The sequence below is a fragment of the Rana temporaria genome, chromosome 1, assembly GCF_905171775.1.
Source record: "Rana temporaria chromosome 1, aRanTem1.1, whole genome shotgun sequence".
Classification (NCBI taxonomy): domain Eukaryota; kingdom Metazoa; phylum Chordata; class Amphibia; order Anura; family Ranidae; genus Rana; species Rana temporaria.
The window spans coordinates 556,326,033-556,470,211 of NC_053489.1; positions in this window are offsets into that span (position 1 = coordinate 556,326,033).

The window sequence follows — 144,179 nt, forward strand, 5'->3', positions numbered from 1 at the left end:
CCGATGGTGTATAGGCGCGACGGACCATCAGTCAGATTCATCGGTTAACCGATGAAAACAGTCCATCGGTCCATTCTCATCGGATGGACCGATCGTGTGTACGCGGCATAATTCTTTGCAGCTCGAACAGTTCCAGAAAATATTCAGGAAAATTTAAAACTGATGATACAGCAACTGCCCATCTTTAATCATCCCTATTGGTAAATTTGTTAAATGTTACTGGCAGCATAATCTGTCATTAAGTCACTATCTGTCATTAACCACTTACCCCCCGGATCATATTGCTGGTCAAAGACCAAAGCACTTTTTGCGATTCGGGACTGCGTCGCTTTAACTGACAATTGCGCGGTCGTGCGACGTGGCTCCCAAACAAAATTGGCGTCCTTTTTTTCCCACAAATAGAGCTTTCTTTTGGTGGTATTTGATTACCTCTGCGGTTTTTATTTTTTGCGCTATAAACAAAAATAGAGCGACAATTTTGAAAAAAAAATTATATTTTTTACTTTTTGCTGTAATAAATATCCCCCAAAAATATATAAAAAAAACATTTTTTTTCCTCAGTTTAGGCCGAGACGTATTCTTCTACGTATTTTTCATAAAAAAAATCGCAATAAGCGTTTATTGATTGGTTTGCGCAAAAGTTATAGCGTTTCCAAAATAGGGGGTATTTGTATGTCATTTTTATTAATATATTTTTTTTACTAGTAATGGCGGCGATCAGCGATTTTTTTTTGGTACTGCGACATTATGGCGGACACTTCGGACACTTTTGACACATTTTTGGGACCAGTGGCATTTTTATAGCGATCAGTGCTATAAAAATGCATTGGATTACTATAAAAATGCCACTGGCAGTGAAGGGGTTAACACTAGGGGGCGGGGAAGGGGTTAAGTATGTTCCCTGGGTGTGTTCTTACTGTGGGGGGGGGTGGCCTCACTAGGGGAAACACTGATCCTCTGTTCATACATTGTATGAACAGAAGATCAGCATTTCCCCCGCTGACAGGACCGAGAGCTGTGTGTTTACACACACAGCTCCTGGTCCCCGCTCTTTAACGAGCGATCGCGTGTGCCCGGTGGTGATCGCGCCCGCCGGGCACACGCACGGGAGTCGGGGGCGAGCGGGGGGCGCGCGCGCGCCTCCGGCGGCGCGCACGCGCCCCTAGTGGCCGCTCTAAAGGGTGACGTTATACTACGTGCTCTCGCCCAGGAGAGCCGACCTGCCGCCGTAGAATGACGGCGGCTGGTCGGCAAGTGGTTAAACAGATTGGCAAATAATGTAGATGCAAATAACAAATCCACTATGCACCAATTTATTAGTACATGTTTTGTTAGGGTTATCTAAATTCAGGGCTTAGTGACTTTTTTTAAAGTGTTCTTTTTTATTTTATAACTTTTCCTTTAATTAAAATATTAATGGTTTTTCAATGGTCTGAAAAAACAAATTTCTAGTAATCTGTAGCATTTTCATGATGCTTGGATTCTGCTGAATATTTAGAAAAATACTCTATTTTAGCTTCCTAAAGCTATTTTGACATGTTCTATACATTTAAATTGTACAGCATACTACTTGGTAACCTTAGTGTGTGCATTGGGTCAGAATGAATACATTTTCATTAACTATCCAGGCTATATAACTGAGCGCAGACGATGGGTAGTTTTGATGACATTTGTTGAGAGTTAGATAATTTGTGCGTGAATTACAAAGATGAAGGAGAGGGATAAATTAATAAAGTCAGCAAGGCAAACATGTAATTTTCCTGTTGGTGTTCTCTGACCCAAATGTTACTTGTACAAATCAATATGTACTGTGAGACAAATAAAATCTCCAGGGGTCAATGTATCAACTGACAGTAAATGCCACATGCCCTATACAATTTCCTGTCTGGGAATATATAAAGATTATATAAAGGCAATGTGTGAGAGGAATGCTAAATATTCTCTTTCCCTGTATTTTTTCCCAATTCACTTTTGCTAAGGACATGTATTTGGTCTTAATTGCAAATGCATAACATATCCAAAACTTCTCCAGTCTTTTTCCCTTTCCATGAAACTCTGCTTTTTCTTTGATCAGATCATGATCATGAAGGCACCTTCAACATACTTATTTTCAGAAAAGCATACATCTTTGATTAATTTCATCTTTCTTCATCATTTGCTTTTTCTTTACTATTTCTTTCAATTCATATTTATATTCTTCCACTTCAGATTTTAGGGTAAGCTCCCATTACTTTTGTTTTCTCAGTCTTCAGTATTTCCATATGTTAAAATGTTGTCATTATTATAAACATCACATACCCATTTTGATCTCATTTTAAAATAGCAACAGGGCAAACTAGCAAAACACAGTTGTTATGTCAGTTGTTGGGTATTAAACAGTACAGCACATAATATGTTACCCACTACTTATGTTGTATTGCTGTTATTGCAGAAAGTTGCTAAAAAGTTCATAAAGTGGGAGGTGTTTCAGAAAAAAGTTTGGTGGATCATAGCAGTTGCCTTTTTAATGTACTTTTCCATGTGTACATACTTAAAAAAGAAGTTGTGGAGATTTTTATTTTTATTAGCTCTTTCCATGAGCTGAGCCCAATAATTTTCAGTTATTAATCAGCCAATGTAGGCTTTATATCTGCACAGTTTTTCGATCAGCCAAAATATTTTCTTTGTATTTTGTTTTCTAATTGTATTTCAGAAAACAAGTGCAAGAGAAAAAACAAAAAAAACACTGCTACCGTTTACTATAACAGGCTGTCATAATTTTGTCTGCACATTATAAATAATAATAAAGTATAAAATTAAAATACTTATCACAAAAGGGTACATCAGATATTACTAAGTGGCATGGGGGAGAGTTGAGGACCATATGTGGAGAGTATATCTACCTGCACCATATTTTAGTTTGGTTTGTTTTGGATGTCCCCTAAAGTCATGTCATGAAAGGCTAGTGCTGCTTTCTCCATTGTCAACTGTAGTGCTCAAATAGAATTATGTGAATTGTCTTGATTCAAAGGGAAGAAGGCACATAATTAATTTATGTGAGCAATGGTGGCAAGAGAGATCTGAATATGGGAATAATTAAAAAACGTAAAGTAACTCAGGCAAAAAAAAAAGCATCTTGATAAAATTAGCTCTACCTATTAGACCTATTGACAGAGTCCTTCTGATCTTGATATTATCATGTAAAGTGTGAATGGTGAATATACTGATTAAACTATTTTCCAATTAATTTCAATTACAATTCCCAAATGTTTGGATTTAGTGACTGCTTGCAGTTGTGAAGTATAATGTATATGGTTAAAGTGTCTAGGTCTAGTATAAAAAATCCAATCCAATTTGTAATTTTTCTTTGTAAATTTTACTTTTGGTTTGGTACATTGTACAGGTGTGAAATTTCACAGTATAGTTTAGGGCATCCCCAAGCATGTCATTTAAAGAAATGTGATATAATCTTTACTTTAGGCATTATTAAATATGAGAGAAGAAAGAGGAACAAGTAAGAATGATCATAGCGGTGGTTCCGCCGCTTGATCATTCTTATAGGCGGCGGGAGGGGACATCCCCCCTCCCGCAGCCACTCGGTGCTTCTCCAGGCTCTCCCTTCCCATCAGGGGCCCGGAGAGATGATCGCCATCTGCCGGATGTGCAGCATAGAGATGATCACCAGTCATCTCTATGACTGTCGGAGGCCCGGGCGCGATGTGATGAGGATTACAATTGCCGTCTATTGAAAAAATAATCCATAAATATGGAGACAAGGTGCTTTGGGGGGGCAGAGCCCCCCCCAAAGCACCCACCCACTATGTTGCATGTTGAGATCATGTGGCCTGTGTGGTTCAAAATGGGGGGTTCTCACTTGTCCCCCCTTTCCTAAACTGCCTAAACTTCCTTAACAGGCAGCTTACACTGTGCCTTTATTGAGCAAAGCTTTGCCCAATCAGGGCGCAGAATGCACTGTGCAGCACTCAGTATATTGCTAATTCAGGTGTTTGGCTAATGGCTGAACAGGAAAATGTTCGGCCTAAAATCATGCTCAGGCCGAACCATTCGTCCATCCCTATTTTGCGCCTCTGTGGAAAAATCCCGTAATTTTGCCACTCATGCGCCATAAAAAAAGTAGGTTGCCAACCTCAAATGCAGCCTGCAATATAGTGACTTTAGCACAATAGTTTTGGTTACTAGTGGCCTGGGAATACCTATGGAATCAGGATGCTTATGAGGCATGCAGTGTGCTCTCTCATTGATAAAGTGATGCCACCAAGTCCTTTAAGGTATCTTTAAGCCATGTTTGTAGGAAAAGTTCTGGGTTTTGACCTTTTACACATTCAGGGAAACTCACAGGCCTCAAATTATTCTGATGTGACCAGTTTCTAGATTACCTAGTTTTCCTAGATGTAATTTTAATCGAAGTGTAGGATATACTGTGTGGTTGAGTTAATTGACTTGTCTTCTGCATCTATTGACCTGTCCCACAGCTTTTACATGTCATGTTTGGGAAACAAACATTTCATATGAATGTTTTTAACCTTAGTGGTAAGGGATGCCTTAAAGTCCTGATTGGCATTCATCATTTGTAAGAGTAGATTCCACACACATAACTGAATCCTCAGAGGACTGTTTGGAATCATGTTGTGCTGTTCCAAGAATATTTGCAGCACAAAGGAGCACATTTGTAGTAGAACTAGATTGCTCACCTGATTGATTCAGTCCAGCATTGTTACCATGTGGAGGAGTTTCTATGTTGTAGCCTAGTGCTGGGGCATCAGCACCATCTTGGAGGTGGTTGGAATTAGAGAACTTCTCTGCCATTAGTTACGACTTGCCTTGTTCAAAATTCCCCAGGTCAGGTCTTTTTGGTTACTCAATGCTTGCAAAGCATTACAGACAAGTATGAGGTAAATTAAGAGACAGGATAACTGTCAGGATAAGAAGTAAATGCTAGAGCTATTCTATTTAGCATCTCACCACCTTCCCAGCCAGGTCACAGCCTTGGTTGTTGTCTTTAAAATACAATCCAGATTGATCTATTGTACATCAAGCATTCCTACAGTTAAGAAATCATCACACATTTAAGCCTCGTACACATGACCGAGGAACTCGACGGGCGAAAAACATTGTTTTCCTTGTCAAGTTCCTTGTTAGGCTGTCGAGGAATTCGACAAGGCAAGTTTCTCCATTCCCGTCGAGGAAATAGAGAACTTGCTCTCTTTTTGGCTCGTTGAGTTTCTCGACAGTTTCCTCGACGAAAATGTACACACGACTGGTTTCCTCTGCAAAAAGATATCTCCCAGCAAGTTTCTTGCTGGTTTTTGCCGAGAAACTCGGTTGTGTGTACGAGGCCTGACACTTTTACACATGTTTTTTTATTAAAAAATTAAAAATGAACATATTTCTATTATTTATATGTACGGTTTTAGGTCCCAAAGATATCAACTGCTTTGTGCTTACATTTTCTGAAATACATATCAATATATAAGATAGAGAAAGCCCAGTAGAATATCAAGAAAGTTTTTAAACTAACAATTTGCTGTAATTTGTTGAACACAGACTGAATTTTAACTTTTTTCTTCAAAAACTCAGGTTCTAAGATCGTTGGAGTTGTATTATAAAGTATGTATCATGAACAGCTGTTTCATATAGATTCTTGAAAAAATTGAATAATTTGAATGGTTTGAAAAGTATGCACGATTTCCTATTTTACCCTGTTGTGACTGCTGTTTTTCTACAAAGAAAATCCCAGCTGTGTCTGTAACTGTTTGTTTGGCGAGCTATGCTCTATGTTGTTGATTAAACTGTCATTTTGAATCCTCTGTCCTTGTGTAAAGTGCCTGCTTTCATATGCGTTAAAGAGACCCTGTTGCCAAACTATTCATTTCAAAAACAATGGGCCAGATTCACGTAGCCCGGGCGCAGCGCAACGTAACCGATTTAGGTTACACCGCCGCAAATTTTCTGGCTAAGTGCCCGATCCACAAAGCACTTACCTGGAAATTTGCGGCGTTGTATCCTAAATCCGTCCGGCGCAAGGTGGGCCAATTCAAATGGGGCGGGTACCATTTAAATTAGGCGCGCTCCCGCGCCGGGTGTACTGCGCATGCTCCCGACGCAAATTTCCCGACGTGCTTTGCGCGAAATTACGACGCGCCGACGTTTTGTGAATCGCGACGTGAAAAAAAGACTTGTGCCGGGAAAAAAAATAAATAAAAAAAAAATTCAAAAGCGACGCGGGAAAGACATGTATACTTTTACATGGTGTACTAATTTTACACTTTGTAAAAGGTGCCCTATCTTTGCGACGGCAAACTAACACTTGCGGCAACGTAACGACGGGAAAAAGTTTCGTGGATCGCCGTAAGTGCTAATTTGCATACCCGACGCTGGTTTACGACGCAAACTCCCCCCAGCGGCGGCCGCGGTACTGCATCCTAAGATCCGACAGTGTAAAACTATTACACCTGTCGGATATTAGGGATATCTATGCGTAACTGATTCTATGAATCAGTCGCATAGATAGAAACAGGGATACGACGGCTTATCAGCAGATACGCCGTCGTATCCCTTTTGTGAATCTGGCCCAATATTCCTAAACGATAACATGTGAATTTAACTTATTTTAGGCATATTATTTAACTGTAAAAGCTCCCCTTGTGTAGAAATCCAAAAGCCCAAAGTCTGCTGCTGGTTGCTGCCATCTTGGTTGTGATGTCAGCAGCCCCAGCAGACTCAGTGCTGTCACCCAAGTTGCACTCTGTTTATTCCCCTGCTCTCCTCTTCTAGCTGCTACATAAAAGGATAATAAGGGTGTTATAGGGTGTTATAGAAGGAATGATGTTTCAGAGTAATCAAACAGTCACAGAAGGGGAGAGGGCTATGAAATGCAAGTGGAAGGAGAAGCTAGGGAACTGACTAGTCAAATTTTATAGAAAATTCAGATATACAATGCAAGGTAATAAAAATAATTTAGGGGAAGGAAAAACACTGAAAGATAGTTTTCACAATACTTGATTATTCTTTGCATTAACCTGCTATTTTTAAAATGGCAAGATGGTCTCTTTAAAGCTAGTGTTTCTTTGTTTTGGCTAAACTTTGTGTACCTAGTTCCAAATGTTAACTAAGGAAGTTTGAGCAAGAAACCAGGGGTTTCATTGTTAGTACTAATGTTACATGCCAAAGGAATCCTTCTTGATTGGTGACATATACTGTAGAGCTGGAAACATGGTGCAGGTAGTTTTTGACATAGAGCTTTCACTTCTAACAGTAATGACTTACCCTAAACCTCCTTCAGGCTAACCCCCTCCTTTAACCCCAACACTAACTCTCCATCATTTTTCTCCTGTCACCTCTCTGAGACTGGATCTTCTGTACCAAAGACCAGCCTACTGTTTCCCTGATTGGTGGCCTTTACGTAAAAGATAAAATATAGGCACTAAGCCAGTCAGTCAACAATGTGAATGTTCCCAAAGTTGATGCCCGCATGTCGTGCTGCTTACCTGGGCTAAGGCTAATGTCACACCTGTCTCATGTAACGTTGCTTACCTTAGCCTAAGGCCACTGTCACTGGCCTAATGGTGATAAAAAACTTGCCAGCAACAAAATTGCTAAATTGTGCAGGTAAAACATTCACATGCTTGATTGTGTCAATCCGTAATCAGATGGATAAGTGAAGCATTGAATTGCTTCTTTGCTGCCAAAAAAGTTGCAAAATGTAAGTCACAAGAAAGTAACATGGCACTTATTCAACCAGTGGGGGATCAACATGGGCAAGCAGGTCAATGTTTCACCTGCTGTGTTCTCCATATCACTCCAGGATCTCAAGAGAGACATTGGTCTAAGGCCTATTATATTCAGGGTGTCTAAAGTGTCTCAGGATTTTACTCCTAACAAGGCTTTTTATCACAGAAAATTTGGAATAACAAATATGGTGATGGTTTAGGTACTCTAATTTCCTAATACGCGCTCTCTTAGTAACTGTAGCTCAAATGCATTATAAAACAAGTACAAAATATAGGCTGGAGTATTCATACAGTTCTGGGCAGAATATCAGGCTTTACCACAGTTCGACAATGCTATTTGTTATGTAATTCCTTGGGGGCTAGAAAAGGAAGGTCACAACAGTGAAGTTATTAAAGCTATAAGGTTGAGTAATAGGTCTTGTACAATCAGACAAGTATTTATGGAGAGTTTAAAGCTTGGAGACTCTGTGACTGAAGCTGAAGGAAAGGGGTTGCAGAAAATATGTGCAGTAAAGGAAGACATCCAGTTTTCATGGCTGGAAAAAATGTTAAGAAAATATTTCACATGCTATGTGCAAGTTTTGTCCAGAGCAACTATGTGACGTGAAGGAGAAAAAATGCAAATAAGTAATTTTGTTTGAGGCTTTGTAGGTTAAGCTAAAATATTAAATTATGTTTAGCAAACACAAGCAAAAAGACTACAAGAAAGAATGTGAACTATGTAAAATGGTGAAGCATAATCAATTTATCGAGATATATAGATAGATGAGATATAAATGATTTTATATTAAACAATAATTTTAATTTGCAAATGCAAACATCTAATTTTATACGTTATTTCATTTGTTATGTATGTTAACCAAACTGTAGATCTCCCCAATTCCAGTGTTTTTGATTTAGAATATTGCATTATAAATCATCGGAATGCTTACATTTTTAAGCCACCAGCATCTGCCTTTATTAACTGAAAACAAACAAAACTCAAACAATTTATTTTATTTATTTTTTATAAAAGGCACAATTTGCTCTTTCTGTAATGCTTTCTGTACAACCAAGAGAGATTAAGGGTCTATTCACACTTGTATGTTGTGGAAATGCATGCTAAAACACTTGCAGTAATGCATATTGCCCTAACACATGACAATGTATTGTGATATTAGTACAGTAGAGCCCAAAACACAACACACTGCAGCTCACAGCAACATACAGTATATACTGTGCATTCTGGTGCATTGTGTTTTGGTATATTGGCAGCCAATTTATAATTAATGGGCTGCCTAATCAACACATGTTAATGTGTACAATTCCACTGTTGATATCTATATGTATGATCATTTGTAATTATCTTTATTAATACCTTTTTTTGTGATCTTTTATTGATATCTAAAGGAGAAATATGATCCCTTCAGTGCATTTGTGCAGACTAATTTTACTGTTGAATTAAACCAGGTCAAAGGGAGTTCACCCTAATATTATTTGTTTTTTACACTTTGATGTGTACCCATTAACACGCTGCAATAGAATGTTTAAGTGTGAATGGACCCTGACAATTTGAAGAATAATCTCTACAAACACTTCTTACTTGTCTTCTAACACTTCTTTACAAATCACATTTGAAACTGGAGATGAAAGCTGCTGATACAGATGAAAGAGTTAATATTTATAGCTGTATAAACTCTCGGAGTTCTGACAAGCTACCCTGAATGCCCAAAATGCCACAGAGCCTATTCTCGTGTAGCCTTTGTTGTAAAGTACTTTCTAATGCAATCAATCTGACACCACTTTTGTAAGTCAAAGGTATTATTTAATAAATCCACAAAATTATTCTAAAAATGTCAGTGCCTCTATTGCTTAATACATTATTGCAGGTTCTATTTTTATCAGCAGTGCCTGGAACATGTAATTGTGATCTAAAGCGGAAGCGTTTTTGATATATGGTTATTACATCCAACCTTCCAACCTATTTTGTTTTATTGCTTAATTAAAACATGCCTGAAATAGAATGAATTTTGGTGCTGATGTGTCAGGACAATGTAAATATTGTAATAACCTTGTATGCTCATTTGACACTTAGGTGGTATGAGCGGATAACATGTAAATTAGTTACTCCATATAACTATTCATATGATATGAAACAAACCTCCTATATATATTTTTCAGTTGCAATAAGCTTTTTTAGTTTGATGAAATTAACATGACATATAAAGTGTGTGTGTGTGTATCTATATATATATATATATATATATATATATATATATATATATATATATATATAACCTCAAAGAATAGCGCACACATACAAAAATACAAGAGGAGTAACTTTTAAATCTTACGAGGCTGCTTAAAAGCACTTAATCTTAATGAGTATAAAGAGTATCAGGACTATTTGTTGCATGTTGAGTCCTGTCCGGCTCTCCCACACCAGTATTTCAGTGTTAGTGTTCACTAGTTGGTTGCTCCAAGAAGAGTCCCTTCCTAGTGCAGTTTAAGCAGTGTAGCCTGCAGCTAGCACACATCTCTCATGGTTAAGAGAAGTGTGATTTATCTTTCTTTTTTTTATGAATAGTGTAGGACCCACTGATAATGGGGTACTTTGGCTCAGTGGTGGGCTTAAGCATGGTATTGCCATATGATGTGACTAAATCCCCATATTTACTCATTATGGTTAGGTGCTTTTAAGCAGCCTTGTTGTGCCGTGTACACACAATCATTTTTCAGCATGAAAAAAAAAGTAGTTTTTCAGCATGTCGAAAAAACAACGTTTTCCCAACTTCATCATTAAAACATTGTTGCCTACACACCATAGTTTTTAAAAACTGATCGAGCAAAGCGCAGTGACGTACAACACGTGCGACGGCACTATAAAGGGGAAGTTCTATTCGCCTTTGGGCTGCTTTAGCTGATTCCGTGTTAGTAAAAGACGATTTGCGCTTTTTTGTCTGTTACAGCGTGATGAATGTGCTTACTCCATTATGAACGGTAGTTTTACCAGAATGAACGCTCCCGTCTCATAACTTGCTTCTGAGCATGCGCTGGTTTTTTACGTCGTTTTAGGTAAGATAGGTGTACAGGGTGGTGGCGCTGCTTAGGTATGGTATTAATGTGTCCTTATGTTTAATCCAACCGAACTGGTGATAAATTAGTGATAAAGTGTCGGCACCTTTGTGGGGTAGGCTCATAAAAGCCTCCTTTATGAGCCTACCACACAAAGGTTCCCGACACTTTATCACTAATTTATCACCAGTTCGGTTGGATTAAACATAAGGACACATTAATACCATACCTAAGCAGCGCCACCACCCTGTACACCTATCTTACCTCAACCTTACTCGGCCTCTCTTTGGGAGACCACACAGGGGCAGCAGCTCATCTACCCAGTCCTAGCGCGGAAGTTCTACACCCCTTCTTTTTACATCGTTTTAGCCCACACACGATAATTTTTTACAACCCGAAAAACGACATTAAAAAATGCAGCATGTTTGAATTTTTTTTTTGTCGTATTTCAGAACCTGAAAAATGATGTGAAGCCCACACACAATCATTTTAAATTACGTTTTTGAAAAACAACGTTTTTTCATGCCGAAAAATGATCGTGTGTACGCGGCAATAAGATTTAAAAGTTACTCTTCTTGTATTTTTCTGTGTGTGCACAATTCTTTGTGGTTCTATTTACATATAGGTCTTTACATCAGCACCAACTTTAGATATTTAGGTTTAGGGTGTGCCACCCCAACCCTTTGTTTGTTTGTGTATATATATATATATATATATATATATATATATATACACAGGGGCGGACTGACAACTCATGGGGCCCCCGGGCAATAGAAGACTATGGGGCCCCTGGGCTTACAGATGGCCACCACGCCAGGAGGCAGTGCAGAGGCGGGGCAGCTAAAATCTCTGGATTTTCACATCAGAAGCATGTTGGTTTCAGAAATATCAGGGACAGATGTAAAAAAAACATAGATTTTTACATACTGTCCCTGTTTTTTTTTAAGGGACCAAAAGTAATGGGACAATTGGCTGCTCAGCTGTTCCATGGCCAGGTGTGTGTTATTCCCTTTATTATCTCATTTACAAGGAGCAGATAAAAGGTCCAGAGTTAAAGTTTTTCAAGTGTGCTATATGCATTTGGAATCTGTTGCTGACAACTCAAAATGAGATCCAAAGAGCTGTCACTATCACTGAAGCAAGCCACCATTAGGCTGAAAAAAACAAAACAAACCCATCAGAGAGATAGCAAAAACATTAGGTGTGGCCAAATCAACAGTTTGGAACATCCTTAAAAAGAAAGAACACACCGGTGAGCTCAGCAACACCAAAAGACCCGGAGGACCACGAAAAACAACTGTGGTGGATGACCAAAGAATTATTTCCCTGGTGAAGAAAACACCCTTCACAACAGTTGGCCAGATCAAGAACACTCTCCAGGAGGTAGGTGTATGTGTGTCAAAGTCAACAATCAAGAGAAGACTTCACCAGAGTGAATACAGAGGGTTCACCACAAGATGTAAACCATTGGTGAGCCTCAAAAACAGGAAGGCCAGATTAGAGTTTGCAAACAACATCTAAAAAAGCCTTCACAGTTCTGGAACAACATCCTATGGACAGATGAGACGAAGATAAACTTGTACCAGAGTGATGGGAAGAGAAGAATATGGAGAAAGAAAGGAACTGCTCATGATCCAAAGCATACCACCTCATCAGTGAAACATGGTGGTGGTAGTGTCATGATGTGGGCATGTATGGCTGCCAATGGAACTGGTTCTCTTGTATTTATTGATGATGTGACTGCTGACAAAAGCAGCAGGATGAATTCTGAAGTTTCGGGCAATATTATCTGCTCATATTCAGCCAAATGCTTCGGAACTCATTGGATGGAGCTTCACAGTGCAGATGGACAATGACCCGAAGCATACTGTGAAAACAACCAAAGAGTCTTTAAGGGAAAGAAGTGGAATGTTATGCAATGGCCAAGTCAATTACATGACCTGAATCCGATTGAGCATGCATTTCACTTGCTGAAGACAAAACTGGAGGGAAAATGCCCCAAGAACAAGCAGGAACTGAAGACAGTTGCAGTAGAGGCCTGGCAGAGCATCACCAGGAATGAAAACCAGCGTCTGGTGATGTCTATGCGTTCCAGACTTCAGGCTGTAAATTGACTGCAAAGGATTTACAACCAAGTATTAAAAAGTGAAAGTTTGATTTATGATTGTTAATCTGACCCATTACTTTTGGTCCCTTAAAAAGTGGGAGGCACAAAAACAAACTGTTGTAATTCCTACACTGTTCACCTGATTTGAATGTAAATACCCTCAATAACCTCAAATTAAAGCTGAAAGTCTGCAGTTAAATCACATCTTGTTTGTTTCCTTTCAAATCCATTGTGGTGGTGTATAGAGCCAAAAAGATAAGAATTGTGTACATTTCCTAATATTTATGGACCTGACTTAGATAGATAGATATGCATATATATGTGTGTGTGTGTTTTAACCACTTAAGGACTGCCTCCTGCACATTTCCGTCGGCAGAATGGCACGGCTGGGCACAGGCACGTACCTGTACGTCCTCTTTAAGTGCCCAGCCGTAGGTTGCGCGCGCGCCATGGGACCCGCGGACCTGATCTCTGCCGGTGATCCGCGATCAGTCACAGGAGCTGAAAAATGGGGAGAGGTGTGTGTAAACACACCTTCCCCGTTCTTCACAGTGGCAATGTCACTGATCATCTGTTCCCTGATATAGGGAAAGGCGATCAGTGACGTCACACGTCCAGCCCCATCCCCTACAGTTAGAAACACATATGAGGTCACACATAACACCTACAGCTCCCCCTAGTGGTTAACTCCTAAACTGCAACTCATTTTCACAGTAAACAATGCATTTTTATAGCATTTGTTGCTGTGAAAATGACAATGGTCCCAAAAATTTGTAAAAATTGTCAGATGTGTCCGCCATAATGTCGCAGTCATGAAAAAAATCGCTGATCGCCGCCATTAGTAGTAAAAAAAAATATTAATAAAAATGCCATAATACTATCCTCTATTTTCTAAACGCTATAAATTTTGTGCAAACCAATTGTTAAACGCTTATTGCGATTTTTTTTTTACCAAAGCAAAAAGTAAAAAATATAAATTTCTTTTCAAAATTGTCGCTCTATTTTTGTTTATTGCGCAAAAAATAAAAACTCTCTATTTGTAGGAAAAAAAGGATGCCAATTTTGTTTGGGAGCCACATCGCACGACCGTGCAATTGTCAGTTAAAGCGACGCAGTGCCGAATCACAAAAACTGGCCAGGTCCTTTACCAGCGTAATGGTCCAGGGCTTAAGTGGTTAATAGTCAGTAATTTGTAAATACAAAATATATATATTTAAACATTTTTATTAGAATTTACATAGTTTTTTTGTTGTATTGCTTTTTAATAAAATGTATCTAAAACATTAGACTTCTGATATTGTATATCCTTGAAGTCCTTCATATGTTTATAATTTTATTGCTTGAGCTACCACTAAACATTAAAAAAAATGGCGGTTCTATCCCATTCTCTATGTTCTGTGGTTTTGAGTGATTTTCTGTGATATACATGCATTTTGCATGCACTTTTACTACATTTCGATTTGAGTCCATGGAGCACAATATCATACTGCATCGCAAGAAAGTAGCACATGTACCTTTGTCGAAGTAGCATTGCAGTTGGGATGTATTGATGTGAAGGGGCACCATTAAATTCATTGTGATTTTTATTGTCATGTGATTCTGTGAAACCCTAGTTATATCTGAAAATGCACCAGTGTGAACCAGGCTTTAGGGAAGCGGGAATAAAACGAAGTATGCATATGAAACAAACAAAAAACTAAGTATGCGTAAGTAAAGTTTATTAATACAAACAGCAGACATTCAACACCAACATAGTCTAAACAAAGCAAAAGTGAAAAATTAAAGTGACAGCGAAGCTAGTGACCAAACAAATATTCTAACTATGGTACACTAACTATGTTCAAAGGTGGAAAGCTAATATAAACAGGGTACGACCAGGATTGAGACCAGGAATAAGGGGGAAAGAGAAAGGGTAACAGAATGCAGGATTCAGGATACTGGGTTCAAGATGTAGGACAAAGGATCAAGTAGAAAAGTGGATCACAGGCAGAACACTAAGGCACTAATGAAAGTCAAGGGAGGGCTTATATACCTTCCCAGCAGCTAGTATCAGGTCAAGTCTAATTTCTGGGATCTGCTGGCTGCTGGAAGACATCCATTGTTGGCCACTAGGAAGTTTGCCATTCAGCTTTGAGAACCACAGTGCCACCAGCAGGTGATCCAGGTCCTTACAGTTTCCCCTTTTATGTAACAACTTCTGGAAATTCCACTTGGCCATGAACATAAACGTCAGTGTCAGTGACAGTTGTGATAGATAAGTCAATCAGTGTCTGAAAACTTTTCTGATTTACCTAGATCACATTCCATCAACCCACAGGACAACCCACTGACAGACACTGCTGAGGTCTGGAAACTGTTTGGGTGAGCAGACACCGGGTTTGGAAACTGGCTGGGTACCCCACTGCCAGAGTTTGTAATCTGGCTAGGTGTCCCACAGATCAGATCTTTTATGAGGTGCAACATTTTGAACTTGCAGTTCCACAAGGAAGCAGATATCTCAATGCTGGAATCTCATGGGCCATCTGAAAACTTAGCCTTGGAGTCCTTAACCCATATAAGTAGTCAGTATTCTGTTGTTATAAACTGCTTTGCATTTTGACAGCCACACAGGTTTTTCCAAGGCAATGGTTACCCAACTCACACCTGGAGTTTCAGAGATTACGTCTGGGTCAGGGAAAAGTTCAAATTGAACAATGTCATTCCCCAGAATATCTCTAATACTGGATCTGTTATAGTGAGTACAGTTATTGAATTCAGAGTGGGTGGACCTATAACTGAAAAATAAACACAGGCAAAGTGGCTGTAGGAATCTAAAACCACAGAGCTAAACCCATGCCAGTCATACAACAGACATGGAAACTCAGAGGTATCAGGCTCAATAGCTGGTGAGAGCTAAGCCTTAGTACCAGACTAGCGAGGCAGAGGGCCGTGGCTTAGCAGGGTCAGAGTTCATATTTGGCTGTGAAGTTATATATTTTTTAACATTTAGGATGGCTTATATACAGCATCACCCCAATGTAATTCAGCACAGCTTAATTGTATTTAAAAAAAGAAGGTTCAGGGTTTAGACTTTAGACAGCAGGATTACATTTTTTAATGAGAGAGATTTGAATTAAATGTGCTAGAAACAAAGAGTACTGGCAGGTGTTTTACAAAAAGAATTACGAGACCTCAGATGGCATAGCAGTGTAAAATTGGCATGCATCAGTACAATTTTAAATAGTAATTTTAGGCCCTAATTCTCTGGCGACAAAAAGCATAGGTAGAGGTTTTATAATAGTTGTGCTCAAAAGTTTAAAATACCCTGTCAGAAATCATGAAATGTTGGCATTGATATTAAAAATATGACTGATCATGCCAAAAAAACTGTCTTTTATTTAAGGATGTGATCACATTTATCACATAGTTGTTTGGCTCCTTTTTAAATCATTATGATAACAGAAATCGCACAGATGGCCCTGATCAAAATTTTGCATACCCTGGAATGTTTGGCCTTGGTACAGACACACAAGGTGACATAAACAGATTAAAATAGCAATTAAAGGTTAACCCTTGTTTTTTTTTTTTATATACAAATAACAAACATGCTATACTTACCTGCTCAGTGCAATCGTTTTGCACAGAGCAGCCCCGATCCTCTTCTTTTGGGATGCCCGCCGGCACTCCAGGCTGCTCCCCTTCATTGGGTGCCCCCATAGAATGCCGTTTTCCACAGAGGCACCCATGTGGGGTTCGCTCCTGAGTCCTGCTGCTGAGTCCATTATAACAGACAGTGGAACTCGGCCCCACCCCCTGCTCATGGGTCACTAAATTTGATTGACAGCAGCGGGAACCAATGGCTCCCACTGCTATCAATCTGTCCAATGAGGAGAGAAACAGAGGTTGGAGCCATGGACATCGCTGGATTGGATCGTGCTCAAGTAAGAAAAAGGGGGGATCTGGGGGAGCTGCAGCACAGAAGGTTTTTCCCATTAATGGATGGAATGCATTAAGGTGAAAAACCCTAAAGGAGTTGTAAAGGAACACTATTTTTTGCCTAAAATTAATGTCTGCAAGGTAGACAGACAGAATAGTGTAATGATTCTGTTACAAAACGAGTAAATACCTATTAAATTCCTTCATCTATATCACCTCCGGCATTCTAGTTTCTGTTCTCTCATTCACTTCCTGGTTTGCATCGCTCGTTCATGTAAGAACTACATTTCCCAGTATGCATTGCGGCACGCCCAGTAATTCACACCTCCTTGAAGTCTCTAACACGTAGAGAGCATCCTGCCACACAGATGTAGTTCCCAGGAGGGGGTGAGCACGTTACTGACTACCGCAGTAAAGTCTCCCATCACGGTGGTCAGTAAAATCAGACAAGCAGGAAGTGAACAGAACAGAGAAGAAATAAAGCAACTTCTGAGCAAAAAACAAACAATGAGGAAGTGAAAAGAGGAATGTCTGCAGGTAAAGGATGCTTATTATGAAAAAAAAAATCCTTTACAACCCCTTTAAGGCTTTACATCCACTTAAATGTCTGTGTTTTTTAACTGCAATTAGTGTCTGTTTATAATACAGTAAATGTATTTATTTATTTATTAAAATGCTTATAAAACACAGCGCAGTCTTACACACGTGCCTCGATGCGCTGGAGGGATAAAAACAGAACAGAAAAGGGGCAAAAACTACATCGACCAAACAAGTGACAATAAAACAATAACAATCAGCGAATAAAAAATATAAAACATACAAAGCTAAATATATAAATTTTTTGAGCTATCCGAATACTTAATATTTAAGTCAACCCGAAAGCCTGGATATATAGCCATGTTTTTAACAATCTCCTAAACTTTAGGAGACCATTTTCCAGTCTTGTATGAAGGGGCAAGGAGTTCCAGAACTGAGCTCCTTGAACTTCCAGGGTCCTCCCACCACATTTGTTTTTAGCAAATTTGGGGATGTTCAACAAAGCCAAATTCTCAGACCGCAGCGATCTAGTAGGCACATGAGTTTGTTAGCTCTCATGTGGATGCACTGAGCAGGTTAGATGCTGAGCCATGGAGGAGCAGAAAATAACTGTCAAAAGACCTGCGTAACAAGGTATTGGAACCAAGGACAAAGACGTAAAAAGATATCCAAAAACTTGAAAATGGCAGTCAGTACTGCTGAATGACTTAACCATTTCAGCCCCAGAAGGATTTACCATCTTCCTGACCAGAGCATTTTTTGCGATTATGTACTGCAGTGCTTTAGCTGACAATTGCGCGGTTGTGCGACATTATACCCCCAAAAAAATCTACGTTGTTTTTTTCCCATAAATAGAGATTTCTTTTGGTGGTATTTGATCACCTCTGCGGTTTTTATTTTTTGCGCTGTAAAAATAGCTACAATTTTGAAAAAAATATATATTTTTAATTTCTTGCTATAATAAATATCCCCCAAAAATATATAAAAAACAAATTTCTTCCACAGTTTAGATTGATATGTACTACATATTTTTGGCAATAAAAATAGTAAAATAAGTGTGTAATGATTGGTTTGCGCAAAAGTTATAGCTTTCAAAAAATATCGGATAAATTTATGGCCTTTTTATTAATATTAGTTATTTTTACTAGTAATGGTAGCGATCTGCGATTTTTATTGGGACTGTGACATTATGGTGGACACATCGGACACTTTTGACACTAATTTGGGACCATTATCATTTATACAGTGATCAGAGCTTCAAATAGCCACTGATTACTGTATAAATGACACGGGCAGGGAAGGGGTTAAACATTAGGGTGGCGATCAATGGGTTAAGTGTGTTCTAGGGAGGTGTTCTAACTGTAGGGGGTATGGGCTCTCTACAACATGACAGAGATCACTGCTCCCGATGACATTAGATCCCTGTCATGTTGCTAGGAAGAGCAGGGAAATGCCTTGTTCACATAGGCATCTCACCGGTCTACCTCTTCGTGTCACGATCGTGGGCTGCTGGTGAACATTGAGTTTGCGGGCACGCTCCCACGGCGAGCGCGCGCACGCTAGGTGGAAAATTCAAAGGGACATACAGGTACGCCCATTTGCCTGCCCCTGCCATTCCTCCAATGTAAATCGGCGTGTGATAGTCAGTAAGTGGTTAAGAAGTGGAACTCTTGATACCAAGCCAAGGTCAGGTAAACCAAGAAAGATTGTAGCCACAAATGCCAGCGTAATATAATACATATTCAGATATATAGGGCCAGATCCACATACATTTAGATCGGTGCAGCGTATCAGAGATACACTGCGCCGCCGTACCTTACCTGGCGTATATTCGAATCCTCAGCGAGTTCGCGCCATAAGTTACGGTGGCATAGTGTATTTCTGGCGGCGGATTTGAAATTGGGCAGGTTGGGGGCGGGTTTCATTTAAATGAAGCGCGTCCCCGCGCCGAATGAACTGTGCATGCATCGTCCCGAAATTTCCCGGCATGCATTGCGCTAAATGACGTTGCTAGGACGTTATTTTTTTTAACTTAGACGTGAGTTCTGTCCATCCCTATTCACGGACGACTTACGCAAAAAAAAAAAAATAATTTCGACGCGGGAACAACGGCAATACTTAACATGGCAAGTCTATCTATACGCCGCAAAATACCAGCTTTAACTATACGCCGGAAAAAGCCGACTACAGACGACGTTAGAAAATGCGACGGCCGCGCGTACGTTCGTGGATCGTCGTAAATCGCTAATTTGCATACCCGATGCGGAAAACAACGCAAACTCCACCCAAAGTATTGCATCTAAGATCCAAAAGCGTACAAAGCCATACACCTGTCGGATCTTACCCAGATGCCGTCGTATCTTGGTTTGAGGATTCAAACTAAAGATACGACGCGGGAAATTTTAAAGTACTTCATCTATGGATCTGGCCCATAATCTATATATTAAGAAAGGCATTATCAATATAAAATAAAGTTGTGTTTTATAATGTAGATGCAGGCATATAGCAAAGCTCCATTATTGGCGTTTCTAAGTTCAAAGCAGTGCATTATGGTTATAAAGCAATAGGCATGGAGAAAACCTACATTTACTTGTTGGAACCGCACACTGGCAGACCCAAACCCAAATCTAAAACCTATTACAGACCAGATGGCAACCTACTAGTCTTATCAACAGTAATCAAATAAGCAGTTGCTTGGAAGTCAGGCTGCCTAAAAAAATCATCATACTAGGAACAAATTACAGATGGAAAGAGATCAGGTTGGATATCTTTTTCTTCTAGACCTCTCTGCATCATCTGACGCTGTGGAACAAAAATACTAAAATAAACACTGTGGGACAGATTCTCAGAGACTCAGTAGATACGCCGTCGTAAGTCCGAATCTGCACCGTCATAAATTTAAGCGTATTCTGGAAACCAGATACGCTTAAATTAGGCTAAGATACGAGCGGCGTAAGTCTCCTACGCCATCGTATCTTAGGGTGCATATTTACGCTGGCCGCTAGGTGGCGCTTCTGTTACATTCGGCGTAGAATATGCAAATGACTAGATACGCCGATTCACGAACGTACGTGCGCCCGTTGCAATTAGTTACGCCGTTTATGTTAGAGATACGCCGGCGTAAAGATAAAGCTGGTCTCTAGGTTGCGGTTCCCATGCAAAGTATGGACGTCAGAACAGGCCTATCTTTTTACATCGTTTGCGTAAGTCGTACGCGAATACGGCTGTGCGTAAATTACGTTCACGTCACAGGCATTGAGCCGAGGTATTTTTGGGCATAAATATGACGTGATACTGAGCATGCGCGCGCATGTGCCGTTCGTTCGGCTATGCATCTACATGGGGTCAAGCCTAATTTAAATACAATACGCCCCCTACAGTCTACTTTGAATTACGCGTGCTTACGCCGGCCCATTTACGCTACGCCGCCGTAACTTAGGAGGCAAGTGCTTTGTGAATACAGCACTTGCCTCTCTAAGTTGCGGCGGCGTAGCGTAAATACGGTACGATACGCCCGCGCAACGTAGATCGACCGTACCTGAATCTAGGCCTGTGTTCACATTGTGGTTCATTGGATCCAATCCTTTTTGACTGGCAGTCCACAATGGCTTCATTTTTTAAACCGTTGTTTTAGCCTAGAACCCCTTTTATGGTGTATTACATGGGCCAGTAATGTCATTTCTGTAATTTTACTTTGTGCAATCTAAACAGTATACTACAAAGTGGCAAAATAGTCCACTGCCATAAACTCAGCTACCACTATTCTGCAGGCAAAACATACATAGCTAGATTCAGGTAGGTTGTCCTAACTTTGCGGCGGTGTAGCTTAGCGTGTTTAGGCTACGCCGCCGTAAGTTAACGAGGCAAGTACTTGAGTCTCAAAATACTTGCCTGCTAAGTTACGACGGCGTAGCCTAAAGCGGGCGGGCGTAAGGGCGGCTAATTCAAATTTGTCTGAGGGGGCGTGTTTTATGATAATGAGGCTTGACCCGAAGTGATTGACTTTTTTTTTAACTGCGCATGCGCCGGGCACCTACATTTCCCAGTGTGCATTGCGGCTTAGTCCGCCGCACGGGCCTATTGATTTTGACGTGGACGTAAACAACGTAAATCCCTATTCACGGACGACTTACGCAAACGACGTAACATTTTCGAATTTCGAAGCGGGAACGGCGGCCATACTTTAACATTACTATTCCATCTATAAGATGGAATAACTTTAGGCCTGATAAAGCGTTACGTAAACGGCGTATCTGTACTGCGTCGGCCGGGCGTACGTTCGTGAATAGGCGTATCTAGTGATTTACATATTCTACGCCGACCGCAATGGAAGCGCCACCTAGCGGCCAGCCTAAATATTGCACCCTAAGATAGGACGGCACAAGCCGTCCTATCTTAAATAGGTTTAAGTGTATCTCTGTTTGAGAATACACTTAAACTTAGGTCGGCGCAGATTCAGAGTTAGGTCGGCGCATCTACTGATACGCCAACCTAACTCTACCTGAATCTAGCTAACAGTATCTGTATTTATCTGATATTTTTTGCCTACATGACATCATTGTTCTAAGCACTTCAGTGCTCACTAAGCCTCGTATACTGGAAATTTTGATTTCAGCTTTGAAATAGCAATGTGTTACTCATCATAGGCAGGAAAATATAAAGAATAATATTATAAAGACTGAAGCATCTCTTACTGCAACCTCTGAGTGCATGTATAATTGATTATTGCAAATGAAAATTTCGGAACAACAAAAACATTGTTGAAAAAAATAGTGCTGGAAAGATTTGATTGTTCAAATGCTAGAGACCAGTGCAATATTGCATCTAAAGAGCAATTAACCAAATTGCTAAAAGGGTCATTTTCTTTTGCAGACATTTAACAATCTTATAAAAAATAAAAGCCTAAAAGTCCAGTAGAGAAAAATAAATGTAGAGATAGTCAGATACTTTAAAAGGGTTGTAAAGGTTTGTTTTTTATTTTCTAAATAGGTTCCTTTAAGCTAGTGCATTGTTGGCTCACTTACCTTTCTATTTCGATTTCCCTTCTAAAGCCCTGTACACACGAACGGTCCATCTGATGAGAACGGTCTGATGGACCGTTTTCATCGGTTAACCGATGAAGCTGACTGATGGTCAGTCGTGCCTACACACCATCGGTTAAAAAAACGATTGTGTCAGAACGCGGTGACGTAAAACAAAACGATGTGCTGAAAAAAACGAAGTTCAATGCTTCCAAGCATGCATCGACTTGATTCTGAGCATGCATGGATTTTTAACCGATGGACTTGCCTACAAACGATCAGTTTTTTTCTATCGGTTAGGTATCCATTGGTTAAATTTAAAACAAGATTGCTTTTTTTTAACCTATAGATAAATAACTGATGGGGCCCACACACGATCGGTTTGGTCCGATGAAAACGGTCCATCAGACCGTTCTCATCGAATTGACCGATCGTGTGTACGCGGCATAAATGTTTTTTTTCCTTTGTCTGAAGTTCTCACTTCCTGTTCCTCCTCAGTAAGCTGTTCAGTAAGCTGTTCTGGCTGACTAAACAACGCTCGGATGATGGTGTCAAGTTTACTGAGGAGAAACAGGAAGTGAGAAATTCAGACAAAGAAAAAAAAACATTTAGAAGGGAAAGTGAAGAAAAAGGTAAGTGAACCAAAAATGCACTAGCTTAAACAAAGCCTATTTAGAAAAAAAAAAAATAACCTTTACAACACCTTTAAAATTTCTTTAGGTATTTAGTAAATAATCAATGCAAAATAGTAAAAGTGTTTAAAAGTCTAAAGAAGAACTTTCATGGGTATTGCTGAACATTACTTTGTTTAAGTGGTTAACCCACTAGCTTTGCTGTTCAGGGTTTAGTTTTGATCAAAACTATACCCTCCATGGAGTTTGTATACCTGTGTTACTATGTGTTTTGAGATCTTTTCATCAGTTACTGGATTTTCCGACAAAACAGCAACAGTAGACTCAATTAGGTAGATTCAGGTAGATTGGAATATCTTTAGGGCGGCGTAGCCTAGCCTGTTTAGGCTACACCGCCGTAAATTAACTAGGCTAGTAGTGATTTTCAATCTACTTACCTGCTAATCTACGGCGGCGTAGCCTCAAACGAGCAGGCGTAAGGAAGCCTAATTCAAATGACTTGGAGGGGGGGCGTGTATCATGGTAATGAGGCTTGACCTCACGTTTTTGACGTTTTTTTACACTGCGCATGCGGCGGCCGACTACATTTCCCAGTGCGCATTGCGGCTAAGTACTCCGTACGGGCCTATTGATTTTGACGTGGACGTAAATGACGTAAATCCCGATTCGCGGACGACTTACGCAAACGACGTAAGAATTTCGAATTTCGCAACGGGAACGGCGGCCATACTTAACATTACTATTCCACTAGAGCATAGCTCTAACTTTAGGCGGCCTATCTCTTACGAAAACAACGTAATTCGACTGCGTCGGCCTGGTGTTCGTTCGTGAATCAGCATATTCCCTCATTTACATAATCTATGCCGGCCGCAATGGAAGCGCCATCTAGCGGCCATCAAAAACATTGCAATCTAAGATAGGACGGCGCAAGCCGTCGAATCTTAGATATGTTTATGTGTATCTCTGTTAGAGAATACACTTAAACATAGGTCGGTGCAGATTCAGAGTTAGGTCGGCTTATCTGTAGATAAGCCGGCCTAACTCTTTCTGAATCTACCTAAATCCTCCTACCTCAAAAAAAAAAGAAATAGAAAATACACAAAACAATGGTTCTAAAAGTGTAAAATTCTCAGTCCACAACATTGGTGGGTGAATGAATCTTAACCTTTCAAGATACACATTCAATTATGTTAATAAAACACTTCTTTTGGTCATGGAAGCAGTTATAAAATTGCATCAATAATGCACATAATTAGGTATAACAGACTTAATTTTTGCCAGTAGGGTATGCTTTGTATCTGCATGTTAACAATGGGTGTTTCAAAGTAAATGAAAACATTGTATGTGATAGTCATCTGTTTTCACATAAACACAAATCTACTAAACCAGGTCAGAAGCAATAATTACTGCTGCTAAAAGATGCTAAAAATAAATAGCTACTTCAGCAGTTGTGCTTCTGGCATAAAGATTTAACATATAAAATAGCTAGATCATTTTCATTCTTTTCAACCTCCCTAAGTCATCATTAGTATTGAAAGCAATAGCTTGGGAAAGCTTCATAGTCACCTCTATAGCATAGCAATACTAACCTGAAAACATATTAGTAGATTAAGCTGTGCTGCTGTTTTCATATACATACTGTAAGTTATACTGCTTCTTTAACTGTTATTATTTTTTATATCCCTTTCAACATTTTATTCTTATGTTTATTTTGCAACCTAAAAGGGTTTGCTGAGAAGGGATATAATAGACTTGCACTGAGATGTCAAATGCCTACTTTATTATGGCCAGAGACCGACAGTCAATTTAAATTAAAATTTATTGAGAACATTAAGAGCTGGAAGGACTTCGGCTAATCACTGTAATGTCCCCAACAAATGGTAAATGAAAGCATAAGGAAATTGAGTTAACACGAGCTAAAAGTTCACATACTCACCAAATTATATTATAAGACCTACAAATTAATTAAATTACCTAAATCTACTCATTTCAGAGATGTTACATCATATCAAAAAGTATTCTTTGCACTCTTAAAGTAGAACTGTTATTTAACTCTGTTATATTACTAGAGTGGTGCCTGTTTATCTAGTCACCCAGTACTAGGATGTGAGCTTGTTGTGACTCCAAGAAAACATAATGCACTCTAATGTATTTAAAAAAAAAAAAAAAGGATAATTATTGTTTCTAGTTTTGCCAGTGAAATTTCCTGAAACCCTTTTTATATGTAACGGTAATTGCAATTTGCCAACTGAAAGTTAAAATCAGGCTTGCAGTATAAATACCTAACGTGTGAACTAATTGTGCTATTTTACCGTTGGATGTGCATTTTGGCAGCTAGCGGGCACTTTTAGCCCCCTCTAGCGGCCGCGAAATGGTTAATACCGCCCGCAATGCGCTGCAACATCGGCGTATTGCCAACGGTACGGCGGCGCTGCCCATTGATTTCAATGGGGAGGAGAGCATTAGGAACGTGAGTTCACCGCTCCTAATGCGCTCCAAAGAAGCTGCTGGCAGGACTTTTCCTGACACCCTGCCAGCGCACCGCTCCAGTGTGAGGGGATTTCACACTAGAGTGAATAGAGCAGCTGTTTAAGGGCAGATTGCAGGCGCTATTTTTAATGCTATAGCACCTGCAAAACGTTCTCAGTGGGAAAGGGGCCTAAGTGTTCAGCAGCTGTGTAGACACTCAGAGGGGTATATTTGATTTTTTTTCACGTCATTATAGGAGTAATTTATTAGCATTGTGGCGCTGATTGTTTTTCTCCTGATTTCACTATTTCGTCAGTCAAAAGCTGGATGTGCAGGCTATAAAATTTTTGTCGGATGTGAACTTAACGGCTGATTCTTGGATGGTCAGTACAGAAATCATCACACAAAAGTCAAAAGTACAAACACGCATGATAGGAATTAAGGAATGACCGGGAAGAGTTTGGTCTTGTAAACTACAGTTCATAAACTAGAATTAACATTCGTGATGAGCCAATTGATGAAATGTCAAAATTCAGCACACATTCTCATCTTCTTTAAGGGGATAATAATGAGGCTGCTTTGCTGGTGATACTGATGTCATTATGCCAATTTTTTTTTTTTAAAAGGCGTTTGTTTTGTAGTGATATAAATAATATTAACCACTTAGGGACCGCCACACGACTATATACGTCCTTACTTTGAAGAAGGATATCTTGGTAATGGCAGCAGCTGCTGCCACAATCGAGTTCAGGCGGCGGTCCTGTAAACGATAATGGCGGATTCGCTGCAAGATCACCGTTAGCCACGGAGCCATCGATAGTGGCAGAGGCGATCGGGGCCTTTTCCTTCCACCTGTCTTCATACCATACTTCATACTTAAAGGCTGAAATATTTTTTATTGCATCTTAGGCCCCGTACACATGATAGAATCCATCCGCTGAAAAATCCCAGCAAATGGGTTTCAGCGGAAAGATCCTATGGTGTGTACACTCCAGCGGATCTGTTTCCGCGGATATTTCTCCCCTGGGATGGATTCCAGCAGATCGAATATTTGCTGACATGCCAAACAAATCCATCTGCTGGAATCCATCCCAACGGATGGATCCGCTGGTCTGTATAGACTCACCGTGTCCATCCGTCCGGGATCCCCGCATGCGTCGTAATGATTCGACGCATGCGTGGAATTCCTTATATGACAGCGTCGCGCACGTCGCCGCGTCATAATCGCGGCGACGGCGCGACACGTCATCGCCAGAGGATTTCGGCGCGGATTTCAATGCGATGGTGAGTACACTCCATCGCATTAAAATCTGCTGAAATCCTCGAGAGGATTTATCCGCGGAAACGGTCCGCTGGACCGTATCCGCGGATAAATCCTCCCGTGTGTATGGGGCCTTAGTCTAAATATGAGATCTGAGGTCTTTATGACCTCATATCTCATATTTAAGAGGACCTGTCGTGTTTTTTTCTTTTAGAAGGGATATTTACATTCCTTGTAATAGGAATAAAAGTGACCCATTTTTTTTTAAAACAGTGTAAAATAAATAAAATCAAGTAAAATAAATAAGATTTTTTACAGTGCCCCGTCCTGATGAGCTTGCACGCAGAATCAAACGCATACGCGCCCGCATATGAAAACTGTTTTTAAACCACACAAGTGATCGTTAGAGCGAGAGCAATGGAGATTTTTAAGGGTAAAAGTTTGACGCCATTCCACGAGCGGCGCAATTTTTAAGCGTGACATGTTGGGTATCAATTTACTTGGCGTAACATTATCTTTCACAATCTAAAAAAAAATGGACTAACTTTACTGTTGTCTTATTTTTTAATTAAAAAAAGTGAATTTTTTCCAAAAAAGTGCGCTTGTAAGACCGCTGCGCAAATACGGTGTGACAAAAAGTATTGCAATGACCCCCATTTTATTCTCTAGGGTGTTAGAATTTTTTTTATAATGTTTGGGGGTTCTAAGTAATTTTCTAGAAAAAAAATAGTATTTAACTGTTTGCTGCCCGCCGCACGAAGATATACGCCTGCAGCATGGCACGGACAGGCAAAAGGACGTATATATATGTCCTCTTTAAGAAGCGGCATTGTGTATGTGCGGGGATACCCGCAATCATCTCACGGTGAGGAAGAAGGGGGAAATGCTGATGAAACAAGCATTTCCCCAGTCTTCCTAGTGACAGGACAGTGATCACAGCTTCCTGTAATTGGAAGCGGTGATCACTGTCGTGTCACACATAGCCCATCCCTCCTACAGTTAGAAGCACTCACTAGGGCACACTTAACCCCTTCAGCGCCACCTAGTGGTTAACCCTTCACTGCCAGTGTCATTTTCACAGTAATAAGTGCATTTTTATAGCACTGATCGCTGTAAAAATTACAATGGTCCCAAAAATGTGTCAAAAGTGTCCGATGTGTCCGCCATAATGTCACAGTCACGATAAAAATCACAGATCGCCGCCATTACTAGTAAAATAATAATAATAAAAATTCCATATCCTATCCCCTATTTTGTAGACGCTATAACTTTTGCGCAAACCAATCAGAATACGCTTATTGCGATTTTTTTTACCAAAAATATGTAGAAGAATAGGTATTGGCCTAAACTGAGGAAAAAAATATTTTATATATAATTTTTGGGGATATTTATTATAGCAAAAAGTAAAAAATATTGTCATTTGTAGAAAAACACATAACCAAGTATTAGTCCACACAATTTTTTTATTGTGCAGAAGAAAACAGCATAAATTGAATTAGAGATGCTAACTGCCATCCAAATAAAAATAACTTTAAAAAAAGGGGAGAATCAATGCTCACCAAACTTCTACTAACATGAAATTAGAAGAAGGGGCCCAAAGGGTGGCGTTTGAGAAATGAAATTCCTTTTTATACTCTCATAGTATGTCACTATGTTTGTGTTTGTCGAATGACAATTTGGGGAGAGTTAGTATGCTAGACAAAATCCTGCACATGCGCTTTTGACAAAAATCAGTTGCTCATCATACAATAATCGAACTGCGTGTACAAGGCTTAAGAGTGGACAAGGAAGCCCTAACGTGCACAATTTGAAATCTGCAATGCATTTAGAAAATTAATTGTAAGTTAATGTTTTTAACCACTTCCAGACCTTAGGTGTTTTTCAGATTCGGTGTTTGCAAGACTAAAACATTTTTTTCTGCTAGAAAATTACTTAAAACCCCCAAACATTATATATTTTTTTTTCTAACACCCTAGAGAATAAAATAGTGGTCATTCCAATACTTTTTGTCACACCGTATTTGCGCAGCGGTCTTACAAGCGCACTTTTTTTGGAAAAAATTCACTTTTTTGAATTAAAAAATAAGACAACAATAAATTTGGCCCAATTGTTTTATATATTTTGAAAGATAATGTTACGCCGAGTAAAATGATGCCCAACATGTCACGCTTAAAAATTGCGCCCGCTCGTGGCATGGCGTCAAACTTTTACCCTTAAAAATCTTGATAGGCGACGTTTAAAAAATTCTACAGGTTGCATTTTTTGAGTTACAGAGTAGGCCTAAGGCTAAAATTATTGCTCTCGCTCTAACGATCGTGGCGATACCTCACTTGTGTGGTTTGAATACCGTTTTCATATGTCGGCGCTACTCGCGTATGCGTTCGCTTCTACGCGCGAGCTCGTCGGGACGGGGAGCTTTAAAAATTTTTTTTTTTGCTTTTCGCATTTATTTTTATTTATTTTAGAATTTTTAACACTGAAAAAAAAAAAAAAAAAAATTATCACTTTTATTCCTATTACAAGGAATGTAAACATCCCTTGTAATAGAAAAAAGCATGACAGGTCCTCTTAAATATGAGATCTGGGGTCAAAAAGACCTCAGATCTCATATTTGGGCTTAAATGCAAAAAATAGAAAAAAAATAAAAAATGTCATTTTTTCAAATGACCAAAAAAAAAATTTGTCTCTTTAAGAGGCTGGGCGGGACTGACGTTTTGACGTCACTTCCGCCCAGCCGAGCTATGGGGACGGGCGAAGGAGATTTTTCCTTCAGTCCCGTCCCCGCTCACCAGCCGACAGCATCCGATCGCCTCCGCCGCTACCGACGGCTCCGGTAAGCGGCGGAGGGCACGGGAGAGCGGCGGAAGGGGGGGGGGCCCTCTCCCGCCACCGATAACGGCGATCTCGCGGTGAATCCGCCGCGGAGACCGCCATTATCGGATTCCAGACCGCGCACACTAAAGATGGATACCTCGGTTGTGACAGCAGCTGCTGCCGTTACCGAGATATCCGTCTTTAAAAATAGGACGTACATCGTCGTGCGCAGGTCTGGAAGTGGTTAAGGGTAAAATTATAGAAAAAAATGGAAATCTAGAAAGGTGTGCCAATGAAAATATTATAATGGAAAGCATGTTTTGGTAAGGAAACCTGTGTAAACTTTCTTAAAGGAATTGTAAAATTCTTACCTGCAAGTGTTTTCACTTTCATAAGCTGTGGATTAATTATGTAGCTTCTTGGTGTTATGTGTTTCCCTGCATGCACAGTCTATAGCAGTGTTTCCCAACTCCAGTCCTCAAGGCACACCAACAGGTCATGTTTTCAGGCTTTCCATTATTTTGCACAGGTGATTTGATCAGTTTCACTGCCTAAGGAAATCCTGAAAACATGACCTGTTGGGGTGCCCCGAGGACTGGAGTTGAAAAACACTGGTCTATAGCAAGGTACAGCTACAATCGCACAGGCGACTGTTGCCAATGCTAATGACATTGGCAGAAATCTGCCACCTGTGAGAAGTTAGCTGAGGCCGCTGAGCCCTGTACACATTTTGTGTTGATAACAGAATGATAATAGAGCGGAAATTTTGACCCAACTGACACCCTGGTATTCTCTCACTTTGGAGGGATTTTCTCTCACTTCCTGTTTTAGCTTTGGGACAGGAAGTGAGAATAAATCTCCCCAATGGGACACAGGTGGCAAACAAATAAAATGACAGGGGTTATAACTATCTCTAACTATATCCAAAATGAAAAAAATAAAGTTTTGCCTTTAGTTTTACTTTAACCACTTGTCCACCGGGTCTATTCTGGCACTTCTCTCCTTCATGTAAAAATCAACATTTTTTTGCTAGAAAATTAATCAGAACCCCCAAACATTATATTTTTTTAGCAGACACCCTAGGGAATAAAATGGGGGTCATTGCAACTTTTTTTCTCGCACGGTATTTGCGCAATCATTTTTCAAACGCCTTTTTTTGGGAAAAAAAATAATTTCATGAATTAAAAAATAACAAAACAGTAAAGTTAGCCCAATTTTTTTGTATAATGTGAAATATGATGTTACGCCGAGTAAATAGATACCTAACATGTCACGCTTTAATTTGCGCACACTCATGGAATGAGCGCCAAACTTCAGTACTTAAAAATCTCCATAGGCGACACTTTAATTTTTTTTACAGGTTACTATTTTCGCATTACAGAGGAGGTCTAGTGCGAGAATTGTTGCTCACGCTCTAACGCATGTGGCGATACCTCACATGTGGGGTTTGAATGGCGTTTACATATGTGGGTGGGACTTGCGTGTACGCTTCTGAGCACGAGCTACCAGGGACAGGGGTTTAATTTTTTGTTTTATTATTATTTATTTTTTTACTTTTTTTACATTTTTTTTATCACTTTTATTCCTATTACAAGGAATGCAAACATCCCTTGTTATAGGAATCACTGTGACAGGTCCTCTTTATGGAGAGATGTGGGGTTAATAAGACCCCACATCTCTCCTCCAGGCTTGAAAGCATGAGATCGTGAAATCATGCCGACAGCCGCCATTGCGGCTTTGTTTACTTCCGGGCCTCCGACGTTCATAGAGATGACTGGTGACCATCTGCTTCCCAGCCAGCGCAGGCCGATTCGTTCTCCGGGCCACCGATGGCACGGTAGAGCCCGGAGAAGCACCGGATGGCGGCAGGAGGGGGGACGTCCCCTCCCGCTGCCTATTAGAACGATCAAGCGGTGGAACTGCAACTATGATCATTCTTATCATGAAGAAGACATGATATCTGAATGATGCCTGTAGCTGCAGGCATCATTCAGATATCACCGCACAAAGTCGAGGACGTCATATGACGTCCTTGGTAGGCAAGTGGTTAAAACGATGAAAATATTTGAAAATGCACAACACCTTTAGTAAACATCATCAGTATACGACCATGTCAGAACAGGCAAAGGGAAAAAATCTACTTGATTTAGTGGGTGTACAACAATAAAAAATAGATTTGAACTTTTATACCAGGAGGGTGGTTGTAAAGTAAAAAAATGTTTTTTGTTTTTTTTTAACCTTAGCAAAACTCCAAAGCACCACAGTCTTTGAACTGTGTAGGACTGCCAATTGTGTAAGGAGCAGAGAGGACAATACGGCTATATGTAACAACAGGCATTCAAGATTATGCAACTGCTATCACACACAACATTGATGACAATAAAAACAAATATATTTTTCTTCTTCAAAGCATTATCAAAGCAATATTAACTATTAGTTGTCTGCCTGTCAAAGGAGACTTCTCAAATCTTTTCTAACAGGAGAAGTTCCCCATGACTGGCAGGCAGCTAATATTGTGATAATCCGCAAGAATGGCAGTAAGGAAGAAGCTGTAATCTACAGGCCATTGAGTTCATCATCTGCAGCAGTAACATTAATAGAAAGGATCGTTATCTTTTAAAACACACAACCGAATAACTCCTGACCCCAAAATGGCTCTTCTGAGAATTATTCCAGGTGAATAATGTGCTTCTTGCACATATAATTGAAATCACCCATTTGATATTTCTTGCCTGTAAATTAATAACACAACACTGGCTTTCACCCAACCAGTGGTGTAATGCACTAAACACTATACTACAAAGGGGAAAATTAACCTACCAACAATGGTCTCCCAGAAAAAAATGCCAAAACATTTGTTCCCCGGCTATCTTCTCCAGGGTTGGCTACTTCCACTTTTGCTCCTCAAAACTGATCTGGATGATAATGTTATTGCTCTACATTAATCGTCATGGTTTTATGGTTTTTCAAGTTTGAGGTTTATCATGCCATTAGATTTACCAGTCCAACTTCTTGGGCAATTGACCAAGGAGGTATTACTAGAAATTATTAGACAAGAGCAGAAAGGAAAAATTTGTTTAGTTTTGTTTCATATTCATATTCAGCATATTCAGCATGTTACTAATTTTGTTTTGTTTATCATTTAGTGTGGTTTCAAAATTCATTAAAAAAAAAAAAAAAAAATTGTAAATTTTGTTTTGTTTATTAATTTTCTAACAAATTTCGAATTTTTAAAACAATTTGAATTCTGTTTGTTCGAAAAATGATCGACTGATTCAAATTCTGTGTGAAGAATAGCTAGTTGTTAAGCAGCTGGCTGGGAAGCCAGCCTCCGCATCCTTAACAACCAATGAGTCATGAGCTGTCAGCTGGCTTTTGCCACGGACAGCTAAAATGTAAACAAAACAATGTCGGCAATAGAAAATTGCAAATAAAAAGGATGGGGCCCCTCCCCAATCCCAATCAATACCAGGCCCTTTGAGTCTGATGTGAATTCTACAGGGAACCACATGCCAACATTTAAAAAAAAAAAAGCAGCGTGGGGCCCCCAAAATCCTTACCAGACCCTTATCCAAGCATGCAGCCCAGCAGGCCAGGAATAGGGGGGGGCGAGTCAGAACCCCCCTCCAGAGCCATACCAGGCCACATGCCCTTAACATGGGTGGTGCTTTGTGCTCTCCCCCCCCAAAAGCCCCCTGTCTTCATGTTGATGGTGACAAGGGCTTCATCCCCAGAGCCCTGGCTTCATCCCCACAACCAAATCTCACCCCCTCCATGTGAATGAGTATAGGGTACATAGTACTCCTAACCATTCACCAAAAATGTGTAAAAAGGGAATAAAGACAGTAAAAAATGTTTTTGACAATTCCTTTATTAATAAATAAAATGTTCCCCATTGTAGATCTATCTCATGCCACCGTGGCACTGCCAAACCTGAAAAAAAAAGAGAAAAAAACTCTAGCCTAGTTAAATGATTGCTGCGGACTGCCTGCTCCTCCATCTGACATTTCTTAAATAGTGCTCCTCTATCTGACATTTCTAAGGGGCGGGGTCACCAAATGATGTATGTGGGTGACCACGCCCCCATGTGATGTCACCAACTGGGACATGTTGGGTCAATGACATCACAAGGGGCAGGATCATTAGGTAATGTAACCATGTGACCCCGCCCCGTGCCTATATAAGAAATATCAGACAGAGGAGCAGGCAGTCCACAGGAAGCATTCGGCGAGGCCAGAGTTTTTATCTTTTTCGGGTTCAGCAGTGGGGCAGGCGGTGTGAGATGGATCTACATCAGGGGACATTGTCAAAAACTCATTTACTGTCCCTATTCACTTTTTGGTGAATGGGTATACTTATTCGCATTGGAAAGGGATGGTATCTGGGGCCCCCTTGTTAAAGAGGGCTTTCAGATTCAGATAAGCTCCCTGCCTGCAGACCCCTACAACCACCGCCCACCACATATGCGGAAAGACTGCAGGCAAGTAATACTAATTCCCCGTACACACATCAGTGTACGCGGCATTAGAACACACATCGGAAAAAAACATCCACTCAAGCTTGGCTTGCATACACACAGTCACACAAAAGTTCTCTGAACTTTGGACCGTCAACAATGCAGGGACGTACAACACTACGACGAGCCAAGAAAATTAAGTTAAATGCTTCCTAGTGTACGTGGCATTACCGTCTTGAGGAAAGAAGGAATACAAATGCATTAAGGGTCTGAAAAAGGTTCAAAAGTGCAATCATTTCAGTATGAGACTAAGATCAAAAACACGGGAAATGACCTAAAACCAGCGAAAAAATAAAATAAAAAATATGATTGAAAAGTATTATTTTAAAGTGTGGTTGATGCTTGGAATGGACTTCCAGTAGAGGTAACAAATCAGTGAACAGTAAATACATTTGAACATGCCTGGGCAACAAGCATTGATTTATACCCAGAAATTAAGATTTCAAATAAATAAATAACAGCAGCATCTATCCGATCTCCCTCCTTTTTGGTCCAAAGTCACTAGTAGCATTTGGTTTCTAGCAAGGGCTTCCATTTTTTTTTATACACATTACAACACACTTCCAACACTTTCTAAAGCTCCTCAAAAAATATCTGTTAAGCAACATGTTTACCACTAAGAGTACAGAAATAACCGTTAAACGTGTAATAATAACAAACAGTAGAACATTGTTAGATTCCTTAATGGCATTTATCTGAAAGGCAGCTTATATTGTGAAAAGTGAATGTTATGTACCCTTAAAAATATGTCTGGATTGATGCTTTAGAAGCCTTATTTTAAAATCTGCATTGTTTCATATTGATCTGAAACCATTTGTGAACTTGACAACACATTTTAAATGATTGTACAATTGCTGGATCAATGAAGTCCATGCTTACTAAACTTACATCCTGACAGCCAGTCTTTAACTCTGTATTGGATTGGTTGGTATATAGATAGATGGATAGATAGATAGATAGATAGATAGATAGATAGATAGATAGATAGATAGATAGATAGATAGATAGATAGATAGATAGATAGATAGATAGATAGATAGATAGATAGATAGATAGATGCTGTATGGTGATTTCCAATATATTGTCCTTTGGCAATAGAATCCTTGACTTACTGTATAAACCAGAACCACCAAGATTACATGCTTTCAATTTATACAATAACATACAATGAAATTCAACATGTATAAGAGTGCAGGTATGGCTATGAGTAAGCACTGAGTATCAGTGCGACACGTCAGCTGTGTATCCCGTGTTCACCTTTGTTGTGGATTGTAGTGTATTCCATTTTACCATTAAAGGACAATACAAGAATCTTTTCCAGGAGTGCGGCTGTGCTAATATTTTCTTTTTTGTTTTATGGCTGCATAATGGAGGAAGAAAACCCTGATTGTATACTCACACTATAGCTGTTATAATCACTGCCTCTTTTTAAATATCTTTTGTAAGCTATAATGTTTTACACCCTATCCTCCATGGTTAAAATCAGCAAATATTACATTAGTGCATGACTTGTGAACCTGTTGTGAGGCCCTTGGACCCCATTCTATACTAGTGGGATTGTGAGCATTGATTTGTAATGGAAAAAGAGCAGTAATCTTAGCTAGCCTCATGTAACATTTTCTAATTCTCTTAGGCCTCGTACACACAACCGGTTTTCTCGGCAAAAACCAGCAAGAAAACTGATTCTTGCAGAGAAAACCATTCATGTGTACGAGGCTTTCAGGTTTCTCGTCAGGAAATCTGTCCAGAATCTTGACGAGAAAAAAAGAGTACCTGAGCTCTTTTTTCTCGTCGAGATTCTTGTCGACCTGTTTCCCGACGTGAAACCCGAGAGTGTGTATACATTCCTGTCGCCGTGGAAACTCGCGTATGCTCGAAATAACTTTGACGCATGCGCGGTAGCTTCCACAGCATAGGTAGGGTGAAGCAAGATGGTGGCGACGGCATCGAATGTGACGAGCGCCGTCACCACATTCTTGCCTTTCAAGAGAACCGCGGTTCTTTTGAAAAGGTCAGTGTGTACACTCGGACGGCAAGAGATTCTTGCCAAGAATCTTGTCAGGGAAAACAAATTTTTTTTTCTGGATGAGATTCTTGCCCATGTGTACAGGGCCTCGCTGTCTTCTGCAGCATGTTCATATTTGCCAACCTATCCTTCTGTATTTCCCCAGTCTCTGACCATCATCTTCTTCAACATGTCTTCTATCTATGACAGTGTTCTCTAGCATTACATACATGCAGCCCGTTGGGGGTGTCAGGGACCACAGTTAAGACTCTGTGTGCCCCATAAGTTGACAGCTACTGGGCTAGTGATTGGATATTTCCTGTATGGTCCTGCTGTTAGAATTCCAACCTAATCTGCAGTATTTCCCCAGTCTCTGACCATCATCTTCTTTAACATGTCTGCTATATCTGACCATCTCCTCTATCATTACATATACTGAATATTATGCGCAGCCCTTTGGGAGTTCCAGGAGCCACAATTAAGACTCCCTGTGCCCCATAAGTTGATATCCACTGGGCCATGCTTTTAGAATTTGCAATCAACCACTCAGAGGATGGGATAATACAGTACATTTTATGCTTGACACTAAATGGATATGTCTTTGCAAAGGAGAAGAGGTAAAGAATAGCAGGGGGAGCTGAGATACTGTTGAAAGAAGTAAAGAGCTAATATGGTGTGGTTCTGTGATGGGGGATGCATTACTGCTGTGAGAGTGATCATTTTGGGATGTTAAATTGATGCTAAGGGATGCATATGTGCATTAAAGTCTCACTAAACCAACATCAGAAAAAAATATCAATAAATGTTGTATTGCATGCTGTTTATACTCACTCGGTCACCATGAGATTTGTTTTCTGTATTTTACAAAAAAACTGGCTGATCCTGCTGTTCTCTATCTCCCCCGCAGTGTTGGCAGCTCTGCACATGCTCCGTTTTCAGTGAGCTTCAATGCTGAGCATTTCCTTCCTACCACATCTGAGCAGCTCAAGTGACTATACAGTCACACATCTGGGTGTATACACAATGGTATATGACAGCCCACTCCTTCCCTCCCCCTTCATGCCCACTAACCAGCTAAACACAATATTATATGTAGAGTAATGGAGGCTTCACCTCCCTCTTATTCTAAGACACAGGCTGGAGGGGCATGGCAAAGTCTGTGACTGGCAGAAATTTGTGCACACCATGTTATTGCCAAAAATAATAAATATTTGATTTTAAATATACTGTATATGTGTATAACAATTTAAAACAGTTTATAGATATCATTTTTTTTCTTTTTTACTCTGTATTCCAAAGACAGTTTTGTTTTTAACATGTGACCAGCAATAGAGGACTAGCTCTTCCTGCTTTTGTTTCCCTGCAGACAGACTGGGAAAGATCTGGGTCAAGTGACAGCTGTTTATCGATTGGGAAAAAGGTACTTAGATCTTTTTATATATACAATAATTACAGTGCCATCATCCAAATACAGAATTATAATGTACATTAAACAGTGTGTGTTTAGTGCCACTTTAATACATGTGTCATTTGTTAATGTATGCAATTCCTTCCCGATGAATTAATGGTGAATTGTTGCAAGATGTGTGAAGAGATGCTATAAAGTGAATTTCTGGGTTGAGCATTTGCTGCTGAGGCAGTGGGTTTAAATGAAGGTAGATTGATTGGCTGCTGGTGGATGATGCTTAAAAGATAGCTGTGTTGATCTAGCTGTTGGGGTATGATGGTTGGGTAAATGGTTGCTCTTGTAAAAGGGGGTGAGTAATGTGATGCTGGGGTGATTAGTTGTGGCTTAGAGGAGATCTAATGCATGAATTTATGTAGGATAAAACATCATGGAGTTGGTTGGTGTAATATAAGTGTATAGCTGCTAGGTTGATATGTGATCACCAAGCCATGATACAAGTAGAAACTCAATAACACAGAACACAAAAAAAGGGAAATTGTAAAATATAGATGGGTTAGAAGCTTTATCATATTTTTATTGCTATTTTTTCTGGAGAGAAACTCCTAATTTCTTACTGTGTCATCAGGATAAGAGGGGAGGAATAATCCACGACACAACTGTAGAAATAGATAGCAATAGAAACCTAATAGAGACTCTAGAAAATCTTTTCCCACTCTTCCCAAAACAACAAGATAAAAAAATAAGTAAAGCTGGTTATAAAACAAGCTAATTTCAGCTGCTTCATTAAGAATTGGTCAAAGTTTGCTCCATGGGTGGTATTGTTGCCACCATCCACCAACAGTGCTTACATCTAATCAGATGCAGGCACTGTTCACGCATTTTGAGAGTCAAGTTGGTATAATACAAATGCCACAGTGAAAGATTTGTCCATCTGGGCTTTTTAGCATAGATGGAGGAATCTGGAAGAAAACATGTGCATGGCCAACTTTGCACTTTGGAAAGCAGTATTACAAAGATACCAATTTACACAAGCTGGGGGTGTGGCAGGTAAGATATAAAATAATTTTTTTCTGTTATGGAACTGGGAACTGAAAGTAATACAGATGGTTCATATAATCACCTATAGGGTATTCATGATTTTTAATTTTGACATTTGCGTAAGCATTTATCTTTTATACTAAAAAAGTTTAAACATTCTATAATCTGCATTAAAACAAATGTTCAGATATGTATAATGTAAAAGCAGAAGTAATTTTTTTTATGTGTGTGTCTTTTTTCTATTATTACTCTTTATTATTGTTAATGTAATGACTTTCTATGACTTTGTGGGATGCTTTTTCTTCTCTATGACCAACACGAGAATTTGTCAAAAACCTAACAGTGTTTACAGAGCTTTTGGGGAATAACATGTCACCTCTAGTACACTATACATACAGAAAAAACTTGAGCAGTTCAAAAGAGCTGCAAAGAGCCCCGTAGCATCTAAGAAAATCTTTTATTATTGCTTTCAATAGTATTACAATCCATGACGAATGTATTGTTCCTCAGAATCTCTGTAAGAAATACGGCACTTTCCCTATAGTGTTATTCATTTGCAGTGTCTGTGTTGTGTTTCACAAGAGATTATAGTTACAGAGTCCCATAGAAATTGTATAGTTTTCACATGAAGAATAGTTTTATGAACAATGTTTCACATACAGGCCATGTGACCAAGTGCTGTTCATAGCACAAGTAGTGCAAAGTAATAAAGAACTGCATCAAAAATAATTGTATTTAATTTATCATGAATGTCTGATATTCATAAGTGTGAAATTCCACCACTGACTACTTCTTCTTGTTTTTAGGGAACAAAAAGTGTGTTGTGCAAATGTCTCAAGCATTTCATAGATTATTCTATATTGTATCTAATATGTTTATTTCCTATAATCTTCTGCTCCATCTAGAGGCAATGATGCAATATTGTCTTAAAATACCTCACTGTAGTCACTAGATGGAGCTGAAAATCATTGGAAATAAAAGCATTAGGCACAATATGAGATTATTGTTCCTATTACAGCTGAGTAAATGCTTGAAACGTGTTAAATTATTGTTTACAGTCATTTTAACATTATACCAGGATTCCCCCCTTTAGAAGTGATGGACCCTGTCACTCTAGTTGTGTTTTGTGTTAGGTAGGTATCTGTTCAAATGTTCTTATTTTTTTAGGTACTGTATTAAATGTAGAGATTAACCACTTAAGCCCCGGACCAATATGCAGCCTAAAGACCCAAGGTGTTTTTACAGTTCGGGACTGCGTCGCTTTAACCCCCCTGACGGTAAACACGAGCGTGACTCGGGGTTGGTTTTACATGTTAGGATCGGCAAACCCGAGTCACGCTCGGGCTGGACGGGCTTACCTTTCGCTGGATCCACAGGCTTGGTTTACTCACCTTGTCCCTGGATCCAGCGATGCCACCCGCTGTGTGAGCGAGCGGGACCTCCTCGCTCGATTCACAGTGTCTGTGTGCCGCCGATCTCCGTTCCCTGCGACGTTACGACGCACGGGGACGGAGAACGGCGCCAAATTCAAAAAAGTAAACAAACACATTACATACAGTATACTGTAATCTTATAGATTACAGTACTGTATGTAAAAAATACACACCCCCCTTGTCCCTAGTGGTCTGCCCAGTGCCCTACATGTACTTTTATATAATAAAAAATGTCATTTCTGCCTAAAAACTGTAGATTGTCCAAAAGTGTCCCTTTATGTCAAAAATGGTTTTAGATCAGCTAGAAAACAGCGATAATAAATTATAATCACTTGCAGAAATGTGCAATAGCGATTTGCGGGGAAATTCGTCATAAAAAAAAATAAAATAATGACAGCGACAATTCTGCAACTGCAAATTTCAGTGATTTTGAGTTGATTACATTATTGAATAATTTTTATTATAATTATATTATTATTTGTTATAATTATTTATAATTATTTATTATATTATAATTTATAATTTTGTTTTAAAAAAAAAAATCATACCCGGGATGCCTACAAGACTCTTGCTTGGTCAGATTTAAGCGAGTTATTTCTAAAAATTACAGGCCTACAATATAAAACGCCAATTTCCTTGCAAAATAAATGTACCGCTTTTGGTACGTAATTCCAGACAGAATCATACCGCCAGGGAGGTTAACAGACAATTGCGCGGTCGTGCGACGTGGCTCCCAAACAAAATTGGCGTCCTTTTTTCCCCACAACTAGAGCTTTCTTTTGGTGGTATTTGATCACATCTGCGGTTTTTAGTTTTTGCGCTATAAACAAAAATAGAGCGACAATTTTGAAAAAAATGCAATATTTTTTACTTTTTGCTGTAATAAATATCCCCCAAAAACATATATAAAAACATTTTTTTTCCTCAGTTTAGGCCGATACGTATTCTTCTACCTATTATTAGTAAAAAAAATCGCAATAAGCGTTTATCGATTGGTTTGCGCAAAATTTATAGTGTTTACAAAATAGGGGATAGTTTTATTGCATTTTTATTAATTTTTTTTTTTTTACTACTAATGGCGGCGATCAGCAATTTTTTTCGTGACTGCGACATTATGGCGGACACTTCGGACAATTTTGACACATTTTTGGGACCATTGTCATTTTCACAGCAAAAAATGCATTTAAATTGCATTCTTTATTGTGAAAATGACAGTTGCAGTTTGGGAGTTAACCACAGGTGGCGCTGTAGGAGTTAGGGTGCACCTAGTATGTGTTTACAACTGTTTGGGGGTGTGGCTGTAGGAATGACGTCTTCCCTATAAAGGGAATGACGCGATCGATGCGCCGCCATAGTGAAGGACGGGGAAGCCGTGTTTACACACGGCTCTCCCCGTTCTTCAGCTCCGGGGAGCGATCGCGACGGAGCGGCTATAAACAAATAGCCGCGCCGTGGTCCCGGATCGCTCCCCGAGCGGACCCGACCTCCGCATGTAGCGGGGGGGTCCCGATCGGACCCCCCACCCGCTAATAGGCGAGGACGTACGTGTACGCCCATGTGCCTGTACGTGCCATATTGTGGACGTATATGTACATGCGGGGGTCGGGAACTGGTTAACCAGTACAATCAGAATATATTAGCTACTACAATTATTCCTACCTGCTTAAAGCAACAGTGTAACAAAGCAGAACGTGCAAAAAAATATGCTATTTAATCAACCACCCCACAATCAATTCCTCTCATTTTTGCACTGGCTAAGGCTTGGTTTACACTAGCCCGACTACAATGTCACGTGACTTTTAGTGCAACTTTGGAGTCCAACTTTAATACAACTTTGATGTGACTTTTTACACTCTGTGGCATTGAAGTCATATCAATGTCGAACCGAAGTGCAGGAACTTTTTCTAAAGTCAGATAGACTTGTGTAGTAGCAGTTACAGTACCTACAAGGTTTACAAGGTCAGACACCCATGGGCCCATGGACCTATGAGTTATCTACTTGGGATTGACTACATGCTTCGGAGTTAGCTGCAGATCTTCTTATAACAAGTGTATTTGCCGAACATGAGCATGTGAGCAAATCTAGATGATGAGTTTACACCTAATGGGGAAGTGGTGGCACTTTTTTTCACTTGGTGTGTTATGAAGACTGCATGACATCATGCAGCTGGATTCTTTTGAAATTACATTGTTGGAGAGACAGCGAGATTTGGACTATCTCTGAACTCTCCAATGGGCTAATTTATTACATCACCTTTTCACAGAGGGTGTTATAGAGTTCCCTTTTTGTTATTCACTTTTAGCATATATATATATATATATATATATATATATATATATATATATATATATATATATATATATATATATATATATATAAATATATATATTCTTTGCACTGGATAAGTTCTTTGTACTGGAATATTTGTTGGCTCTAATTGGGCTGATTGTATGTTATTTGCCGCTATCCGCCATGTACCATGTATTATTTTTGGTTAATGTTTTTCTTTTTTTTATTTGTTTAAAGTGGCAGCAGGTTGGATATTATTTCACGTTCACTAGACTCACCTTATTCTAGTCAGTTTTACATTCCCTCTTCACATTATTCAATGTATAGTGTGTTTTGTGTGGTACATAGGTAGGATTGGTGATTTATCTTTTATGGGTTAATTTATCTTTATAATGTGAGTGCGTGATGGAGGTCAGACAATCTTGCCTCGCCCCTGATTGGAAACCCAGCACATATAACACAGACAGAGTTTCCAAAATGCAAATGTAGCCACCTCAGTGACACATACTAATGCACTTCTTGCATTGGTGTGCAGACAAACTGTTATTTTCCTAAACTGACATATTTATCCGTTATATATGGCACTTTTTTCTATTTCACACAGACTGTTTCCTGCCATTATATGACTTTCTTTTCCTAACAGATTGCCAGCAATAGACTATAGACTATTGCTAGCAATATATTTTAGATTCAAAATGGCCACCACAATTTAACTCTATGAGATTACTATAGAAAAGGCATATACATGTGCAAGCCTGCAGAGTGTTGGAATGTTCTGCAGGGGGTCTGGAAAGAAAAATCGGTGAGAGAATTTTTTGGAAGAGGTTACCTGAAAGAGACCGCAAGAGACATCCTGTGGATTCCTCAGTCAGGTTTCTGTTATTCAGGGCCTAGAGGAGAGTACAAAGAAGCTGGAGCAGATTTAATTAATTTCTACTATCTGCCTAAGCGATATGAGGAGAACTGACTGCGGCATTGTACAGTAAGTGCCACAAGGTCTATGCAAAGACATTCATTGTGCTACAGTGACTGTCTCCTAGATCCAAAAACACATTATTTGGCTGCCATACATAAATGTTACATATTCAGCTACTGTACCTGTTCATCTCATCAGAAGATAGTGTGATAAACGGTACTGCATATTCAAAGAGAAAGAAGAGACTGTCCAGCTACATGCAGAGGATACATACAGGCAATAGCTTTGGAGTCATGTCTTCTAGTTAAACTAAACTGTCCTGGAATATGTGTTATTCAAGGAGAATCATCCTAAGGCCAGCCGGATACAACTGTCATGAACATAGATAACTTAAAATCATTACAAAGCTTCAGAACTATCTGCAGCTAACAGAAATGGTACTGCAAAACATTTAGTTGTTCTTATGTAAAAGTTTAAGTGAATATAATGTTAACAAGAAAACAAGATGACATCAGTCATACAACTGATATATTGGGGGAAACTGCGCACATGCCAAAGGGAACTGCACACATGTATTTGTGTTCAGTATCTTTAAAAGACAATGCATTGGATACTATGTTCTTGCTTTGGAAATTATTTTATATACTTCATAGTTATTCAGGACCCCAATGTAGACCTGCTATCTCAGTTTGGGACTTACATTCAAGTAGTTTAGCTAGATAGAAGAAATAGAACTGCTAATCTCATGCCAAATCTATGATTTCACTTTTAATTATTAAACATGTTACTCTGTTAGCATTAACCATTTTTTACCTTTTAGAATACTAAACACAAATTGTATAATATTTACCACTGTCTGTCCCACTGTGTTATGGGTTCATCAATGGTTTCACAAGTTTGGGGTAGGAGCTGTATCTTACACTTATTGTATAAGTGCACTACACAAAATTAAAAAGTATGGGATTGTGGAGAATCATAATTATGTAAAATTAGGAGAGTACCAATGATTGTAAGTTATAATGTGTACAAGTTCTAACAGCCTGCATAACTACCTTTTACTGCATAGCTGGGATGTCCCAAAGCTTCTTGACATCAACAGAATGACATTTTCTTCAGAATGTCAGAGAAAATATATTTTTCTAAAAGAAAAAGAAAAAAATACCATAGAAAAACAGTACTGCAAAGCATCCACACATCTTTAAAAAAAAAATCAGCTTACAGTGTGTCAAACAAAGGCCACATAAACCCAGAGTAGCCGCTGTTCACATTAACCCATAGGATGGCCTTAAGATATTCCCTGAACAAAACAAGACCTAAAAAACACCCAACAGTCCTGACATTCTATGAATATCACACAACAGTGTGCTCCTTCTCCAGGAGAGAAATGCAACTGTGAGTGATTATTATCTTAAATTGTACTGTAAAGCTCTCATGAAACCTAAAAGAAAAAAACATACACAGCCCCTTTCACACTTTTTGTATTGTAGATAGATAGATAGATAGATGTACGAATAAATACAGTCAGCATATGCATATGGTATATCAGTGTTTAGCTACTTATATATGTATTTTGATATTGTCACTGTTGTTGTTATCATTTGTATTATCTTCTTTATATAGTTTGACAATTCTCAAAATTGGGTATGTTCCATGTGATGTTTTATTTTAAGGCTGTTTTCTTTTGATTAGCTCGAAGCTTGGGGGAGAAAAAAATGTTGTTTGCTACAAAGAAGTATGGTATCCTGCAGTCTTGCTTCAAGCAGTTTGCTGCAACGAAAATGTATATATAAATAAAAAAAGAAAAACTCTTCAGAGTTGAAATTCTTATGTGAAATGAAAGGTCCTGTCTGATCCTATTTCATGGTCGCTTTGATTACTTGACTGAAAAGAAGCAAAGGGCGTTATTCCATTGTTCACTGTCGAAGTAACTATAAACCACAAAGCTGAAATTATTTTTAATAATCACTGAAGTCACATCATTTTGTCTCAAGCCACCGCTTACAAAGTGTTCATTCGGATAATAAAGCACAGATAGCCTGTCAAATTAGTGCCATACATTCTGAGTTTCACCTTGATTTCTTCTTCTTGCATAAAGTGGGATTAAAATTGTCAAGGAATATATTTCAATTTGTATACAGTACAGTGAAACAAAATTAATTCATACAAGCTGCAATTATATTGATCTTAAATCCCTTTGGAAACCATGGGCCGGATTCACAAAGCACTTACGCCGACGTATCTCGAGGTACGCCGCGTAAGTGTAACTATGCGCCGTCTTATCTGTGCGCCGTGCCCACAATCAGAGATACGCCTAAAAATAGGCTTCCTACGACCGACGTAAATTGTCTACGCCGTCGTATCGTGGGCGCATATTTACGCTGAGCGCATTTGCCGCTCACATTGATTTTCTATGCACATATGCAAATGAGGGAGATACGCCGATTCACAAACATACTTGCACCCGGTGCATACTATACGTGGTTTGCGTAAGTCGTACGTCCAGCGTAAAGTTGTTCCCCCATATATGAGGCGCAACTCATGCAAAGGTATGAACCAGGGAACACAGCCGTCATATTTTACGTTGTTTACATAGTACATGAATAGGGCTAGGCATAGGTTACGTTCACGTCGTAGGCATTGATCTGTCGTATCTTAGCGAGTAGTTCCGACGTGATTCTGAGCATGCACACAGGGATGCGACCTCGAGACGGCGCATGCACCGTTCATTTTAAGTACTTCTATGGCGCTCGCCCCATCATTTGCATCATTAGCATGGCTCACGCCCACTTCCACCTACGCTGGCTTACGCCGAGGAAACCCAGCGTATCTTTAAGAGCGAGTGGGAGCAAGTGCTTGGTGAATCCAGTGCTTGCCTCTGTGCGCTGTGTCGGCGTAGCGTATATTAGATACGCTACGCCCGCATAAATATGCACCGATGTATGTGAATCCGGGCCCATATATATTTCACAAGACATGACCTTACATTAATGGGGCAATTTCAGCTTGAAAAATCTGCTATTGAGAGCCACATGCTTGAAAATACTGCAGATTAATAAATTAAAGAAAATACTTTGTCCATAAAAAAAAGTACTGTATGTAAAATGAGTCCACTGTGTAAATGACAACAGCAGGTAAAATATTTTCCTGCTTGGTCCATAGCTCACATGGCTAAAGTAAGCAAAGCTAGCTGTAGTATAGGCACTACTGATTAGTTCCTTCTGCCCATTTAGGGCTTAAATATGGTGGTATTTAACAAACACAGGTTCCTGGATGGGATGCTGACCCACCTCTGTGGTGAGGCTGGGAGGGGAGAGGGAGGGATTGTTATTGTGTATGTTTTCATACTCTGGTTGTTTTTTGTTTTTAATTGGGCTATTTTTATGAATCTTTGGTTTTATTATGGTGATGTGATCTTGTTATACCGTTTATAAAAAAAAGAATTGTCCTAAATTGAAAAAGTTGTCTGAGAAGAAACTGATGAAAGAGATGACTTTTCAACATCTGTCATGAGATGCAGTAAAACAGCTAAGCACAAAGGTATTATTTCAGATACCCAAAATCCAAATATATGACCTACCAGATGGGTGCAAACACAGGCAGCTCAATCTGTAGCACACTTGTGATAAAAGAAGAACACTTGCACTTGGAAAATTCCTTAATCTATGTTGTTTGGTTGGCAAAACATTAGATTTCTATGGGAGTTAAAGTGTTGCTAAACCCACAACAGTAAAATCAGTCTGTCTATGTAGTAAAGCAGGGTGCTCAACCTGTGGCCTTCAGAGCCCACTGATGTGGCCTTCCGGGCCGGCGCTAGCGCAAGGCAACATGGGCACTTGCCTTACGGTGCCAGGGAACAGGGCAGAAAATTGACCGGTTCGTGACAGTCGCCCGATCATCGAGATAGAGTGTGTGTGGTGTGGGCAGCAGCTGCGGGCGGCATCTGAAGGACGAGTCCCCGCAGCGGCGCTGACCTGTGCAGTCACTCTGTCTCAGTGTGTGACAGTCTCACTGTCTCATCCTTGGCTACGTGGCCTACGCGGCGCCTACGTCCTACGTCAGTGAGTGACGTGAGTGGCCCCCGCCCCTGGTTCCCCTAGCCGCTCAGCCGCATGATGTGAAGGCGCGAGGGCTGCAGGAGGCGGAGCAACGGACGGACCAGACCCGCACCATCAGGCAGTGCAGCCTACGGCGACAGTGGCCTGTTGAGGGACTCGGGACGGGAGCCGCCCGGTGCACAGATTGGTGTTCAGAAACAGCTAAGGGAGACCGACCTGTTTTAACGTTTCCTGTTTAAAAAAAAATGCACTTTACAAAACCACACATAGTTTGTTTGCTATCTTTCTCTGTAAAAGATAAATAAGTTAAACGATCACTTTAAGCATCATAACCATTAAAGCTTAATGGAGCACATATATAATGTATGGTGTGTGTGTACGCGTGTGGGCATGTGCGTTCGTGCCAGGGGGGCGGCAAAATGCACCTTCGCCTGAGTTGGCAAAAATCCTTGCACCGGCCTCAAACTCAAAACCAGGGAAGGGCATGCTCATTCTTTGGGATGGTGTGTCTGCCAGCTCAGATCATGATCAACAGGTTGCCAATCCACCACCAGAGCATAAGAGTGCATAGAGCAGGCACCAGCAGTGGAGAAAGCAGGCAGCTGTGGAGGGAGTAGTAGCAGTAGTGCTGGCTACTGTCCCAGGCAGAGTGATACCAAGTGCACTTTGTTGGGAACTTTCTAGCAGCCCAAAGAGCAATGCCAGCAGAAGCAGGAATAGGGAAAGTTTAGTGTATTAAATATCACATACACTGCACTTTTGCAATAGGCATGTTAGTACTTACAAAAAAGGTTTTCACAGTGATCTGTGGTTAGCTGCACTGAGCCACAGGTTAGCTGCACTGAGCCATAGACGTCTAGTATATCCTGCATGTTTGGAACACCTTCTGAAAGCAGCTCCACCCACAGGAAATCTGATATCGACAAGTATGTACATTAGAATTGTTGCAGCATTCTGCAGCTATTCTAAAAAATATATATTTTTTTGTGATAAAATAATCTAAATATAATGCCCTGTGTGTAAAGTTAAGATACAGAATAGTATATATATGACATGAGAGAAATTGAAATCAGCAAAGCAGACTGTTCATTAGTAAATTCTAATAATGTCTAACGCAAAAATGTCTATTAATGTTTTGTCTTTAAATTCACATTTACAAGAAAAATACAGTGCAGAATGTAAGTACCATTTGCGAGTTAGCCAACGCATCCATCAATGAGAAAGCTGAGAAATTTAGCTTACTTAATCTATACTAAGCAACTCTTTTTTTTCACTTTCTTCTATCATGTAGGTCTTTATTACATTCCACAGTATTACAACAAAGGTCACACATAATGCATATACAGAGAACTGAGATCAGATACAACTGTCATGGACATACTGTAGATAACTTAAAATCATTACAAAGCTTCAGAACTATCTGCAGCTAACAGAAATGGTACTGAAAACATGTTGTTTTTCTTATGTAAAAGCTTAAGTGAGTATAATGGTAACAAGAAAACAAGATGATATCAGTCATACAACTCATATATTGGGGGGAAAAAATAGAATGTATCAACATCTTACAGATCTGCCTAGTAAGATACTGTATGTACAAGGTTCAGGTCCCATGCCTACTAATCCAAGTGACACCTGGGCAAGCCTTTGAGGTAGTCTCAGATCAGGATAAACAATATCTAACTTACCCAGTGTGCTCTTGAGTTTTTCTGTTTTGTACCAGGTGGTGTACTGAAAAGGATGAACATACTATCCTTTAATTGTTCTGAGAGTTTAACCACTTCAATACCAGGCATTTACGCACCTTCCTGCCGAAGCCAACTTTCAGCTTTCAGCGCTGTCGCAATTCGAATGACAATTGCGCGGTCATGCTACACTGTACCCAAATGAAATTGTTATCATTTTGTTTACAGAAATAGAACTTTCTTTTGGTGGTATTTGATCACCTCTGCAATTTTTATTTTTTGCGCAACAACTAAAAAAAGACCGAAAATTTTGAAAAAAATAACGTTTTTATTTTTTTCTGTATTTTTTTTTGTAAATAAGTACGTTTTCTTCTTCAATTACGGGCACTGATATGGCTGAACTGATGGGCACTGATAAGGTGGCACTGATGGGCACCGATGAGGTGGCTACGCTGATAAACAATCAGCGTATACCCCCTGTCAGGAGAGCCGCCGATCGGCTCTCCTCTACTCGCCTCTGTCAGACACGAGTGAGGAAGAGCCGATCAACGGCTCTTCCTGTTTACATCGTAATTAGCCGTGATTGGACATGGATGATCATGTGGTAAAAAGCCTCCGCTGGAGGCTCTTTACCGAGAATGGAGATGCAGGGTGTCAGACTGACACCCTGCATCACTAATCGTCCCGCTGTGCCCCCCCACAGGCGCACGCCGGCATGTTATCCTGCTGGATAGAATTATGGCATTTTTATTATTATTATTTTTTTTTACTAGTAATGGCAGCGATCTGCGATTTTTATCAGGACTGTGAGATTATGGCGGACACATCAGACACTTTTGACACATTATTGGGACCATTGGCAATTTTACAGCAATCAGTGCTATAAAAATGCACACTGATTCCTGTAAAAAATTTACTGGCAGGGAAGGGGTTAACACTAGGGGATGATTAAGGGGTTAACTGTATTTCCTCACTGTGTTCTAACTGAAGGGGGGATGGGGCTGACTAGGGGAAATGACAGATCGCTGTTCATTCTCTGTTTAAATACACGATCAGTAATTTCTCCCCTGAAAGAACCAGGATCTGTGTGTGTAAACAGACGGGGAATAAGATCAGGGTGGGACGGAGGTCAGCAGTGTGCATCGCAGCTCCCGAGCATGACAGGACAGGTACAACCCATAGAGCCAACATGGCCGGGACCACCAGTGCGCATCTGCCAGCAAGAAATGAAAAATGTTCTAAAAATGAAAAAAAGAAAAATATATAAAAGAAGACATCAGTGGTCAACCAACCATGTGGAGAAGGGGTAGTCAAATAATGAATTCCTGTATAATCAATTTATCTTTGAGGTTTTATTTTGGTTATTAATTTGTACATATATCAATTGTAATGCATTTTACTATGTTCTACTATCTCATGTATCTGCATATAAATGGTAATTCCTTGTTGGAATAATTAACTAATATGTGACACCAGGTTCTATTATATTGCCCAAAGTAATTTTGATTTATAGCAAAATGCATAAAATTCGAAAACAAGGCAATAATTTCTGCATGAATAAGGGCAGAACCATTGGTATGGTGCCTTCTGTCAAGAATAGTGAGTTTGTGTAGCAGATTATCTACTTCTTTGGTATGTGGTTTTTAAGACACGAGCCATGAGAGATAAATATGCCATAAAGAATTGACTTGAAGGCATCCCTCTCTATTGGGAAATAAGTATCATTGACAGAATGAGCGAGGCAAAAGTCTGTGATAACCTTTTTAATCCCAGGCATACAAACCTCATCATGTAGTAAGCTATCATTCAATCTAGAGGAGATAAGTATGCAGTGTTTAAAGTAATAACAGTGAAATATATATAAATCACTATAAACCCAATAGGGTAAGATAAACTGTGAATAAACACAAAAAAAATAAGTGAATATAACTGAGTCCATAAACAAGAACTGATGAAATGACAGTGTCTGTCACAAGTGAATGAGGAACCTCACGGTGAGGATGTCACCAGGGTTGTCTAAACATCACAGGAAGTATATCTTCAAAGCAAATGGAGTTGGCAATTGCTACCCCAGTTGGGGCTACTAATACTTGAAACCTACCGAATATCTTTTGGACTTTCCGTGGGTCGTTTGGTTCTTCCATTGGAATATCAATGTCTGACTGAGCACCGGTCATGAATAGCCAGATCCAGTGGTTTCATCCGTGGCCATTTCCATCTGGATTCCTTCAAGGAGCGTTTGGAGTTCCATTGGATCCTTTTAATATCCGGTTCACCAATTGACTGGGAACCCTCATGTCTGATTGATCCGTTGTCGCTGACAGTAGGGTCCAACGGTTCTGGCAAGAGTGTTTGAGACACACTATTTGCTTTGAAGATATACTTCCTGTGATGTTTAGACAGCCCTGGTGACATCCTCACCGTGAGGTTCCTCATTCACTTGTGACAAACACAGTCATTTCATCAGTTCTTGTTTATGGACTCAGTTATATTCACTTATTTTTATGTGTTTTTTCACAGTTTATCTTACCCTATTGGGTTTATAGTGATTTATATATATTTTACTATTATTACTTTTAGCACTGCATACTTATCTCCACTTGTCTTTGAATTTTTGTCACATCCTTGTGTAGCTGCTTTCTCCTTTTTTTCCTTTTTTAGGAAAATGACTCACATTCACATTATCATTCAATCTACACATACAAGACTTAGTATCGAATACAATTTCACATTGGAAATACTTACAAATCAAACATTTTTTGACTACAAAAGAGTTTATCCATGCTTGGTCAAGACGCCCCACTGTTTTAGAAACCTTATCCTCAAAAAAACAACCACGAAGACACACTGGGCCAGATCCACAAAGAGCCGCCGTAACTTAAATATTCTGATTTAAGTTACACTGCCCCAAAAATTTCTACCTAAGTGCCCGATCCACAAAGCACTTACCTAGAAATTTTCGGCTGTGTAACTTAAATCCGTCCGGCGCAAGGCGTTCCTATTTTCATGGGGCGAGTCCCATTTAAATTAGGCGCGCTCCCGCACCGGACGTACTTCGCATGCTCACGACGTCATTTTCCCGACGTGCATAGCGCGGTTTTACGTTACGCCGAGTTTTGAGAATCGCGCCGGGTAAAAAAAGTTGCGTCGGGGAAAAAAAAGATACGGCGGGAAAAAAAATAAAAAAATAACAGTGTCGCGGGTAAGAAGGGTCTACTTTTACAAGGTGTAAACAGTTTACACTTTGTAAAAGCAGCCCTAATTTTACGATTGCAACGTAAGTATTTACGGAGATTTCACGAAGCTAAACCGCTTCGTGGATCTCCGTAAGTGCTTATTTGCATACGCGAAGCGGCATTTTGACTCGAAATGCCCCCAGCGGCGGATGCGGTACTGCATCCTAAGATCCGGCAGTGTAAGTCCCTTACACATGTCGGATCTTCTGCCTATCTTTTGGAAACTGATTCTGTGGATCAGTTCCAAAGATAGAAACAGGGATACGACGGCGTATCAGTAGATACGCCGGCGTATCCCTTTTGAGGATCTGGCCCACTATTTCTATACTGTATAACTCACTATTTGAGGCCGCTGCGGACTTCTCCAATGCGTCATGTCTGGCTTAGGGAAAAAGACCTAAACTGGAACTTATCACAGTCAGAGTGGGAAACAATCTTTATGCATGCCCACAAGGGCTCTCTAAATGTTGCCACCCAGGAGTGTGGTTTTAAAATTATAATCAGATGGTACAGAACCCCCACTCTGCTCCATAAGTTTTCACCCCAAATTTCTAATAAATGCTGGAGATGCAAGAGTGAGGAAGGCTCGATGCTTCACATATGGTGGTCCTGCCACAAATTCAATCCTTCTGGAAAATGGTTCACGACACTATTACTTTAATCACCTCAGATGACCTCAGACTTGAACCAGCACAATACCTGTTATACCATAGTCCAATCCCCAAGAGGAGATATTTGAAATCTCTCTCGATGTTTATGATAAACGCTGACATACATTGTATTTCCTGTCACTGGCGATCAAATAATACGCCAACAAAAAAAGAGTGGTTTTGCAGAATTAATAACATTGAAAGAATTGAAGAACTCATCAGCATAGGTCAGGAAAAGATTACTAAATTCACTGCGACATGGTACAAATGGCTCAAGTTTAAAAACTCCCCAGAATACAAAGCTTGTAACTTGTAGCAACCTACACCCCAAAACAGGTTAAAAACTGAAGTAGATGGCTATGCCGCCCTTCTTCCTATACACATGGATTATGCCTTTTCAGACCATCCACCTTTTTTTCCCCCTCTCTTTCCTTCCCCCACGTGGCCATCCTTCCCCACCCCTGATCTCAAATTCCTATACAAACTACGGAAATCTATATAACATAACGCTACTTCAAGTAAACTTTTGCCTATACATAATGTTGAAGCTGTTTTTATTGAAATGTTTTTGCATTTAAAGGTATAAAAATTGATTTGTTGATTACTATTGTTCAACACTCCATTATCTTACCACTGTTATGCTCTAAAAATTTGTGAACTTGTTTCAATGTGCATATAACCTGTATTTTCAATGTTTTTCGTCTTATTCTTACTCAATAAAAATTTATGAAAAAAAAAGACTTAGTATCAGAATCAAAATCAAAGGAATGGTCCGACCACACTTTAGGTCCAATACTGTCCTTTGGGTGTGCATCTAGGAGTCTTTGAGTCACAAATGTGTAATTGATTCTGCTATGGACATTGTGGCCCATTGAATAATAGGTGTAGTCCCCATCTGTGAAAAAAATCCACAAAATTTCTTGAGCGCTACAAGCCAAGGGACATGTGAAGTGACTATGATGAAGGATAGCCAAATTAGTGGATCAAACTCAGCGCAGCCTGCACAACATGGGAAAATGCAAAACAATCAAAGAAAAACAAAGTGTGACGCTTGGTAGGAGAAATCCAATGTAATCCAAAATAGCTGTTTGCACAAATGATGCTTACTGATGTTTAAATAAGCAATGCTGTTTATTCCATAGACTGATTCAAAAGTAACAATAAAATGAAAGTATAAAATTATCTATTAATAATGAACGTTACCACTGGTGACCTCGGAGTGGATGGAGGGGTAAACAATCATCCGGAAGGCTTGCTATTAAAATAGTGTAAGCACCAATCACCATACCAAAGGGGGTAGAGAGTAGGGGAGTAGCTTCCAAGGAAGTATTCTTAAGTTGTACCACTCTGCCTCCAAACTGCGTAAGGGCAGCATGATGGAGTTGTACATATTTAAAATGCCAGGTCCTAGTTATCGCAAACTGCCTATGTAGATGCTCAAAGGTACATAATTTACCTTCAAGGAATATGTGGTGGAGATATTTAATGCCAAACTGGGCCCATAAGAAGCCATCCTCTAGTTTAAAGAACTCTCCCAGAGACCCATTAAACCATAGCAGGTTGTTAGGGGACAACGTTAAGGGTATATTGCCTACAACTTGGAAACATATGTAGAAAACCTTCCCAGGGAGGGCCATCACTGAATCAACATTCCTACCTGGTACCCCCCTTTATAAAGCATATTAAGTAAATAAGTGGCCACCGCCGCCTCCAACACAGGTCACAATTGAGATCTGTGGAAAAAACCTCCAGTGAAGAAATGTCAACTGAGAGGCAAAATAATAGGAGCATAAATCCGGAAGTGCTAATCCCCCATATTAAAAGGTAATTTCAATACTGCTAAGGATAATCTGCGAGGCCGTGTCCCCCCATACCACACAACAATGACAGAGTCTATACCCTGGAAAACTTGTTTTGGGACAAAAAAAGGGGAATTTGATAAAATATATAAAAACTTAGGGAGAAGAATCACTTTGAATAGATTTATTTGCCCTATCAAGGTGAGTGGGAGAGCCTGCCATCTATGCACTTTCATACGGAAAACCCCTATGATCGGAGACAAGTTATGCTCCAAAAAATTTGAGAGAGGGAGACAAATTTCAATCCCCAAATACCGGAATGAACCGGACAACTGGATGGGACAATCCCCAGGTACCACCACATTTTCATCCAAAAAACAGGAACGATTTGGAACAGTTGATAAGGAACCTAGAATAATCCCGAGCTGGGTAGAGCATGCTGTAAACCAAATGAAGATCTCTGAGGAGTTTCTTCACTGGCTGATAACTGGCCCGCTGCTAGCAGAAAAATCTGGTTAAATGGAGATACGATAGCCATTAAATTCCAGCTCCGAAACATTTCTCGCCACTCTCAGGATATTCTCCCGGTCACAAAAATAAAATATCTTTGTTACATAATTGTAATATGAATTACTTTTTATATTTTTCCTATATATAGTGAAGAATGAAAAACCCAGTGATTATTAAAGACCACCAAAAGAAACCTCTATCTATCTTATAACAATTGTAATTTTAATTTGAGAATAGTGTTGTATGATCAAGTAATTAGTCAGCACTGAATGGTATTTAGGTGGTAAAACAATATGGAATATATATATATATATATATAAATAAAAACTATCTGATAAGCTGGCATATCTCTGAAGAAGGACAGATGGTAGAGAAAGTAATAGGGAGATGAATTTTGCCTCTGTCCCTTTTCAATTCAGAATTTGTAAATTAAAATTATTCCCCTCAACCAGAAAGTACTTAGTTCATTTCATAAAGAGCGTTTCAAGAAATACATTTAGGGCCAGATCCACAAAAACCTGACGTAACTTAAAAAATCCAATTTAAGTTACACTGGCTTAAAGTTTCTACCTAAGTGCCTGATCCACAAAGCACTTATCTAGAAATTTCAGGCTGTGTAACTAAAATTCCGCCGGCGCAAGGCGTTCCTATTCAAATGGGGCGAGTCCCATTTAAATGAGGCGCGCTCCCGCGCCGGCCGTACTGCGCATGCGCGTCGGCCGTACTGCGCATGCGCGAAGTTACGTTACGCCGAGTTTTGAGGATCGCGACGGCTTAAAGTTGCGTCGGGGAAAAAAAAAATGACAGCGGCATGCATTCCTGAGGGAGAACTCCATGCCAATTTTGAAAGAAAAAACCGGCATGGGTTCCCCCCCCAGGAGCATACCAGGTCCTTAGGTCTGGCATGGGTTGTAAGGAGACCCCCCCCACGCCGAAAAATTGACGTAGGGGGTCCCCCTACAATCCATACCAGACCCGTATCCAAAGCACGGTACCCGGCCGGCCAGGAAGGGAGTGGGGACGAGCGAGCGCCCCCCCCCCCTCCTGAGCCGTGCCAGGCCGCGTGCCCTCAACATGGGGGGGTTGGGTGCTCTGGGGCAGGGGGGCGCACTGCGGGCCCCCCCACCCCAGAGCACCCTGTCCCCATGTTGATGAGGACAGGACCTCTTCCCGACAACCCTTGCCATTGGTTGTCGGGGTCTGCGGGCGGAGGCTTATCGGAATCTGGGAGTCCCCTTTAATAAGGGGGCCCCCAGATACCGGCCCCCCACCCTAAGTGAATGGATATGGGGTACATCGTACCCCTATCCATTCACCTGGAGGCAAAAAGTAAAAGTTAATAAACACACAACACAAGGCTTTTTAAAATATTTTATTATTCTGCTCCGGACGCCCCCCCTGTCTTCGTTATTAGCTCAATTACCAGGGGGGGCTTCTTCTTCCGCTCTCCGGGGGTCTTCCGCTCTCCGGGGGGCTTCTCCGGACTCCGGGGGGGCTTCTCCGGACTCCGGGGGGCTTCTTCCATCTTCTCCCCTCTTCCGCTCTTGACTCGGCGAACCCCGGTTCTTCTGCAGCTCTCCGGTGCCTTCTTCTTCAGCGCTGGCTGCCTGCTATGTTTGTGTGTTAGCTCGATTTCAAACAGGCAGCCGGCGCGGTCTTCTGTGGCGTCAGGGTCTTCTGGTCTTCTGTTCTTCCGATGTTGTCTCGTCGCCTGTTGTCGCTGTAATGATGGAAGCGCGCCTTGCATCCCATTTATATAGGCATCACCGTCCCATCATGCTCCGGTAGGTACCCACGTGGTGGGTGCCTACCCACGTGCACCCACCACGTGGGTACCTACCGGAGCATGATGGGACGGTGATGCCTATATAAATGTGATGCAAGGCGCGCTTCCATCATTACAGCGACAACAGGCGACGAGACAACATCGGAAGAACAGAAGACCAGAAGAGAAGATGACGCCACAGAAGACCGCGCCGGCTGCCTGTTAGAAATCGAGCTAACACACAAACATAGCAGGCAGCCAGCGCTGAAGAAGAAGGCACCGGAGAGCTGCAGAAGAACCGGGGTTCGCCGAGTCAAGAGCGGAAGAGGGGAGAAGATGGAAGAAGCCCCCCGGAGTCCGGAGAAGCCCCCCCGGAGTCCGGAGAAGCCCCCCCCGGAGAGCGGAAGACCCCCGGAGAGCGGAGAAGACCACCGGAGAGTGGAAGAAGAAGCCCCCCCTGGTAATTGAGCTAATAACGAAGACAGGGGGGGCGTCCGGAGCAGAATAATAAAATATTTTAAAAAGCCTTGTGTTGTGTGTTTATTAACTTTTACTTTTTGCCTCCAGGTGAATGGATAGGGGTACGATGTACCCCATATCCATTCACTTAGGGTGGGGGGCCGGTATCTGGGGGCCCCCTTATTAAAGGGGACTCCCAGATTCCGATAAGCCTCCGCCCGCAGACCCCGACAACCAATGGCAAGGGTTGTCGGGAAGAGGTCCTGTCCTCATCAACATGGGGACAGGGTGCTCTGGGGTGGGGGGGCCCGCAGTGCGCCCCCCTGCCCCAGAGCACCCAACCCCCCCATGTTGAGGGCACGCGGCCTGGCACGGCTCAGGAGGGGGGGGGGGCGCTCGCTCGTCCCCACTCCCTTCCTGGCCGGCCGGGTAGCGTGCTTTGGATACGGGTCTGGTATGGATTGTAGGGGGACCCCCTACGTCAATTTTTCGGCGTAGGGGGGGTCCCCTTACAACCCATACCAGACCTAAGGGCCTGGTATGCTCCTGGGGGGGAACCCATGCCGGTTTTGTTTTTTACAAATTGACGTGGAGTTCTCCCTCGGGAAAGCATACCAAATGCCGTCGCTGCAATGGGCCTTTACAAGGTGTGACTAACTTTACACTTTGTAAAACGAGCCCTAATTTTACACTTGCAAAATAACACTTACGGCGCAAAAAAGAAGCTAGAAAGCTTTGTGGATCGCCTTAAGTGCTAATTTGCATACTAGCAACGGCATTTCGACTCGAAATGCCCCCAGCGGCGGATGCGGTACTGCATCCTAAAATTAGGCAGTGTAAATCAATTACACATGCCGGATCTTCTGTGTAACTTTGGAAAAAGCCTTTTGAGGATCGTTTCCAAAGTTACACACAGACTGAACAGCACTTAAGTCGGAGTATCTCTTTTGAGGATCTGGCCCACTATGCCATCATAGTAGAATAACTTGCTTCAAACTTTAGCATGGAAAAGAATTCATTTTATTTCATAATGTAATTAATGTGGTGTTAAATAAGTGTCTCTTTATATATTGACCATAAATAATGTTAGGGAATCTATTATACTAACAGCTAGAAGGTAGAATGCGAGTTTATAAACAGGCTGTGAGTTTTACTTAACCTCCCTGGCGGTATGGTTCTTTCAGAAAAAAGGTGCTGAAAGCGGTACCATTATTTGCAAGGAAATTTGGCGTTTTATACTGTAGCCCTGTAATTTTTAGGAATAACTCACTTAAATCTGACCAAACAAGAGTCATGTAGGCATCCCGGGTATGACATTTTTTTTAAAAACAAAATTATAAATTATAATATAATAAATAATTATAACAAATAATAATATAATTATAATAAAAATTATTAAATAATGTAATCAACTCAAAATCACTGAAATTTGCTCAGTTGCAGAATTGTCGCTGTCATTACTTTTATTTTTTTATGACGGATTTCCCCACAAATCGCTATCGCACAATTCTGCAAATGATTATAATTTATTATCGCTGTTTTCTAGCTGCTCTAAAACCATTTTTGACATAAAAAGACACTTTTGGTTGCTATGGACAATCTACAGTTTGCAGGGAGAAAGAAAGGTTTTTATTATATAAAAGTACATGTAGGGCACTGGGCAGACCACTAGGGACAAGGGGTGTGTATTTTTTACATACAGTACTGTAATCTAAGATTACAGTATACTGTGTGTATTGTGTTTGTTTACGTTTTTGAATTTGGCGCCGTTCTCCGCTCCTGTGCGTCGTAACGTCGCAGGGAACGGAGATCGGCGGCACAGGAGGACGCTGTGTGAATCGAGCGAGCACCCGCTCGCTCACACAGCGCGGTGGCATCGCTGGATCCAGCGACAAGGTAAGTCAACACTGTCTGTGGATGCTGCGAGGCAAGCCCGAGTCTGACTCGGGGTTACCGATCGCAGCACAGAAATCTAACCCCGAGTCAGACTTTGGAACACCGCCAGGAGGGTTAAAGGTGATTCCCAACTATAATTTCCTGTTTCTTACCCCACCATATAGGAATTCAGAGACATGTGCACTTCACACCTATTGGAAAGAAAGCTCCACAGAAGAGCTTATATGTAAAAAAAAATGTGCTAGCAAGAGTGTTTCTTTCAGCTCGTAGCTGATTACTGTTTAAAAAACCTTGGGGCAGATCCACAGAGCGAGTACGCCGGCGTATCTACTTATACGCCGGCGTACTTTCAAATTACCCACGTCGTATCTTTGGTTTGAATCCTCAAACCAAGATACGACGGCATCTGGGTTAGATCCGACAGGTGTACGTCCTCGTACGCCTTCGGATCTAAGATGCAATACTTTGGCGTCTGCTGGGTGGCTTTCATGTTGTTTTCCACGTCGGGTATGCAAATTAGCTATTTCCGACGATCCACGAACGTACGAGCGGCCGGCGCATTTTTTTACGGCGTCTCTAGACGGCTTTTTCCGGCGTATAGTTAAAGCTGGTATTTTGTCGCGTATAGTTAGACCTGCCATGTTAAGTATGGCCGTCGTTCGTCCGTGAATCAGGATGGACGTAATTCACGTCTAAGTTAAAAAAAATGACATCATTGCGACGTCATTTAGCGCAATGCACGGCGGGAAATTTAGAAACGGAGCATGCGCAGTTCATTCGGCGCAGGGACGCGCTTCATTTAAATGAAACACGCCCCCTAATCGCCGATTTGAATTCCGCCGCCAGAGATAGACTACGCCGCCGTAACTTACGGCGCAAATTCTTCCAGGATTCGAACTAAAGCCAGGTAAGATACGGCGGCATAGCGTATCTCTGATACGCTGCGCGGGTGCAGATCTCTGTGGATCTGCCCCCTTGTTGTCATTTCCAAGCCATAAACTATAAAAATTTAATTGGATGCTCATTGGTTGATAGTGAAAAAAAAAGAGAATATCTTAGGCCGCGTACACACGATTGGTCCATCCGATGAGAACGGTCCGAAGGACAGTTGTCATTGGTTAACCGATGAAGCTGACTGATGGTCTGATGTACCTACACACCATCAGTTAAAAAAACGATTGTGTCAGAGCGCGTGACGTAAAACACAACGACATGCTGAAAAAAACGAAGTTTAATGCTTCCAAGCATGCGTCGACTTGATTCTGAGCATGCGCGGGTTTTTAACCGATGCTTTTGCATACTAACCATCGATTTTGACCTATCGGTTATCAGTCCATCGGTTAAATTTTAAAGCAAGTTCTAAATTTTTTGACCGAAGGTTAACTGACCGATGGGGCCCACACACGATCGGTTTGGACCGATGAAAAGGTCCTTCAGTCCGTTTTCATCGGTTTTACCTATAGTATATGCTAATAAAATCAGGTGTCACAACCCTGTGTTTCATTGGTCAGACTATACTTTGTACTGCTAATTCTGCCAGGCATTGACTGCAATAGTGGCATGTGGGTCCCACTTTTTTGAACTAGCATTGGGGTCTTGTTTAATTTATTTTGTATAGGAGCCCAATTAAAGAGGTAATTTCCATTTTTGTGTAAGGAAATCCTTTAATAGGGCAAAAAACAAAAACAGACAAACTTAATAACCAATCAACCCTGGCAACACAGTGGCTAAGTGGTTAGCACTTCAAACTTGCAGCACTAGATTTTTTGGTTCAAATCTCTGCCTGGAGTTTGCATGTTTTCCCTGTGCCTGTGTGGTTTCCTCCCATACTCCAAAGACATGCTGGTAGGTTAATTGGCTTTTGTCTATATTGGCCCTAGTATGTGAATGTATGAATGTGAGTTAGGGACCTTATATTTTAAGCTCCTGCAGGAGGGATTCAACCAGCAACACTAATGCCGCATACACACGGTCAGAATTTCCGGCAACAAATGTTCGATGTGAGCTTGTTGTTGGAAAATCCGACCGTGTGTATGCTCCATCGGACATTTGCTGTCGTAATTTCCCAACAACAAAAATTTGAGAGCTGGTTCTCAAATTTTCCGACAACAAAAGTTGTTGTCAGAAATTCCGACCATGTGTACACAATTCAACGCACAAAAATTATTGCTTGGAATTAATTTGACGCATGCTCAGAATCATTGAACTTAATTTTTCTCGGCTCATTGTAGTGTTGTACGTCACCGCGTTCTTCACATTTGCAAAAACCACGGTTTTGATGTTGGAATGTCCGATCGTGTGTACGGGGCATTACTGTGTTGATGGGAAAATCAAGCAATTTTCTTTCCTTCCACCCATAGTGGAAGAAAAGAGGAATGCATAATATATGGCCTCCCTTACACAAGTAGTATGATTAAAAGTGTGCTATTTCATCATCAAGAGAGAAATCACTGTTGATTACTATTGCATGCTGCATGTATAACATACACTATAAGGAGCCATGTGTTATACTCATGGAGTGATTACTATTCTAAGTAATTAATCCCCTATCATTTTGCAGATATGGCTGAGCTATCAAAAGAATCCCCCATTTTTCAAAGGTCTAAGGACTATAATGACTTTGAGCAAGATTCAGGAACAACTTTAAACTCACTTTTTATAGAGTTTTAATTCCTAAAAAAATGTAATAATGCAAAGAATGACAGATCTGTGTGGCAATTGTTAGTATCTCTAATTTGGCTTCTGAATAACTGTCTGTTTCCAGCATTTGGAGCTAACTACAGAATAACCAGTTGAAGTAGCTAATGGCATTATCCAATGCTGCTGCTAGTGTCACTACATTTGTTTATAGATGCCTAAACAAAAAAAAATATGTAGTCAGGTATAGCAGCAACTCTGTAATTAGATGCAAATCACCAGAGAAGGTACCACTAGAGAATTGTAGATGCTGCAAAATTGCTAATGCAAGGTGGATCTTAAACTGGCCATACATAAATCATTTTTTTTTTAATCAGCCAGCTGGCTGATCAAAGAAAGCTAAACATATTCTTACATTTACACGTGCAAGGTGGATGAAGGAATCCTCCCCACGTGTTATTGTATTCTGATAAAGGGCAATCCCCTCTGTTAGGATACATCGATTGGCACTGTAGTTGATTGTCTGCAGCGCTGATCAAACAAAAGAAAATCCAACAAGCCTATTTGTAAAAAGTCAATCATTAGATTGATTTCCCATGAGCATCAATGCTATACATAGATAAAAATGTGTCTGGCCCTTGCTTAACTTGAAATATGTCAATCCATCTGTTGTCAGCTTTACACTTAAGCCAGAATCTCGTCAGGAAAAAAAACGTAATTTTCCTGACAAGAGTCTTGGCAAGAATCTCTTGCAGCCCCGAGTGTACAGACACTTCTTTCAAAAGAACCATGGTTCTTTTGAAAGGCAAGAATGCGGTGATGTCATTGCGTACGAAGAGCATGCGCTCGTCACATTCGATGCCGCCGCCACCATCTTGCTGCACCCTACCTATGCCTAGGAAGCTACCGTGCGACAGGAAAGTATACACACTCTCGGGTTTCTCGGCAGGAAATGCAGAGAATCACAACAAGAAAATTGAGAACATGTTCTATGTTTTTCTCGTCTAGATTCTGGGCAGTTTTCTTGATGAGAAACCTGAAAGCCTCGTACACACGCTCAATTTACTCGGCAAGAAAGCTCTGCCAGCAGTTTTCTTGCTGGTTCTTGCGGAGAAAACCGAGCGTGTGTACGAGACTTGATTCTTAGCAGTGTTCACCTTTAAAGTGGTTGTAAAGGCAGAAGGTTATTTTATCCTAATGCATTCTATGCATTACGATAAAAAAAACTTCTTTGTGTCCCACACCCTCTCAATTCAGTGATGTTGCACGAGAGACTCAGCTGGCCAAGACTCTCCCTCCTGACTGGCTGAGACAGCAGCGGAGCACTTGCCCGCTTTTGCCACTGTATCTTTGGGTTTCTCTGGGCCACATGGCATGCACTGGGGAGAAGCAGACTGGGTGCCATATTGGCACTCAAGGGCTGAGAGAATCAGAAGCTAAAAATCCATTAATTGGGTCTGCTCACATGCCTTGCATGGTCAAGCCCCCGAGCAAACATTTAAATACAAAATTGAAATATGTTTCAGCTGTTTTATCTGGCAAATATTTTATATCCTGTCTGATGCCTTCTTCCTCTGCCATCTCCATGAGTCATTCCTGGCATTTTTTCCTGACACCAAGAGGTAAAAAGGTGACAGGGGATGGAAGCTTAGGATACAGCCTGTGATTGGTAGCCTCAGATCTGTTCCTGGTTGCTGTGTGAAAGGCGGTGTGTCCCTTCCCTCCAATCAGCTCTCAATGAGCATACACAGAGTGTAAATTCAGCTCCCTCCTGCCTGCTTTCTAAAAGTTCAGGCAGGCTGTATAATTTCTGGTCTTTGGAAGGATGTAGAGAAAGAGAGGGCTGCAGATAAACAGGTAAAAGGCATGTAGAATGGTTTGTTTAATCTCTGTGTCTCACCTGAGGCTAGTCACTTCACTGGGTGTATCTAAGGGTTCACAACCACATTAAGCATTAGAGCTTGGTCACCTCCCTACCCTACCCCATTCCAGTGAGCTTATTTCTCTGCTCACCCCCCGCCCTCTTCGTGTTAGCTTAGGCTCCTGGTTCTGTTCATTCCTCTCCCAGACTTTTCTACTATACAGAGAGACTGATACCAAGTCAAAATCAGAAATTTAAACCAATTCAAAAATATAAATGTAATATATTTAATGAGAACATAACTGCATTATTTTTTGTTTTCTATCATTGGAGCTTAACTTTAAGGGCCAGTTCACACCAGATGCAGTTCCATGCAGTTCTGTGCGCTTTTTTCTGCACTAAACATGCATGCACAGTGTTTTCCATGTATTACAATGGCTCTAGTTTACACCATGCAGTCAGTTTCCGGTTAGTTTACAGTGCAGAAACTGACCAGAAACTGACTGCATGGTGTGAACTAGAGCCATTTGAATACATGGAAAACACTGTGCATGCATTTTGTGCAGAAAAAAAGCACACAGAACTGAACGGAACTGCGTCTGGTGTGATCTTGCACTTAGAAATGCAATTCTGACAACTGCTAGAAAGAAAGTCTAGTAATAATTTTGCACAGTATGAGTGATATGGAAATATCTACTAGTTCTGTATACTTGTAAAAGTCTGTGTCCTCCTACTTCTAGCTATTCTCTGTTTGTTGTTAGTCTGCTTCTATCACCCCTCTATTATACTAGAAAACAACATGACACCAGCTTCTCTAGTAGTGATTTTTGAATACCTACCTGCCCTCTTTCCCTCTTTGTGCTGCTTCTGTACTTGAGGTGTTGGAGCTCCCCACTCTTTTATGTGGGAAAACTGTCAGATCTGAAACACAAAACAGAGTAACCGTAAAATCTACTGTATATCTGGCATGATGCACACAACAAATGTCCTAATTAGCATTAGACATGTGCATTTGTTTTCGTCCGAATTTCAGGGAATTTTAGCGTTCATTTTAACAGACGATAACGAACGTGCAGAATCCGAAATCTAAAAGATCCGACATAAAAAATGCTTTATTTTTGTTTTCTGCAACAACAGTTCATGACGGTGACAATAGCGATCTGTGTCTATCGAACCTGCGGTCGAATGTTCCTAACCTAACTCTATTAGTCCAAGATTATTCGACACAGAGAGAAAAGATTTGACATTATAGAGACATGAAGATCCGACAAAGCAGCTAAAAAAATACAATCTCCACAAACAGACATTTATGGTCAAATGCTCCGCCCATAGGCTATAGAAGAATTCTAATGTTGGACTAGTAAATATAATTATTACTAGTCATACAACATTAGAATTCTACTATAGCTTGTGGGCGAAGCATTCGACCGGAAATGTACGATTGCTGCGGCGTACAGTTTAGCTGCATCGTCGAATCATCTTAGAACATTCGACGGACACCATAAGCCTTCAATGACAGATTCAACCTTCATTAATTCAGATTGTTGGACAAATTCATTTTTTAACTAAACAAAATAAATAGAAACAAATTTTGGGAGTAACTAAATAAATGTATTTTTCGGATGAAAACGAAATTCCGAAACCAAATGTTTCAGTGTGCACATGTCTAATTAGCATTACTCAAGACCAATCATGCCACCAGAGTCAGAGGGTGCATAGCTCCTCATTTTTAAACATTTTTTGTTTACATTTTATTTTTTACATTTTCTTGGGGGGGGGGTCTGTTTAGAATATACATACTGTATATATCACATTAAAAATTAAAAAGTATATATATATTTTTATTGACTTTTTTTAAAGGTTTTCAGTATAACAAAAGAAATAAAGCAATGCAAAAGCTAAATGTGCACTGAAAATAGCAGTACACATTGTGCAAATTTTGCTCCCCAAGCACAAAATAAGAACAAACAAACAGTCTGATATTGTAATAAAATGTAGGAAATACAAAACTTACAGAACATCAATTTATAAGAGCGAGATTGTTAACTAATGCTTTAGGACATGGGTCTTCAAACTATGGCCCTCCAGTTGTTCAGGAACTACAATTCCCATAATGCCTAGTCATGTCTGTGAATGTCAGTGTGTTACAATGCCTCATGGGATGTGTAGTTCTGCAACAGCTGGAGGGCAGTAGTTTGAGGATCCCTGCTTTAGGATCATGTGTGCGAAAAAGGGTGCCTAAGAAGGAACAACATCCAGACTATCAAGGCAATATTGTGTCGTCAAAACCACAGATGTTGCCACGGTTCCATGACACAAATGAGAGATATGGGTGGGTGGCCTGGCCATATCTTTTTTGAAAAATCAATTTAGGCAGCCTGGCCTACCCTATACAACTGGAGCCTACATGAGTAATGCGAGAGGGTGGCACATAGAGAGAAAGAGAGCAGGAGGGGGGGGGGCTAGAAAAGGGAAATGGGTACCCCACATGGAACCTTTGCAGGTCTAGAAAATCGGGAGGTCAATTGAGAGGGTGGGAAGTGGTCTATCCAGGGCTACCAAATCTGTTGGAATTTGTCATACCTGTCCTCAAGGATCGCCGTCAACCTTTCATTGGCGAGCGTACAATGCACCCGGGGCCAAATTCTCAAAAAAGCTGCCTAACTTAACTTTCAGCAGTTAAGTTACACTGACTTAAAATTTCTACCTAAGTGCCTGATCGTCAAAGCACTTACCTAGAAATTTCAGGCCGTGTAACTTAAGTGCCGCCGTCGTAAGGCGGTCCTCCTCTCCTGGGGGCGTTTAAAATTTAAATGAGGCGCGCTCCCACGCCGGCCGTACTGCGCATGCGTGTGACGTCATTTTCCCGACGTGCAGCGCGCAAACGTAATTAACGCCGGGCGGCTTTGAGAATTTCGACGGGACACTAAAGTTGCAACAGGTGAAAAAAAAAAGACGCGCCGGGAAAACAAATAATTATCAAAAAAATTGACAGCGTCGCTCAGCATGCATTCCTGAGAGGGAGAACTCCATGCCAATTTTCAAAGAAAAAACCGGCATGGGTTCCCCCCCCCAGGAGCATACCAGGCCCTTAGGTCTGGTATGGGTTGTAAGGAGACCCCCCCACGCCGAAAAATCGACGTAGGGGTCCCCCTACAATCCATACCAGACCCGTATCCAAAGCACGCTACCCGGCCGGTCAGGAAGGGAGTGGGGACGAGCGAGCGCCCCCCCCCCCCTCCTGAGCCGTGCCAGGCCGCATGCCCTCAACATGGGGGGGTTGGGTGCTCTGGGGCAGGGGGGCGCACTGCGGGACCCCCCACCCCAGAGCACCCTGTCCCCATGTTGATGAGGACAGGACCTCTTCCCGACAACCCTTGTCGTTGGTTGTCGGGGTCTGCGGGCGGGGGCTTATCGGAATCTGGGAGTCCCCTCAAATAAGGGGGCCCCCAGATACCGGCCCCCCACCCTAAGTGAATGGATATGGGGTACATCGTACCCCTACCAATTCACCTGGAGGCAAAAAGTAAGTTAGTAAACACACAACACAAGGCTTTTTAAAATAATTTATTATTCTGCTCCGGATGCCCCCCCTGTCTTCTTTATTAGCTCTATTACCAGGGGGGGCTTCTTCTTCCACTCTCCGGGGGTCTTCTTCCACTCTCCGGGGGGGGTTTCTTCTTCCGCTCTCCGGGGGGGGGCTTCTCCGCTCTCCGGGGGTCTTCTTCCATCTTCTCCCCTCTTCCGCTGTTGACTCGGCGAACCCCGGTTTTTCTGCAGATGTCCGGTGCCTTCTTCTTCAGCGCTGGCTGCCTGCTATCTTTGTGTGTTAGCTCAATTAGTAACAGGCAGCCGGCGCGGTCTTCTGTGACGTCAGGGTCTTCTCTTCTGTTCTTCTCCCCTCTTCCGATGTTGACTCGTCGCCTCTTGTCGCTGTAATGATGGAAGCGCGCCTTGCATCCCATTTATATAGGCATCACCGTCCCATCATGCTCCGGTAGGTACCCACGTGGTGGGTGCACGTGGGTAGGCACCCACCACGTGGGTACCTGCCGGAGCATGATGGGACGGTGATGCCTATATAAAAATGGGATGCAAGGCGCGCTTCCATCATTACAGTGACAAGATGCGACGAGGCAACATCGGAAGAGGGGAGAAGAAGAATCTGACGTCACAGAAGACCGCGCCGGCTGCCTGCTAGAAATTGAGCTAACACACAAAGATAGCAGGCAGCCAGCGCTGAAGAAGAAGGCACCGGACATCTGCAGAAGAACCGGGGTTCGCCGAGTCAACAGCGGAAGAGGGGAGAAGATGGAAGAAGACCCCCGGAGAGCGGAGAAGCCCCCCCCGGAGAGCGGAAGAAGAAACCCCCCCGGAGAGTGGAAGAAGACCCCCGGAGAGTGGAAGAAGAAGCCCCCCCTGGTAATAGAGCTAATAAAGAAGACAGGGGGGGCATCCGGAGCAGAATAATAAATTATTTTAAAAAGCCTTGTGTTGTGTGTTTACTAACTTACTTTTTGCCTCCAGGTGAATGGATAGGGGTACGATGTACCCCATATCCATTCACTTAGGGTGGGGGGCCGGTATCTGGGGGCCCCCTTATTTGAGGGGACTCCCAGATTCCGATAAGCCCCCGCCCGCAGACCCCGACAACCAACGGCAAGGGTTGTCGGGAAGAGGTCCTGTCCTCATCAACATGGGGACAGGGTGCTCTGGGGTGGGGGGGCCCGCAGTGCGCCCCCCTGCCCCAGAGCACCCAACCCCCCCATGTTGAGGGCATGCGGCCTGGCACGGCTCAGGAGGGGGGGGGCGCTCGCTCGTCCCCACTCCCATTCCTGACCGGCCGGGTAGCGTGCTTTGGATACGGGTCTGGTATGGATTGTAGGGGGACCCCCTACGTCAATTTTTCGGCAGAGGGGGGGTCTCCTTACAACCCATACCAGACCTAAGGGCCTGGTATGCTCCTGGGGGGGAACCCATGCCGGTTTTGAATTTAAAAATTGCTGTGGAGTTCTCCCTCAGGAATGCATACCAAATGCCGTCGCTTGAATGGGCCTTTACAAGGTTTGACTAACTTTCCACATTATAAAACCAGCCCTAGTTTTGCGCAGGCAAATTCGGAACTTACGCAGAAATCACAATGATGAAATGCTTTGAAAATCTGCTTAAGTCCTCATTTGCATACGCAAAGCTGCATTTCAATGAGAAATGCCCCCAGTGGCGGATGCGGTACTGCATCCTAAAATCTGACCGTGTAAGTGTCTTACACATGTCAGATTTTCTGCCTAACTTTGGAAAAAGCCTTTTGAGAATCGTTTCCAAAGTTAGGCACAGAGATAAGCAGGCTGAACAGCAGTTAAGTCTGCGTATCTCTTTTGAGAATCAGGCCCCCAGTTCTTAACCTCTTCAAAGCTAAGGAGTGGTGTCTTCCATGAGCATGCTATAGTTTGCTTCATCGCCATAAAAATTTAAGTAAGTGTATAAGTATAAATATATAGAAGTATAAATATAAGTAAGTAAGTATCATTTTTGCACTTGAAGTTGTTTTTAAAGCTATAAACTTACCAAAAATCTTTCCTTTTTAAATGTACAATAATATCACAAGTTTAGGTCAAACTGTCACAAACACAAATTACCATTCATTCTTCAGTGTACATATGTCAAAGAGCTATGGGATTTGTTACCTTTTTAGTAGATTCTATTACATCCTAGTCATCCGAGTGAGAAAGTGCTTGTGTAAATATAATTTAATCAGATATGTGTTAGGCAAAGAGATAATTAATATGCCATTGCTCATTGGCTCTATTTGCATAAGAATTATTGATAGCGACAATAATTGTGTCATTATTTTTCCCATGACATTGAAGTAATATTGTAGCATTTTACTTCAGATACATCAGGAGTTGAAGTACCTGCTTCACATGTCAGTCATTGTCACACTGTGTGTCTAAGACAGCTGCAAGAGGGGTTTGAAATGTTGTAGCATGTCAAGCAACTGCTCATTAAATTAATAATGTTTCATCACACTGACATTTGTATACATGAGACATAAACTCGCCTAGACAGGCCTGTCTACAGAAACAGTATGAGACCCAGACAGGCAGTTTTTATGAGGGGCTGGGAACTTTAAAAAATAAAAATCTAACAGTATCTCATGTAAAGATGGGCAAATTTAGCTTGGCTTGGTCTGCATGTGCACATCATCAACTAGTTGAAAGTAAGTCATGTTGTCTGAATATTAATGTAAACCTTTATCAGTTATGTATCTTCTGAAGGGTAGCCATAGACTGGTAGACTTATCACTGAAAATGATGGACAGTGAGACATTTGAGCATTCTTGATGGATTGAGACCTTGCTAGAACCCTTTTCCTTAAGCAGGCCAATATATGGATTGATGTGAGCTATTTATGAGCTGAAATGCTGGTTCCATTTTCAGTGATATGTGAACTGAACTTCTGTAGTTACAAAGATACTATGGTTCCCATCAAGTTTTGCAAGTGTCTGGACAGAGCATGGTGGAAATCAGTTGACCAGCAACTGAATCTTCCATACACAAATTAAAAATTTACTATCAAAACCATCAGCTTTTTAGACATATTCCTTGTTCTAAAGAGAAACAATGGTTGGCAGCATAGATTAGCATAAAGATATCATTTACATAGTTACAAGTAAAACACAAAATCATTAGCACACACAGGTTTAGATGAATGGCCTCGTAGTGTGTTCCTAATAAGTGCCAACTGTGCTCCCAATCAGTAGTATTCAGAAACAAAATAAAGGCATTTTAGTAATGTTACTGTACTCAAAGGAATAGTGTTTCTATTGCATTTATATTATGAAGCAGGTGCACATACAATAACATTCATTCCATTGCCAGCTTTCGGATTGCTATTGCAAAATACCTGAAGATGTGGGCATTTGCTTGTGTATTTTTATGGAGGTCATGTAGTGATGCAGAGAACTCTGTGGTATTTGATGAACATAAGGTAGCAAGTTCAAACAGAGGTGGCAGCCAAGACCCAATTTGCATTTGTAAATGCAATTGTGTTTAGTATTCTGGGGTGAAACTCTAAAAGGCCTATGATAATGTTATGAGTGGTACTCTTTAGCAGACTTAGGCCGCATACACACGATAGGATCACCAGAGGACAACAGTCTGAAGGACCGTTTTCATCAGTCCAAACCGATCGTGGGTAGGCCCCATAGGTTATTTAACCTTCGGTCAAAAAAAATGAGAACTTGCTTTAAAATGTAACCGATGGACTGGTAACCGATAGGTCAAAACCGATCGTTAGTATGCAAAAGCTTTGGTTAAAAACCTGCGCATGCTCAGAATCAAGTCGACGCATGCTTGGAAGCATTGAACTTTGTTTTTTCAGCACGTCGTTGTGTTTTACATCACCGCGTTCTGACACGATCGGTTATTTAATCAATGGTGTGTAGGCGCGATGGACCATCAGTCACATTACTGTGTGTAGTTACAGACAGAAGAACAGGAAGAAAGAAAGAAGAAATAAGGACATTTAAAAGCAAAATCGAAGGATGAGGTAAGTGAAGGAGGACTGCACTAAGGTAAAGGAAGCTATTTAGGGAATTTTTTTTTTTTTTACCTTTACAACCCCTTTAAGTCACGCAATGTTTTTTTATCCAATAATATAATGCCACGAACATCCATTTTTCCAAAGTGCAGTTACCCCATAGAAGCCAGGCAATAAATGATTGCTAATTGGCTTCTCTATGTTACAGAACTTTGTAAATAATATATTTGCCTTGTTGAACACCGAAACAACCAAGAAAAACAGTAAGCTACTAATTCTCTACAGCAAACACAGTAGCTGTGCTTAAAGTGTATGTCTGGGCAAAGTCAAAATAAATAAATAAATAAATCGGTATATCACATTTCTCCACGTGTAATCCATTTAAATTGCTCTGTGTAATGTGTATTGAACTGCTGTGTTACAGCAATGCCTGGATGAAAAACCAAAGTAGTGAGCAACTTGGCTGTGTCCTTGTGTTCTTAACATTCAATGTCCAGTTGTGACCGTAATGTACCTTGCCCTTCCTTTTTACTAAAGAAAACCTTAAAGGGGTTGTAAAAGTTTTTTTATTTTCTAAATAGGTTCCTTTAAGCTAGTGTGTTGTTGGTTCACTTACCTTTTCCTTCAAGTTCCCTTTTTTTCTTTGTCTGAATTTCTCACTTCCTGTTCCTCCTCAGTAAGCTGTTCTGGCTGACTAACCCCCATGGATTATGGGGGCAAGCTTACTGAGGAGAAACAGGAAGTGAGAAATTCAGACAAATAAAAAAAACATTTAGAAGGGAAATCAAAGGAAAAGGTTAGTGAACCAACAATGCACTAGCTTAAAGGAACCTATTGAGAAAATAAAAAACAAAACAAACCTTTACAACCCCTTTTTTTTATCTTCCTTGCACTTGATTGGGTAGTCTTTACAAAGGGAAGCTTTAACACAATTTACTAAGGGAAAAATAGTGCAACTGCACTTGCAAAGTGCACAGTATATTTACCTTGAGTAAATCAACCCCAGTTTTTTTTTCTGGTTCATTTAGCGGGTTGAACAAAAAATCCTCCCAGATTGCTGCATGCACACAAACAATGTCATTGCAGGGATCTCTTCCACTGCACTAGTGTATTCTGACAAAGGAAACTTCCCGATCTCTCCCTGTCAAAATACACTGATGAACACTGCAGATATTGGCTATTATTGATGATTAAATGCTGGTTTTCTAGCAGGAATGTTCAACAGAAGCTGGTTTAATGATCAGCTTCTGTTGAACAGAGAGCGGTAAACATAGATCAAAACTTAATAAATGTATACCTAGCTTTATTTTTACACTTGTGCACTACTACACATAAACAAAGTAATGGAGCCTGTATCCCTCGATACAAGCTTTTACAGAGTATGGCCACTTGCGGAATGTCTAACTGGGAATGTACGTCATTACTTTGACATTAAATACCGTTGTTATGGCAGCAACTAGCTTCCATAACCCGGTATTGTTTTTTCCCTTAGGGGGACGGATTTCATATACAAGTGTTCCCAGTGGTGGATCACTTTTATAAGCGACAGGAGAGGTGCCCCTGGTGTTTCCTGGTCAATTACGAGCTTACAAGAGCCATCAGTAAGCTCCGAAATGATCCAATGCTGTCGATGGCTATGCAGGAAGCTGAGTGAGAGCAAGATGGCTCCCACTCGGCTCTATGCCCTTGAAGAGCTGAAGCGACCTCCGACGTCACTTTCCGATCCTCAGGCAGATAGACAGGATTTTTTGTTTTTAACATTACTTTTTTTTTTGCTTTTAAAAGTTAATGAGAGATCTGGGGTCTTTTTAATAAAAGTGATCAAAAAAATTAAAGGGACAGTATAACAATAAAAAATAAAAAGTAAGATAATTAGGAAAGAGCAATTCTAGATAATAATCATTTCAGAGCAAGACCTCTTCTGTAACTCTAAACAGGTAACCTTTAAATATTGTTAAAGCGTCGGCTATGGAGATTTTTAAGTACCGTTTTTTTTGTTCCCTTCCACAAGCGTGCGCAATTATAAACCTTTTTTTTTGGGTGCAGCAACATCTTTCACATTATCAAAAATAACTATACTGTTTTTTTTTTATTATTATTATTATTATTATTATTTATTAAAGTGTATTTTTTCACCAAAAAATGTGTTTGAAAAAGCGTTGCGCAAATACAGTGTGACATACAATATTGCAATGACCGCCATTTTATTCTCTAGTAAGTAATTTTCTAGAAAAGAAAATATAATACGATTTTTACTTGTAAACAACAAATGTCATAAAAAGGCCTGATTTTAAAGTGGTTAATTTATGTGATGCAATGAACACATTTTAAAGCCGTAGACTACGTGTTCTTGGGCAAACCAGACAATGAAAATAATTAATAATGAAGTTGAGAAAATTCACTCCATAAATTGTGTAAACATTCACCTCAATCTTTTGAAATGGAAATTAGTGTTCACTTTCAATACCCAATCATATGCAGATTAATTAATTATTTAAACAGAAATTTGGTTTTCACATGATTAGTAATTTATTAAATAAGTCCAAGTGTATCTACATAGAAGATAGGCAAGTTATCTGTTAGCTTTAATACACATGGCCAATACACATGGTCTGGAGAGTGGGGACAGCTAAAAGTAAATATTTTAAGGAACATTTTTTATACAAAATCTTTGTTTTTGGAGACAAGCTGGATGTTTGCTTTCCTTAAAGAAATATTTGAAGGTGTTCTTTTTGTGCCCAGGCTGATTTCTTAATGGCTGGGCACAGATAATGAGAACACTTGGCTGGCCTTTTTCAAACACTGACTGATGCAGGAATGACCTTTCTCAATTGAAATGGTGGTTATTGCACAGTATGTATTATTTACCCCAGTGAGACTGGCAGAGCTGGAACGCAAGGTGTTCTCATTACAATTTTCATGTCTCCAAAGCTAGAATGCATTTTCTTTTAATATCATACACTGCATCTGATGGGGGTGATGTGTTCATCAAGTTCAAGGCCCATTCTCAACAGATCATTAGTCAGTGATGTTTACATCCCATCAACTGGTGTATAATGAATATTTCCATTGCAGGGATGATATTTAAGGCAGAAAAGTTTATGCATCTTATTATAATACTACATCAATTAACTCCCCCGATACTACTATAAATACTAGCAAAATCACTTGCAGACAAGCAATATGCTAAATCATCTGTACTTGATGTAAATTATATGTCTGTGATATGGTGATGCTCAGAACAGTGAAACTGTTTATCTGCCTGAATTTTATATAAGGCTAATGTTCTTCCTCATTTTTCTTGTTTATTATTTTTGTTTTGCTTTTATTGTTTTTTTGCTTTCTTTCATTATTTTCTTCATCTTTCTTTGAATGTCTCTTACTTAAATACACCCCATTAATATTTGTATGTATCCCCCAAGGTGTATGACTGTCAAAGTCATCCTGAATAAAAATGCCAGGACTGAAGAAGTATTTATGAAACACAAATGGCCTTTTTCAATTAAAAGGGCTTATACCTAATGTGACTTTGGGCTCAGTCCACTAAAGAAAACCGCACAAGATAATTGAATCACATGACACATTTTTTCATTTATCTCATGCGATGCTGAAAATGGCAATTCTCCATAACTTCTTTACCTCAAAAAGCAAAAAACACTTGATAAATACGTTATAAAATGTTGTTAAAGTCAATTTATAAATAAATAATTGTTTGAGTTAAATAAGGAGTGGTCCAGGCATGAGGTATTTAAGAAATGTAAATCAAAATGAGCAAATTTGGTGTAGTCTCGACCTTTTTGGATCAGTTTCTTAACAGTAAGGGCTCTTTCACACGTCCGTTCCGTTCGTCTGTTTTTTGGACATCCGTTAACGGACCGCAATGCTTCCCTATGGGTTAACGTCCGTTAGCGGATGAGCATCCGCTAACGTCCGTTAGCATCCATCTGCGTTAAGTTCCGTTTTTTTGGACGGAAGAAAACCCTATTTTTCTTCCGTCAAAAAAACGGAACGGACGAAAAACGGATGTTAGCGGATGATCCGTTTACCATCTGATCCGCTAACGCCATTTGGTATGAATCCTGAGGGGGAAGTCCCCGCCGGATTTTAAATAAAAATCCGGCATGGGTTCCCCCCTCAGGAGCATACCGGGCCCTTAGGTCTGGTATGGGTTGTAAGGAGAACCCCCCTACGCCGAAATAACGGCGTAGGGGGTCCCCCTACAATCCATACCAGACCCGTATCCAAAGCACGCTACCCGGCCGGCCAGGAAAGGAGTGGGGACGAGCGAGCGCCCCCCCCTCCTGAGCCGTACCGGGCTGCATGCCCTCAACATGGGGGGGTTGGGTGCTCTGGGGCAGGGGGGGCGCACTGCGCCCCCCCCCCCACCCCAGAGCACCCTGTCCCCATGTTGATGAGGACAGGGCCCCTTCCCGACAACCCTGGCCGTTGGTTGTCGGGGTATGCGGGCGGGAGGATTATCGGAATCTGGGAGCCCCCTTTAATAAGGGGGCCCCCAGATACTGGCCCCCCACCCTAAGTGAATGGATATGGGGTACATCGTACCCCTACCCATTCACCTGGAGGCAAAAAGTTAAAGTTAATAAACACGACACAAGGGTTTTTAAAATCATTTATTAGTCTGCTCCGGAGGGCCCCCCCTGTCTTCTTTATTAGCTCTTTCACCAGGGGGGCTTCTTCTTTGACGTCTTCGGGTGGGGGCCGCTCTTCTTCGCCGCCGTCTGGTTCTCTTCCACCGCCGGGGGGGGTCGCTTTTATAAAAGCGCCCCCCCCGGCGGGTTTCCTCCGACGTCTTCGGCGGGGGTGGTGTGCTTCTTCTTCCGCTATCCGGGGGGTCTTCTCCGCTCTCCGGGGGTCTTCTTCTATGTTCGCCGCTCTCCGCTGTTGACTCGACGCACCCCGGTTCTTCCTCCCGCTGTCCGGTGCCTTCTCCTTCAGCGCTAAACGTCTTCTTCTTCTTCTGTGCTGTGACGTCGTCTTCTTCTTCTTCCCTTCTCCCGATGTTGACACGTCGCCTCTTCTCGCTGCAATGACAGGTGCGCGGCTTGCATCTTACTTATATAGGCCTCACAGTCCCATCATGCTCCGTACCTACCCATGTGATACCTACCCACGTGGGTAGGTACCGGAGCATGATGGGACTGTGAGGCCTATATAAGTAAGATGCAAGCCACGCACCTGTCATTGCAGCGAGAAGAGGCGACGTGTCAACATCGGGAGAAGAGAAGAAGAAGAAGACGACGTCACAGCACAGAAGAAGAAGAAGACGTTCAGCGCTGAAGGAGAAGGCACCGGACAGCGGGAGGAAGAACCGGGGTGCGCCGAGTCAACAGCGGAGAGCGGCGAACATAGAAGAAGACCCCCGGAGAGCGAAGAAGACCCCCCAGATAGCAGAAGAAGAAGCACACCACCCCCCGCCGAAGACGTCGGAGGAAACCCGCCGGGGGGCGCTTTTATAAAAGCGACCCCCCCCCGGCGGTGGAAGAGAACCAGACGGCGGCGAAGAAGAGCGGCCCCCACCCAAAGACGTCAAAGAAGAAGCCCCCCCTGGTGAAAGAGCTAATAAAGAAGACAGGGGGGGCCCTCCGGAGCAGACTAATAAATTATTTTAAAAACTCTTGTGTCGTGTTTATTAACTTTAACTTTTTACCTCCAGGTGAATGGGTAGGGGTACGATGTACCCCATATCCATTCACTTAGGGTGGGGGGCCGGTATCTGGGGGCCCCCTTATTAAAGGGGGCTCCCAGATTCCGATAAGCCTCCCGCCCGCATACCCCGACAACCAACGGCCAGGGTTGACGGGAAGGGGCCCTGTCCTCATCAACATGGGGACAGGGTGCTCTGGGGTGGGGGGGGCCGCAGTGCGCCCCCCCTGCCCCAGAGCACCCAACCCCCCATGTTGAGGGCATGCAGCCCGGTACGGCTCAGGAGGGGGGGGCACTCGCTCGTCCCCACTCCTTTCCTGGCCGGCCGGGTAGCGTGCTTTGGATATGGGTCTGGTATGGATTGTAGGGGGACCCCCTACGCCGTTTTTTTCGGCGTAGGGGGGTCTCCTTACAACCCATACCAGACCTAAGGGCCCGGTATGCTCCTGAGGGGGGAACCCATGTCGGATTTTTATTAAAAATCCGGCGGGGACTTTCCCCTCAGGATTCATACCAAACGCCGCACACGTGTAGAATTGGCGGGAATCCAAGTCGGATCTCCCGTCGCTTCTATGACGTGCTTGCTGGAATGTGCTTTTAGTATTCCAGCGAGTGCGAGATGTCGGCACCCTGTCGCCGAGAATCAGCGCGATGCCGTTGTGCTAAAAACACATTCTCGGCGACAGGCACTGTATGTAAAAAGCCCCCCCAAAAAAAAAAACGGATGAAAAAACGGATGGAAAAACTGATGGAAAAACTGATGAAAAACTGACAAAAAACAGACGAAAAACTGATGGAAAAACGGATCAACTGATGAAAAAAAAACTGATCTAAAAAACTGAGCTGACGTGTGAAAGAGCCCTAAAAGGCCTTGTACACATGACCGAACATGTCTGCTGAAACTGGTCCGCAGACCAGTTTCAGCGGACAGATCCGACCGTGTGTACAGCCTAGCAGACAGGTTTCCAGCAGACAAAAGTTTTAAAGCATGCTTTAAAACTTATCTGCTGGAAACCTGTCCATCCGACATGTCTGCTGGTTAGTACGCTTAACCAGTGGACCGAAATCTCCTGCATGCGCCGAATGGATTAGACGCATGCGTGGAAGCATTGAACGTCTGGGTTTGCGGACGTGGCGGTGTCAATGTCACCGCCACGTCACCGCGCTGTCTGTCCGCGAGGATTTTGGTTTGATGGTGTGTACAACCATCAGACCAAAATCTCAGAGCGGACATGTCCGATGAAAACGGTCCGCGGACCGTTTTCATCGGACATGTTGGGTGGTGTGTACGAGGCCTAATGCATAGAAACCTTAAACACAAAAAAAACAGAAAAACACAGCATCATTGGGGTTGATTTACGTGAAGTAAAGTATGATTAAAGGTAAAAGTTTAAAGTTTTGGATAGAGCGGAGATGGATTAGAGCCCCTATTGGGTTTTTATTATTGTCTGCGCCCTGATGGGGAGATTTACCCTCTCTATTTGTCCTGTTTGCTGTTATCATTGAAAGTGAAAGTAAAAGAAAAACCCACATTTTGTATTGTCCCCAGAAAATTAATAGAGGATACATCTTTCCATGGGGACACTGGTTCTGGTGACATTGGGGTTCCTAATGGATTATTTTAATTTGTAGGGATATCCTCTGACTTACTGTTTTGGCTATGGGACATGAATAAAAAGAAAGAGATAACACTGGCAACAATACACCTCCAATTCAGTAAAGGATGGGATTAGGCATGAGAGGGCAGGTGTAAGTTTGACTTAGCAAGCAGAAGGCCCAATACATAGTCAAAGTATGCATATCAGTAACATGTCACATTATCAGTACGACCATTTTTGCCACAACCAGAGACTTCAGCTTTAAATTGGTTCATGCATGAAACTATATCAGAGTGCAGCGATGCCCTCAAGGACACAAGCATTTCTTTCAGCATTGTATCTGATACAGATTGACCCAGTGTAGGAAATGCAGCAAAGGGATCTGAGTAAGAGGCAGAGGCAGGCCCTCCATTGGGATCATGATGTGTACCCACCTCCATGTCATATTCCCAATCCAAACCATTCTGGAAGTCCTGGCAGGGTTTATACTTCACTGGGCTTGTGGTAGAGGGAGTATATGTGCCAGAGAAGGGTCCGCTGCTTGAGGAGGAGCTCAAATCTCAAGCGGCCATATTAGAGTGCAGTCGCCAGGCCCACATGTGTGTGTGTGTGATTTTTTTTTATACTATCTTCATTCCGTATTAGACATTTAAAAATATATTTTGCATTTACTTAATTTAACTTAGTTGTTTTTGATATGCCATGTGGGTCATGTGAAAGCAGCTTCCCTTTGACTGAAATTCCAGTCACCTTTTTTCTTTTGTATTAATACATATGCTGCAAGGGCTGCAATGACTTAGTGAGTTGGCATATTTCTACAGCGTAAACCATTTTACCTCTTTATTTGCAATAAAATTGACAGTGGTTCTAATTCTTCTCCACTGTATCCATTCCACTGAATATCATGTCATAAAATAAAATACCAAATGTTTTCATGAGATAAATATCTCACACATTGATGAAATAGCTCATGCTTTATTTTTTCAGCTAGTGCAAGAAAATGTAAAGCTATTTTATTTCAGATTTTAAAGAGAAAAATACAGTTTCTCTCTGTGAACTAAGCCCCATGTAGCTAAAAAATAAAAGATTACATTTAAATAAAAAAGCATAGGCACCCAAAGGTGAACATATATACACTAGCTTTCTGTGTCCCAATAGGCAACTTTCTGCCACTTCCTGTTAGTGACAGAAATTGTCTGTTCTCTCCTATTGCAAATGCATTCCCATTGGCTAACGCAGCAGACCATCATAGTGATGAGTCAGTTGGAGTAGGGGTAAAAGGAGGTTAAGGAGTGGAGGAGATCGTGTTTTCAATGCTGGCTATGGAACTGACAGGGAGAGGGAGGGGAGGAGGGGGAAGATGCAGAGACACACAGGGGTGAGCTGCAATGACGGAAAGTACATGTAAACTGATCATGCTTGCAGCCATGATAAACGTGATCAGCTCTCAGAGAGGAAATCAGGACCAGGCATGATCAACCACTTCCTGTAGATAGAAAGGGGCAATGGAAAAAAGGAAAAGCACTATGCTACAGCTTGCACCTTAAAGGGACAGGAGCATATTATATTTGAGGGGGGGGGTAACAATCACTTTAAGGAAACAAAAGCGTGGAGGGGATCTGGCTAGCTAGAACATCCTATTCAATATTCTTTTCATGAGCCTTATGCAATATGCACCAATCTGTAAATGTGCATGTAAGGTGAAGTGATATTCTGCTTGAGGACAAAATGATTAAGGCCTCCGGTGTAAAAAAAAAAATTAAAATTGTAAATTAAATTGTATAATTCAGGTACAAAATATTGCCTGTTGCAGAGTCCTTACATAATTAAATGTGATACCATGGCAAACACATGCAAACATATCCCAAATGCATTAACACAAAAGTCAGGAGATTTGGGGATTTTAAAGGTGCAAATATTACAACAAAGTTATATTGATAAAATATTATTTATTGAAAATTTTAAATGACATAGTCCAAATATGAAAATCTGATCATACAGTACAGTTGGAAGGTGCAAACTGAATTATGCTCTACATGTTTCGCCACGAATAGTAGCTTCCTCAGGAGAATTTTTTAAACAGGCACTGTGAGCATTAAAAAGAAAACATTTTTTAGAAAAACATACAAACAAACTTAATAACAGTTCACTACTCAATAATTGTTACAACAAACAGAGATATTGTCATTTATCCTGGATTGGTTGAGAACACAATTTAGTAGGAATTAACTGTATATTCAATAGTAGCTAGTCAAAATGTTATATTATCAATGAGGCTGCAGAGTTGCAAGGGATACAATGAGATGAATCATCTGGTGTACCATAGAGGTACACACAAATACACACAAAACCCACTTGATAGTCCACCTAGGTTATGGCAATAGAACATAGGAACCAATCAGTGTGTACATTAACAAAGATGGCTTTGTTTTACCAGAGTTGAAACAGTAAAAAAATAAGATCTACCTGGAATCAAAGAACCAAACTTTGAGACAATCTCTCAAAGATTTTTCTTTCCAGGATGGAGATTCCAAAAAAGGAAGAATGGAGAGGAGGAATGAAGTGGACTATTGTCTGGTACTCCACAAAGTCAGAACATGACCCTAGAAGACAAGAACGAATAACCCAATCCAGTGGTGGTGCGTCCATAGTGGACGTAGGAGCGCCGCCCCCTCTCTCCTGCACATGCATGAATCTATCTATTGTCGCCGCTGCCGCCCACTATTCAGATGCCCAGCCCCTTGTCGAGCACCGGACATCTGAATTACAGCGGTGGGGGTGTTTTGGAAGTTCCTGATTAGAGCCATAGGCTCTAATAGGCTTCCTGATTAGAGACAGTGGGCTCCAAATTGTTCAACAGCGGGTGCACTGCTGTGCGTTCGCTGTTTAAACAGTGCTGTGTTAGGGAATTGCTTCTATTTTCCCTCTGAACTTGGTAGTATTTGAAAATGTTTCCCTTCTATTTTACACTGTAAGTATGTTTACCTACTTTTAATGGACACAAATGGCAAAAAGATGATTTGCCAAAATTAAAGATGACTTTTCAATTACAAAAAATCATATAAGCAGCTGTGTTATCTAAACAAATGTCTGACATGTTTATGTGAACATTCCAATGCCATCAGTAGATAGCGATAGGATCAACAACATTTCCATGATACACAGGATGCTTCAATAGGCTTTTACAGGCATAATGAAAGATAATTAATAACAATTGCAAACTTATTTCTCTGCTCTCGTTTTCAGTAACCAATGTGTCAAAAATATAGAGAAGTGAGGAGCTACATTTTAACCACCACTCTCATTTTAATAACTGTGTTAGAAGGCTCTAATTTTACTGTCATTTGTAGGACCTTCATAGGTCTTTTATCATGTCTATGCACTAATCAGCTAGGGCATTCCTGTTGTTTAAAACATTACAGTGATGCCTGGTCTGAAACCACAATGTAATGTGTGCCTGTTTACAATATTTTTTTTTTTTCGTAAACTGAACTGTTAGGCATATGTATAAATATGAATATTCAGTTTTTATTTAGTATACCGCAACTCTTCAACCTGCTGTATAAAATATTTTGATTTCCACTTTTTGTTAGGTATACTTATTTTTGGTTAAACCTCTGTGGTGGGTTGTCAGCAGGGGCAGAAGTCACCCTAAAGAGGACCTCTCTCTGTCGGTCTAAACTAGAGCAAGAAAATTGTAACTTTACCTGAAATGATCATTAATGTGCAAGGTTACCTGTGAATAATTTATATTTGCTACTTTTTATAGCTTTACTTACTGTGGCCACCTGAAGTCTGCTAGTAGCTGATGTGCCAAATGTCTGACCTCACACATTGTGCATTTAAAAGGCATAAGACATTGATTGAGTTTAGGTAGTCGATAGGTCAGCAGTTGTCAACTTACATTGGTCCAGCTTGGTTACATCTAAACCTTCATAGCCAGGGGGCTGTTTAGGATGTAGAAATTCAATGGTCTTCTTTGGGTGCTGCTCAAGCAAATTGCTCATCACCTCTACATACAGATTATGGGGCAGATCCTCAAAGAAATTACGCCGGCATATCTGTTGATACACCGTGTAATTTAAAATTTTGCGCGTCGTATCTTTGTTTTGGTATCCACCAAACAAGATACGACGGCATCTGTGTTAGATCCGACAGGCGCACGCCTTAGTAAGCCGTCGGATCTAAGATGCAATTTTCCGGCGGCCGCTGGGTGGCGTTTCCATCGTATTCTGCGTCGAGTATGCAAATTAGCTATTTCCGACGATCCACGAACGTACGAGCGGCCATTGCATTCTTTTACGTCCTTTCCGTTCGGCTTTTTCCGACGTATAGTTAAAGCTGCTATATGGTGGCGTACTCAATGTTAAGTATGGCTGTCGTTCCCACGTCTAATTTTAAAAATTTTACTTTGTTTGCATAAGTCGTCCGTGAATTGGGCTGGACGTCATTTTCGTTCACGTCAAAACCAATGACGTCCTTGCGACGTCATTTAGCGCAATGCACGGCGGGAAATTTTAGGGACGGCGCATGCACAGTTCGTTCGGTGCGGGGATGCGCTTCATTTAAATGAAACACGCCCACTACCCGCCACATTTGAATTCCGTACCCTTACGCCGCGAGAGATACACTACGCTGCCGTAACTTACGACGCAAATTTGTTGAGGACTCAAACCAAAGCCATTTAAGTTACGGCGGCGTAGCGTATCTCAGATACGCTGCGCCGGTGCAGATCTTTGTGGATCTGCCCCTAATAGTGTAAAACCTTAAAACTATATTTTATTTAAAAAAAGAAAATACACTCACATAGATCAGGTATGTAATGCACATAAAAACAGTATCTCTGGGTAAGTAAAATGCCATCTGCCTCTACTTCTAAGCAACACTTTACAGGCAGTAGTGTGCATGGTCATATAGGATAACACAATTAGCTTCTAGGAGCAGAAAATAAAATATTCATAATGGCTTCTAGGAGCTTAAAAAAATGCTTGTGTGCATGGAGCCTTGATCTAGATCAGGCACCCTGTTAAATGCAGTGTGGAATAGTTCAAACTGTTTCCTTTTTCATTCAGAAGAAATAAAGTGAGACAATCTTTACTAATAAATAGAACAAATTTTCCATCTAATTATGTTGTTTGTTATAGCCATGGTTGCTTGCCCACACATTCTCCTAATTTCCAGGCATTTTAGGCACATACACTTTCTCATCACTGATGTTTTGATTAGAACGGTTGGTATTTCTAGATACAGCTATTGGCTGGGTATTGTTTTGTGATGATTCACGTTCTTTAGAAGCTGATATTTCATGAAATTGGCCATCTGGTCCCATGACATTTTCATTAGAGCTTTCAGAAACACTATTTTTAGTGTTTGTTCCATGTTCACATGGATACTTGGATTGTATTTGCTATCAGGTCAGATTTTCTTTGTTTCTAGTTGCGCACATTTCTATATCATCAACCAGTGTTCCTTATGAACACATTTTTAAATGAAGAGGTAGAGGAATGTACACATTAGAATCAGGTCAACAATGAGTTTGACCCAAAATTTAACTGTTCAAGGTTCACTGGATGGGTGAGCTGGATGGCCAGATTTAGCCTTTTCTCCCACTTGAACCTCTGGCGCTACTGAAGCTGAAACACTTTCAGAAACACTATTTTTAGTGCTTGTTCCATGTTCACATGGATACTTGGATTGTATTGGCTATAAGGTCAGATTTTCTTTGTTTCTTGTTGCACACATTTCTATATCATCAACCAGTGTTCATTATGAACAAATTGAGTTTCAAATGGAAATGAACGGCAAAAATTTGTGTTTAGATATAAAAAACTATTTTAAATACCTTTTTTCCTCTTTTTTATAAGTGATCACATTCCTTCTGTTCTCAGCTGCATAAGAACTGGGGGAGGAGAAGCAGCAGCACACTGAGCTTCCCAGTGAAAGGTTGTACAACAGGGGCATGTCAGGATAAGTCTGATCATTGGAGGAGCACATGCTGTGTTCACAGCACAGCTAGTGAACTGACCATGGTGTGTTCTCATGCTTAGTGTAGTCAGTTTTTAATAGGAAAGCAAGGGGACTGCCAGGAACACCAGGGATTTCATACAAAGGAAGGAGGCAATACATATAGAACAGGATACTTTTCATATAACTACATGGTATAGCAGGCATATACGGATCAGGAATCTCAAGCGCTTTAATTCACTAAACCTCAGAAAAAATTATCTTGCAAAGTGAACAGCCTATGAGATTAAAACTCAAATGTTTAGCTAAACCCTAGGTGACTGTAGTCATTACAGCACAATCATCAACCCATCCTCGCATTCCAGGGTGATAGGTGTTATCCTGGACTCTGAACTCTCCTTTTGGCCCCACATCCAATCACTTTCCAAAATTTGCTGCCTCAACCTTTTCAACATCACCAAAATACACCCATTCCTAACCAATGACTCCACAACGCTCCTAATTCACTCCCTGGTTATCTTTTGCCTCAACTACTGCAACTTTCTCCTCATTGGCTTACCTTTAAATAGGCTATCCCCTATTCAGTCATCATGAATGCTGATACCAGACTCATCCACCTTACAAAGCATTCAGTGTCTGCTTCCCCTTTCTGTCAATCCTCACTAGATTGTAAGTTCTAACACACAGGGCCCTCTGATTCCTCCTGCATTGAATTGTATTGTAACTGTACTGTCTAATGATGTAAAGCGCTGTGCAAACTGTTGGCGCTATATGAATTCTGTATAGTAATAATAATATTAGTGCACTTACAACAACAACAATTGTGGGCAGTAGCCCATGCTATTTTTTTTATTTGCACCAACATCCACATTTTCAGGTCAAGCTTTTGGGGTGCAGCTCCTTCTTCAAAGTTCAAGCTGTACTAATACACAAAGTTTTAGCAGAATAAAAAGTAAGACAGTCTCTGAGGAAAAAAACACAATCATACACAGCAATTGCACTACTACTTGGATAGTTAGTGGGATAGAAAAAGGAGAGGGCTATAGATTAGGAGGGGGGATAACAGTCAAATGGGTGAGGGTATTACTTAAACTGTTGGATAATGATTTTGAAAATTGAGTTCCACATTTTTAGTTCATTATCTTTTGTATCATATACAATTATTATTCTTAGTTAAAAAAATCATTTCCTGGATAGTTTTGAAGTTCCCTTTAACCACTTGCCGACCTCCTCATGTAAATATACGTCAGCAGAATGGCACGGACAGGCACATGCACGTACCTATACGTCCTCTGCTTGACGCGGGTGGGGGGTCCGATCGGGACCCCCCCGGTACATGCGGCGGTCGGCAAGCCTCGGGGAGCGATCCAGGACGACGGCGCGGCTATTCGTTTATAGCCGCTCCGTCGCGATCGCTCCCCGGAGCTGAAGAACGGGGAGAGCCGTGTGTAAACACGGCTTCCCCGTGCTTCACTATGGCGGCACATCGATCGAGTGATCCCTTTTATTTGGGAGACTCGATCGATGATGTCAGTCCTACAGCCACACCCCCCTACAGTTGTAAACACACACACACTGAACCCTAAATGTTACAGCGCCCCCTGTGTTTAACTCCCAAACTGCAACTGTCATTTTCACAATAAAGAATGCAATTTAAATGCATTTTTTGCTGTGAAAATGACAATTGTCCCAAAAATGTGTAAAAATTGTCCGAAGTGTCCGCCATAATGTCGCAGTCATGAAAAAAATCGCTGATCGCCGCCATTAGTAGTAAAAAAAATAAAAATAAAAATGCAATAAAACTATCCCCTATTTTGTAAACGCTATAAATTTAGGTAGAAGAATACGTATCGGCCTAAACTGAGGAAAATGTTTTTGGGGGATATTTATTATAGCAAAAAGTAAAAAATATTGCATTTTTTTCAAAATTGTCGCTCTATTTTTGTTTATAGCGCAAAAAATAAAAACCGGAGAGGTGATCAAATACCACCAAAAGAAAGCTCTATTTGTGGGGAAAAAAGGACGCCAATTTTGTTTGGGAGCCACGTCGCACGACCGCGCAATTGTCTGTTAAAGCGACGCAGTCCCGAACTGTAAAAACCCCTTGGGTCTTTAGGCAGCATATTGGTCCGGGGCTTAAGTGGTTAAGAACTAAAACATTAATGTCTTCCAAAGTGAGGTCTTATTGTGTGCTTACTTAACATTAACCGTTCATCATATAGACAGAAGGTGAAGAAAATCTAAACATTATTTACTCATTGACATTTCACCCATCAATCAAACTAAAAATAGACTATTCAAGCACCCATGCCAATTTCCTGGACATCATAGTATCCCTAAGGGATGACAAGCTGCACACCTCAATATACAGTAAACCACACCATGCATACCAAACAGGCCATCATATACAACTAGGCCAAAATAAACTACTGAATATGCTCAGACCCAGAAGACAGAAATAACGATTTTAGAATACTAGCAGATTTCTTCGATAAGAAAGGTTACAAGGACAAAACCATCAATTCAAGCATAAATACAGCCCTGAAAACCCAAAGAGAAAATATGCTACATTACAAAGAGAAAAAAAACTAACCTCTAGTAATGTGTACCTCTTGTAATCACATACAACCTAGCACTAGAAGGGATAAGAAAGATCATCAAAGATTTGCAATCCATCATAACAGGGGATGAAATGCTGAAAGAAGTAGTCCAAAAAGCCCCAATACTGGCTTTTAGGCAAACACCCAAACTCAAACATAGACTAATCGGCAGTAAACTTCATTCTAATTATGAAATTACAAATAAAGGAACCAAGCCCCGTGACAAAAAAAGTCTGCAAACTGTGCAGCCAATTCAATCCATTAAAAAGGGTCACACACACAAAAATAATCTTCAGTATCACAGGATCATACAGCTGCACCTCCAGTAATGTTGTATACCTCATCCAACGCACAAAATGCAACAAAGAATCTTTTGTTGGCGAAACAGGACAGAAAGTGCAAACAAGAATTAATTTACAGAAACACGCCATTGAAGAGCATAAGGAAGATGATTTCTGCACACCTATGGGTCATCATTTTTCACAACCAGATTACACTATTTAAGACAGAAATATTTTAGTTCTTAACGGGAACTTTAAAACTACTCAGGAAATTAAAACTTTTGAACTAAAAATGATAATTTGACACAAAATATAATGGACTAAAATGTGGAGCTCAATTTTCTAAATCACTATTCAACAGTTTTATGACCACGCTCACCTGACTGTTACTCCCCTCCCAGTCTATAGGCCTTTCATGTTCTTATCTTACTAACTATCCACGTTTAATTACCTTTACTGAGTATGTTTGTTTGTTTTTATTTTTTCAGAGATGGTTTTACCTACAATTCAGCTAAAACTTTTTTATTATTACTGCTTGGACATTGAAGGGGGATGGGGTATACCCTAAAAGCTTTTCCTGAAAATTTGACTAAGAAATATCAATTTAAGCTTTTACTGACACTTATATTTGCAACATACTCATACCAATGTTATACAAATGAGGTATTTGGCAGCAAGATGCTAAAGTTGACCTTTGTGGCAAAAATTGTAAATGCATATATTTGTACTGGAAACAAATATATTATTATCCCATAGGAGCCTGCAAGGCATTGCATCTATGATCAGAGGATAATGGGTGCAATGTCATGTGCAAACAAGTCCTAAAGCGTTCAGCCTATACCTCTGTATGGCCTTTCAGGTTTAAAGCTGCAGGAATTGTGGATTGACTACAAGTGCACTAATCACCAAGCTTGCAGTCTATTGAAACTACAAGCCGTCTGCCAAGGTGGTGAACAGAAATGGTACTTTATTCATTTGCAGATCTGTGTGAATGAATGACACAGCTGTACAAGTGTAGCCCCACATACCCACACAATTTTAAATGTGATAGTGCTTGTGAGGGACAGGAAACCTTGTCCACTGTCATGTAGGGATCGAGGGGTGAGGGAACATGACCTGAAATATGTTGCATGTTACAATTTAGCTTTTAAAGTGTGTAAGATTGGGGTGATCAGACTCCAGCGGTAGGTGCGTTTTTAGTGAGTAAGCCAGTCCAGAATGAATTTTCAAGGGCCTGGTAGCCCACTTTTATTTAAAAGCACAACAAGTTCAGAAACACATCAGTAGCCCTCACAGGGGGTTCCACCATTACTGTATCTATAATACTCAACACTTTAGCCTCCTGGCTTTCATTCTTGCCATCCAGCTGTTTCAGGCCTTTAGCCTAGGCCTAAGTTCTGTTCCTCAGAACAAACAGAGTTTCCTAGAGATAAGCTCACTCCTTGCTTACTCCTGGTCAGCGCCTTGCTGCTCAATCACCAATGGTATATGCCTCCTGCAGACATGCATACTCTAGCTGCACCCATGCAGCGTCTCTGAATCCCCTCAGAAAGATGGGAGCCCACCTGACTCCCAGGAACAGGCTTCCTGTCTGTGGGGTGGGGCTCTGAGCCATGTCAGGTCAGAACTAAAATAGCCCAAGACACAGCTGTGCACTTAATGTGTCTTTCTCTCCAAAATATGGTGTAAACTCACCACCACAAGTGTATCTAATGCCTTTTTATCACTCCGAATAGGAGCAGGGAAGAGCTAAAACATCTGTCTCTGTCCCCAATGTGGACATTCACCCTCTTTATTTGCCTGGTGACTATTGTCACTGTGATTAAAATTGAAAAGAAATCCAAAATATTGAGTTTTCTCTATAACAAGAACAGATAGAAAACCTTCCAATGATGACACTTGAAACTGTCGGTTGCATCTTTAAAACAGGAAATGTAGGAACACAGACGGCAACAAAAAAAAAACACAAAGGCTTTAAATATTACTTACCATATCAAAAATCTCTAACTCAAAATGTATTTTTTTTTTATATATCCAACAATCACATGCTACCAAGCAATTAAAAAAACTCTTATGCCCTGTACACACGATCGGTTCATCTGATGAAAACGGTCTGATGGATTTTTTCATCAGATATCCGATGAAGCTGACTTTCATCAGTCATGCCTACACACCATCAGTTAAAAAAACGATCGTGTCAGAACGCAGTGACGTAAAACACAACAACGTGCTGAGAAAAATGAAGTTCAATGCTTCCGAGCATGCGTCGACTTGATTCTGAGCATGCGTTGATTTTTAACAGATGGATTTCCCCACAGACAATCATTTTTTTTCTATAGTTTTTTTAACCATCAGATAATTTTACAACAGGTTTTAAGGGCCTGATCCACAAAAACCCGGCGTAACTTAATTTTTCCCGTTTAAGTTACACCGCCGCAAAATCTCTACCTAAGTGCCCGATCCACAAAGCACTTACCCTAGAAATTTTGAGCGGTGTAACTTAAATCCGTCCGGCGCAAGGCGTTCCTAATCTAATGGGGCGAGTCCCATTTAAATTAGGCGCGCTCCCGCGCCGGACATACATGCGGGTAAAAAAAGTTGCGTCGGGAAAAAAAAGAGATGCGGAGGGAATTTTTATTTTTTTTAAAAAAATTGACAGCGTCGCGGGAAAGAAGGGTATACTTTTACATGGTGTACTAACTTTACACTTTGTAAAAGCAGCCCTAATTTTGCGACGGCAAACTAATACTTACAGAGAAAAAACGAAGCGTAAAAGCTTTGTGGATCTCCGTAAGTGCTAATTTGCATACCCGACGCTGGATTTCGACGATAAATGCCCCCAGCGGCGGCTGCGGTACTGCATCCTAAGATCCGACAGTGTAAGTCCCTTACACATGTCGGATCCTCTGCCTATCTATGAGAAACTGATTCTGTGGATCAGTTCCATAGATAGAAACAGGGATACGACGGCGCATCAGTAGATACGCCGGCGTATCCCTTTTGTGAATCAGGCCCTAAGTTTTTTCATGGGAAAAAAAAACATGGGGCCCACACACGATCAGTTCGTCTGATGAAAACTGTCCAGCAGACCGTTTTCATCAGACAAACCGATCGTGTGTACGCGGCATTAGGTGTAGTGCATCAGAGTCCTTAGTGCATTGGCATGACACCTATTTTGTAGCTGAGTACCATGAGTGGTTGTTTATTATTGTGCTGGTTACATTCAATAGACAGAAAAGAGATAGGTACTTATTATTAGCAATTCTGTTGACTTGTTAGATTATTTTTTATTGTAAAATAAAGCTATAATATGTCTAATGAATGTAGTATTATATAATAGACAGTATCTTGTGACCATTACAAGTTCCTGCTAATATTTTCTAAAGAAAATTCCTAGCGAAAATTGAAATGTAATTACCCCTTGGGGAAGTCATTGTGTCAATGCATGTAATTAGACAGGCTTGGAGTCAATATGTTTTCTTGAGATGAAATGACTTACTGACATAATTCATAACATGTTTTATGTGTAGCCTGTGCAGCGGTAATGACAAAATAACTGCTTTCACAGAAAACTCTGCACAGTATGGAGGACACCTTGTCACATGCAAGATTTAATGCCACTAAAATAACACAGACAATACTGGCAAGTCATTGTAAGCACTTGTGATCATTTGCATTTCTGCTTGGAGTATAGCCCAGAGTTTGGGGATTTTTTTTTTCACTTTACAGGATGGTTGTTTCTTGTAAGTTGTGGATCTATTAATAATGTACATATGTATAATTTGCACTTTTAGCTTTTTTTACAGTCTTCATAATAATAGACAATATGGTATAATGTGTTTATGAACTTGCTGTTGTTTTCTAGATTCTAAAGAATTAATCAGGCCATAGCAGAATAACAGATCAATAAAGTTCAGTGCTTTGACAATATAGTTGAAGAACAACTCCTCAACTTGGAAACATTCCTAATGCCGCGTACACACCATCACTTTATGTGATGAAAAAAATTACGTTTTTAAAAACGTCACTTTAAATGACCGTGTGTGGGGGAAAACGTTGTTTTATGTCTTGTAAAAAAACGACAAAAAAAATTGAAGCATGCTTCAATTTTATGTGTCGTTTTTCAAAACGTCGTTTTTTACTTCACAGAAATTGACTGTATGTAGCAAAAACCTACGTTTAAAACAAAGTTTTTACACCCGCGCATGCCCAGAAGCTAGTTATGAAGCGAGCTTCAATGGAAAAACGTGGTGAACGTAACCTCGCTTTGCTAGAGCAATGTGAAAAAATGATGGTGTGTAGGCTACTTCGTCTTTGAAAATTGAAGTTTCAAAAACGTCGTTTTTTACTTCACAGAAAATGTTTTTTTTTTTCATCACTTAAAGTGATGGTGTGTACGCGGCATTATGGCTTCTATTTATGAGACAAACTCAGCGAAGGTGTGTCATGCAATATCACATTCATATATTTCGCTTTCCTAAAAATCAGGAAAGTGTTTACCCAGTATATGTACTTATATCGTTTTGGATACTACATGCCTCAAAATAATAAGTCTTTTCTGTATATCTTATAGATCTATATTTAAATTTTCAGTGGTAGATATGCTATGTACCACACCTCTAGCATTAGATACACACACAAAAATAAAAATAAAATATGATTTTTTAGGCGACAAAAACTCTCAAGTATGAGAATACTTTATTATATGATTAAAATAAAAACAATAACTGTGTTCATATATATGTCAACATTAAAATAATATAAAATATTTTGAAATAAAACCACAAATTGTTATCCCACTTAGATAAAAAAACATTTTTTGCGATACAGCACTGCGTTATTTTAATTGACAATTGCACAATTGACCCGGCGTCCTGGGATCGCTGCCACTTCACCCAGTGGACAGTCATCTTTGGCTACAATTTGAAACTGCAGTGCGACTATTCCTCTCACTTATGCTACTAGCAGTGCGCCTGCTTCTTTCTAATCACTATGTTGACCCAGCACCAGCCTCGGCTGGGTCCCCTTCCCGGGGACCCCTTACTTCTGTTATTCACTAATACAGAGACTAAGTCCATTCACATATATGCCTCCCGTGGTCGCCACAGGAGATCTCATCTGGAACTTCTGCCTCCGCGAACTGTGGGGGTCATAGATTGCTCTCCTGATGAAGCAGCAGCGGCTGCGAAAATAGTCGAGACACCCTCCAGTGACTCCCATCCCCAGTGTGACCTCCCCCCTAAGGGGCTGACTACTGGGGCAATACATCTGGATTGTCACTATTTTTAATTGTATTTTTGTTTGTACTTATTGTTTCTTTCTGTGTCAATAAAATGTATTTAATTTTTTCTTTTACACGTGCATTCTTATAATTGTTTACTGTACCGCGATAGTCCAACTTGCCCGCAAATCCCCCCTTTTTTTGTTTTTTAGTTTGGGGACCAAAATCCAACTTTTAGCCCAGGTTCACACTGGGCTGCGGGAGTGAAGCTGTGCGAGTTCAGCTGAACTCGCACGATTTGACTCCCGCTGGCAGTCCCGATTTCGGCCGCGATTTCAGAGACATCTGTGCAGGTTTCTGCACAGATGTAAATTGCGGCCCGAAATCGCAAAAAGTAGTACTACTTTTTGAAATCGGTGCAGCTCGACGCACCGATTAGGAAGGTGCCATTGCCAAAAATTGCTGCCAATTTGAGATGCGATTGAGATGCAACCAGGCCTTATTCATAAATGTAGGGCAATATGTATTTTGCTACATATTTTTGGTAAAAAAAATCCCAACAAGTGTATATTGATTGGTTTGCACATAAATATATAGCATCTACAAACTATGGTATATATACTGTTTTTTTATACTAGAAATGGCAGCGATCAGTGAGTTATATTGGGACTGTGATATTGCAGCAGACCATCGGACATTAACTGACACTTTTGACACTTTGTCGGAACCAATGACACTAATACAGTGATCAATGCTAAAAAAAACTGTGTGCCTAACCAGTGTTTTTGTGTAAACCGTGTGGTGCTTTTACTAAGGGAAGTGATGGAGTTTATTCCCTGCTTTGAGGGGACATAAAATCCATCACTTTCCCCGTCAGAACAAACATCTGCCTTGTTTACATAGGCATAGCTCTGTCCCATGTCTCTGCCCAACGTCTAGCGGGTGTCGGCGGACATCGATTCCCTGGCACCTGCAGATCAGCTTCTGCTGTGAGTAATAACAGCAGAAGAGGCCCACCAGTGGCACATGTGTACACCCCTCTAGGGGGAAGAGCAGCATCACGTGTGTGTATATATATATATATATATATGTGCACTGGAAGACATGTGACAAAATGTGTAAGGTAGAGCAACATGCTGATATCATCGCAAGTTCCCAGTAGTGTGGGTGCTGTTTATCTGGCTAGCAAGGATTAGTAACTAAGCATTTTTTAACCACTTCAGCCCCAGAAGATTTGGCTTCTCAATGATTGGGTAATTTTTTGCGATACGGCACTGCGTTGCTTTAACTGACAATTGCGCGGTCATGCAATATTGTACCCAAACAAAATATACATCCTTTTTTTCCAACAAATAAAGCTTTTTTTTGGTGGTATTTGATCACCTCTGCGTCACCTCTAACAAAAAAAAGAGCAATATCGCTATAGTAAATATGCAATTTAAAAAAAAAAAAAAATCCTCAGTTTAGGCCAATATATATTGTTCTATATATTTTTGGTTAAAAAATTGCAATAAGTGTATATTGATTAGTTTGTGCAAAAGTTATAGCGTTTACAAACTATGGGAAAGATTCATGGCATTTATATGGCGTTTTTTTTACTAGTAATGTAAATCTGTGATCTGTAGATCTGTGATTTTTTTGTGGCATTACTACGTTGCGGCGGACAGTTTGGACACTTTTGACACATTTTTCTGACCATTGACATCTACAGAGAGATCAGTGCAATAAATATGCACTGATTACTATGTAAATGTCACTGGCAGGGAAGGGGTTAAAACTCGGGGGCGATCAAGGGGTTGTGTTCCCTATTGTGTGTTCTAACTGTGGGGAGGGGTGGGACTAACTTGGAGATTTTACAGAGCGTGGTTTCTTCTTTGTAGAAACACACGTTCTGTCATCTCTCCTTAGACAGCACCAAGATTTATGTGTTCTCACACACAAACCCTTGTGCAGCCGCTCATGCACGAGATCGCACGTGGCTGGCGGCGATCACGCCCGCCAGCCACACGCATCGGGTTCCCGACTGTGCAGTGCTCGTACGCCCTCTGGTGGCTATCCTGGGCGAAGACGTCTATATACAGGATTTCACCCAGGAGAGCCATTCTGCTGCAGTATATCTGTGTGAATCGGCCAGGAATCGGTTAATCTTCAGAATGTAAGTGTAATTTTCGGATCATCTTTTTCATTTTTATACTCGCATGGATCATGTATATGGGACAATGTCTATCTTAGAACCAGTCATAACCATCCGCCAGTGGGGTAGCTAGAGGAGTTGCCATTAGACTATGCAGGGCTTGGTGCCCTAGTGAAAGAGCACATAACTTCTCTTTAAATAGGGGGTCACACTACAGGTGGTAAGCGTGTACTCTTCCCATTTAGTGGTGGCTTCACGAGTCAGTTGACATTAGCTGGTGGTGATTTTTTACACACCTACACATTGGACTTTATTGTTATGTTAACTTTTATATGTGATATAGTTAATTTCAGTCTGTTTATATGGTCTTTTTTTTTCACTTGCTAGTGTGACTCCTTTAGGTATAATATACAACATCGCAGTAGTCAGGAACTAGCCATATGACAATGCAAGAAAGGAAAGGAAAAGCAGGAGCAGGTGAAAGACAAGCCGGGTCAGCAAGGGCAGGACTAAGTAGAGGTTCAGGAACAAGCTCCTAGCTCAGCTCTGCTATTTAAAAAAGGACAGGTGTGTCTGATTTTTTGAGCAGAGGGACTGGTAGGAACACCAGGTATTTCACATAAAGGAAGGAATACAAAAATATCAGGATACTTTTGCATACAAGTGCATGCTACATATTAGGCACATATTAGGAATATGAAGTTTTTGGGGTAACAAAAGCTTTAAGAGCAGAATACAATATTTATATTTAGCATTAAGAGCAGATTAGAATTATAGCACCCCCTATATTCACATATTCTTTACTAGTTCAAGGTATTACTTTGCACTTTTCAGGGAAGCCGCTTTTATACACCATTTAATCTAATATTACGCTATAGCGCAAGGTTCTTTTTCATGTTAATATTTATTTTGAGTACACCCCAACAGATTTGTTAGAAAAGCCTTTACCATGCTTTCAGAATCAACATTTTCTGTGGGACACTATACTGCAAAATACTCCCACAAATGCGGGCCACTGATTGCAACCAAGATTTGTTAATTTGCAAAAGTATTTTTCCTAACAAATTCATTCAAGACCACATTGCAAAAATGAATACATCCCAATAAAAGTCTTGGGAGGAGCAAAGCTACATTTTAGACAACAAAATCCTAATTAACAAGAATTCAACAACAGGTAAGTCTAATTATTTATTAAACAGGTTTCCAGCAGACAGTTGATTATAAAAGGGCATTACTTAACCACTTAACCCCCGGACCATATTGCTGGTCAAAGACCAGAGTACTTTTTGCGATTCGGCACTGCGTCGCTTTAACTGACAATTACGCAGTCGTGCGACGTGGCTCCCAAACAAAATTGGCGTCCTTTTTTTCCCACAAATAGAGCTTTCTTTTGGTGGTATTTGATCACCTCTGCGGTTTTTAGTTTTTGCGCTATAAACAAAAATAGAGCGTAATTTTTGAAAAAAAAAAATATTTTTTACTTTTTGCTGTATTAAATACCCCCCAAAATATATAAAAAAAATATTTGTTTCCTCAGTTTAGGCCGATAGGTATTCTTCTACATATTTTTCGTAAAAAAAAATTGCAATAAGCGTTTATTGATTGGTTTGCGCAAAAGTTATAGCGTTTACAAAATAGGGGGTATTTTTATGGCATTTTTATTAATATATTTTTTTTAATAGTAATGGCGGCGATCAGCAATTTTTTCAGTACTGCGACATTATGATGGACACTTCGGACACTTTTGACACATTTTTGGGACCATTGGCATTTTTATAGCGGTCAGTGCTATAAAAATGCATTGGATTACTATAAAAATGCCACTGGCAGTGAAGGGGTTAACACTAGGGGCGGGGAAGGGGTTAAGTATGTCCCTGGGTATGTTCTTACTGTGGGGGGGTGGACTCACTAGGGGAAATCACTGATCTTCTGTTCATACATTGTATGAACAGGGGATCAGCATTTCCCCCCCTGACAGGACCGGGAGCTATGTGTTTACACACACAGCTCCCGGTCCCCGCTCTGTAACGAGTGATCGTGTATGCCCGGTGGCGATCTTGCCCGCCGGGCACGCGCACGGGAGTCGGGGGCGAGCCCCTAGTTCCCTGCGAGAGAGCCGACGTAGAGCTATGGGCTCTCACGCAGGAGAGCCAACCTGCCGTCGTAGAATGACGGCGGCAGGTCGGCAAGTAGTTAACAAAGAAAACCCCTTCCCATTTCATACTGTCAGCAATGGCACCACACGGAAGAGAAATGTCAAAAGACCTGAGAAAGAAAATAATTTCTTTACACAAGAAAAGTGAAGGCTACTGGAAGATCAGCAAATATTTACTTATCAGCAGAATACTGTAGCAAAAGTGATACAAACATTTAACAAAGAGGGAACTGCAACCATCTCACAGACATCCAGGCCATCCACTCCATGGAAATTAACAACTGACCAGGAGCATCTTGCGATGAGAAGGATTGAAGAAAATCACCATGCAAGTTCACTGCAGATAGCTAAAGAAATAGGAAGTCAAACTGGGGTGGTTGTTTCCCGTGACACAATATGGCGTATACTGCGGAGGAATGGCATGCATACAGTAGGTGTCGTCCACAAAGTAAGTCTCTCCTAAAGCCCATGCACAAAAAAGCCTACCTAGAATTTGCCCAGGCCTATACTGAAAAAGAAGACTACTGGTACTCTGTACTCTGAAGTGATAAGACCAAGATAAATGTTTTTGGAACTGATGGCTTCAAAACTGTATGGCATTGCAGAGGTGAGGGTTACAAAGAAAAATGCATGGTGCCTACAGAGAAACATGGTGGTGTGGGTGTCTTTCTGTGGGGCTGCATGAGTGCTGCTGGTGTTGGGGAGCTGCATTTCATTCATGGTATCATGAATTCACAGATGTACTGCTCTATATTGAAAGAGACAATGCTACCATTTCTCTGTGCCCTTGGCCGCTGTGCACTTTTCCAACATGACAATTATCCAAAACACACATCTATGGCCACTGTTGCATTTCTGAAGAAGAACAGGGTGAAAGTAATTCAGTGGCCAAGTATGTCTCCTGAACTGAACCCAATTGAATGCCTATGGGGAATTCTGTAGGGACACTGTCTTTAAATAGGCTATCCTCCCTTCATTTGATCATGAATGCTGCTGCTAGACTCATCCACTTTACCAATAATTCAGTGTCTGTTACCCATCTCTGCTAATTCCTCCAATGGCTACAGCACACCTAATGAATTAAACTCAAAATACTAACAATAACTTACAAAGCCATCCACAACTCTCTGCTACCAGCTACATCTCTAATCTAGTCTCAAATGCCAACCACATTGTTCTCTTTGTTTCACCCAAGACAATTCTGCTCTCTAGGTCCCCTGTTACCTCCTCATATGCTTGCCCTCAGGACATTCCCTGAGCCTCTCCCTATGAAACTCCCTACCCCAATCTGCCTAGCTATCACATACTCTGTTCACTTTTAGGCGATCCCTTCTCTTTAAAGAATACTATCTTGCCCCCAACTAACTATTATACATTTATGTTCTCGATTGTCTCATCCACCACATGTATTACCATTTGTATCGCTTGACCCTCCCTTTTAGATTGTAAGCTCCAACGAGCAGGGTCCTCTGATTCCTCCTGTGCTGAATTTTACTGTAAGGCCCCATACACACGAGAGAATTTATCCGCGGATACGGTCCAGCGGACCGTTTCCACGGATAAATCCTCTCAAAGATTTCCGCAGATTTCTATGCGATGGAGTGTACACACCATCGCATTGAAATCCGCGCGGAAATCCTCTGGCGATGACGTGTCGCGCCATCGCCGCGATTATGACGCGGCGACGGGCGCGACGCTGTCATATAAGGAATTCCACGCATGCGTCAAATCATTACGACGCGTGCGGGGAATCCCTTTGGACGGATGGATCCGGTGAGTCTGTACAGACGAGCGGATCCATCCGTTGGAATGGATTCCAGCAGATGGATTTGTTGTGCATGTCAGCAAATATCCGATCTGCTGGAATCCATCCCAGAGGAGATTTCTCCGCGGAAACAGATCCGCTGGCGTGTACACACCATAGGATCTATCCGCAGAAACCCATTTGCTGGGATTTATCTGCGGATGGATTCTATCGTGTGTATGGGGCCTAACTGTATTGTCTGCCCTCAATAATAATATATAAAGCATATATATATATATATACAGTATTCCTTTGATTGCAGCACTGAAGCGTTTGCTAGCAAGAGAGGGGCAAACTGATGATGGTGTAAAAACAGCAAAATAAACTTATTGCAAGCTGTTAACACACGATTTGAAGACATTCAGTGCAACGCTCTGTACTGCATCGCAACAGTACTAGATCCCAGATTTAAAGATCACTATTTTGACATGGATAAAAAGCAGCGTGCAATGGAAATGATACAGACACAGTTGGAGGTGATGGAAACATCTGGTGAAACAGACATGCAGCACAGAGGTGCCAGGGAAACGGTCTCGTACAAGTAACAAGGAGCCCACTCCCTCACTTTCTGACATGGTTGATGAAATGCTACAGGAAAGTACCCCAATCCACAGCAGTCCCACATCAAGTGCAGCTACGCAACAGCTGGAGAGTTATCTATCCGAACAACCTATTTCTAGAAGTAGCAATCCCCTTGACTACTGGCGCATGAACAAGAACTGATTTCCATTACTTGCACTGATGGCACGCAGATATTTATCTGCCCCAAGCACCAGCACAGAGAGTGCGAGACTGTTCAGTGCAACATCCCACATTCTTGATGAGAAGAGAAACCGACTCTCTTCCCAGAAAGTTGAACAACTTTTGTTCTTGAAGAGAAATATGTCACTTTTACTGAAGTAAAAAAAAACACATTCCAATTTGCTTAAAATTATGTAGCCATGTTACTTTAGGCTACATGTGTTGTTTACACTTTCATGTTGATTTCAGTTCTTTAATTATTATTTTGCACTATAATGTTTTCTTAACCTAGTTTATAACTTAATGAGACAGCTGTCTAATTTTTCAAACACAATTAAGTAAAACCACTTCTTTTTTTTTTGGCTCGTACTTACCAGCCACTGGTCTTTTCCCCCACATCTTAGTCACATTCCAAGGAATGCAAAAAGGCAGCATCCCCCTGATAAAAGAAGATTACACTCTGATGGTTCTTATGGACACTTTTGGGATTCCAATTTCCCTAAAATGCAACCAAGATTAAGGTGGACCCAGTGGTTGGTAAATATAAGCAAAAAAAAAATAAAGGATTTATTTTTGTTTTACAAATGAGACAGCTTTCTCATTCAGTTATTAAACTACTGAATGAGACAATTTTTTCAGCTGGTGTTTTGAAGGGATGCATGTCCCTTTAAAGTGGAATAAACACAATGTTATTTTGCCCATTTACACTGAAACAAATTTAAGTCTAGAGCTGCTGTTTGAGTTTATTACTGGATTTGTTGTTCCTGTTTTGCAACAATAAGTTTTATATATTAATATTAATATACTATGTATATTTGTGTCCAATTTTCCAATAAAAGTTTGGTTATTTTATTATATTGACTTGGAGCTTTTCAATTCTGGTTATTTTAAATCAATGAAGCTAATTAAAATGTCTCATGTAATACATACAATTATTAAAAAAAAAATTGAAATAGGGGGAAAAAAGAAAAGTAATTTTCGGTTTCCGTTTCCGTTTCGGGCTGACATTTTTTTTATTTTGGTTTCGTTTCGGTTCTGAAATTTCCATTTCGGTGCACCTCTAATATATATATATATATATATATATATATATATATATATATATATATATATATATTTATATATTAACAGAAAACATAAGGTTTTGACTTGTTTTGCTTTCAAATAAAAACAGTTCTTTCATTACTCCCTTTTAAGCTTTAATTTGGTAGCCAATGCTCTACAAATGAAGACAGTGTGCATTAATATTAATGAAGGACAGAGGTCTAATATTCAGTAAGTGTTTGCTATCTACCAAGCTTGGCTTGATTTAGCTTTTCCACAGCCTCATAACAAATCCATTAGCATGACTGCATTAGCTAAGATGAATGACAAAAAGCTTTCATTAAAGGGACACCTTTTGAAGACTTTTACTACAGAGCAGCTGTATAGAAACTTGGATAAAATTATTAAATTGACTTAGGACTTTTACAATTTACCATTTAAGGGAGCAGTTATCTCACAACATTCATTGGTTCTTCTGAACCCAGGCATGCAGATTTTTTCAAAACTGCATAGGTAAAATTTCGATAACACCTATGTTATATTTGTTATGTGTTTTCATTCACATATATCTTTTTTTTTAGGTAAAAAAAAATGTGCATTTACTTTATATTTTTTTTAGGAGCCTGGAAAGCATTACACCAGTGATTAGCAGATGGCTGGTGGCATGCAGGACTCTTGCAGGCTGTCAGAGTAAGCTGTCTGCCCATACATCGTATGGGCAGTCAGTTTCACACTGACAGGACCATGATAGTTCTTTGAGAGCTAAAAGCAGACAGCCGCAAAGAATGTTAGTACTTGCAGTTCATTCAGTCACAAAACTCTGTGAATGAATGACTTGGCCGTGTGTGTGGAGCGTGCTTATTTCAAAAAGCAGCAGTTGGTACGGTGAACTTCTCCTTGTACTGATTCACACAGAGATAATGGATTCCTAAGTGGTTGCAGGAGTGGAAACATTTTACATGTTCCACCCTAAAAAGGGATGTAACATGTAACATGTTCCCAAAGCTGAACTTAAAAATAATATTTAAAAATGCAGTTGTGCAGTGCAGATGTGCACTGTTAAAATCCTACCAGCTCTCTTTGGCTAGGAGGGGACTGGGCAGCTGTATTTGCCATAAGTAATTCTGTCTGTATTATGCCAGCAGGTCTTCATTAACATTAGTAACTAGGTTTGTACACTGTCTACCCTAACAAAGGGTTAAAAGGTGTATATATATATATATATATATATATATATATATATATATATATATATATATATATATATATATATATATATATATTATGCTGTGCAAATGGAAACATATAACAAACATTGTTAAATTTGACTGCAAATGTGGAACTATGCTTTGAGCCGTATTGCTGTAAATCTGTTGTGTGAAGCTAAGGCACTGCAGCTCTGACATGAGGAAGCAAAGCCTGAATGGTTGGGGAGGGGGGTCTATAGGCAATACTGGTGTCTAGTTCTTTACCCTTTGCTTGCCATTTGTATGCACAGTTTTCCGTCTTTAGTCTTTCAAGTTTCATTTTTAAGTTACCTTTTTAATGATTCCTCCACATGATATGACATGGGAACACTTCCAACTAGAGTTTTACATTTAAAAGAAAAACTTTTGTGTTTTCATTGTTGAATTTTAAACCACCTCATTCTGCGTGAACCATTGTTATTCATTAATGTACCCAAGAAATAATTACCTGGCCTGCATTATCACACGGAAGGAAAAAAAATCTTAGAAATCTCTAATGATCACGAAAATGAACTAATGAAAAAGAAACTGACTGCACTAACTAATTTTGATTAACTATAGACTAATCAGAGTGCCAACATGATCTAATTAGATAAAGTTCTAAAGTACAGCACATACAGTATGTTGCAATCCAGGAGCAATACACTTCAGATGGCTTTCAGACCAATATATAGTTCAAAATCCATGAATACAGAAGAAGAAAGGTCCCAGACTCACCACTATCAATAATGTATTATTGTTTGTCTTTAAAACATTTGCAGAAAGAATCACTACATATTGCCACTGTTGTTTTGAAAATGCAAGTGCTGTTGGAATTTAAATGATAGTTTCTAAATAATATTGGGATGGTATTATCAATAACATGTGGTATTTTCAGTGGTATGTATTGTTAGTCATAGTGTAGGAATTTTCTTGTATATCTATTTTAAGACTGTCATTGATAACTTTTCCATCTCCTTGCTAGAATCTGTTTTGAAAGCCCAACTCCAGATGGCTTTTTTCAAATTGGTGATTGTCCTATGGTTAAAAAAAAATCAGCAACTGCAAAACTCAGCCTACCTCTGGCACTATCCCCCGCAGACACATCAATGATCTACCGCTGATCTTTTCTTAGGGTGAAAGCTGCCTATATCATTAGGCTGTATTTGTGCTGTAAAGAAGTAGTTCAGAATTTATAATGACCAGGCGCAAGTAAGAATCATCTTTATGGCTCTGCCCACTATCTAAAACGATGTTGAAAGTAGGACACGTAGATCCATTCTGATTTTTGGAAGGATAAACTGTGCTTTGCACTAGTTTAGTGGTGGACTTTTAGTTTTTGTTAATTCCACCTCATTGTTATCTGTGTGGTTATCCATACTAATATGAACAAATTGCATTTCTAAAGCTACAGCGTGGTTTCCTTCTGCACAATAGTAGGGTTTGACAGCTGACATATTGATTATGACATTTGTGCCCACCATGGAAAACCCCAGCCACAACTCCACTGTGTGTTGGTTTGCAAGGTCATTCTGCTACTTCCTAGTTTAGCAACATGGCTTACAATTTCAGGTAACTGTTTTCTTGGTTAGATACTGCTCATATAATCATTGTGCAGAAGTGTATTCATGTGGGATCCTGCAAGAAGGCTCAGAAACTATATATCTATTTATCTATCTATCTATCTATCTATCTATCTATCTATCTATCTATCTATCTATCTATCTATCTATCTATCTATCTATCTATCTATCTATCTATCTATCTATCTATCTATCTATCTATCTATCTATCTATCTATCTATCTATCTATCTATCTATCTATCTATCTATCTATCTATCTATCTATCTATCTGGTGGCCCACACCAAAGACTTCAAAAAAGCAGAAGCGTGGAAAAAAAGATGATGTTTTGAACCCACACTAGCTCCTTTTTTGATTCAAACAAGTACTTTTATTGACTTGTATACTTGTTGTAGTTGGCAGAGCCTTTAAAAAAAAAAAAAAAAGCTAACCTTTTAAGTTAGCATAAGTAGGGAATTGGCCTTCAACCAGTCAAAGAAACCATACAGTTAATCTAGGTATCATTAACTGTCCCTGTCATTAGGGAAAATATGGCATTTATTACTTTGTACTGTACTTTAAAACCTAGACCTTTAATAAGCTGTAAGACAATATTGACTCATGGCCCATCATCTTCCTGGGCATCCACTAGAAGAATTATTTTAATTACTGGTGTCTTAGAATGCATGCTAGAGTTCATCATTTAAAGGATTATCAATATCATAAAAAGCTTTATATCTCTTGCGCCCCTGAGAATGGCTATAAGATGAGGAATCATCAGCTTTGTTTGCTTTTTCCTTTAATTTGTTTGCTCCTAGGAATTAAAATGGTATTACACATACAGTATACTGTACAGATACAAACAGGTCACTATTAGCCAGCACAACACTAGTATTTCACTGCGAGTGTTATGTTAGTATTAATTTAACATTATCACAATTATAGTGTCCAAACAAAGACAACATATATTGCTGTCACTTAGAAATTAAAGGAAACCTGTAGTGAAGCCTGAAACTGTTAACCTATCTATCTGAAGGCCCATCCCCTTGGCTGCCATGCTGATGTGATGACTTTAACATTTTGAGCCATTGACCTGGTACACCAAGGCAGTACATAAGGCAGTGGTAAAAAAAAAACTATGGACTGTGGGGGACCCCACTCCGTTTTTTCTTTGTTTTTTGTTTAAATAGCCAGGGAGCTAATTTCAACCTTGAGTCAATTTAAATGTGATTTGACATTTTTTTTTCTTTAGAAATGTCATATTTACTGCAGCATGTTCTATACATGCTACAGATGCGCCACTTTACAGACACCCCCCCCCCCCCGGCACTATATTTAAAGTATTTTTTTATTCTTATTGTTTCATTTCCCACCATTATTCATTTTTTTTTCGCCATTTTTTTATTTTAGCTGGGGGAAGCCCAATGACAGCGGATGATTTAACCGTTGTCAAGGACACTGCGGCTGGCTTCCTGGCCCTGTCTCTTAACAACATATTGACTGTGCATTCATTGGGCGAACAGCCCGCCAAACGCACTGAAATTTCAGGTGTTTGAAGAACACGCGGACGGGCAAACTTTGGGCCGAGCAAAAGAACTGTTTGCCCAACACTAGTTTTTTACCTTCATGACTAGCCTGTTTTAACATTATATTAAACTCTGTAGACAATAACAATACAGTGTGGCACTGCACTCAAAAAAGACCACAACTATCCTATACATTTTTTTTACCACTGTTTGGCAATTATTGTGAAGTTATTATATTTTATTTTGTTGAAAACTCTTCCACAGCCTTTAGATCTGTTTTGTCTGCCACTTCAGCTGCTTAATTGTGGTTGAATATTCTTAGATTAAAAAAAAAAATCACATGTTGCAGCAAAGCTAAAAAAATGTTTTACTTGGAAATGTATGTTAAACTAGGAAAAATGTAAACATAATAAAATGTATAACACATACAAATTATGTTATGCCAGAATATAGTGTCCCTTACACTGTTGTGCTGTTTTGTAACACTGCATATAGCCGAACACATCTCCTGTTGTATTGCCCATATCCTCATTCCTTTGTTTGACAATCCCATGCCTATTAACCTTGCAAATGACCAGAAATGATTTTAAGGATTCCCCCATTGATTTCAGTGGGGTTTTGATTAAAGCTTGCAACTTGAAGATTTAATGTTAATTTGAATGAATTCTGTTCACTCATGACTACTCTCTGCAGACTTACTTTAAATTCCTTTTGGCTGTATTGCAAGGACACATTACAAGCTACAGTCTGATATATATTGCTCCAGGCCCTGAACCTCACCTAAATCACTTGGGGTCAGGTTAAGTCAAAAATAAATGTGTTTTTTTTAGAATAATGAGCAAAGGGTTGTCATAAAATAGCACAGGGGCACTGCCCTGGGGAACATGTACCAGTGCAAAAAAAAAACTTAAAAAAATGGAATTTGACTGGCAGTGGGGATTTTTTAAGCAGTGACATCTACAAAGGAAAATGGTTTTAAATTGCTGGGAAAAGACATTTCCCTCATGGCTTCTATTTAGAAAAAATAGATAAAAATCACTTCACATGTACCCCTCCAAAAAAATATTTGAATGACATTTGGAGAAGCTGTTTTTTCTTTGTTAAATTCATTTTTACTGTAGCACATCCTATCGTAAGAATGAAAAAAAAAATGTGTTGAGTTCCCCAAAAAGGGAAACTTGACTATGAGACTGGTATGGATTTATGGCAGATATTCATAATAAAAAAAAACAAAAAATGCATGAAGTCCCACAAAAATCCTTATGAGATCCTTAAACCAGTCATGCAGCCTGGCTGTCAGGAAATGAAGGGGGGAGCATGTGCCCCCCTCCCCTGAACCACACAAGGCAACATGCCCTTAACATGGAAGGTGCCTTGTTAGATATCAGAATCTGGAGATCCTCTTTAAAATCTTCCTTTAAAAGATCCTCTGATACCGCCCCAGCATGTAAATGAGTAAAGGGTTTCTAGTACCCCTATTTATTTGCAAGAAAATAAAATGTAACATAGAAATAAAGACACTAACATGTTTGACAAGTCTTTTAATAAAAAATTACAATGCCCCAAAAATATCCCTCTTTGTAAATCTATCGTCAATCATGATTTTGCTGTCTGCCAACTCACAGAATTAAAAAACTGACCAGGCAAGGTGCATACGACCAATTCTGTTGGTGCTACTCACTGAGCTGTCACCAGCTATATAAATAGTGATAGTAGTGGCATCATTGCCAGCGACCATATTTGGGCAGTGATGTCACTGCCATCCCCGTCCCTTTGCTTATGTTGCAGAGGTTTTCCACAACAGCCAATGAATGGTCTGAACCAAACTGTCATCTTATCCCTTTTTGTAATTAAATTCCTAACAATTATTGTAATTTGCAATTGAAAGATATGGGTCAGTTCAAATACAATATGTTGTCTTTAAAGTGTAACTATGTGGGTGTGCCTTGACAGAGATGCAATTTTTCATTCTGTTGGCACACATCCTGAGCTCAGCAACCGGATAACTACCTCCACTGATTGTCTGAACACAGAGCTTTCTCCCGATTATAGTTTTTCCCCATGTGGCCAGATTGCTGCCAACACAGCTTGTCAAGATGGCGTACTGTAGCCATGGCTTAGGAAGAGAAGCGCACATACATTTTTCTGCTAAAACTCTGGCCAGAAAATCAGCTTGGTATGGAGCAGAGGAGTTGAATCTGGGAGACGCAGAGGCAGATAAAGCAGCACCTATGGAGGATGAGGTGAATGGCTCCTCTGAACTATAAAGACAGAGACATGATCCTAACTAAGGCCAGAACCATGGAGGATGAATTAATGATTGATAATTCCAAAACCTTTTCCCTGATTTCTCTCCTGACCTCCAACACCACAGAGTGAAATTTCAGGTGGTTAAAAAACACCTCCGCTACCTAAATGTTCCAATATGCCATGATCTTTCTGGCAAAGCTATAGCAGTTTGTAATTGGGGAAATGCACGTTTTAAATAACTCAACCTCGACAATACACTGGCTTGTTACAGAGGAAAACTTTCTCAAGGAATATGTAGAAACCTAGCTTTTCTCAGATTATATAACACTAAAGAGAGACCTTACCTCTAGTGAATTTTGATTCTACTGCTACGGTGTCAAGGTAATTCCTGCCTGGGAGGCAAGCTACATAAGACCCCCCCTTCAGGTTGATCTGCATGGACGTTCTCAATTGCTGTTGAAGTTCAGTTTGATCTACAAAGTGTAACACTTTTGTAAAAAAAAAGTCCCCTCTTGGTGAGCTATATACATTACAAGAAAAGCAAACTTTGTGGTATAAAGTTTCTCTTTTATAAGGAAATAGACATTTTCCCCCTTTCTCAAAATAAATGGAAGGGTCAGTTTTCATTGTAACCACCTGAGCAAATATCAGTGTTGTAATGAGAAAACCTGTAATGTCTGCACCCCTTTAGTAGAGGACAGACCGTAGGGAGTATCTCACTAAAAATAAAAATTCTATTGTAAACAATGGTTGAAATTTCATTTGTATATGAGTTTAGTTTTCAGATAAAAGCAGAGAACTAATTAGGTACTTTAAGTAGAAAATTAAATTCCTGTGGACATTCTGCACTGTAAGGAACGTCCCTTCCCTAAATTTCCCATTTTGCAAAGAAATTATATTAGAATTTTTGGACAATTTTAGAATACTATAGCAGCTGCAGTTAGTAACTTTAATAAAATTTTATGAAAAAAAAAATGTTAAGAGCAATTATATAAGGCAAAGTTGAATGTTTCAACTGAACTTAGAGAGAAGAATTTTATTTATCCTTGCCTTTATCTCTTTTTTCTTGTGTCTTTTCTATGTGTTTTTTGCAGATGTAAACTACAAACATTAGTAATATCATGCACCAATGTATACAATGTACAACGAGGAGCTGATAATACCAGGGATAACAAGCTTCATTCACACTTAGTAGTTTCAGCTCTCTCTGTGCCTGTGTATTTTGATAGTTAAATCAATTATCTCTTGGAGAGATTGCAATAAGGATTTATTTGAAGAATGCATCAAGAAATGAGTATCATAGAATCACAGACTATATCTAATCAGCAACAAATTCGAAGCTCACAGATACAGTGCAAAGCTCAGGTGATGCCCTCTTAATCATATTTTCTGTTCACATCAGATCTGTCACTGGATTTAAATGGTATAAACACCTGCCCTAATTCATACTTCATTACTCTTTATTGAATTTACAAATCATATTGCCTTTTTGCTGAATCTGTAGTATGTTTACAGTCTCTTCAGCTTTAAACAGTGAGAATTCAAATAATTCAAACAGTTACAGCTGATTCTGTCAATATGAAAAAAAGGAAAATAAACATTAAACTAATTGCTACAAACAAGTGTTATGTTGGCCATAGACCAGATGACCTCTTACCAAGAGCAATAGGTAGTTAAAGATTTGCCAGTTAAACATAATATCAATACTTTTTTACATAATAATAATGGCAACATATTCATATTATTTCACTGGAGTTGTAATGTGGAATGTGTCAGTTGGGTTGGATATTGTTATATGTATTTAGTAGAAACATACCTAGATACAACATATACTGCACCAAATGCTATTTATGTTGAGCTTGATTTTTGGGAATTTTTCAGTCTTTAGTTCATATGACAGATCTGACATTCCTCATTCCAGTGGCCACTGTCAGAGTTTACGCTGATCTTTTGCAACATTAGCTCTGATTGTTCAGTATATTAGAAAGTTTCTGTCTAACATTGAGTAATTGTGAAGATTTTTTGTGAAGAATAAACTCCACATGGCCCAATCATAGAACCCTTGCTCATATTGGTTGGAACTTTTTTTGTTATTAAGATGCATTCATCTATCCTCTAAGAAACATTTCCTGTGCTTGTTCCTTCCTTATCGCATGCACAATATTTCTGGCTATGTTTGTGAATTGGTAAAACCTCTTATTTTGCAGCCTTCTAAAGCTCCTTGGTGTTCAATGAGTATGTACAGTATTTCTGGCTATATTATCCAATTTAAGGAAAGTTTCTTTCCAAGGGCCATCAAGGCCCTAAATAGTAATCTTGTATAATATTACTTAACTGTGGGTGAACTGGTTTTGTTGCGGTGGCAAGGTTCTTTTTAGGCTTTTTATATGAGGGGGTAAACTGTTCACACATGTGTATGTTGGGGATGTTATGTGTGGTGCTTTTATAGAATTTCAATGACCACACAGTATTTATCTTATCTTACCTTATCTTAAAAAATGCACTCAATATTTGTTTTATGATAAAACCTGTCTCATCTTTCTCTCTTAACCCCTTCATGCTGACGTAAAGCAAATATGCGGCCTTCGGCTGAAGGTCGGCGTTTGATGTGAGCTTGTTGTCAGAAAATCCGACAGTGTGTATGCTCCATCGGACATTTGCTGTCGGAATTTACGACAACAAATGTTTGAGAGCTGGTTCTCAAATTTTCCGACAAAAAGACTTGATGTCATAAATTCTGATCGTGTGTACACAATTCTGACACACAAAATTCCACGCATTCTCGGAATCAAGCAGAAGTGCCGCACTGGCTTGTATGTCACCACGTTCTTGACGTTCGTAATTTCCGATAACATTTGTGTGACTGTGTGCATGCAAGACACGTTTGAGCCAACATCCGTTGGAAAAAAATCCAAGGTTTTGTTGTTGGAATGTCCAATCATCTGTACATGGCATTAGGCACCAAGAGGTTTTAAACCGCTGGTCTACTAAAACAAATTACATAGGATTCCTAGCGTCTGTACAATATTTATAGCTATTGTCTCTGAAGTAGCAGAATCAAATTATTATTTCATGATAAAACCTGCAGGGTTTCCCCTTTTTAAATTGGGGCCTAATAAAGATGAATATGTACTGTTCATCGACTGCATACAATTTCTGGCTATTGTTTCTGAAATAATACACTGCCTGCTTTTCCCTATTACTGTATATTGAGGCCTACTAAAGTTTCTTACATAGTGTTCATAGAGTATGTATAATATTTCAGGCTTCTTTCTATGAAAAAGTACACTCGGTGCCCATTCTCACCACAAAAACATCCTCCAGATCCATTCCAGATGCGTTTCTACATGCGTGTTCTTAAAGCTTTTTTTGATGCATTTCACCACATTCCAGTACAGTTCTGTGCAGGAAAAAAGCAGCATGTTGTACCTTTTTTTAATCTGGAACTAAAAAGCACTGGAACACAATGTGCTGGTGTGAGCTATGCTATTGGAACCCATATAACCTATTTACCATGCTTTTTTTATGCAAAAAAAAACCCATTGAACTGCATGTGGTGTAAATGGGCCCTTAATGTTTTATTTATAGATAAAACCTGCATCAATCCTTTTTATAAATTTGCAGCATAATACGTCTGCTTATATAATGTGCATTGACTACAGCTATTGTTCTTAAATAATATCCTCTAATTTTTATTTTCTGAGAAAACATGTCTCATCCCTCTCTTTAAAACTGGGGCCTAATAAAGCTGCTTACATTCTGTGCATCAATTGTACAATGTTTCTCGTTATTTTCTGTGAACTAGTTCGTTTTCAGCTTACTACTGTATACATTTTTTTTATGTTGTAGCTTCAACAAGAAAACTTTCTTCTTTGATCTGTTTTAAAAACCTCATCAGTGTCCATCTTTTCCATTCTGGTGTCAATACCTCCACATAAGAATCATAAGAGCTCAGCGATGCAGTTAAAACCAAATCAAAAAGCTCTTTAACAGAGAGCCATATGCAGATAGCTTCAAGAGAATGTTTTATAACCATCATGACCTCTGCATGGCCAATACCTTTGCTGGTAGTCTTATATTGCAGGGAACCAATTGTTTAAAATGTTGCATAGGGACAAAGTGTTACCTAGACCTATGACTTTTTAAAGGTATATCTATTATTATCATTATACAGGATTTATATAGCATCAACAGTTTATGTAGTGCTTTACAAAACAAAGGCAGAGAATACATTTACAATACAATTCAATACAAGTGGAATAAGAGGACATTGCATGTGATACATAAGGTAACAACTGTGGTAGATGAGGTGATGGAGAAAATAAAGGTTTAGTTGTTAGGTAGAGCCAGGATAAGCTTTTCTAAAGAGATGGGTTTTCGGAGACCACCTAAAGGTGGACAGAGTAGAATATAATCAGACAGAGAGAGGCTCTGCAGAAGTCCTGGAGGCAAGTATGGGAGGAGGTCACAAGGTATCTACAGAGAAGGAGGTCTTGGGAGGAGCAAAGAGAATGATTTGGTTTGGTATTTTGAAACACGATCAGTAATGTATCTGGGACAGAATTGTTGATGGTTTTAAAAGTTTTTAGTATTTAGAATTGTATTTGTTGGTATGGTGGATGAGTCTGGCAGCAGCATTCATGATGGGCCGAAGGTAGAATAGTCTATGTTAGACATGTGCACATTGAAATATTTTGTTTCGTAATTTCGTTTTCGTCCAAAAAATTAATTTATTTAGTTACTCCCGAAATTCGTTTTTATTTATTTTGTTTTTCGTAAAAAAAATGCATTCGTCCGAAAATCGAAATTAAGGTTGAATCTGTCATTGAAGGCTTATGGTGTCTGTCGAATGTTCTAAAAAAAAAAAAAAAAATATTCGATAGAATCTTTAAAAAAAAAAAATGTTGACTCTTCATGTCTCTCTATGTCGAATCTTTTCTCTCTATGTTGAATCTGTCATTGAAGGCTTTTTGTGTCTGTCGAATAGGGTTTTTTCGGGAGCAGTGAATTTAATAATGCTAAAAGTGAAACAATAAAAGTGAAATATTACTTTAAATTTCGTACCTAGGGAGGGTGTAAAGTTAGCATGTGAAATAGCGCATGTTTCCAGTACTTAAACCTGTCCCTGCACAAAGTGTCATTTCTGAAAGGAAAAAAAGTATTTTAAAACCGGCTTTGCGGCTATAATGAATTGTCGGCTCTGGCAATTCAGAGCAAAACCAATCCTAAAAAAAAAAATAGCGTGGCGGTACCCCCAAATTCCATTACAAGGCCCTTCAGGTCTGGAATGGATATTAAGGGGAACCCCGCCGTCAATTTAAAAAAAATTACGTGGGGTTCCCCCCAAATAACCATTCCAGACCCTTCAGGTCTGGTGTGGATTTTAAGGGGAACTCCACCCCAAATTAAAAAAAAAATGGCGTGGAGTTCCACCAAAAATTCACACCAGACCCCTTATCTGAGCACGTTAACCTGGCTGGCCGCAGAAAAGAGGGGGGGGCAGAGTGCGCCCCCCCCTCTCCTGAACCGTACCAGGCCACATGCCCTCAACATGGGAAGGATGTCCCCATGTTGATGGGGACAAGGGCCTCATCCCCACAACCCTTGCCCGGTGGTTGTGGGGGTCTGCGGGCGGGGGGCTTATCAGAATCTTGAAGACCCCTTAACCTCTTGACCACCGCCCCATGTCAAAAAGACGTCCTCTTTTTAAAGTTGAATATCTCGATAACGGCAGCAGCTGCTGCCACAACCGAGATATTCATCTTTTCAGGGGGCGGTGGTGTACACGATAACGGTGGTCTCCGTGGCGGATTCGCCGCGAGATCGCCGTTATCGGTGGCGGGAGATGGGCCCCCCCCTCCCGCCGCTCTCCCGCGCCCTCCGCCGCTTACCGGAGCCGTCGGTAGCGGCGGAGGGGATCGGATGTGTCCGGCAGCTGAGCGGGGACGGGACTGAAGGAGAAATCTCCTTCACCCGTCCTCATAGCTCTGCTGGGCGGAAGTGACGTCAAAACGTCAGTCCCGCCCAGCCTCTTAAAGAAACATTTTTTTTTTTGTCATTTGAAAAAATTACATTTTTTTTTTTTTTTTTTGCATTTAAGTCTAATTATGAGATCTGAGGTCTTTTTGACCCCAGATCTCATATTTAAGAGGACCTGTCATGCTTTTTTCTATAACAAGGGATGTTTACATTCCTTGTAATAGGAATAAAAGTGATCAATTTTTTTTTTTTTTTTCAGTGTAAAAAATTATAAAACTAAATAAAAATAAATAAGAAAACCCCAAAAAATTTTTTTAAAGCGCCCCGTCCCGACGAGCTCGCGCGCAGAAGCAAACGCATACGCGAGTAGCGCCCGCATATGAAAACGGTATTCAAACCACACAAGTGAGGTATCGCCGCGATCGTTAGAGTGAGAGCAATAATTCTAGCCCTAGACCTACTCTGCAACTCAAAAAATGCAACCTGTAGAATTTTTTAAACGTCGCCTATCGAGATTTTTAAGGGTAAAAGTTTGACGCCATGCCACGAGCGGGCACAATTTTTAAGCGTGACATGTTGGGTATCATTTTACTCGGCGTAACATTATCTTTCACAATATATAAAAAAATTGGGCAAAATGTATTGTTGTCTTATTTTTTAATTCAAAAAAGTGATTTTTATCCAAAAAAAGTGCGCTTGTAAGACCGCTGCGCAAATACGGTGTGACAAAAAGTATTGCAATGACTGCCATTTTATTCCCTAGGATGTCTGCTAAAAAAAAATATATAATGTTTGGGGGTTCTGATTAATTTTCTAGCAAACAAATTGTGATTTTCACATGAAGGAGAGAAGTGCCAGAATTCACCTGGTGGGCAAGTGGTTAAACAAAGGGGACCCCCAGATCCTGCTTCCCCTATGTGAATTGGTAAATAGTTACAAAAAACACACACACACCTATAAAAAAGTCCTTTATTAATAAAAAAAAATAAAAAAAATCCAGCGGTGACACTCGTTCCTGGCTTCCTGCTCCAACGCTGTCTGTATCCAGCGACGGGTGCGGGTGATCTCCGGTCCAGCAATGAGAAGATCCATCCATCCAGAGCGTAGCATTGCTGACCTCCTCTCACCGCTGGATGAGGGCATGTGGCCTGGTATGGTTCAGGAGAGGGGGGGGCGCACTCTGTCCCCCCCTCTTTTCTGCGGCCGGACAGGTTAACGTGCTCGGATAAGGGGTCTGGTGTGAATTTTTTGGGGAACTCCAAGCCATTTTTTTTTAAATTTGGGGTGGAGTTCCCCTTAAAATTCACACCAGACCTAAAGGGTCTGGAATGGATATTTGGGGGAACCCCACGTCATTTTTTTTTTTAATTGACGGCGGGGTTCCCCTTAATATCCATTCCAGACCTGAAGGGCCTGGTAATGGAATTTGGGGGTACCCCCACGCTATTTTTTATTTATTTTTTATGAATGGATTCGCTCTGAATTGCCAGAACCGACAATTCATTATAGCCGCAAAGCCGGTTTTAAAATACCTTTTTTCCTTTCATAAATGACACTTTGTGCAGGGACAGTTTTAAGTACTGGAAACATGCGCTATTTCACATGCTAATTTTACACCCTCCCTAGGTACGAAATTTAAAGTAATATTTCACTTTTATTGTTTCACTTTTAGCATTATTAAATTCACTGCTCCCGAAAAAAATGCCGTTTTTAAAACTTTTTTTGCATTGATACATGTCCCCTGGGACAGGACCCAGGTCGATAGAATCTTAAAAAAAAAAAAAATTGACTCTTCATGTCTCTCTATGTCGAATCTTTTCTCTCTATGTAGAACACTATTGGACTAATAGTTAAGGTTATGCACATTCGACCACAAAACGAAAACTAGAATAAAGCATTTTTTATGTCGGATCTTTCGGTTTTCGTTTTCTGTGCTTTCATTATCGTTTGGTAAAACGATAACGAAAATACCTGAAATTCGGACGAAAATGCATTCGGATGAAAATTAATGCACACGTCTAGTCTATGTAGAGGTAAGTCAATGAGAAGGGAATTAAAAGCCAGGAGCTAGACTACACCTAGCACTCTGGCTGGACAGACTGTTAGTTGTGCCATCAATCTTGATAGAGAATTCAGGGGAAGGGCATGTGAAGGAGGAAATATTATGATCTCAGTTTTGGATAGCTTGAGTTTGAGGAAGTGGTTTAGATCAAGATTAAGTGGTATAGATCAAGAATAACAGAAGTCCAAGGACAGACCCTTTGGGAACCCTGACGGAAAAAGGAAGATTAAAAGAGGAGGTAGAGTTGTAAGTGACACTGAATGTGTGGTGAGATGGGTAAGATCAGAACTAAAGAAGAGTCCAGTCACAAAGACCAAGAGAATGGAGTTTGTTGAGGAGAATGGGGTTGTAAACTCTATAAGCAGAGAGGTCCAAGAGTAAGAGTACATAATAGTGACCATTGGTTTTAGCCATTAGTAAGTTATTTGTGAGTTTTAGGAGAGTAGTTTTTGTGGAATGTTGTGGGTAAAATCCAGACTGAAAGGGATTAAGAAGGTTAAGCAAGTGAAATACTAAATTTACAGGTGGATAAGGAATAATAGGCAGGGGTGATATCTATACAGTGGAGATTTCATCATGAATTGTATCAGTGTTCATTTTTAGGTGAGCTTATGGGCATTGAGCGTTGAAAGGGACTGCACAAGAGGGTGTTAATTAAAATGATAAAATAGGTCTGTTTGCAAGTGTGGAGACAGGAATTGTATTTTTGGAGGGCACATTTACTGTATACTGGATGAAGTCTTACTGACACTAATGCCGCGTACACACCATCACTTTATGTGATGAAAAAAAACGACACTTTCTGTGAAGTAAAAAATGACGTTTTTGAAACTTCAATTTTCAAAGACGAAGTTGCCTACACACCATCGTTTTCTCACAATGATCTTGCAAAGTGAGGTTACGTTCCACCACGTTTTTCCATTGAAGCTTGCTTCATAAGTAGCTTCTGGGCATGCGTGGATGAAAAAACGTCTTAGAAAACGACGTTTTTTGCTACACACGGTCAATTTCTGTGAAGTAAAAAGTGCACTTTTGAAAAACGACACATAAAATTGAAGCATGCTTCAATTTTTTTTGGTCGTTTTTTACAAGACATAAAACGACGTTTTCCCCCACACACAGTCAATTAAAGTGACGTTTTTAAAAACGTCATTTTTTTTCATCACATAAAGTGATGGTGTGTACGCGGCATAAGTCTTATGCCACAGATGCTCAAGAGTGTGGCTACATCTTTTGAGAGGGTGAATGTGTACATAGAGGATGACAGTGACTGTTGCAGGTTGAGCTGCATAGGGTGAGGCAGGACAGAAACGAGATTTGTCATAGAGGTAATCTGTTGCAGAATAGAGACAAAAGGTTTTTACGGCTAGTTGTTAAGTGGTTGAAAGTAAAGTAGTTGGAAGGGAGGGAGATAGGAAGCTAAAAAGGCTGTTATCAGAGGGGAAAATAATAGTTGAAGAGGTTACATGGAGTGCATAGATAGGAGAATACAAGGTCAAGTGAGTAGAACAATGCATTCATTGTTAAGGTCAAAAGAGGAGGTTAGGCTGAGAAGTTTAGAAGTAGCTGGGGTGTTAATGATAACAGGGACATTGAAGAAATGGGGGGGGGGTCAAGGGGGCTGATAGATCACAGAAATACTTGAAGGAACTGGAGAAAATAGACAAATACAGTGAGCCTAAAATGAGAAGAGGGACAAAGAGGGAGGTTAGTGGAGAACCTTAAAAATACTGCGATGGGATAGAAGGACTCCAACTCTACCTCCTTTTCCTTCTGACATGCCCAGGAAGCTATGTTAAAAAATAAATATATATTAATTTAAAAATAAAATAAAAGGGGTGCTTTGGAACACACCACTGTTTTTCACAAGTATATAGTGATGTGGTGCGCTCGAAGGGCAGCTTTGCCTGTTATAACAAGTGTGGAATCAACTGTACATTGTAGGTGGACAGCCTGCCTATGTCATTTGGTTAACCTTTGAGGCTATGCCTCCAGTGTAGTGCACCAGATTTTATAAATGTAATGGTAGATATAGAAAAGGAGGGGGCAAAATAGAGGGTCACTTTAGAGCACACCACTGTCTAGCAGAAGTGGGGTGTGGTGTGCCGCATACAAAAGACAACTTTCCCTGTTGTCAAACCAATGGAACATTGTGGGAGGTTGGCTAGCCTTTTCCTATTATGATTTTACTCTCACCTATGCTTACAGTGAACAAGCCACCATGAGGATAAGTGACAAAAAGCCTTTTTGCCCTACATCATGAGTGTGGTGCACTCTGTGTCATAGATTGGGGTGGTGTAAAGCATCTCTCTAAAGCCACCCCCAAATTTTCCTCTTCCTCACTGCCAGCACTGTCAACCCTCCTCCTTCTCACTAACAGCACCATAATTCTCCTTTTCACTGTGAGTACACAAACACTACTTCTTCTCCTTACCACCAGCACCCAAACCCTTCTTCTCATACACCTATTTTGCCTCCTGCTTCTTCTGTCTCATAGGGGTGGAGAAAGTAGGCCCCCGACACAACAGGATGTCTTTCTCATACTTCTGCTTATGTGCCTCCAGTAGCCAGGCTTTTACTCCACTCAGTTTGTTGCCAAAGCAGATACACCTGAGGGATTTGTCCCTAATTCCTGCACGAGTTGGTGTGGGGTAATCCACCTCTCAGTCTTTCCCCAGAGAGCTGCCAGAAAATCTGGACCAGTGTGGCTCCTGTCAGCCAGGCACACCAGCTGAAATACAGCATGGCATTGCCAGTTCCAGTGGTGTGTTCCATTCTGCATCCATCACAGCCACCCTAAACAAACTTACCCCATGCAGGAGATGCAACAACCTTGCCCATGTTTGCTTGACCATTTGTCTGAGGTCATATGTACCCTACATGCTTATGGAAGGCAGGGATGGCATACTTTGCAAACAAAAAAAATATTATGGCTGAGTACCTGGCACTCATGGAAGGGTGCTGACTCCAGCAGCTAGAAAGAGAGCAGCTGAAAAGACAACAGTTTTGCTAGCATTCAGACACTGGGCAGAGGAGGAGATTAGTGCACATTTTTCTTCTGTTTCAGCAGCTGCAGAAGAGACACCTGCCTGTTAGGAGACTTGTGGCAAGGGTCAAGCCTACACCTGGCCCTACTTAGCATGGTCTTATGCTCACCTCTTCAATGCTTGATATGGGGATTGTAAGCTTCTGATAGCCCTTGTGATATTTCCCTCCCTATCCCAGAATCCTGCAAATGTTGGAGTGGATGCAAATAGAAAATCTTGTTGAGAAGGAGGAAAGGTGGAATTTGAGAAAGCGAGGGAGGACTAGTTTGGGCCTTTTGCTGCTGTCTTGAATCATTGAGGTGTTGCTCCCATGGAGCTCTTTGGTGCATAGTCATGTGTTTCCTCATTTGGTTGGTACTAAAAAAATGCCCACAATGAAAAGCTCTATAAATTTGATATGCAATTTCCGGTTTCCAGCCAGTACACTAGAGTTCCCAGGTGCCAGTGCTTTTATCATCAATTGTTGTCTTTTGAAACCTGGTTCACATTGCGGGTGTTCCCCCTAGTATTTGGCCCTTGTGCATCTGGTTATTTCTTTTCCATTGCCCATGGGAAACACAGGAGAGAACACAGCAGCACACTCGAAAGCGAGTGCAGCTTCTCTTCCGGTTTTTGGGATCCCAACAGCTTGTTGTCCATGGCTAGCTGACAGCTCATTCTCACACTGGAAATGGGAAAATAGAGAACAGAGGGGTCCCCAGTGATGATGATTCCTGCAGGGTCCAACTGTCTGGAGCAGGTAACATCTCCCCACTGATTATCACAGCTTTGGTCTACATATACATTTAATATTTCAGTGTGGGGGGTGGGGGGTGGGTTGGCTTTACCCTTCCTGCTGGTTGTATGCAAATTTTGGTGTGCTTTGCTGCATTTAAACACAAGGCATTTGGTTGTGCTGATCAGCACAGCTCTGAAGAAGGGGGTGTGCCCAAAACACATTAGCGTACTTATGTGAGGTTGCAGAAACACTTGTATTTTCTACCACATGTATCCTTCCATGTACATGCTGTATACTTGTGCACCTTTGTGAGTATGCATTTTATTGGTTGCTTTTCACATTAATAAATTCTGTTTTTACTTGGATAATGCACTAGGAGATTGCACCTTCCCCTTCTTTATTTTTGTTGTTCTTTAAATTTGATGCCTGATCAAATAATTGGAGGAAAGCCTATTCTAAGCATGAGGCAGATTGTTATGGCAGGCTTCCCCCTAGTTATTATCAGAATTGCAACCACCCCTATTAGCAGGTTCATCTAGACTCAGAATCCTGCAAGAACCTTCCGGTAAGTTTAGCTATAGGAGGGTCAGTCAGTAACCCAGGTCATATATGCAGTAGGGATGAGCCGAACACCCCCCTGTTCGGTCCGCACCAGAACCTGCGAACACACCAAATGTTTGTGTGAACTTTAGAACCCCATTAAAGTCTATGGTCCCCATGTGAATTGGTAATGGGGTACATTGTACCCCTACCATTTCACAAAGGAAGTGTAAATAGTTGTAAAAAATACACACACACACCGTAAAAAAAAGTCCTTTATTAATAAAATCGAAAAAAAATCCAGCGGTGGTAATCCACTCGGTCCCGGTTCCCTGCTCCAAAGTTTTCGGTATCCAGCGACGGGTGATCTCCTCTCCGGTCCAGCGATGAGAAGATCATCCGGGATCCAGAGTGCAGCATCGCCCGCCTCCTCTCTCCGCCGGACACAGCCCGGCAAATGACGCGGCTGAAGCTGTGACATTTCTTTTATTGGTGAGGCGGGGCCACCCCTCACGTGACCCTGCCCCCTCTGATGCAAGGCTTCCCCAGTGACATATCAGAGGGTGCGTCAGAGGGGGAACGGGGTCATGTGACGGGTGGCCCCGCCTCACCATTAAAAGACATGTCACAGCTTCAGCCACGTCATTGGCTAGGCTGTGTCCGGCGCAGAGAGGAGGCGGGCGATGCTGCGCTCTGGATCCCGGATGATCTTCTCATCGCTGGACCGGAGAGGAGATGACCCGTCGCTGGATACCGACAACGTTGGAGCAGGGAGCCGGGACCGAGTGGATTACCACCACTGGATTTTTTTTTTATTTTTTTTTATTAATAAAGGACTTTTTTCTACGGTGTGTGTGTTTTTTACAACTATTTACACTTCCTTCATGAAATGGTAGGGGTACAATGTACCCCATTACCAATTCACATAGGGGAGGGCCAGGATTCTGATAAGCCCCCCGCCCGTAGACCCCCACAACCACCGGCCAGGGTTGTGGGGATGAGGCCCTTGTCCCCATCAACATAGGGACATCCTCCCCATGTTGAGGGCATGTGGCCTGGTACGGTTCAGGAGAGGGGGGGCGCACTCTGCCCCCCCCCTCTTTTCTGCGGCCGGCCAGGTTAACGTGTTCGGATAAGGGGTCTGGTGTGGATTTTTTTTTATTTGGGGTGGAGTTCCCCTTAAAATCCACACCAGACCTGAAGGGTCTGGAATGGATATTTGGGGGGAACCCCACGTCATTTTTTTTAAATAGAAGGCGGGGTTCCCCTTAATATCCATACCAGACCTGAAGAGCCTGGTAATTGAATTTTGGGGGACCCCCATGCTTTTTTTTTTTTATGAATGAATTCTCTCTGAATTGCCGAGAGCCGACAATTCATTAGAGCCGCGAGTCCAGTTTTAAATGACTGTTTTTCTTTCAGAAATGACACTTTGTGCAGAGACTAAGGCCCAGATTCACAACCAAGATACAACGGCGTATCTCCAGATACGCCATCGTATCTCTGAGTTGCGCCATCGTATCTATGCGCCTGATTCTTAGAATCAGTTACGCATAGATATCCATTAGATCCGACAGGCGTAAGTCTCTTACGCCGTCGGATCTTAACTGCATTTTTTTTGACCGCTAGGTGGCGCTTCCGTCGAATTCCCCGTCAAGTATGCAAATTAGCTAGATACGTGAATTACCGAACGTACGCGCGGCCGACGCAGTAAAGTTACGATGTTTACGTTAGGCTTTTCCGGGCGTAAAGTTGCCCCTGCTATATGAGGCGCAGCCAATGTTAAGTATGGCCGTCGTTCCTGCGGCGTAAGTCGTCCGTGAATGGGGCTGGACGTCATTTACGTTCACGTCGAAACCAATGACGTCCTTGCGGTGTACTTTGGAGCAATGCACACTGGGAAATTCCATGGACGGCGCATGCGCCGTTTCCGAAAAAACGTCAAGTCACAGTAGTTTTGCATAAAACACGCCCCCCTGATCCAAATTTGAATTAGGCGGGCTTACGCCGGCCGATTTACGCTACGCTCCCGCAACTTACAGAGCACGTGCTTTGAGAATACAGCACTTGCCCGTGTAAGTTGCGGAGGCGTAACGTAAATCAGATACGTTACGCCCGCACAATTTTACACGGCTCTATGTGAATCTGCCCCTAAGTTCTAAGTGCGGGAAACATGCACTTTTTCACATGCTTACTTTACACCCCCCCTAGGTATGAAATTTAAAGGAATATTTCACTTTTATTGTTTCACTCTAAGCATTATTAAATTCACTGCTCTCGATAAAACATCCGTTTTTAAAACTTTATTTTGCGTTGATACATGTCCCCTGGGGCAGGACCCAGGTCCCCAAACACTTTTTAGGACAATAACTTGCATATTAGCCTTTTTAATTAGCACTTTAGATTTCTCCCGTAGACTTTAACAGGGTGTTCCACGGCTTTTCGAATTTGCCACGAACACCCCTAATTGTTCGTTGTTCGTCGAAGCTCATCCCTAATCTGCAGCTCTTTATTACACAGTTCAGCATCAAGTGATAAATCCTTGACCCAAAGGCATCTTCATTCCCAGTAGTTCCAAGCATTATACAAGGGGCAAATGTTCCAGTGGGCAAGCCCTAAGCAGTTGGTCTGCCTTAAAAATTGGAGACTCAGGAGCTTTATTCCATCACAGTGCCCACACTAGTACAGGCCCCGTACACACGGGAGGATTTATCCATGGATACGGTCCAGCGGACCGTTTCCACGGATAAATCCTCTCGAGGATTTGCACGGATTTTGATGCGATGGAGTGTACTCACCATCGAATCGAAATCCGCGCCGAAATCCTCTGGCGATGACGTGTCGCGCCGTCGCCGCGATGATGACGCGGCGACGTGCGCGACGCAGTCATATAATTCCACGCATGCGTCAAATCATTACGACGCATGCGGGGGATCCCTTTGGATGGATTGATCCGGTGAGTCTGTACAGACCAGCGGATCAATCCGTTGGGATGGATTCCAGCAGATAGATTTGAAGACATGTCTTCAAATATTTATCTGCTGGAAATCCATCGCATGGGAGAAAAATCCGCGGACACAGATCCGCTGGATTGTACACACCATAGAATCTATCCGCTGAAACCGATCCGCTGAGATTTTTCAGCGGATGCATTCTATGGTGTGTACGGGGCCTTTGCCCCCATTTCCCCGCATTAGTGCACTAATACAGAGCCACCCTTACCCCGTTCCTATTAAACGCAACAAAAGCATTAATCCCGAGATATTGGAGAATGAAGGAACCACCAAGGATAAAGGAATGGTTTAGAGAGGTAAACAAAATAAGGGTAATGGAGGAATTAATACGTTTTCAAGAGGATGCAGAAATAAGATTTCAAGAAACTTGGGGGAAATGTACAAACTTTAAGCAATCTCCGACCTATTTGGAGATTATGGGGAGTGAAGAAAATTTATAGGCTGGCACCTAGGAGGGGAATTTTTAATTTTTTTTCCCTTTTCTCCTTTCCCCCCCCTTTTTTTTCTTCACATAATATTAAGTGATAAGGGGGAGAACAGAAAGTCCCCCCACATCACCTCCTTAAAAATAAGGATACACATATGGGCACTGGGATAGGTATGGGATACACTATAAAATAATCTCCCCCCTTTTTTTTTCCTTCTCTCTCTTGGTCTGATGACAAGAGACACATAAGTACACATATAAGGTTATGGGTTGGGCGCAGGGGGGGGGAGGACCCGGTACGGACTATATGTAAGTACTCGGATAGATCCCCTTCGCTCCTGCTCCCTCTTTTCACTAAAAGTTTTTAAATTTGAAGACATTTTTTTTTCTCTTCTTTCCCTGAGATTAATGGGAGAGAGAGGGAGAAGTGGAAGGAAGGTGCCGTGGTATAAAGAGTCCCACTATAGATGTACAACTATTAGGATGGACCTATCTCTGCACCCACACAAATGTTTTTTGTATTTATGTACTATGTAATATGTATATGTATATGTTAATGTTTTATGTATGAAGAACTTATGAACTTTATAATGGATGATGATTTTTAAAAAACTTTTTAAGAAAGTTTGTAAAGTTTTTTCTATGTGAAAAGAATAAAAATAATTTAAATACAAAAGGTAAAAATTATGTCCTGTCTGTTACTGGAGGACTCTCCCAGTAGGATAAGGTATCCACAGTGCTTTGCAGTCTTTATCATGGCCCAGCCGGGGCTCTCCTGCCTTCCCCAAAAAAAGACTGTACTCAGCCCCCCGATGGAAGGTGCAACCTGGTTTTAATATCAGATATTTCTGGACTGTTGGGCCCAGATTCTCAAAGGGCTTACGACAGGGCAACGCCATGTACGCCGTCGTTAGTCCTAATCTGTCGTATCTATGCGACTGATTCTTAGGCCTTGTACACACGACCGGATCTATCCGCTGGGATTTATCCGCAGATCAGTTCCAGCGGATAGATCCGGTCGTGTGTACGTCCGAGCGGACATTTATCGGCGGAAAAAAATCCAGCCGACGGATTTCAAGCGGATAAAAATTTCTTAGCATGCTAAGAAATCTATCCGCTTGAATCCTGTCCCGCGGATTGATCCAGTGGTCTGTACAGACTCACCGGATCAATCCGTCCGCTCCCCTCCCTCGCATGCGTCGTAATGATTTGAAGCATGCGTGGAAGTCTTTACCTTCCAGCGTCGCGCACGTCGCCGCGTCATCGTCACTGCGGATGGATTCCGCACAGATTTCGATCTGATGGTGAGTACAGCCATCAGATCCAAATCCGCCAGAGGATTTATCCGCTGGAAACGGTCCTCTGGTGTGTACGGGGCCTTAGAATCAGTTACGCATAGATATCCATTAGATCCGACAGGCTCTTACGCTGTCGGATCTTAAATGCATTTTTTTTGTCCGCTAGGTGTCGCCTCCGTTGTTTTCCCCGTATAGTATGCAAATTAGCTAAATACGCGAATTCCCGAACGTACGCGCGGCCGACGCAGTGAAGTTACGACGTTTACGTTCCAGCGTAAAGTTGCACCTGCTATATGAGGGGCAACCAATGTTAAGTATGGCCGTCGTTCTCACGTTGAAATTTATAAATTTACGTTGTTTGCGTAAGTCGTCCGTGAATGGGGCTGGACGCTATTTACGTTCACGTCGAAACCAATGACGTCCTTGCGACATCATTTGGAGCAATGCACCCTGGGATATTTTTCGGACGGCGCATGTACAGTACGTTCGGCGTGGGAACGCGCTTAATTTAAATACTACATGCCCCCTACCTGCCTAATTTGAATTAGGCGGGCTTGCGCCGGGTGATTTACGCTACCCTGCCGCAACTTTACACGCAAGTGCTTTGTGAATAAATTACTTGCCTGTAAAACTTGTGGCGGCATAGCGTAAATGAGATACGTTACGCCCGCCAACATTTAACGCCATTCTACGAGAATCTGGGCCTAGATACCTGGTTACACCTGAGCCATATGGGCTGCTGGAGGTTGTCTTGGACTGCCAGGAAAATCAGGTTACACAGCAAGGTGCATGTAACAAAAGATTGCATACCAGAATCCTGCTCCTGGAAGAGAATTCACACATACCCCCTAGCAGTGGGACATGGAGATTAAAATTACTGTTTACTGGTCTGCAATAAGATCAAAGGAGCCAGATGTGGGCTGGAATGTTGACCATTTGCTTGCAGTGTACCAATGCCACCTAGTGGAGGACAGTAACATACTTCCAGGAGGATGTCCAGCGTAAAACCATACTTCCTTGCAATTAGGAAGGACAGCCCCTTATAGCTTATGGATTGTAGCTCATCAGACAGAGAACTGCACAAGGCAGACAGGGGGTGTTTGTGTGGGTTGTGTCTGTGAGTGCTTTAAAAATTCAAGGGCCAGCGATGAATGTTTTTTTTCTTCTTAAACTCAGCTAGGATATTAAAAAACATTGAGGATGGGCTTATGTAATGTATCATCTCTGCTCTTTTATTTATATATGCCTTGTAATTGTATTTAACATTTCTGTGTTAGTATTCTACTTTTTTTCTTTGTAAATAAATAAGACCTTTGCTTCATTGAGCATTGTACTTATTTGTATAGCTAATATTATTATTATATTATCACCATTATTATTATCAGAGCTTTGATAGACTAGCTTATTATAGGAACAGACAAGATAGTACATGTTTATAATTTAAGTAGGGGGAATCCAAAAAAACAACTCCACTTATTTCATTTGGCACCCCAGAAGCAAGAGTGTCACTTGCCACTGCATTACATGTGTACTGTACTCAGCCCCCCTTACCCCAGAAGGGCTCTCACTATGATGGGCAGAGGTCCTGCTGTCTATATGGGCTGACTCCATGTGGCTATCTCCCTCCTTTACATCATCTGCTGAATACCCTGCCTAGTCTTCCAGGAATCTTGTGATCTTAATAGAGAGCCACCTGGAGTCCACTGCAGAAGACAAGTCAGTTCTCTGCCGGGTCCTCTTCAATGTCCTAGTGCATAGGTGGCAAACACAAGGCCCGTGGGCCGAATGCGGCCCTCCAGGCCATTTTATGTGGCCCTTGCACCTCTCCTGCAGCTGCAGCCCTCCTCAGGTCCTCCTCAACCCTTACTTTCTGCTTTTAAGCAATACATCCAGCTTCTTCCCATCAGCAGCATAAGGAAAGAGGGGGTGCACTGTGATGTAAGGGAGAGTGGGGGGACTCAACTTCTGATGGTGGGGGGGCTCTTGGCATCTAATGTAAGGGGAGGGGATGCGCTGGACATCTAATCTTACAGATACAACCGGCCCTTTTGAGGGCAATCATAATGCTGATGTGGCCCACAATGAAATTGAGTTTGACACCCCTGTCCTAGTGTCCAGAGCACAACAGTGATCACATGACCACTCTTCTGTCTATGCACAATAATTTACCAAACTTCATGGAGCAGTTCACCTCATGCCACACCTGAGCCCCCCTTCCCATAAGGCCCCTGCTCACACACTGATACTAGCCAATTTCTACCAAACACATATCAGAAGTGTATAATTTGAATATTTTGGGAATCATTGGAAATAGTGATGGGTGGAATTCAGGGGATGTTGTGTTGCAATTTGAAGTGTTTTTGCGCACTCTGGACATTTTATTAAACTTGTAAGACAATGTAGTGTGGTCCACCAAACAAAGATACTCACAAACTATAGCATCAAACTGTCTAATTCGTAGACATGTGCACACTGAAATATTTTGTTTTGGAATTTCGGTTTCGTCCCAAAAATACATTTATTTAGTTACTCACGAAATTTGTTTTTATTTATTTTGTTTCGTTAAAAAATACATTTGTCCGAAAATCTAAATTAAGGTTGAATCTGTCAATTGAAGGCTTATGGTGTCTGTCGAATGTTCTAACAAGATTCGACAAAGCAGCTAAACAGTATGACGCCGCAATCGTACATTTCCGGTCGAATGCTCCGCCCACAAGCTATAATAGAATTCTAATGTTGTATGACTAGTAATAATTATATTTATTAATTATTATTACTAGTCAACCAACATTAGAATTCTTCTATAGCCTATGGGCGGAGCATTTGACTATAAATGTCTGCTCGTGGCGATCGTATGTTTTTAGCTGCTTCATTGAATCTTCATGTCACTATAATGTTGAATCTTTTCTCTCTATGTCGAATAATCTTGGACTAATAGAGTTAGGTTAGGCACATTCGACTGCAGATTCCATAGACACAGATAGCTATTGTCACCGCCATGTCAAATTTTCTATCTATATCGAACTGTTTTCACAACAAAACTAAAATAAAGCATTTTTTATGTCGGATCTTTCGGATTTCGGATTCTGCTCATTCGTTATCATTTGTTAAAACAAACGCGAAAATCCCTGAAATTTGGACAAAAATGCATTTGGTCGAAAACGAATGCACGGGTCTACTAATTTGTATGAAGTTGAGGGCTTTATTTTAACAGTATAATTTTATTACAAATTTTAGGTCTTGTCACAGATCTGCAGCCAGCAGGCAGGCTGGGTTTTCCCCATCAGTACCATTAGGTATCTTTGCCATGATAGCCTCCTTTTTCAACCCAACTGTAACCTGTGTACCTGCACCTCTGTGTTCTTCGCTCATACTGTTACCCTTGTGTACATGTAAGCCCAGCATCCCACTGCTTTAAGATACCCTTGTATGTATGATAAAAATTAGGTGTCATATCAAAAAATACCTTAGAAAAGCAATTTTTTCCCCAAGTCATAACAAATCTTAATGGGTGCTGCTCATTTAGCATTTAACCACTTCCCTACCGGCCCATAGTAAAATGACGTCCACAAAGAACTTCTGCCGTTCAGAGTGGACGTCATGTGACGTCCTGGGCTTTCCGGGTGGTTATCTGAATGATGCCTGCAGCTAGAGGCATCATTCAGATATCCTTCTAAACTGCCGGCGATTCTGCACAACGTAAGAACGATCATAGCGGCGGTTCCGCCGCTAGATCGTTCTTACAGGCGGCGGGAGGGGACATCCCCCCCCTCCCGCCGCCATCAGGTGCTTCTCCGGGCTCTCCCGTGCCATCGGGGGCCTGGAGAACGAATCGTCCGGCGCTCGCAGGAAGCATAGAGATGACTGGTGACCAGATGGTCACCAGTCATCTCTATGACCGTCGGAGGACCCGGGCGCGATGTGATGACGTCACGCCCGGGTCCCCGTAAGTAAACAAAGCCGCGATTGCGGCTGCTAAGCAACCACAAGCATGAGATCGGTGAATTTTTTTTCACCGATTTCATGCTTTCCAGCCTGGAGGAGAGATGTGGGGTCTTATTGACCCCGCATCTCTCCATAAAGAGTACCTGTCACACACATTCCTATTACAAGGGATGTTTACATTCCTTGTAATAGGAATAAAAGTGATAAAAAAAAAAAAAAAAAAAAAAGTGTAAAAAAAGAAATAAATATATAAAAAAAAAAAAGAAATAAAAATTAATTTTTTTAACGCCCCTGTCCCCGGTAGCTTGCGCGCAGAAGCGAACGCACACGCAAGTCCCGCCGACATATGTAAACGCCGTTTAAACCACATATGTGAGGTATCGCCGCGTGCGTTAGAGTGCCAGCAACAATTCTAGCACTAGATCTCCTCTGTAAATCTAAACTGGTAACCTGTAAAAAATTTCAAATCGTTGCCTATGGAGATTTTTAAGTACCGAAGTTTGGCGCCATTCCATGAGTGTGCGCAATTTTAAAGCGTGACATGTTAGGTATCTATTTACTCGGTGTAACATCATATTTCATATTTTACAAAAAAATTGGGCTAACTTTACTGTTTTTAAATTTTTTTAATTCATGAAACAATTTTTTTTCCAAAAAAGGTGTTTGAAAAATTATTGCGCAAATACCGTGCAAGATAAAAGGTTTCAATGACCATCGTTTTATTCCCTAGGGTGTCTGCTAAAAAAACATATATAATGTTTGGGGGTTCTGCGTAATTTTCTAGCAAAAAAAATATGATTTGTACATGTAGGAGAGAAGTGCCAGAATAGGCCTGGTATGGAAGTGTGTATAACTGCCCGGTATGGAAGAGGTTAAGGTAAGCAATACTGTAAAAGTAAAAAAATCTACTGCAACCTTTATGCTATGCTTGGAAGGCCATTTAAAGCCAGGGATACTGGGCCATATCCTCAAAAGGGATACGCCGGCGTAAGCCGTCGTATCCGTGGTTCTAACTTTGGAACTGATCCACAGAATCAGTTTTTCAAAGTTAGGCAGAAGATCCGACATCTGTAAGGGACTTACACTGCCGGATCTTAGGATGCAGTACCGCATCCGCCGCTGGGGGCATTTCGTGTCGAAATGCCGCTTCTGGTATGCAAATTAGCACTTAGGGCGATCCACAAAGCTTTTCAGCTTCGTTTTTTTCGCCGTAAGTTTTAGTTCGCAAGTGTAAAATTAGGGCTGCTTTTACATGGTGTAAAGTTAGTAACACCATGTAAAAGCACATTCAAGCGATGGCATTTGGTATGCATTCCTGAGGGAGAACTCCACGTCAATTTGTGAAATCAAAACCGGCATGGGTTCCCCCCCAGGAGCATACCAGGCCCTTAGGTCTGTTATGGGTTGTAAGGAGACCCCCCCTACACCGAAAAATCGACGTAGGGGGTCCCCCTACAATCCATACCAGACCCGTATCCAAAGCACACTACGCGGCCGGTCAGGAAAGGGAGTGGGGACGAGCGAGCGCCCCCCCCCCCTCCTGAGCCGTGCCAGGCTGCATGCCCTCAACATGGGGGGGTTGGGTGCTCTGGGGCAGGGGGGCGCACTGCGGGCCCCCCCACCCCAGAGCACCCTGTCCCCATGTTGATGAGGACAGGACCTCTTCCCGACAACCCTTGCCGTTGGTTGTCGGGGTCTGCGGGCGGGGGCTTATCGGAATCTGGGAGTCCCCTCAAATAAGGGGGCCCCCAGATACCGGCCCCCCACCCTAAGTGAATGGATATGGGGTACATCGTACCCCTACCCATTCACCTGGAGGCAAAAAGTTAAAGTTATTAAACACACAACACAAGGGTTTTTAAAATAATTTATTAGTCTGCTCCGGAGGCCCCCCTGTCTTCTTTATTAGCTCTAATACCAGGGGGGGCTTCTTCTTCCACTCTCCGGGGGTCTTCTCCGCTCTCCGGGGGGGGGCTTCTTCTTCCGCTCTCCGGGGGGGTCTTCTCCGCTCTCCGGGGGTCTTCTTCTATCTTCGCCGCTCTCCGCTGTTGACTCGGCGCACCCCGGTTCTTCTGCAGCTGTCCGGTGCCTTCTTATTCAACGCTGGCTGCCTGCTATCTTCGTGTGTTAGCTCAATTACTAACAGGCAGCCAGCGCGGTCTTCTGTGACGTCACCTTCTTCTCTTCTGTTCTTCTCCCCTCTTCCGATGTTGACACGTCGCCTCTTGTCACTGCAATGATGGAAGCGCGCCTTGCATCCCATTTATATAGGCATCACCGTCCCATCATGCTCCGGTAGGTACCCACGTGGTGGGTGCCTACCCACGTGCACCCACCACGTGGGTACCTACCGGAGCATGATGGGACGGTGATGCCTATATAAATGGGATGCAAGGCGCGCTTCCATCATTGCAGTGACAAGAGGCGACGTGTCAACATCGGAAGAAGGGAGAAGAAGAACATGACGTCACAGAAGACCGCGCTGGCTGCCTGTTAGTAATTGAGCTAACACACGAAGATAGCAGGCAGCCAGCGCTGAAGAAGAAGGCACCGGACAGCTGCAGAAGAACCGGGGTGCGCCGAGTCAACAGCGGAGAGCGGCGAAGATAGAAGAAGACCCCCGGAGAGCGGAGAAGACCCCCGGAGAGCGGAGAAGACCCCCCCCCCCCCGGAGAGCGGAAGAAGAAACCCCCCCGGAGAGCGAAGAAGACCCCCGGAGAGTGGAGGAAGAAGCCCCCCCTGGTATTAGAGCTAATAAAGAAGACAGGGGGGGCCTCCGGAGCAGACTAATAAATTATTTTAAAAACCCTTGTGTTGTGTGTTTAATAACTTTAACTTTTTGCCACCAGGTGAATGGGTAGGGGTACGATGTACCCCATATCCATTCACTTAGGGTGGGGGGCCGGTATCTGGGGGCCCCCTTATTAAAGGGGACTCCCAGATTCCGATAAGCCCCCGCCCGCAGACCCCGACAACCAACGGCAAGGGTTGTCGGGAAGAGGTCCTGTCCTCATCAACATAGGGACAGGGTGCTCTGGGGTGGGGGGGCCCGCAGTGCGCCCCCCTGCCCCAGAGCACCCAACCCCCCCATGTTGAGGGCATGCGGCCTGGCATGGCTCAGGAGGGGGGGGGGGGGCGCTCGCTCGTCCCCACTCCCATTCCTGACCAGCCGGGTAGCGTGCTTTGGATACGGGTCTGGTATGGATTGTAGGGGGACCCCCTACGTCGATTTTTCGGCGTAGGGGGGTCTCCTTACAACCCATACCAGACCTAAGGGCCTGGTATGCTCCTGGGGGGGAACTCATGCCGTTTTTTTCTTTGAAAATTGGCATGGAGTTCTCCCTCTCAGGAATGCATGCCGAGCGACGCTGACAATTTTTCTTTTTTGTTTTTGTTTTCCCGGCGTTTTTTTTTTTTTTCACCCGTCGCAAGTTTAGTGTCCCGTCGCAATCCACAAAGCCCGGCGTAAATTACGTTCGCGTGCTGCACGCCGGGAAAATTACGTCACACGCATGCGCAGTACGGCCGAAGCGGGAGCGCGCCTCATTTAAATTTTAAACGCCCCCCGGAGAGGAGGACCGCCTTGCGACGGAGGCACTTAAGTTACACCGCTCAAAATTTCTAGGTAAGTGCTTTGTGGATCGGGCACTTAGGTAGAGATTTTGCGGCGGTGTAACTTAAATGTCAAAAGTTAAGTTACGCAGGGTTTTTGTGGATCAGGCCCACTGTTTTTATGAGCCACAGGTGAAGGGGTGTAGGCTGTATATGCCCATCCAAAGCGATATATGCAGTAAATGAAAAAAAGTGCCACTATCCCAGCCAGCCACCATGACATGTGAGAAAGGATCGGCTTCAACCTACCTACCATGCCTGGTGATGCATTTCATCCTGCCCACTAGGACTTAGTCAAAGGCTAAGGGTTAAGCGCTGGTGGGCGGGGTGAAATGCATCCGGGGGCATGGATTATTGGCAAAGACATGTAGGCTGAAGCCATTCCTTACTCCCATGTCCTGGTGGATGGCTGGGAGAGCAGCACTTTTTCTGTACACAATGCCAGAATGTAGTGCCACTGAAACTGTCCGTGAGAATTGTACTGTTCTGTAAATGATTGGTGTTTTACCTGTGTTGCCTTCAAATGTGCATAAAAGGACCTCACCACTGAATGGTTTCTTTTGTTTTTGAATTGGTACATGACCCCCTTGGCAGTGGTCAGCTCTCTGTGCACTTTGTTTGACAATAGCTTGCCTATTAGCCTTGAAAATTGCCAGAATTGATTTTCAAGATTCATCCACATTTTTGGACTTACAAAAATGACTTTGACAAAAAGCCCATGAACTGAACACAGGCACCTTCACCCATTCCTTTCTACTAACATCTTTGAATGTAAAGGCAACTACAAGGAGGTTAAGTTCTGAAAAAGTTTGTTAATTTATTTTCAGAAAAAGATTATAGGGGGCACACCGACAGGGAGGGCCTCCTACGTGGTCTTGAGATAAAGTCCCATATTTAAATCAATAAGGCAGCAGTGTGCTGGGCAGGGAGTGGAGTACTATACAGGTACAGGTACTGTATAATAAAAGAAAAGCTCCTCTAAGTGCATCAGCCAAAAAAAGTTTATTAGGATACAGATACAAAAATACTCACAAGTGTATGTCTTGAAAGGGTTCATATCAGGTGGATAAAACATGCTGCCTCTGTACATAGGCACCCACACTTAGCGGCTTTATTCCGCTGATATGGAACTTTTCAAGACATACACTTGTGAGTGTTTTTTATCTGTATCTTAATAAACTTTCTCTGGCTGCTGCACTTAGAGGCACTTATCTTTTCTTATGTCGTCTTTTAAGGCACCTGTTTTCTGGTCTTGCTTGCTGGTGATACTACACCGTTGTCTGCACATACAATACTTGATTATTGTCCAGTATCCTTCAGTTTTAAAATATTTGAATTTGTCTCTGTGCACTGGTATTCATGCATGTGTGCTTTGGAGTTAATATTGGGCATTGTTTGTCAGAATTAATCCATTTGATTGCTATCTAAATGGATCAAATAAATAATTGTAAGAAGTTCAATCTTAGTTAAAATATGGTCTGATATGCCTTTATCAAAGAACACAGTCACCAATGATTTTTTTGCCTCCTTTTGACAATGATCAAGTGGAATATTTGATCTGTCTGTAAAAGGATGATAAAGCATATTCTTTTAAAACATTTCTTTGCACCTCAGAGAGTTGCTGTATAGATTTGTTATCAATGTGTCAGCTTTCTGGTGGGTCAAGAAGGTTTATAATTTTAGGCATTATCTAGTCCCAAGTAAACAACAGGTTTTCCAAACCTGCACCCCAGCATACCAACATTTAATAATTGCTAGTCATCCGCTTAACTCTAAAACTCATCTGCCATTGCCAACCAGTGATGTTTCAGTCACAGTATGACAATATCCATAAACCCCAGTTTTAAGCATATGCCCCCAGTACTAAGCAAGCAAGCAGGAGGCTAGAGGAAAGACGGAGGACTGCATTCGGGATGACTGTGGTGGTGGTGGTAAGGTCAATAATAACCATATGCTCATTCATACACATTTAGTCCTATCAGCCCAAATCACAGCAAAAAAAAAAAAAAGCAGCAGCTTAGCATGTAAAAAAAAAAAAAAAATAATACAAGGACAAGTAATTGTAAAAAAACATAAGGACAAGTAATTATCCAAAGGCACAGGAGGTATGCAATAAACTGCATTGATCCTGAATGATTTATAGTACATAAGAAGATGGACATAATGGCCCGGATTCAGATACATTTGCGTATCTTTGTGCGGGCGTAGCGTATCTTCTTTACGCTGCGCCGCCGCAACTTAGAGAGGCAAGTGCAGTATTCACAAAGCACTTGCTCCGTAAGTTGCGGCGGCGTAGCGTAAATTGGCCGGTGTAAGCCGGCCTAATTCAAAGTAGGAAGGAGGTGGGCGGCATCTATTTAAATTAGGCGTGACCCCATGCTAATGAATGGCCGGTCGAACTGGGCATGCGCACGCATGCTCAGAATCACGTTGCATATACTCCCTAAGATACGTTGGCGCAATGCTTTCGACGTGAACGTAATTTACGCCTAGCCCTATTCACGTAGTACTACGTAAACGGCGTACGCGACGTAAAATTCTACGGAGTCGTTCCCTGGCCCATACCTTTGCATTAGCTGCAATGGAAAACAAGCTGCGCAACTAATGTGAATACTCAAGTATCTATGACACATAGTGATATGGTACAAATAAAATGAATTCGCTGTAAGGGCTTACCTTGAGTGGAGTCCATTTTGCAGATTTGTAAGCTCACCCTTGCAGGTACACACAGCCCACGGTAATACAGGTAAGACACTACCTGGGCTGTGAGTCTGTGCACGGGGGCTAGATAGAGATTAGCCCAGGATAGTCAAGTATAGCCGTGGCCCAGGATTCCAGAGAGAGTCAGGTAAGTACCGACGGAAAGTTCAGGGTTTGCAGACAGGAACCAAAGACAAGTCCGGAGCACAAGCCGTGGGTCAAGGGATGGAGAAGGCAGGGAAAGTCCAAAAGTACAAGCCGGGGTCAGAGGGCAGGAGACAGCAGCAATCCAGGGTACGTAAGCTAAAAGGGTCAGAAGCCGGGGTCAGTCTTGTAGGCTGAAGACAACTACAGGATCACAGGAACCGTTGGCACAGACAGGACCATCAGAGAACAATGAACTGACCAATCCCTCAGAGTGAGGCAGTGCTTTATACCCTGGTTGATTGGGTAACCTGCCTCAGCTGGACCAGGATAAACAGGTGCAGATTGCAGGGAGATTCAAAGACAGGCAATCAGCACATAGTTCAGAACCAGGCTTTGATGGACAGCAAGCAGAATATGAACTTGAGAAGTGGCTCAGAGGCAAAGACCTGGAGCAGCAATGGAGAAGTCCTGGGTTCAATCCCACCCAGAGCCACTTGGGGCGTGACCACGCCTCGCTGTCTGTTTGCCACGGTAGCGATCGTGACATTCGCATGGAACAAAATGATTTGCCCCATAGGTGAGATGAAAAGTCCCAATGGTTACAAATAATATATAAACCAAAAATAAACGTGAAAAATAAGTCTGTTTTTCAAAACACAAAAAAGTGCATCTGATGATATTTGATAGCAGTGAAATATCGTTCTCCTTCAAGCAGATAGTGATATCAATGCAAGAAAACCTCAGAATAGTGCACGGATAGACAAGACACCTCCACCTTTCAGTCACACTGCCCCTTACCAGAGGAGAAGATACCAACTAGAGATCTTCTGACGGCAGATGGCTTGCTTCCCAGCCAAGGGCTTGTGTGGCAGGATATCCGAGAGCCAAAATTTCTCCCACAGTGGACCGATGATCAGTGTAGTTTAAAACCAATATGGAGAAGGAAAAGAGCTGAATAGTGTGAACCCATATAGCAATTTATTGTAAAAAATTAAAATCACACTTACAGAAATGTAGATAAAATTTGCTTGTGAATATATATAGCCGGCCGGCTAGCACAACCCGTTCACTCCGGGACACAGTATGCGGTTATAGACGTCAGCACGCCGCTACCCTACGCCGTTTTGTCTTAGAAGACTTCGCACCAGTCTTATATATATATAATAACAACAAAATTTTACAAGTTTACATTAATTTCTAAGTCTGCGTTTTCTGGTTTCAGTTCTGGTAACTCTCTGTTCTGTTCCTACAGAGAAATTCCTGACACTCTGATGCCACGTACACACGATCAGTCCCAACTCTGTATCTTGGCCTAGGCCAACAAGGCCCAGGCCTAAGGCAGCACTTTGCAGGGGGGCAGCATGGAAAGAGTCCCCGCCAGCTTATGAGGTGGACTGGGCCGCAAGACAAATTGGTCTGGCGCCCCCATAAAGCGGCCACACTGCTGCCGGTATGATAGGGATGGTGCAGACACAAGGGACCCTGACATGGTCACCTATACCTGGCAGGTAGGTATTAGGACTCTCCTGCAATCCCTTTCTTGTGTCAGTTAAGGAATCTTAATATTATTTCTGTTGATTGCTGATATGAAAAATAAACAGATGGGCCCAGATTCAGAAAGGAATTACGTTGGCGCCTGATTCATAGAATCAGATACGCCTCAATGTTGAATAGATACGAGCGGCGTCGTATCTTAGGGTGCAATATTTACGCTGACCACTAGGGGCGCTTCCCAAGACTTCCACGTTGAATATGCAAATTAGGTAGATACGCCGATTCAGAAATGTACGTCCGCCCGGCGCATTTTTTTACGTAGTTTAAGTAAGGCTTTTTCTGGCGTAAAGTTACCCCTGCTCTATGAGGCGTAGCCAATGTTAAGTATGGACATCGGACCAACGCATTTTGCGTTGTTTACGTAGTTTGCGTAAGTCGTTCGCGAATAGGGCTGTGTGTAAGTTACGTTCACGTCGAAAGCATTGACTATTGCGGCGTAATTTGGTGCATGCGCACTGGGATACGTTCACGGATGGTGCATGCACCGTTCGTTAGAAACTTAATTTACGTGGGGTCACACATATTTTACATGAAACACGCCCACATCTTCAACATTTGAATTAGGCGGGCTTACGCTGGCCCTTATACGATACGCCACCGTAGATTCAGGCGCATAATCTTTCTGACTACCATACCATAGTGTATAGGAGATACGCTACGCCCGCCTAAAGATACACATTTGTATCTGAATCTGGGCCATGGATTTATTTGTTCCTGCACCTATCCTTCATTTGCTCTGGACAACATACCTTCATCACTGTGCTATATTTTTTTCTGCTGCACCATTGGCATGGTTATATCCTCTTAGTCCTCCAAAAATGTATCAGAAATGTGTGCTTAAAATAGAACTATAGGCAACACAAATTTTGTTTTGCCATCCGTTAATTCCCCTCATTTCCTGCCCCATAGCTAAATGGGAAGTGAGAGGAAATCTTTGCTGATTAAGGGAATCCCTCCCCCCCCAAGGGCCTCAGAACTTGTGTCCCCAATGGAAAATATCAGGGTAGGTCTTAAACAGGAGGGAGTGTGACCCTAACAGGAAGGGATGGATCATATTTAAATTAGGGGTTGTATGAGTTTAGTCAGGCCTAGGGCAGCACAAAACCTAAATACACCACTGATCAGTCCATCCGATGAGAACGGACCGATGGACCGTTTTCATCGGTTAACTGATGAAGCTGACTCAAACAACGTGCTGAAAAAAACAAAGTTCAATGCTTCCAAGCATGTGTCGACTTGATTCTGGGCATGCATGGATTTTTAACAGATGGTTGTGCCTACTAACGATCATTTTTTTCCCCCTCGGTTATGCCGCATACACACGATCAGTCCATCCGATGAAAATGGACCATTTTCATCGGTTAACCGATGAAGCTGACTGATGGTCCGTCACGCCTACACACCATCGGTTAAAAAAACGTTTGTGTCAGAACAAGGTGACGTAAAACACAACGACGTGCTGAAAAAAACAAAGTTCAATGCTTCTAAGCATGCGTCGACTTGAGTCTGAGCATGCGCGGTTAAATTTAAAGCAAGTTGGCTTTTTTAACCAATGGTTAAATAACCTATGGGCCCACACACGATCGGTTTTGACTGATGAAAACGGTCCATCAGACCGTTGTCCTCTGTTTAACCTATAGTGTGTACGAGGCCTGAGGAATCCATCAGTTAAATTTAAAGCAAGTTGGCTTTTTTTTAACCAATGGTTAAATAACCTATGGGACCCACACACAATCGATTTTGACCGCTGTCCTCCTGTTTAACCTATCGTGTGTATGAGGCCTTACATTGGTTTCGAAGGTGCAGAGCCCATCAAACCTAACTGTTCTTGGTGAAATTGCAGTGGAAGCAGTTAGTAATAATGAAACAAGCCTCGGTAAAATAGCCCTGTACAATATTTGAAGGACTTTTTCTGCTATGTTGTCCTAATCAGACTAAGAGTATACCCCAAACTACCCTGGTCAAAAGTTTACATACCCTGGTGATTTTGGCCTAATAACATGCACACAAGTTAACACAAAGGGGTTTGAATGGCTATTAAAGGTAACCATCCTCACCTGTGATATGTTTGCTTGTAATTAGTGTGTGTGTATAAAAGGTCAATGTGTTTCTTGACTCCTGACAGACCCTTGCATCTTTCATCCAGTGCTGCTCTGACGTTTCTGGATTCTGAGTCATGGGGAAAGTAAAATAATTGTCAAAGGATCTGTAGGAAAATGTAGTTGAACTGTATAAAACAGGAAAGGGATATAAAAAAATATCCAAGGCATTGAGAATGCCAATCAGCCGTGTTCAAAATTCAATCAAAAAGTGGAAAATGAGGGGTTCTTTTGAAACCAAACCATGGTCAGGTAGACCAACTAAAATTTCAGCCACAACTGCCAAAAAAATTGTTAGGGATGCAAAGAAAAACCCCAAAATAACTTCAGGTTAAATACAGGACTCTCTAAAAACATGTGGTGTGGCTGTTTCAAGAAGCACAATAAGAAAGATGGGCTGCATGGTCGAGTCGCCAGAAGAAAGCCATTACTACGCAAATGCCACAAAGTATCCCACTTACAATATGACAAGAGACAAGAGACAAGCCTTAAATCTTCTGGCACAAAGTCATTTGGAGAGATGAGACCAAAAATGTTGCTTTTTGGGCAAAGCTATAAACGCTACATTTGGAGTCAACAAGGCCTATGATGCAAGGTACGGAGGTGAATTGCTGATGTTTTGGGGATGTGTGAACTACAAAGGCACAAGAAATTTGTTAAAAATCGTTGGCAAGATGAAAGCAGTATGTTATTAAAAAATACTGGAGGAACATTTGCATTCATCAGCCAGGGATGTACATGGACATTCCAACATGACAATGATCCAAAACACAAGGCCAAGTTTACCCGTCATTGGCTACAGCAGAATAAAGTGAAGGTTCTGGAGTGGCCATCTCAGTCTCCTGACCTCAATATCATTGATCCACTCTGGGGAGATCTCAAACTTGCAGTTCATGCCACGCAGCCGAATAATTGACAGGCTTTTTGCCAAGAGGAATGGGCAGCTTTACCATCTAAGAAGATAAGAAGCTTCATCCACAAATACCACAAATGACTTGAAGCTGTCATTGATGTAAAAGGGGACAATACACGGTATTAAGTGGGGTATGTAAACTTTTGATCAGAGTCATTTGTATAATTTATTTTGCCATTATGATTTAATAAATGGCTTCAGCCACACACTAACCATGAGTGAAAGAAAAGTTTTAGTGTTATCATTCACATTCTCAGAAATCATAAATTATGCCAGGGTATGTAAACTTCTGAGCACAACTATATATATATATATTGTAAGGGGTTAGCTCGGTAGCAGGGGTGTGTGACCCCCTGGATGGGTTCACTACACACTGAACGATACAGAGAAACAGCCGAAGACGGTTGAAAACAAAGAATTTGGTTTATTCTTCCATCTTGCTGGAAACAGGTGCAAGCATCCAAACAGCATAAACAAAATCAAACATAAAATAAACCCTGGCCACTTGGGGCGTCTACCTTCACCACACAGGAACCTATCTATGGAGTCTGGCACAGCCTACTGCTGAGCAGACACTGCTGGTCATACAGCAGAAAAACAAATAGTCTTTTTGATCACACAGAAAAATCAACAGCACCTCATCTCCGCAGAAGTATTTCTGTTCACTGCTCTCCTTCACTCAAAAAGCCTCAGGATGCAGCAATCAGTAGTAATCCTCTGGATTACTTATAGAGGCCTTAATTGCCTCATTCTGAACAGCTGAAGTTTTCAACGCCCTTAAATCTTTCTGGCTGCTTCTGCAGCCGACACCTAATAATAAGTGGTGTATTGTCTAAACAAAGCAGAAATGTATCTCCCGTCTGTGACAACACCCACACATTTACCTAACTTCCTGTCACAATATATATATATATATATATATATATATATATATATATATATAAAGCTGAGTTAAATTTCACTTTTTCACTTGCCACACCCACCAGGCATGATTACTGTCAGACCTGTTGACTCAAGAAATCACTTAAATAGAAGCTGTCTGACAAAGTGAAGCATGCTTAAAGATCTCAAAAAGCAACACATCATGCCACGATCTAAAGAAATTCAAGAACAGATGAGAAAAGTAATGAGAAAAGTAATTGACATGTATCCGTCTGGAAAGGGTTACAAAGCCATTTCTAAGGCTTTGGGACTCCAGTGATCCACAGTCAGAGCCATTATCCACAAAAAGAGAAATGCTTGGAACCTTCCCAGGAGTGGCCGACCAACCAAAATTTCTCCAATAGCACAACTGTGACTCATCCAGGAGATCATAAAAGAACCCAGAACAACATCTAAAGAACTGCAGGCCTCACTTGCCTCATTTAAATCAGTGTTCATGATTCAACAATTATGCCACGTACACACGACCGTTTTTCATGATGAGGAAAATACAATTTTTTAAATTGGTCATTAAAAATGGCCGTGTGTAGGCTTCAGAGCATTTTTCTCGTCGTAAAAAAATTGACATTAAAAATTTTGCTCTAAAAACGTGCATGCTCAGAAGCAAGATATAAGATGGGAGCACTTATTCTGGTAAAACTAGCATTTGTAATGGAGATATCACATTCGTCACGCTGTAACAGACTGAAAAGCATGAAGACTAAAAAGCTCGAATCGTCTCTCACCAACTTTTACTAACACAAAATCAGCAAAAGCAGCCCAAAGGGTGGCGCCATCCGAATGGAACTTCCCCTTTATAGTTGCGTTGTATGTGTTGTACGTCACCGCGCTTTGTTCGAGCATTTTTTTTTTTCACAATCATGTGTATGCAAGGCAGGCTTGACAAGAATCACGTTGAGAAAAACGTTGTGTTTTCCATGACATTAAAAACGGTTGTGTGTATGCGGCATAAGAAAGAGACTGGGCAAAATGGCATTCATGGGAGAGTTGCAAGGCAAAAACAGTTGCTGACCAAAAAGAACACAAATGCTTGTCTCACATTTACCAGAAAACATCTTAATTATCCCCAAGACTTGATGGTAGTGTGATGGTCTGGGGGGCTGTATTGCTGCTTCAGGACCTAGATGACTTGCCATCATTGATGGAACCATGAATTCTGAGCTCTACCAGAAAATCCTGAAGGAGATCGTCTGGACTTAAATCTGATTCAGATGCTGAGGCATGACCTAAAACAGGATGTTCATGCTCAATTCCCTCCAATGTGGCTGAATTTAAGCAATTCTGCAAAGAAGAGTGGGCCAAAATTCCTCCACAGTTATGTAAAAGACTCAATGCCAGTTACCGCAAACACTTGATTACAGTTGTTGCCGCCAAGGATGGCGGCAACGGGTTATTAGGTTTAGGGGCACAGGTGCAGCTAGTCTGGGGTCCTTTCTTTACTACATTTAGATGACAGTCGTTTCACATTGACCACTACAGGATTAAAGGGTCACCTTAAAATCTGTCTTGGTGGTCATTTCCTAATTTCCATAATGTGTCATGAATGAAAGGTAAAGGGGGAAATAAAAAACATATGGGGCTTTACTTTTACTCAAATTTTTGTTTTCAGAGGTGGTATACTACCTGACAATATATCTTTCTGTTTGAGTCTTGTCTTCAGTGTCACGTGTCTGCTTTACCTGTTGTCAGGTGTGTTTAAAGAGGAACTGCAACTATGCCATTCTGAAGCCTCCCTCCAACCACTTTGTATATTATTTTATATATACTGTGATCCAGTATTAGCCAAATATGCTGCATAAATCCCCCTCCACTGAGTCTGGCTGCAACCATTTTAACTATGGGCAGCTGAAGCTGGTGCCTCTTCACTGCCTGGATTTACACAGGCACACAGAGGCACACCTTCAGCTCTGCAGCTCTCATTGGCTTTCTTATGACTCACCACCCCCTCCCTTCCTGGCAAACTCTCACGAAAGTGAGAGAGAGAACTGTGCATGATGTCATAAGCCTAGACTAATGACCGGACAAGAAACAGGAAGTGGGTCGTATAAGGTATTTACTGGAAGAAAAAGAAAATGTTTTACTATCCAAAGTTAAACCAACAAGGGCAGAAGATTTAATAGATGGAAAGTTGAAAAAAAGACTGCAGATCCCCTTTAGTTATTATTTTTTTTTTTTATTGTTATCATTTGTTTTTCAATGTTGTCTCACACGTACGTAATACGATAGGTATTGCAACATTTCATAATACTGACACTTATAGTTGGTAATCATACGTTTCATGTCACTTCATTACACTCTTTCTGTAGTTTCGTTCATGAATTAGTCTGATTGCCAGGCTCTCACGGTCTGCCACACCTTACGAGATTAAACTCGTCTTCTAATCTACAGGTATATTTGGGCTTCATGTTCTTAAGTGGCCTTATTGACAGGTCTTTGCGTATATACTGCCAATTGCATGTACACTGCTCTGATTTTAGTTCCTCATTCACAATAACTTCTCTAATTGTTTGTTGTCTGGCGTTTGTTTTCTGTCACTTCTACTGCTTTTATTACCACCGCTAGATTTTTTTATCCTTATTGTTGATTTGCAGTAACTAGCATTTTGCATGTATCTGACAGTGATGGTTTTGCTTCACTCCCTGCTATGCCATTTAGGGGTTCTGAACATGACACTTCAGTGCAAGGACATACCTTTTTTGGCTAGGGTCAGAAAGGCCAAGTTATTTAAGCTATTACCCCCCAGTGCTGCCTCCACCAGTACGGAGCAGGTTTGCCTACACATGCAAGCTACCTCACTCACCTTGATACATAAGACGTTAAGCACCGTTGCCACATCCCTTTGCGATTTGCAACATCACACTGCAGTGTTAGAGAATAAGGCTGTGGCTACTCCAGCTAGTCTCACACTGAACGTATCTATTCCACCTAGGGTTCTTTCCCCAAATTGTGTCACTGTTGATCAGGTGATACAGTGCTTTATTCAATCAGGCAAGAACACATGGTTGTCAAAGGCAGATATAACTGACACATTTAAATTGTTACCCATTAAACATTCCTTGGCAGTGGCATGGTATTAAATTGACAGATGTGTATTATTTCGGGACTAAGCCAACCTCCAAATCCAAGAGCAGCCCCTGGTTATTTGATGTGTTTGCACAATCCCTTATTAAGATCCTGACTAAGATGGTCCGTTGCCAGAAAGTTATTCATTATTTAGATGATTGTTCACTCATAGGATCCCTGGCTAAGGCCCCAATCCACCTTCAAACACTATTGTCAGTTCTCATATGTTGAACACTGTAAACCTGCCTTTTTTTTACGCTGATCATGAAGGGAAACTCTGTGCCAAATTTTAAATAAAAAAACGGCATGGGTTCCCCTTCAGGAGCATACCAGGCCCTTAGGTCTGGTATGGATTTTAAGGGGAACCCCTATTCTGAAAAAACAGCGTAGGGGTTCCCCCAAAATCCATACCAAACCCTTATCTGAGCATGCCGCCCAGTCGGTCAGGAAAGAGGGTGGGGAATAGCAAGCGCCACCCCTTCTGAACCGTACCAGGCCACACACCCTCAACATGGGGGGGTAGGTGCTTTGGGGCAGGGGGGCGCCCTGCGCCCCCCCCGCCCCAAAGCACCTTGTCCTGATGTTGATGGGGACAAGGGCCACTTTCCAACAACCCTGGCCATTGGTTGTCGGTGTCTGCGAGTGGGGGGTTTATTGGAATCCGGGAGACCCCTTTAATAAGGGGGCCCCCAGACACTGGTCCCCCACCCTATGTGAATGAGTATGGGGTACATCGTACCCCTACCCATTCACTTGGGGAAAAGTGTTAATTAAAAAAAAATACTACACAGGTTTTTAAAGTAATTTATTAGTCAGCTCCGGGGGTCTTCTTCTGACTTCTCCGCTCTTTCGAGGGTCTTCTGCCGGGCTCCACTGCTATCTTCTTCTAGCTCTTTTACTAGCGGGGGCCCGGTCTTCTCTGCTGTCTTCTCTGTTCTCTCTTCTGCCTGGCTCCACCGCAGGGACCCGGTCTTCTCCGCCGTCTTCTGTTCTCTCTTCTGCCGGGATCCACCACTTTCTTCTTTCAGCTCTTTAACTAGCGGGGGGCCTGGTCTTCTCCGCCGTCCTCTCTGTTCGGTGGAGATTATGCCGGTCTCCACCGTGGCAGTCTTCT